The sequence below is a fragment of the Pseudorasbora parva genome, chromosome 21 (assembly GCF_024679245.1).
Source record: "Pseudorasbora parva isolate DD20220531a chromosome 21, ASM2467924v1, whole genome shotgun sequence".
Lineage (NCBI taxonomy): Eukaryota > Metazoa > Chordata > Actinopteri > Cypriniformes > Gobionidae > Pseudorasbora > Pseudorasbora parva.
In genome coordinates this window covers 15207543-15351721 of record NC_090192.1, presented here as the reverse complement: position 1 = coordinate 15351721, position 144179 = coordinate 15207543, and the positions used below count along the sequence as shown (strand labels likewise).

Sequence of the window (144179 nt, the reverse complement as noted above, 5' to 3'; positions counted from 1 at the left end):
AATCAGTCTTGAGATAATTCTTGGCCCAGTCTTGATGTTTCAGCTTGTGTGTCTTGTTCAGTGGTGGTCGACTTTCTGCCTTTCTTACCTTGGCCATGTCTCTGAGTATTGCACACCTTGTGCTTTTGGGCACTCCAGTGATGTTGCAGCTCTGAAATATGGCCAAACTGGTGGCAAGTGGCATCTTGGCAGCTGCACGCTTGACTTTTCTCAGTTCACAGGCAGTTATTTTGCGCCTTGGTTTTTCCACATGCTTCTTGCGACCCTGTTGACTATTTTGAATGAAACGTTTGATTGTTCGATGATCACGATTCAGAAGCTTGGCTATTTTAAGACTGCTGCATCCCTCTGCAATATATCTCACTATTTTTGACTTTTCTGAGCCTGTCAAGTCCTTCTTTTGACCCATTTTGCCAAAGGAAAGGAAGTTGCCTAATAATTATGCACACCTGATATAGGGTGTTGATGTCATTAGACCACACCCCTTCTCATTACAGAGATGCACATCACCTAATATGCTTAATTGGTAGTGGGCTTTCCAGCCTATACAGCTTGGAGTAAGACAACATGCATAACGAGGATGATGTGGTCAAAATACTTATTTGCCTAATAATTCTGCACTCCCTGTATACTGACTTTTATTTTTGATCCTCCCTTTGTTCAGGGACTCATTACATTTCTGTTTGTCAAATATCTTTAAAAATTATCAAATTTCATCCACTTTTTTGTCTCAGTTGTTCACTATTTTTGTTCATACAAATATTTACATGTTAAGGAATGTTAGCTGGAAATAAAATCAGAAGTGAAAGTGAGGCTGTTTCTGTTTTTTTTTTTAATGATGATGATGAGTTTAGTATTGTCAGTCTCTTAAATATCATATAGCTACATGCTATCATACATCCCTAGTGAAAAATAAATATACTAAAATGTATTTGAAATAAATGTATTTTATGCTAAATATACTACAAATACATTTATATTTGTGTACTTAATTTAAATACCCTGTAATTGTACTTTAAGTATACTCAATTTGTATACTTAAAGTCTATTAAATTGGAACAAGTGATTTTGTAATTAATGTCCTTTAGTTATCCATAAATAGTTCTGAGGTCTGACTAAATATATACTTCATTATTTGATTGTGCTAAAGTGGAACTATTGCAAGTATACTTTAGGTGCACTTTAAATATATTGTATTTAAATGATAGTGATCATATCATCCTTAGTAATAGTGACATTTTATCACATGTTTGCAAAATATTTTGTCATACAGAATACCATTTCTATTCATTTCTCACTAAATTATTCAATATAAAAGAGTTAAAACGGTTAAAACATGTACTTAGCTCTCTATGGGTCTCCTGTTAATGATATGCATTCATATCAGTCATCAGGCGTTCATTCGTCCTCTGATCTGTCAATCTTATGATATTGCTCAACACCTCCCTCACATGACGCGCTCCTCCTGTGTGAAAATTTCCTTATTCTGGCTCTGTGAAGAACAAGTCAATTGTGTTATGTAGCAATGCTAATTGAAACTCTGATACACCTGTTGGAGCAGAGCTTTGTCTATTTGTGTTACAATAATTCACAGAATGTGCTTTTAGTTTAGTTTTTATTTTTAGAAAGACAAGCTAATTTGGAGTACTAAATGAAATACTGTGCTATTGATGGGTAATTTAGGCAGGCATACATGTTATAATGGGTTTGAATAATGGCTGTTAAAAAAACAAAAGATTCATAACAAAGGATAATGAGGATTACGTCTCATATTTAAAAGTATGAAACGGTCGTCAAGTTAGCACATTGTAGCATTAATTGAGCTGCACTCCTCGCCAGACATTAGACAAAAGACTGCAAACCTGTCTTCAGGCCAACAAACTTATTTGATAAAAAAAACTATCCAGACATGGTCTTAGAAAATGTTTCATAAAATTCATAGTTTTGGACATAACAGCCTCAGATTTTAAATAAAGCATGACCACACCTGCCTTCAGTTTAGTTGTAGTTATAAGTCCCTATACATTCACATAATAACTGTCTGAGTAATTCTGAGTATGCAGCTGTAAACTCTCAAGTGTTGACTTTCTAAATATATATTGGTTATGTATATTCAGAATACCGTACGAGCAGCTGTCTTTATACTATGAGAATGTCTAAAGGCTCCATTTGCCAGATCGGGAGATGGCAGGTAAGGTGTTAAAGGGGGGGTGAAATGCTGTTTCATGCATACTGATCTTTTTACACTGTTAAAGACTTGGAATCCCATACTAAACATGGACAAAGTTTCAAAAGTTAAGGTGGACGTTTGATGGGAGTATTTCTTTGTCAAAAATACTACTTCCGGTTAGTCATAAGTTTCGGCAAGTTTTTTGAGATCATGCGTCCCCTTTGACGTTAATGGGGGCGGAATTTCCTTGTATGGGCCTTACCGACAATTCTACCGGAAGCGCGTGAGAGAGAGCGAGGGAGAGAGCGAAAGCAACAGCCTACGCCCATCAAAGCGCTGGCTTGTAGGATGCTGGACAGGTGACAATTACACATAGCACATAACAATGTCACCAAAAAAGTGCGTTTTTGGTTGCCAGACCAAGACAGTCCTGCACAGATTCTCCAAAACCCCGCGTTAAGGCAACAGTGGATGTAATTTGCTTTTCCGGATCAGCAACAGAGTTGCGCGAATGTTTATATCTGTTCACTGCATTTCGGTGCCGACTGTTTCATAAACAAGGCCCAGCTCGACGCCGGCTTTTCCCAATCGCCTAATGCTGAAGGATGGAGCAGTCCCAACGTTAGAAGGGTGAGTGAGACTGCTTCAAATGTCTGTGTTTTTTTTAGTCCGCTTACTGTCTACACAAACCACGCGTAAACACACAAACACACGTGCACAACTGCACTTCCCACATGTACACCTTCAAAGACAAAAATACGACGATATAATTCAAGTATAAATATGTAAATAACACAAGCCGCTAAGCATATTATATAGTTAGTGTACGTAGACTCACTGTATTCCGGACATCACGGTATTCCGGACACTTGAACTTTTCCGCGATTTCTATAACAGGGTATATGCAGGAATCCTGAAGTTAATTTCAATACCTTTTTAAGACTTTTTAAAGACCTTCTCAAAATATTTAAAGACCTCATCGCACTTCAAGTTCTAATCTGCAACAAACCTTTAATAAACAGTTGTAGTCGAATGTAGACATCGTAGGCCAATTTTGTATCGTTTATATTGCATATCTGTTTCGCAACGAATGTTGGGCGACAAATTACCTAACTGCGCATTTCGCAAAATACATGACGTCACCCGTAGACAGCACTCGCCAGGGATGAAAATTAACTTTTTTCAAAGTATACCACTCAATGTTTTTACCAGCCACTTTCTTGTTTTTAACCGACAATGTGTAACTGCATGTGAAAATTAATACTACAAGCTCTACAATACTTAAGCAGTTTATTTAATCTCAAGTCTCAATGAAATACTGACATTTTCACGATGATTTGTGGTCTTTTATGGCTTCCAGTTTTATGGTTTTTAGTCTCATGAATTAAACTATTCATTCTGGCATCTTTGAAGCGTGTTGACAACATACTGAACAGAACATTATCAGAATGGGATGCACCGAAATCAAAATTCTTGGCCGAAACCAAAAAAGAAGAAACCAAAAAATAAAATTCAAACTAGAATTTTTAACTCGACCTCACTCATGTGTACATTAAATAATAATGCACATGCCTACTGGCCTGCAGAAAGTTGCAGAAATTGAATAAAGTAATCAAATGTAAAATAACTGCATATTTAACTGTTTAAATGAAAGATTAATCCTTATTAAACTTACAAAAGCTATTCAATCAAGAGCATTGTTTAATGTCAAACTAAATATAAGGACATCCCTCAGGCAGCAGTAAAGGCTACTGCGCCTTTAAAACCTGATGCAGGGATATGCTCATCTTTCTCGACTGTGCACACTACACAGTTCACTTAAGGCATATTCAGACTATGTCTGCTAGGATACTCATCAAGATGGACATGTTGACATACTTCTTGTGTGAGTATGTCCGTGTAAGTGCAAGACTTGAAAGAGAACTCGATTTTTGGGCGCTGTGAGACGAGCACGCGCTATCGGATGATGCACAGTGTCAGATCTTCTCTCCGCGCGCGCGAGTCTCACAGCGCGTCTTCACGCGAGTGATGACGGAGAAAACGACTGGTTATATGCGCACATACGGCAGCACTGGCATGCATTGAACAAAGTTTACAAAGAGGTGAAACAGTTCGGTAGGTGAAGCGAGTTTACCCGCCACAACTCAAAATCAGCCGCATTTGGCTGGTGGCGGCGCTAATGTCCATCCCTGGCGCGCGCACTCCGAGCCGTTTTCAGACTGAGCGCCCCGTTGTTTTTTAATACTTATGGGCATGAAAATAAATATATTCATAAATACTTTTTGGAGTCAAACTCTTTTGACAAAGCTTGAACAAATACTTTCAAAATTTAAGACTTTATAAAGCCGTGATAAGACTTTTTAATACTTTATAAGGGTCTTAATTTTCCCAAAATTGATTTATCACCTTTTAAGACTTTTCAAGACTCCGCGGATACCCTGTATAAATAAACACTTCCTGGTCACGGCATCTATATATATATCCATGTGATCTTTGCCTCCTCCTCTTTCAATTCCAACATACATTGTGTTCACAGAGCCAGTCATTTTAAAGAAATTAACGCTAGTTTTTAACGTGCACCAATGACTGTTCAGAAAATGGCGGGGGGAGGGTTTTCCGGCTGGACTAAGGGAAGAGGGGAGAATACCTTGGCTCTTAAAACATGCTTACCTATGGTCGCCCACCAGCAAATTACACACAAAAACATTCTTATGGTCTTATAAAATAATTATGAGTTTAAATTTGCAAATATTTGTACATTTTAAAGGCATATAAACTTTCAATGAGGCACTTTGAGCGACATGAATTTGAGTGGCAGCTGCGCATCAATGCAACCTCATTAAAACACCTCAAGTTAAATTAACGTTCATGTTAGATGCTGTTTTAAAAATCATTTCAACACATCTGCGTAATTTCACGTTATCTGGTTAACGTTAGGACAGCACACACTAATAATAACATGCAATTTCACAACATATCAAGCCATTAAGTTAACATATGTTTAAGTTAACATTACTTATAATTAAGCCATAAAAGTAACGTTAATAACATTAATCATAACGTAATTTCTATGACAATAAGTTATTTGAGGACCAAATAAAAATGAATCTAGACCATTTTATAAAAGGAACTTTTAAAAACATCAAAAAATGAACATCAAAAAATGCATTCAGGTCTCCCCCTTTCACTAGTGTGTCCTGGCCTCTCTCCTCGCCCGTTAAAAAGAAAAACATAATGCTTTAAAAACACTTGAAGCCATAATTACAATAACTCACAACAGTATTGTAACATTACAATTTTAACATTAGGCTAAGTTACAGAAAAGCTTAAAAATGCATGTCTTCTTCACCATTTTGGACTGTCATGTGCTTCACAGGAGCAATCGTCAATCAAAACAGTGTATAGACACTTATAAATAATAAATATACAACATATGAAGATTAATATCCTTATTTTACCAACTTATAGTTGTTAAAATGTTTGCGTTTTATATTAGAAACGACTCCTCCTTACCTGTCCGAAACACAGTGAGTTGAAAATTTCAGCCGTCCGGAACACCGTGAGTCCTAACGGTAATCCGGACACTGCGTCTCCTTGCAGTTTTTTCAAGATTTCTCCAAAATGATTCGTCCAAAATGTGTCAATCAAACTTTGAAATGTCTGGAAGGCATGTCCCCAGAGACAGACGAACCAATCAGGTTTATTTTACCGCGGATTGATATCTTACGGGACTTTTTACTGTGCAACATGTCCGGAATACAGTGAGTCTACGTTAACTTGTAACTTACCACATATAGACGTCCTGCTCTAGTCGTTTTTGCTGCTGCTCCTGTTCAACTGCAGCCTCTGGGTCTGATTCCGGATCATAGATGTATGGCTGTATCTGATTAAAAGCCATATTTTTATTTTGAATAAAGTTTTTTTCCCGCTGTTAGGGATGCACTCGACTCAACACACAGCGCGCTGCTGCACACGTCATTATTTAGCTCCGCTCACACGACACGCCCCCACCCGCTCGGCTTTTTTCGGAAAGACTCGGAACAGCGCATCTTTCTTATATAATTATTAAAAAAAATAAAGACTTTTCGGAGATATGCAGGATGCAATGCTACTCTATAGGTACTCAAGATTGACATGACACTGACTGAAACTGAGTGTTTCACCCCCCCTTTAAAGAGAACTATAAAGAACTATTTCCATCCACACCAGTGGACAATATCGTTCTGTTCATTCTGCTTGTCTGCTGCTTTAAATGCTCGAGGTAGTTATGGATTCTGATTGTGAATGTTTTTCTCACCTGGAAAAAAATAGTTCTGCAAGTGATTCCAAAGATTAGCTCTGCCTTTATCGTTACAGATGGTGTGAACTCTGCTATTCGTTAATGTTGAGAGAGATTTTTAGATCTCTCTAAACTTTTATCGTTTCTATGTGTATAGTTGTCGAGCGAAATAGCTTTCTTTAACATGCGAATCGGTTCAGTGTGTCAAATGTTGATTTAATAATCGCTTTGACGAATTCTTCAAGTTCATTCAAGGATTCGTTTCGTATTCGTTAGAGCTGATTCTAGATTAAAACCAGTGTAACGTTACAGCTGTGTCCCAAAGTGAAGTGCGCGCACTTCGAAGGCCGCATTTGAAGTGCGATTACGTCATACCTACACTACGAAGACTGTCCCAAAGTGAAGGCTGCACCCTCTGAAGGCCGCATTTGAAGTGCGATTACGTCACAGCGGCACTACGTAGGCTGTCCCAAAGGGAGAGCTGCACCGCTGAAGGCCGCATTTGAAGTGCGATTGCGTCACAGCGGTGCGACGAAGGCTGCCGCAATTCATGAGCGACTTCAAAATGCGCCCTTCGGTTCTCAGGCAAAGGAAGGGTACAGCAGATGGGACCTTCCCATAACTTCGCACCCTTCCCTATCCCAGAATTCATAGCACACTGGTGACTACAGGATTTGACTGGTCCGCATTCCCGCGGCACTCGATCAGATTCCAGTTAAAGACGGTAGCGGTCGGTAACTCAAGTGTAGCCTGGGTACTATTGAACACAACAGCGCAAGCGCTAGAAGTAAATAAAACGTCCAACGTTAGTGCATTCACACAGTTCCCAGTTCCCTGCCCTGAGCAAGATGAACTTTAATTTCCCCAATTTTTAAATGCTATTTATTTCTCAACCATTATCTCAAGAAGATGAATCAGTCCATTATCACCCTTTTCGCTGTTTCTTTCTTTTTTTCCCATACACTTTCCTTCAAAATATAATCTGCGCGGCGCTGTATTTTCGTCCTGCTCCCGGCCGCTATTCCGCACCGCACCATTCCGCTCGCGCAAAATTCACTCCGTGCTCAGCCGCTATAAATTATTTTATTCCCGACCCGACTGATCCAGCTAAATTTAGATTTTGTTTCCAGAATCTATCTTTTAAATTTCCCTTACAGAAAGAGAGACACTGGATAGGAATTGTCCGTGCAATCATTTATTTTTCTTACAGGCTGTAGCCTATGTCAACACCGTAACTAAAACAAATATCACAGAAAAATAGGCTAAATCAAATGTGACATCTGTCACTCAGAATTATAAGAAAAAATACAAACAAACGAAAACTGCTGACTTAGATGCTAAAATAAAGTTTATATATATATATAGCCTATGAATGAATGTTCACTGACGACGGTCAACATCGATCCTCCAAAGGCTGAATGCGTGGCCGACACAGAACAATTTAAATGGCTAGCTTATTATTTTTTATGCTAAATTAAGTTATTTGTAAATTAAATGAACTGCTGTCTATTGTTCATTTTCGTTAACTTCAAACGTAGGCTAAATTAAAGAGAAGTGGTTTTTCTATAGCTATTGTTTATTTTTGTAATGCACGTTATAATTTGTAGCTACAAAACACATTTATGCTTATACATATATTTTCTTGCCATGTAATTTAAAATGTGTAAATGAAAATAAATTGGTCTATTAGCCTACGTAGGCTTTTTACAATATAGCCTAGACCAATAAAATAACTTAAGTTTAACATTAGAAACAACAAATTTTTATTATCAGCCAACAGAAGAAAACACTTTTCTACACTTTCATTGCGCTGAGCGGGAGAAGCTGGAGCTGGACCGGGATGGGAATAATGCTCAATAGAGACTCTGGGATGAGTGCATATTTCCACTGTCCGCAGCTCTGCGGGGCCGAATCGGTCGACGGCTGCATGGCATGCCATAAAAAATGCATCTGAGATGATGAGTTGAATAAAAATAAGTAGGCCTACTTATAAAAAAATAAAAAAAACTTGGACGTATATAGGTTAAATGTTGAAAATATATTGTAACAGTTACATTTAACATAATAAATAAACTGTTAACTAATATTTGCAATTTGACAATATTTAACCGGCTACATATTTACATGCTTATGGTCCAGCCCATCGTCGCAGGCTTTGAAGCATGTCAAAACCCAATAGAAAGCTCAAAAAAGTATATATATATATATATATATATATATATATATATATATATATATATATATATATATATATATATATATATATATATATATATATATATATATATATATATATATAAGTAGTAGTATATGCTCCATTTCTCTTTTTAAAATCTCCTCACGAACGTCCGCTGTCAGTTGTCAGAACCTGCTAGTCCATTAACGACGCTTGGTTCATTGTTGCCAAGTCTGGAATGGGGTTGCATTTAGGCTACTGTTGCTTTGGGGTGTTTGTAGCCTATAGTCCACAGGTTAAGTTGTCTTTACTTAAGCAATATTTCTACTGCCCGCGCCCCGCATTTTGGGATATTTTGGCACATTCTGGCTGTGATTCCGATACTTTTGAATAACAATTGTAGGGGTTTTATTATTCAGACCTGGCAACCCTGTCCCTCGGTTCGCCCTTCGTGCACTTCGTGCACTTTGAAGGCGTGGCCTGGTCTGGCCTTCGAAGTGCATGGCCTTGGAAGTGCGCACCCTTCACTTTGGGACACAGCTTACGTGAGTGAAAATAAAACGAGTCATGAAAAGAATCTGCTCAAATGAGTCATTTGCTCGTGAATCGGACTACAGCACACTTGTTTGTTTTGGTGTTTATGCAGCTCGCGATGAGGATTGGACAACTTGCAAGGCAATTTATTGATTTACGCGATGTTTTTGTCATCCCATTTAATTCAGCCTTCACAATTCGGCCTTTAAAAAATCTAGCAAATAAATGTTTTTGTTTGTGTTTTAAATATGGTTGACTGGAAAACTGGTAACGTTAAATCTTCTATATATTGTTACCCACCCCGGTGATTGAAATCCAGTCAGTAAATGTAATCTGAGTATAGGAAATTGTGTTAAATTATTTATTTTACATTAATAATAATATATAGATGATCATTAGTGAGTCAGCAACAACATAAATCTGCTACTGTCAATCAATCCGTTTCTATGGCAACCATGGAGCGTCATGTATGATTGCGTCACAGACAGCGGTTGCGTCACAGACAGGCATTTACTATAAACACTCACTTGCAGTTTCTTCAGCACAGCGATAATCCGAGCGATTTTGAGCTAACCTTACACATCTGACTACCGATATCTACCGATACTAACTTTAGAAACAATTTTACAAGCACCATCATTTTATACAGAGTCTACATTCAGCGCGTGCATATACCCACAGAATATAGACTCGCACTGTACAGCCACACACAGTGTGCTGTGCATCACACATACAGTTTTGTACATCTGTTCTGATATTACCCGTTACTTTTGGATTTGTTTTGATCAGTTTACAAAACAATGGCTTCGAACTCAAACTGCAGAGAGGTGCCTCTGGAGGTTTACGTGAACGGCGAGTTGTTCTGCATTGACAGTGTCTGGGTCTGGGATGAGGAGAATATGCAGGTGGACTTAATGGTCACCGACAGCATCTACGACCTTCTCGGGTGCTTACCGGGCGACATAACCACACAGCTGCAGGTGGACGATGAGTGCATGTCAGTCAGTCACTCCGCTTTAGAGGGCGGGGATCTGCAGATCGACATAACCTATAACCCGACAGGTAAATGCTAAATATGCACCACTCACAACTTTTCCATATAACTGGCTGTAATCATTACGGTGATCACAACTTGTTTTAATGAAATCATTATTTCTGCTTAAATTAATACATGATGTTAGCAAACTGCATGATTTGTATTGTGTACATTTCTGACATATGGACATTAATTGGGCTCGGTTTACACCTGGTATTAAGATGCATTCTGGTCATTCGTCATACGAGGGAGACATTCCCATTTACACTGTGTTTGAATCCGTCTCTTTTGTCCACTTTCAACCACTTCTGTCCTGATTTCTTTGAGGGGAGGGGATGTGGGCGGGTTTTGGATTAAATATGCTCACACAATTTACATATGAAACCAACCAGATAAAACCAAAGAACATTCGCAGAGCAGCAGCTTTCATTTCTGCTCTGACAGCCGCGACGAATTGTGCTTGGTATGTTTTTTCATCTTCAAACTAAGCTTGGGTCTCCACTCAAAGTTTAAATCCTGCGTTTCCCATAATGTTAACGCATTAGGACAGATGTGTTTCTAAATACCTACAGAAGTGGTCAAAAATGGACAAGCTCAAAGACTGTTTACACCTGTAATGAGTGTCGTCCACTTGTGATCTGATCGACTGAAACATATTTATACCAGGTGTAAACAGCGTCTTAGACACAGTCACCTCTGATAGCAGTTTAATCTAAATTGTAATGTAGACACATCTACAAATAAACATAAATTGAATGTGAATGTCAACCTGGGTTCGGGATGTAACTTAGTTATGTGTTTATAATACAACATTTATATTTTAAATGGGAGGTAAATGGGTCTTTACATTGCCACAGTGATTGCTTGTCATTTATTTCATTTAAACATTAATTTAAAGTGTAATGGCGATTAATGTAAAAAGCAATTGAGGATTCTCAGACTCTGACAGTCTGCAAAAGCATCCTAAGATACAGTTCTGCTCATACTATTTCATACTCAAGTTTCATACGCCTTGCAGAATATGCAACATTTCATTAATTTGTTTCATTTTAATATTAACAAAATAAGAGGGATCTAGGATCATAAAAATTGCATGTTATTTTTATTTAGGACTGTCCTGAATAAGCCAATTCATATAATAGATGCTTACTTATACTCAACAAGACAAAATTACTGAATTTATACAAATTTATAAAAATAAAACTATTTATCTCAGAATGTCTATTTATGTCTGTTTATCTCAAAATTCTGACTTTATAGCATGCAATTGTAAGTTAAAATATCACGGTTCTGAGAAAAGGCAGAATTGTAAGATAAAAAGTCACAATTACCTTTTTTTATTATTATATTTTGTGGCATGATGTGTACATTTGTCTTATGTTGTTTACAGATCTTTTTTTTTTCATTGAGTACTGCCCTCAGAAACTAATAACGATGTTTCCCAGAAGACAAAAAGAGTACATGTACCCTGTTTATCTAATTCAATGGATTTTAGTGAAATACACTTTAAAAGTGTCCTTCCCAACCCTGTTGTCAACAGAGCATTTAAGATGCAACATTACAATGAGTTGCCAACAGAAATGTCTTTCCAGTCAGACTAATTATTCATGTCTAATCTGTGGTTGAGATGTTTCTAATAACACATTATTTGTTTTTCAGAAACTACCACAGAGTGGATGGTGAGAAAAATCAGTGGATTCATCAGAACACTTTTTTGGATGGATCCGGCTCCTGAACCTGAAGTGAATCTGGTTACTGTCCGCTGGCCAGCAGAAGTGCCAGAGAACAAAAAGTACAGTCCCAAAAGAGGTGAATGTCAACAGAGCATTTGAGATGCAACATTACAATGGCCACGTACAAACTGTAAAGTTTCAGGAGTGACGACCACATTTAACGTCATTAACAACTAGTTGTTCAGTTTAGTTCCAACACACTGTGTATAGTTTTTGTAAATGCGGTCGTCAATCCCATAAATTACTGAACTGTGTGTGTACAGAACGAATAAGATGCAAACAGAAATGTATTTCAAGTTGGACTAATTATAAATTTTTTATCTGTGGTTAGTGATGTTTCTAATAAAAGATTATTTGTTTTCTTCTTTTTACTAAAGTGATTAAGAAAATGAGTGCTTGCCAAAAGTATTTTCCGATCGATCCGGCTGAGCCTTTGTGTGATCCTGTGACGGAACCTGAATTGGATCTGGTCGAACCCAAGGAATCGTGTGTCCCAGATGCAAACGTTCCTGACGCTGAACCTGTGTCTGCAGAAGATCGGAAGGTGGATGTCAGTGATGGCATGAATGCTTCCCCTGAAATGAGCGTCCCAGAAGGTGAATGTCAACAGAGCATTTGAGAGTCAACATTACAATGTCCACGCACACACTGTAAAGTTTCAGGTGTTATGAATACATTTAAATGCAGGAGTGAGTCCCCAAAATGATCATTCCATGTGTATCCGGACCACAACTTACTCCTGAAACTTCAGAGCACACTCTCGCTGTGTTGCCATGTCCAAGCAGTTTTTATTTCATTTTATTTAAGCTTGGCTAATACAGCGTTCGAGTTTATGACGTTATTAATGTCTTCTGGTGTGGGTTGCAGTATTTCATTTATTTATTTATTTTATTAGCTTTTCTGCTGATTTTCTTGCAAGATCTGGCAACACGAATAAGTCCAGGCTCATACCACTTTACCTGTGATTTCTTGCACTGCACATACAGACGAGATAAATCTCTGGTCTTATCATCTGTCATCTCTTATATCTCTCATTGTACATCATTAACAACTAGTTGTTCAGTTCTGTTCCGTACACACTGAGTATAGTTTGAGTAAATGTGGTCGACACTCCCATAAATTAATGAACTTTGTGTGTGCAGAACGATTGAGATGCAAACAGAAATTTCTTTCAAGTTGGACTAATTATTCATTTTTGACCTGCAGTTAGTGATGTTTCTAATAACATATTATTTGTTTTCTTCTTTTTATCAGAAAGTACTATAGACAAGAAAATGAGTCCTATCTTAAAGTATTTCCCGTTGGATCCGCCTGACACTGAACCTGTGTCTGCAGAAGATCGGAAGGCGGATGTCAGTGATGGCATGAATGCTTCTCCTGAAATGAACGGCCCAGGAGGTGAATGTCAACAAAGCATTTGAGATGCAATATTACAATGTCCACGCACACACTGTAAAGTTTCAGGAGTGACGACCACATTTAACGTCATTAACAACTAGTTGTTCAGTTTTGCTCCGTACACACTGCGTATAATTTTTGTAAATGTGGTCGTCACTGCTGTACATTACTGAACTGTGTATGCAGAACGATTGAGATGCAAACAGAAATTTCTTTCAAGTTAGACTTATTATTCATTTTTGACCTGCAGTTAGTGATGTTTCTAATAGTATTATTTGTTTTCTTCTTTTTTTAGAAAGTACTAAAGACAAGAAAATAAGTGCTTTCTTCAAAAAGTATTTCCCGTTGGATCCGCCTGACACTGAACCTGTGTCTGCAGAAGATCGGAAGGTGGATGTCAGTAATGGCATGAATGCTTCTCCTGAAATGAACGGCCCAGGAGGTGAAGGTCAACAGAGCATTTGAGATGCAATGTTACAATGTCCACGAATACACTGTAAAGTTTCAGGAGTGACGACCACATTTAACGTCATTTAACAACTATCAGTTCTGTTCCATACACACTGTGTATAGTTTGAGTAAATGTGGTCGACACTCCCGTAAATTACTGAACTGTGTGTGTGCAGAACGAATGAGATGCAAACAGAAATTTATTTTCATGTTAGACTAATTATTAATTTTTGATCTGCAGTTAGTGATGTTTCTAATAACATATTATTTGTTTTCTTCTTTTTTCAGAAAGTACTAAAGAGAAGAAAATAAGTGCTTTCTTCAAAAAGTATTTCCCGTTGGATCCGCCTGACACTGAACCTGTGTCTGCAGAAGATCGGAAGGTGGATGTCAGTGATGGCATGAATGCTTCTCCTGAAATGAACGGCCCAAGAGGTGAATGTCAACAGAGCATTTGAGATGCAATATTACAATGTCCACGAACACACTGTAAAGTTTCAGGAGTGACGACCACATTTAACGTCATTTAACAACTATCAGTTCTGTTCCATACACACTGTGTATAGTTTGAGTAAATGTGGTCGACACTCCTGTAAATTACTAAACTGTGTGTGTGCAGAACGATTGAGATGCAAACAGAAATTTATTTTCATGTTAGACTAATTATTCATTTTTGATCTGCAGTTAGTGATGTTTCTAATAACATATTATTTGTTTTCTTTTTTTTTCAGAAAGCACTAAAGAGAAGAAAATAAGTTCTTTCTTAAAAAAGTATTTTCCGTTGGATCCGCCTGACACTGAACCTGTGTCTGCAGAAGATCGGAAGGTGGATGTCAGTGATGGCATGAATGCTTCTCCTGAAATGAACGGCCCAAGAGGTGAATGTCAACAGAGCATTTGAGATGCAATGTTACAATGTCCACAAACACACTGTAAAGTTTCAGGAATGACGACTGCATTTAACGTCATTAACAACTAGTTGTTCAGTTCTGTTCCGTACACACTGCGTATAGTTTTTGTAAATGTGGTCGTCACTGCTGTACATTACTGAACTGTGTGTGTGCAGAACGATTGAGATGCAAGCAGAAATTTTTTTTCAAGTTAGACTTATTATCTGTTTTTGACCTGCAGTTAGTGATGTTTCTAATAACATATTATTTGTTTTCTTATTTTTTCAGAAAGTACTAAAGAGAAGAAAATAAGTGCTTTCTTCAAAAAGTATTTCCCGTTGGATCCGCCTGACACTGAACCTGTGTCTGCAGAAGATCGGAAGGTGGATGTCAGTGATGGCATGAATGCTTCTCCTGAAATGAACGGCCCAAGAGGTGAATGTCAACAGAGCATTTGAGATGCAATGTTACAATGTCCACGAACACACTGTAAAGTTTCAGGAATGACGACTGCATTTAACGTCATTAACAACTAGTTGTTCAGTTCTGTTCCGTACACACTGCATATAGTTTTTGTAAATGTGGTCTTTACTGCTACATTACTGAACTGTGTGTGTGCAGAACAATTGAGATGCAAACAGAAATGTATTTCAAGTTAGACTAATTATTTGTTTTTGACCTGCAGTTAGTGATGTTTCTAATAACATATTATTTGTTTTCTTCTTTTTCAGAAAGTACTAAAGAGAAGAAAATAAGTTCTTTCTTAAAAAAGTATTTCCCGTTGGATCTGCCTGATACTGAACCTGTGTCTGCAGAAGATCGGAAGGTGGATGTCAGTAATGGCATGAATGATTCTCCTGAAATGAACTGCCCAAGAGGTGAAGGTCAACAAAGCATTTGAGATGCAATATAACAATGTCCACGAACACACTGTAAAAAGTTTCAGGAGTGACAACGGCATTTAACGTCATTAACAACTAGTTGTTCAGTTCTGTGGTTAGTGATGTTTCTAATAACATATTATTTATTTTCTTACTTTTTCAGAAAGTACTAAAGAGAAGAAAATGAGTGCTTTCTTCAAAAAGTATTTTCCATTGGATCTGGCTGAGCCCTCATGTGTTCCTGTGTTGGAATGAGAATCAGAGCTGGATTAAGAAACCCAGAGAGAATCCCCAAGTGCAATCTGCAATTATAGATCCAAGCACATGCACACATGAGTGAGTGAGTGAGTGAGTGAGAGAATGAGTGAGTGAGTGAGTGAGTGAGTGAGTGAGTGAGTGAGTGAGTGAGTGAGTGAGTGAGAGAATGAGGGAGTGAGTGAGTGAGTGAGTGAGAGAATGAGTGAGTGAGTGAGTGAGTGAGTGAGTGAGTGAGTGAGTGAGTGAGAGAATGAGTGAGTGAGTGAGTGAGTGAGACAGTGAGTGAGTGATAGAGTGAGTGAGTGAGTGAGTGAGTGAGAGAATGAGTGAGTGAGTGAGTGAGTGAGTGAGTGAGAGAATGAGTGAGTGAGTGAGTGAGTGAGTGAGTGAGTGAGTGAGTGAGTGAGTGAGTGAGTGAGAGAATGAGGGAGTGAGTGAGTGAGTGAGTGAGTGAGTGAGAGAATGAGTGAGTGAGTGAGTGAGTGAGAGAATGAGTGAGTGAGTGAGTGAGTGAGTGAGTGAGTGAGTGAGTGAGTGAGAGAGAGAATGAGTGAGTGAGTGAGTGAGTGAGTGAGTGAGACAGTGAGTGAGTGATACAGTGAGTGAGTGAGTGAGACAGTGAGTGAGTGAGTGAGACAGTGAGCGAGTGAGTGAGTGAGTGAGTGAGTGAGTGAGTGAGTGAGTGAGACAGTGAGTGAGTGAGACAGTGAGTGAGTGAGACAGTGAGTGAGTGAGTGAGACAGTGAGTGAGTGAGTGAGACAGTGAGTGAGTGAGTGAGACAGTAAGTGAGTGAGTGAGTGAGACAGTGAGTGAGTGAGTGAGTGAGACAGTGAGTGAGTGAGACAGTGAGTGAGTTAGACAGTGAGTGAGTGAGTGAGTGAGACAGTGAGTGAGTGAGTGAGTGAGTGAGTGAGACAGTGAGTGAGTTAGACAGTGAGTGAGTGAGACAGTGAGTGAGTGAGACAGTGAGTGAGTTAGACAGTGAGTGAGTGAGACAGTGAGTGAGTTAGACAGTGAGTGAGTGAGTGAGTGAGTGAGTGAGTGAGTGAGTGAGTGAGTGAGACAGTGAGTGAGTGAGACAGTGAGTGAGTGAGTGAGTGAGTGAGTGAGTGAGTGAGACAGTGAGTGAGTGAGTACGTTTACATGGACAACAATGCTCCGATATTAATCTGATTAAGACAATACGATTTCTAAAGTCATAATCGAACTTAACGCAAATCAGATTAAGACACGTGGAGTATGCCTATTTTAGTCTCATTATCGGAGAGCATTACAGACATGTACACACCTTAATCTAACTATTAACTTTGTGTCTGAGATTTCGCTGCATTTTGTGACAGCACACATAAAGTTACGCACACACTAGTGCAAAGGGGAGGGCTTTGAGGGTTCGAGCCATGCCCTGTTTGAAAATTTATCAAAAGTGACCCTTTCAACAATTATCAATAATATTGTGGCCAATAAAACAGAATTTGAATTATAATAAATATAACCACGTGTACAAAACAACAAATGGCGGAAAAGTCCCGCTTATCTTTTTATCGATTTTTATCTCATTAATCGATCTATGTTCTATAATGAGCATATGAACTATAATGAGAATATGAAAAACGAGAACATGAACGAATTATTCAAGTAATTATCCAAAGCAAGTCATGTAGACACCTTAATCAGAATATTGTCTTATCCAGAATAAGGTCAATAATTAGATTACTGCTGTCCGTGTAAACGTAATCTGTGTGTGTGTGTGTGTGTGTGTGTGTGTGTGTGTGTGTGTGTGTGTGTGTGTGTGTGTGTGTGTGTGTGCTTAATAAACATTTTAAGGAACATTGGATGTGTGGCAATTAATATCTTATATTCATAATTTATTGCTAGTGAATTTATGCTTAACTAATGTATAATTCTGGACCCTTCTGGCTAAAGTGTTACCTATGTTTTAAGTGTTTTTGCTCTGTAGTGTCCAGATTGTACTGGGTGGTTAGGACATTGCTAGGTGGCAGTGCTCAGTAATGAGAATGAGAGTTTGGGCAGTTAACAGAATACAGTTTTTTAATATATTTTTTTATTCATTGATTTTGTACATCGAAAAAAACCCAAAACAAAACAAAAGCTGTGCCCTTATGAAAAAGAAGCACACCTATGTATGTATGTAAAGCATCCATTTGCACAACTGTATTGAATAGACTTGTAGTGTAAATAATATACAATATTATTTAAATTAAAGGCCACTTAATGCTGCAGTCCATAACTTTTTGTGCTCTAGCAGTTAATAATTAGAACTGCATTCTTGCGCAAGAACATTACAGCCGGAGCTACTTCTCTCTGTTTTTGTCTATGGCGAGTCACGCAGGGACTTTACTTCTCCGCGGTTCCTACCAGACCGGTCTGAAATAGTCCCAGTATAAACACCTATTATAAGTGCACCATAATGATTCAGGGTAAGACAAAAACACGGTTTGGAAAATTCTCATTATATAATATAAATTGCCCCCTATAGCTGTCAATAGTGCACTATTTGAGGGAACAGTCATTTGTAGTGAAGCCATAGTGGATGTTTTTGAGTGGACTCATTCAATAAAAAATCCAGTTTTTGGTTCATTTACATGTCTTTGGTCTGCTTTGCGTTCATATTACATTTGAACGGCATCAGAGTTCGCTTGGAAGCGGCACCAGGGTTCAGATGGCTGCGTTCACACTTATTCAAATGAACCACGCTAACAGAGCAATCGCACAAGGGTTTGCTTTAATCCAACCAAGCATGCCAAGTGTGAACTTAAGTTCTCTTTGGGAGCTTGAAAGTTATGGGTTATTTTTTGTTATGCTGAAGAAAGAAGCCAGCAGTGTTTGGAATGACATAAGCACGAGTACATTATGACAGACAGGGGCGTAGCCATCTTCTCAAAAGTGAGGGGGACAGAAATGTCGTAATACCGTTTTTTTTTTTTTTTTGGACCAATATAATTTATCGCATCTCTTGCTTTTAATTGGGCAAGATATCAAATACACTGCTGAACAATAACCTCTAATTAATATCTATAATATTATTCTCCTATTTTTTATGCCAATTTTATGATTGGTTTATATACTACAAACACTTGTGCATTAAGACTCCATAGATTTTATGCAATGTAAAAAAATATATATATATTCTGATGTAAACCATGCTGTTCTCTATGTGAAGATATAGTAAAGTGTAATTTATTCCTGTGATCAAAGCTGAATTTATCATCATTACTCCAGTCTTCAGTGTCACATGATCCTTCACTAATCATTCTCATATGAGGATCTGATGATCAACACACATTTATGATTATTATCAGTTGTGCTGATCATGGTGTTGCTTAATTTTTGTGGAAACCATCTAAACATTTGTGGTCAAATTAAAAAAGACAGAAATTAATACTTTTATTGATCAGACATGCATTAAATTGATCACAAGTGATATGTTTAATATTATAAAAGATAACTTATTTAATAAATGCAATAAATGCTGTCCATTGAACTTTCTATTCATTAAAGAATCCTGAAAAATAACATGTAGGCTATCATGGTTTCCACAACATTTTTAAGCAGCACAACTGTTTTCAACACAGATTATAATCATAAATGTTTCTTGATTATAAAATCATCATATGAGAATGAAGGATCATGTGACACTGAAGACTGGAGTAATGATGATAAATTCAGCTTTGATCATAGGAATACATTTTTATCTATATACACATAGGAAAAAAGCTGTTTTAATTTGTAATAATATTTCAAAATATTACTGTTTTAACTATTTTTTATTATATAAATGCAGCCTTGGTGAGCAGAAGATACTAAACATTAAAAGCTGCATTATTCATATGATATAGCCCTACTTTATTGTCAATAAATAGCCTACATTGAGATGGCTTGAAAAAAACACATAAAGCATATATTGTAGCAATCGTCTGATTGTCGTCGTCATGTTTCATCATTCATAACGATTGTTCCCTATCGAGAGGTTCCTCGTATTGCGTATGGGAAAAACTCCTTTTCTCGAGAATATGAAGCAAAACTTTATTAATAAAGGTATCTATGTAAAGCGCAGTGCAGCTGCACGGCAATAGCCAGGCGCGAGGAGCGCTCTGATTGGCCGGGCCGCGGCAATTGCAGGAACCTATGGTGAGGCGGATGAGAGGAACGAACCAATGGGGGCGCTCCAGAGAGACCGCCGAAAAAGGGGCTTAAATTTGCATACAGGAGGCTATATAAGACCCTGATTCGCCATAGGTGTCAGATTTTATCTCCTTCAGCGACACCATCGCTGTCCTCCGGAATCAAGCAAACCATAGTCAAAAAGCAACCAGCGGAACATCCCTGCAAACCTGAGGACGCCGGATTCCCACCGGGTCTCCGCCTTCAGCCACCTGCGTTCCAGCTGCGCCATCCGGCGTTATATATCCTTTATATAATATATAATATCCTTTATTCTGTGTGTCTATGTTGTTGTTGTTGTTGTTGTGTGTGTGTGTGTGTGTTGTCGTTGCAACGCCACTTCAAAGAGCTTACAGGCTTGTTCTATGCAAGGATTCTCTCGTTCCGCCTCGCCGAATAAGCCCCGCGGAAAGACAGAGCTCTCCCTCTTCTCTCATTCCATCGCGCTGTAGAAGCACCGCGGAGAGACAATGTTAGAGCACATGAGCAAACTCAAGCCAAAGCTCTCCTCACACTGCCACCGCAGAGTTTTCCTCACTCTTCCTCTTCTCTCGTTCCATCGCACTGAAGAAGCGCTGCGGACAGAGAATACTAGAGTAAATAAACCAACTCGAGCTGAAGCTCTTGTCACCATGCCTCCACCACGCTGAAGAAGCGCCGCGGACAGACAGTTTTTTTTTCCTCACTTCCTCTTCTCTCGTTCAGTCGCGCTGAAGAAGCGCGGCGGACAGAGAATACTAGAGTCAATACACCAACTCGAGCCAAATCTCTTGTCACACTGCCGCCACGGTGCTGAAAGAGCGCCACGGACAGACAGAGTTTTTTCCTCACTCTTCCTCTTCTCTCGTTCAGTCGCGCTGAAGAAACTCCGCGGACAGAGAATACTAGAGTAAATAGAGCCGAAGCTCTCGTCACCATGCCTCCACCACGAGATGTGGTGGAGGCATCTCGCCGTGATGAAGAAGCGCCGCGGGCAGACAGAGTTTTTCCTCACTCTTCCTCGTCTCTCGTCCAGTCGCGCTGAAGAAGCGCTGCGGACAGAGAATACTAGAGTAAATAAACCAACTCGAGCCAAAGCTCTCGTCACTATGCCGCTGCCGTGCTGAAGAAGCGCCGCGGACAGACAAGAGTTTTTCCTCACTCTTCCTCTTCTCTCGTTCAATCGCGCTGAAGAAGTGCCACGGTCAGATACTAGAGTAAATAAACTAACTCGAGCCGAAGCTCCCGTCACACTGCCGCCGCCGTGCTGTAGAAGCGCCGCGGACAGACAGAGTTTTTCCTCACTCTTCCTCTTCTCTTGTTCAGTCGCGCTAAGAAGAGCCGCGGACAGACAGAGTTTTCCTCACTCTTCCTCTTCTCTCATTCAGTCGCGATAAGAAGTGCCGCGGACAGAGAATACTAGAATATATAAACAAACTCGAACCAAAGCTCTCGTCACTCTGCCGCCGTGCTGAAGAAGCGCCGCGGACAGAGAATACTAGAGTAATTTAGACGAGCGAACTCGGACTGTTGGATATGTCAAGAACGTGGCTTACGTCACAGCCGTTTCTCACTGCAGCGTGCGCTTACTGCAATGGAAGTTGTAATGGCAGCCTTGTCATGGTAGCATTCGCTGACTAGAGCGTGCTTACGTCATAGCACGCGCTCACTGTCAGAGCATAACGGCGTCGGAATATTACTACCAAGCTAAGCCTTTTTTCACTCTATCACTTCTTCCAGTCCCCTCTATTCAGGCGGCTGGAGAGGTTTTGACACCGTAGACAATGTGTCCACTACCAGAGATGGACAGTAACTAAGTACATTTACTTGAGTACTGTACTTAAGTACACTTTTTGAGTATCTGTAATTTACTGGAGTATTATTTTTTCTGGAAACTTATGACTTTTACTTCACTACATTTGAAAGACAAATATCATACTTTTTACTCCACTACATTTCTATCAAGGTCGAAAGTCGTTTCTGTTGCAGCTCTGAAAGCTGGTGGATGATTTTTTCCATCTTTAAAAGGTTTTTTGTTGTTGTTTCAGACAGTCTATCAGGAATCACTCTTATAGTCATATACATTTCCCCAACTTTTTTTGAACACTGATGGAAAATGGAAGAAGACGGTTCTTAGGCACAAGTGTGTGCACCCATAGCCATACTTTGAAAGTATGTTTCAGTTTAAAAAAAAAAATCAAGGTTAATTTAGTTGGCATACACTTGGTGCATGTCTTATAAAATATTAAAAATATAAACATCTGGGAGAAAGAGAAAGGTAAAGTTGGGAGAATATCAGATGTGTATCAGTGTATTGGATCCGTGCATTCGGCCTTAAAGTGACAGCAGCTTTGTAAAGGGCTTTGTAACTTATATACAAGTATTTCAATGAGTTTGTCGTATGGTAGTATGTCAGATGGAGCATCACTGCCTGGCTTAAACCATGATGACAGTGTGCATTTATACAACAATAATAAAATAATGCATTGGCATAAAAAAAGGAAATTTACTTTTATACTTAAGTACTTTTGAAAACAAATACTTCTGTACTTTTACTTGAGTAAAAATCTGTTTTTACAACTTTCACTTGTAACGGAGTAATATTTGACCAGTAGTACTTTTACTTTTACTCAAGTAATAGAGTTATGTAATTTGTCCACCTCTGTCCACTACACAGTGTGCATCCCTACATAAGCACTGTTAATTCAGCCCCACAAACTCACAAATAAATCCCGCCGCAGCCGGATTACACCATGGAGTTCCTTATATTCTCCCAGTTCCCTTGGTTCAGGTGACTGAAGATGTAAATATTGCAGTGAGCTAGCCTGTGGTCAAACACGCTTGTCTTCACTCACGCTTTCAGTCTAGACTAGAGCATAACGGCATTGTAGAATGGCTTCCATCCCAGTCCCGAGCTGTCTTTGTCTCCACGTATTGCCAGTCAACGGGTATCCGGAAACCTCTCTGACAATTTTTGAACACTATTTCGGAAGCTAGAGCCCCTGCTATCAGGCGGCTCTGCTTTGAAGTGGTCAGTGGTTTTCTAATCAGTGTGTTGCACGAAAAATTGACGCACACTCATGCGAACTGGCGGAACTGCTCGCTTTTCTCCAAGAGCTAATGGATGGGGGTCGTTCCCCTCTACGCTCAAAGTTTATGTCACCGCCATAGCAGCTAACCACGCTCAGATCGCGGGACATTCACTAGGGAAAAGTGATTTTATTGTACGTTTTCTTAAAGGGGCCAGGAGATTAAACCCGCCTCGCCCTTCCTCAGTCCCTATTTGGGACCTCGCCGTGGTTTTAGAAGCAGTGAGTGTCCCCCCTCCTAACCACTTCAGACCACGAGCTTGAAGCACTTATCACTCAAAACAGCTTTTCTGCTGGCTTTTGCCTTGGTTAAAGGAGTGGGTGGCTTACACGCACTCTCCGTGAGCCCTTCCTGTCTTGAGTTCGGGTCCAACAACTTCTAGGTTGTGTTCAAACTGATATATGGTTTTATACCCAAAGTGCTATCAACCCTTTTCAGTATGCAGGTCATTACACTGCTTCCTTTACCCGCGTCTCAGAGAGAATAAGACGCAAACATATTCTGCCCAGTCAGAGCATTGAGATTGTATCTAGAGCGCTTCACCCCCATTTCAGACAGTCGGATCAGCTCTTCATTGCTTCGGTGGCCGCACTAAGATTGTGCTGTCATGAGACAAGGACTCTCACACTGGATAGTGGATGCGATCTCACTAGCATATAGGTCTAAGAACCTAACCTGTCCTACAGGCATTAAAGCCCACTTCACTAGAGGCATAGCCACGTCCTGGGCTTGGTCATGTGGCACTTCCATGGAAGATATCTGTGCGGCGGCAGGCTGGGCCTCTCTGTCCACTTTTATCAGATTCTACAATTTGGAGGTCCCAGCTTTACAAGCTTCTCCGTCTAAGGGCCCTTCTGCAGCCCTGGCAACACCATTGCTATTGCGTTCCGCTTTTACACAATCGTTCTTAAGCACCATTACACTCTACCATAGATCCAAATATGTCCGGTCAGGTGTTCAAACGAACCGACTCTTCTGGTTCTTTCATTTCCCATACGAAGCCCATCTGTGTCGGTCTCTCAAGGTTTTTTGACTTTCCCTCATTCAGTTAGGGATTTTGGGTCAGTCAGCACACACAGCGTTTTACATTGTGTTCCCATACGCAATACGAGGAACCTCTCGATAGGGAACGTACTCGGTTACTTTCGTAACCTCGGTTCCCTGAGAGAGAGGGAACGAGTATTGCGTTCTGCGCCGTGTTCGTGCTTCTCAGGTGTCGCTTCAGTCGATTTTTAAAACCTGACACCTATGGCGAAACAGGGTCTTATATAGCCTCCTGTATGCAAATTTAGGCCCCTTTTTCGGTGGTCTCTCTGGAGCGCCCCCATTGGTTCGTTCCTCTCAGCTGCCTCACCATTGGTTCCTGCAGTTGCCGCGGCCCGGCCAATCAGAGCGCTCCTCGCGCCTGGCTATTGCCGTGCAGCTGCACTGCGCTTTACATAGGTACCTTTATTAATAAAGTTTTGCTTCATATTCTCGAGAAAAGGAGTTTTTCCTATACACATTACTCGTTCCCTCTCTCAGGGAACCAAGGTTATGAAAGTAACTGAGTACGTTTTCCTTCAGCTGCAGCTCCAGCGTGGCAGGGTATTCTGGGTATTCGTGGCTGTCGCCTTTTGCTTGGCTTGCTCAGTTGGGGACACTAAAAATATGATTAAAGTTATTCAACTTATTATACAAATAAAATGTATGAATTAGGTCTTATTTAATTCTATAAACTTAAATACTGATCTGTAGGGGTGTCAACAATAATCGATTCGGCGATGCATCGCGATGCGGGGCATTAACGATTCAGCATCGATGCGGCAAAGTGCCATAATCGATTATGTCACTGTTTATTTTCTGGCGGACGATAAAGTTGTGAAGTTTCAAATACTTCCTGTTCCGGGCGCAATTCACCTTTATTCCACAAGGTGGCAATGTCTGATACCCAATGATGAAGTGACGTTTGACTCATAGTTACCTCTGACAGAAAACGAAACAATAATTATAATCTGCAAAACTTGAAATGGGTTAGTGATTTACTTCAGAGAGCAAGTACTAAACACAATCATATGTTAGTGTCACTGTCTCTTGATGATGGATGGGGTCAAGAAGCTGTCAGGGATCAAAATATTGATTTTGAAGACGTTGAAAATGAGTTTGGAGAATATGCTGGAGATCCCGAATATGAGGCAGATGCTGAAAGTACTGGTAAACGAGCTCTGACGAGTGATGATGGTATTAAACATCTGCTCACACTGAATCCTTCCAAGCTCCAAAAGGTAACGAAATAGGTTTTATTTTATTCTTCTGTAGCTGTTACTCTAAAATCAGGAGTTTTATATATTATCACGACAGGTAGAGGTCTATCCATGTTAAATATAGATCTGGGTCGCTAACGACCTGAATATGTAAGAATGTTTGGTGAAACAGTCATGCATTTAAGGGTTAATTGCCTTTTTATTTAATTTTATTTAATTACATTTTATTTTATTTAATAACTTTTATGTCAAAGATGACAAGAGACACAGCAGCCAATACAATATGTTGTTTAATATCTTGTATTGCCTCATGACTGATGAAAAATTTGCTTTGTGTGCAGTAGAATTTTGATGCATCACAACGCATCGTAGAATCGAATTGAATCGAATCGTTACCTGGTGAATAGTAATCGAATCGAATCGTGAAGGCAGTGCCAATGCACACCCCTACTGATCTGCCAACATTGTTGCTATATGATAAATTAAAATAAGCTGATAACATCACTGTTTTCTCCAGTACGACTGTACAGCCAAATCTAATTTTGTCACAATATTATCCTGTTTTACACTGTGAAGCTGCTTTGACACAATCGTGATTGTAAAAGCGCTATATAAATAAAGTTGATTGATTGATTGATTGATTGTATTACTTCTACAAATCCACTTTTGGACTTTCTGTGAGAGCGCCCTCCTCATATTTAGATTCGAATAAAATTGCAGGTCATGCATAGATTATTTTTTGTCTCTGAATTTAAATCTTGATGTATTCACATTGGTTTCTATGTAAATACACTTGCCCGTGACTTCAAGAAGCACGCTATCAACCGAGATTAGAGAAAGCTGTTTTTAGCGTCACTGTTAACTTATTAAAAATGAGGGGGAAACCCCCGCGTAATCTACGCCCATGACTGTAGGTCTTAATATATATAGGCTGTGTGCTTCATTAATGTTAATCAAAAATTGTGGTACCATGGAAAAAAAGGAGAAATTAATTTTTTTTTTTGAAAATTTGCTCATTACAACTAATTTTGCCAGCTTGGGTCACATTATTTTAATTCTAATCTTTTTATGTCCGTTTCCTTTAAGGTTTAGTTCACCCAAAAAGGAAAATTCGGTCATTAATTACTCACCCTCTTTCCAAATCCCAAACTTTTGTTTATCTTCAGAAAACAAATTAAGATATTTTGGATGAAATTCAAGAGCTTTCTGACCCCCCATAGAATGCAACATTGGCACTGTCAAGAGTCTGACAAGGAAAATACTAAATTGTTGAATAAAGATGCTTTTTTTTTTCTTGTATTTTTTGTTCATAACATTAAGGTTGAACCACTGTGGTCCCACTAGCAATGCCTTTAGTACCTTTCTGGGCCTTGAAAGTGGTTATACGTGGTTGTTGCAATCTATACTCTACAAAAATATCTTAATTTGTGACAAAAACACTTCAAACATTTTCAATTGCTTTTACATCTTTTTTACCCAAACAATTCCCATTCCAAAACAGCAACCCAAATGCCAGGAAAAATAAATAAAATAACACTGAAATACAAAAAAAGAGGGGGAAAAGGAAGGGGGTTAAGGGTGTCTCAAGGTACTTTAATGAGGGATGAGTGCATTCCTCTCAAAATAGATTATTAAAGGGTCCCATGTTTTGCAAAATGTTCTGGTTGATCCTCTGAGAAATATAACAAAATGTTTTTAGACATTTTTTAGAATCATTATTAGATCATTTAGTCATAATGACAATTTGGGTGGATTGGGGTATTTCCCTAGTATTTCCCAGGCTTGTGCAAAATTCAGAATTTCCGAATTGGCCTCCATTCAATTCATGAATTGGAATTTGAATTGACTCCGCACCACAGGAAGTTGAATTTGAATGACAGGAAATAGAATTCAATTCATGACAATTCAAAGAAATTCCACAGTAACACAACAGAAAGAATGTGTTGAATCTCACATACATTCAGTGTTAGGAAGGTTACTTTGGAAATGTAATTGCTTACTGTTATAAGTTACCCATTATAAATGTGGTTTGGATTACTTTATCAATGCAAAGCAACTTCCTTTTAATATGATTCGTAACTAATTGAATTGCACATTTTACCTCAATAATACAACAATTACATTAATTTTGTAATTTAATAACACAATTTCATTACACGTATACTGTAAAAATATATCACAGTATCTACTTAAAAAAATTATGGTAATAATATTACATCAAATTTCAGTATTTTTTATGATTAATTAAATCTTAATAGTGGAATGTGTTTTTTCAATTTAAATTGATTTATATATACAGTCTTGTTCAAAATAATAGCAGTACAATGTGACTAACCAGAATAATCAAGGTTTTTAGTATATTTTTTATTGCTACGTGGCAAACAATTTACCAGTAGGTTCAGTAGATTCTCAGAAAACAAATGAGACCCAGCATTCATGATATGCACGCTCTTAAGGCTGTGCTATTGGGCAATTAGTTGAAAGGGGTGTGTTCAAAAAAATAGCAGTGTGGCATTCAATCACTGAGGTCATCAATTTTGTGAAGAAACAGGTGTGAATCAGGTGGCCCCTATTTAAGGATGAAGCCAACACTTGTTGAACATGCATTTGAAAGCTGAGGAAAATGGGTCGTTCAAGACATTGTTCAGAAGAATAGCGTACTTTGATTAAAAAGTTGATTAGAGAGGGGAAAACCTATAAAGAGGTGCAATAAATGATAGGCTGTTCAGCTAAAATGATCTCCAATGCCTTAAAATGGAGAGCAAAACCAGAGAGACGTGGAAGAAAACGGAAGACAACCATCAAAATGGATAGAAGAATAACCAGAATGGCAAAGGCTCAGCCAATGATCACCTCCAGGATGATCAAAGACAGTCTGGAGTTACCTGTAAGTACTGTGACAGTTAGAAGACTTCTGTGTGAAGCTAATCTATTTTCAAGAATCCCCCGCAAAGTCCCTCTGTTAAAAAAAAGGCATGTGCAGAAGAGGTTACAATTTGCCAAAGAACACATCAACTGGCCTAAAGAGAAATGGAGGAACATTTCGTGGACTGATGAGAGTAAAATTGTTCTTTTTGGGTCCAAGGGCCACAGGCAGTTTGTGAGACGACCCCCAAACTCTGAATTCAAGCCACAGTACACAGTGAAGACAGTGAAGCATGGAGGTGCAAGCATCATGATATGGGCATGTTTCTCCTACTATGGTGTTGGGCCTATTTATCGCATACCATGGATCATGGATCAGTTTGCATATGTTAAAATACTTGAAGAGGTCATGTTGCCCTATGCTGAAGAGGACATGCCCTTGAAACGGTTGTTTCAACAAGACAATGACCCAAAACACACTAGTAAACGAAAGAAAAGAAATGTGAATGAATTGTGGAATGTTGTTAAAGAATCATGGAGTGGAATAACAGCTGAGAGGTGCCACAAGTTGGTTGACTCCATGCCACACAGATGTCAAGCAGTTTTAAAAAACTGTGGTCATACAACTAAATATTAGTTTAGTGATTCACAGGATTGCTAAATCCCAGAAAAAAAAATGTTTGTACAAAATAGTTTTGAGTTTGTACAGTCAAATGTAGACACTGCTATTTTTTTGAACACACCCCTTTCAACTAATTGCCCAATTGCACAGCCTTAAGAGCGTGCATATCATGAATGCTGGGTCTTGTTTGTTTTCTGACAATCTACTGAACCTACTGGTAACTTGTCTGCCACGTAGCAATAAAAAATATACTAAAAACCTTGATTATTCTGGTTAGTCACATTGTACTGCTATTATTTTGAACAAGACTGTATATATATATATATATATATATATATATATATAGAGAGAGAGAGAGAGAGAGAAAAAGAGAGAGAGAGAGAGAGAGAGAGAGAGAGAGAGAGACTTGAAATTACCTGTTTATATTTTACTTTCAGTTATGTTATTCAATAGTCTGTTTCATGCTGGCGCAAGCAGAAACAAACTTGTTATTGCACTATAGCATTAGCAAAGTTATTGCTCATTGAACAAAGCAACATTCTTCATAATAATAATCATAATACTTGCAGTTATTCAAATCAAAACCTAACAATAAGCTCTAAACTTCTGCACAATGGTAACAGTCAAAACTTCAACATAACAGAAAATATTTCAAATGTCAAACCTAAAATAACATATACAATAACAGATGTTTCCCTTCACTCAAAAACACATTAAACAACACTTAATTTAAATATTAATATCCATTTCCAGCCATATGCAATGCATGCTGGAAACTAACAATGGTGTCTCTAAATAAAACTGCATAATTGAGCTAATACTCTTTTAAAATAAACAAGTAATCTTATTTTCCTTAATTTTACCAGCTTAATCGGTTCTCAAGTCAAGCCTCAAAAATGCTTACATTTCCGTAAAAAAATAGGAAAGTGTATCTCTTGGTTTTATTTCTTTACTCTAACACCCAGTTCCAATAAAATAAAATAAAACAAAAAATAAAAAACAATTTTCTTTAGAAAAAAAAATACACGCTATTTTTAATTATCACCTTATTTTAGTTTTTGTGTGTGTGAAAATTATTTTTTTTAGTGTCACTCCTCAACCCAGAATACATTTTGTTCTAAAATACAGATAATGATCAATTTAAATAAATGAACCCCTCAATGTTGTTTGATTAGTTTTGTTCCAATGTTATTTTAATTTCAAAGTAATAAAATAACACAAAGTTGTTGTAAATGCAGTTACCATTAATTCCAATGCAAAACTCACTGAGTGACACTGATGCATCTAATTCTCAATAGCTCTTCAAATGTTTATCATTGAGTTCTGCTCTGAAGATCTTTCCCGTAATACTAAAGATTCTCTCAACAGGTGCAGACAAAGCTGCTATGGCAAGATGGACATGTATATGAATTTCTCTGAATTTTTCTTGAATTTCATTTCTACTTCCTTTAATTCAAATTCAAATTGTAATTCTACATCCTGTTTTTGACATTAATTCAAATTCAAGAATTGAACTGGAATTTAGGAGTCATTCTCAATTCAATGCTGAATTGTGCAACAAGCATTTCCACTCTGGAATTTACATTTACATTTGGCAGATGCTTTTATCCAAAGCGAGTTACAACTGAGGAATACAGGAAGCTATCAATCATGAAGAAGCAAACAAAATCACAAAAGTGCCTGAAATACTTATAATAATAAAAAGCTTTGGACAGAGCTTAGAGCAGCATAAGCTAGAATAGGGAGGGAATAGAGGAAAAAATAGAGGGATTTTATTTAAAAATTATTATTAAGATGAGGTTAGGTGCTCACGGAAGATTTTCAGCTGTTTTTTGAACGTTCATCAGTGATTCAGCATTCTGGATGGAGTTGGGGAGATCGTTCCACCAGCAAGGAAAAGTGGACTAAAATGTTCTGAAGAGTGATTTCATGCCTCACTGCGGTAGGGATGTAGACTCATAGGAGCGAGTCAAAGTATGTGGATGATTATTGTGGTGGATATTCATATATATTCAAGGAATATTCAACGCCTTGAACTTGATGCGAGCAGCAGTGGTAGCCAGCCAGTGCAGAGATAAAAGAGGTGTGACATGGGCCCTTTTGGGCAAGCTCAAGAGCAGACTTGCATTCTGAATCATTTTGATAGCAGACGATGGAAGTCCAGCCAGAAACTCATTGTAGTAGAAGCCTAGAAATGACCAGGGCCTGTTAAGAATGATCTGATCATTCTGATTATACTTTTATTAATGTTGCAAAAGCAAAGGCATTTTCTTTAGCATTAGCTATTTGAACGTCATCACCTCTGACACAAAACAGAACCATTATTGGTTTGGGGTGAATTCTTCATTTAAAAGCTGAGTTTAAAATCTCAAAACCTGAAAACCAAAATTAACTGTTTAGAACATGAACAAAACATGTGGGTTAGATCTGCCTTTGATGCATCACAATGATCATGATTTATCTATATTTCGGTATAGTTTAGCCAAGAAACGTTTAATTGGTTAACAAAAATGTATGTGCTTTACATAACCGATTAAGCATGCAAGTTGCCATTATATTAAAACTGGACACATTTGCATATTATATAAAAAAATATACAGACTACACAGAAAATTCCTCAACTTTTATTTCAGTTTAAATGAAATCAACAATGGAGTTATTTAACAATGCATTCAATAAATACTTACACTTACATTTTTTTTTTAAATTTATTTAAATGTGACCTGAAACTTACTTTAATTTAGATATATTAGCCACAAAAGGGACTGTGTTTATACATATATGCCAAATTTGAACATGATTTCAATGGCTTGCATATATTTATCATGCTGCCCACTACAGATATGAATAAACTATTTTATTCAACCTTTTGAAAGTAGAACTGCAAGATTCAGCCAAATCATCAAACCAGTTTTAAATATCTTAAATGCCGTTAAAGGTTTTTCTTACAACATGACGGATGGCAACTAAATTGGAAATAACATAGTCGCTATATACTTATAAGAGCGTTGGATTCACAACTCAAGGCTTGCTTTCTAGGGTGGTCTCATCAAAGAGGCTGAGCAAGTTCTTTGGCTCAAAGTTGCTTTTATCAGACACATCGGTGGAGATCCAGCTTCTCTTTCGGCTGCTGGGCGAGTCTGTGAGACTGTGCTGGGAGCTGTGATGAATCAGACTCAAGCTGCTGCTGGAATGGATTTTGGAGGAAGTGTGTGTCCACTGGCTGTGCGTTGATGTGTATGTGGGGTCGACGGGTGTGTTTGGCAGTGGCGTAGAGGTACTGCCAACAGATAAGCTTGCCTGTACTCTACAAATTAAGGGGAAAAAAACAAACAGAATGTAGTCAATTTTTACATTTTATGCAGTAACAATTAGTGAGAATAGTCTGCAAAATTCCCTATCATGATTATAATGTCCTCACCTATATATTTGCACACTCAATGTTTTTGGGTTTTTACAAAACATTTCATGTAGACTTGCAAAGAAGAGTGGCTTACATTATTACGCTCCTTATAGTTCTGAAATGTATTCAGTTATATGTCCTGAATCATACATACTTGTAATGTTAGGAAGATACAGAAATGTGAAAGCATACAACTTTGGCGCTAGATGGTGCTATGGGGTCATTTTCATTGCAAAATAGCATACCAGTAGACCATCCCTTGTGCCAAGTATAACCAGTAAGTGATGGAGGCTGTTTAAAAAAATATCAGTTAATTTCATTTAATTTAAAACAGCCACAGGACTGACCAAAGTGCTGTACATGTTCAAAAAAAAAAAGATTAACACATTTTAAACTAAGAAATCAAATGGGTCAAATAAACTAAATAAAAATAAAAACTAAATAACGACATTAACCAAGGAAAACACTTTCAGAAGAGGTGAAAACTGATATAGAAGGAGATACTCTAAGTTGTACTGGCAAGCTATTCCACAATCTAGATCTCCACTGCATCTTAACCTTATGCAAGGAACAGTAAGTAGATTTAGGTTACCAAATATTACGTCTCTGAAGATCACAGACTATAGAGATGTCCAGACAGATAACTAGGAGCAAAATTGTGTAAACATTTGCATTTTATAAAATCAATCCTAAATTGGACTCGGAGCCAATGAAGAGCTTGCAAAATTGGAGTGTTATGAACATTGTAGTTGTGATACATTACCAAGTAAGTCCCTCACTTTACAAAAGCCAAACAGAAATAAATAAAAAGCCTAGAGAGCACATACACGCTGTGATGTAGGCTATTCTAGCATGATATTAACTTGTGCATGCGCATATTTATTAGAGTGAATACTTTCACTACGTGATTTCTATTAAAATTTATTTAGAATACCGCCGAAATTCAAGATAAGGATTAACGATTTTTATATTTAGCTCTATAATTTAATATAGTTAACCAATATCACACAAATAGGGCCGTTTTTCTCCAAATATCAGAATAATTACAACAAGCGATATTCATGTTATACAACAATTCAATAAACAAGATAATATTAAGATACTTTGATTTTTAGACACCATATTGCCTTTTTGCTTTATTTCGCCAAAGAAAGTAGTTCCAAACAGTACTGTTTTTGCAACTTTGAGCAACAAACACCACGTTGAAAGACGGCAATATTCAATGTTTGAATAAATTGGTTGAATCTCACAGACTCATTAACAGTGACATGCTGCCACCTCAGCGGACCAAAATCCTCAGCGTTGAGCCCTGTAATTGGTAATATAAAAATCAAACACAAATAGGCGTAATTAGGTGCATTAAATAGGCTACAATTGCACTGCTTTTATTTATTTTTTACAGAAACTGTATGCACCGTCACTCAAATGGGTTCACGGTCATGTAGGACAGCTTTCAAGAAAGCTTTGCCATTAGCCCTTAAATATGTTAGCTAACATTAAAAAATGTATATTCAGAATGTAGAATTTTTAAGAAGGCACGAACTTCTAAGTATGTAAAGTGGGTACGGAGAGTATTCAGACCCCCTTACATTTTTCATTGACAGAAAAACACAGCTGCAGTCCATTTCTTCTGATCATCCTTGAGATGGTTCTACACCTTCATTTGAGTCCAGCTGTGTGTGATAATACTGATTAGACTTGATTAGGAAAGCCACACACCTGTCTATATAAGACCTTACAGCTCACAGTGCATGTCAGAGCAAATGAGAATCATGAGGCCAAAGGAACTGCCTGAAGAGTTCAGAGACAGAATTATGGCAAGGCACAGATCTAACCAAGGTTACAAAAAAAATTCTGCAACACTTTTGGTTCCTAAGAGCACACTGGCCTCCATAATCCTTAAATGGAAGATGTTTGAGATAACCAGAACCCTTCCTAGATCTGGTCATTCGGCCAAATTGATGAAAACTGATGAGACCAAGATAGAACTTTTTGGCCTTAATTCTAAGTGGTATGTGTAGAGAAAAATATCACCTGTCCAATACAGTCCCAACAGTGAAGCATGGTGGTGGAAGCATCATGCTGTGGGGGTGTTTTTCAGCTGCAGGGACAGGACGACTGGTTGCAATCGAGGGAAAGATGAATGCGGCAAAGTACAGGGATATCCTGGACGAAAACCTTCTCCAGTGCGCTCAAGACCTCAGACTGTGCCAAAGGTTCACCGTCTAACAAGACAATGACCCCAAGCACACAGCTAAAATAACGAAGGAGAGGTTTCACAACAACTCAGTGACTGTGACTGCTCTTGAATGGCCCAGCCAGAGCCCTGACTTAAACCCAATTGAGCATCTCTGGAGAGACCTTGAAAAACGGCTGTCCACCACATTACCAACACCATCTAACCTGACAGAACTGGAGAGGATCTGCAAGGAGGAATGGCAGTGGAACCTCAAATCCAGGTGTGAAAAACTTGTTGCATCTTTCCCAAAAAGACTCATGGCTCAGAAAAAAGACTCAAAGAGTGCTTCTACTAATACTGAGCAAAGGGTCTGAATACTTAGGACCATGTGATATTTCAGTTTTTCTTTTTTAATAAATCTGCAAAAATGTAAACAATTCTGTGTTTTTTGTAACGATTTCTGTCTATATGGGGTGCTGTGTGTACATTAAAGGTAGGGTATCTAGGAATGATCTAAAACACTTTTGTCCAATTTTTTTAAAACTTTCTTTATATGTCAATACATAATTAAAATGTAAGTACTCTGAAAAGGAGAGTATAAAAATCGAGTGACTCTAGACTTTTAAATCTGCAATAAACACCGCTCATTATTTTTGTTCAGGCCGAAACAAGTGATTGGCTTGGGTGACTGTCACTCTCTCTCGCTACCATGGCCACCACCGCTTTCGCTACAGGATCTGCCCACGTGTGCGCACCCATTTGATTTGAGCAGTTCAAGAGGCACGAAACCTAGGCAAAATAATGGGAGAGAAAGAGCATTAAAAATTATAGTGCCGGGTTTTGCAGTCAGCGAAGGCAAACAATGAAAAAAAAGGAAGGCAGTACAAGAAAAGGCAATGCACAAAAAGTCTTTGGATAAACAAAACGAGTGAGAAATGATGTTCGGATTGCATGCCAAACTGCTGAAATCACGTGACTCTGGCAATCCAAATCATTGATTGATTCACTGATTCATAACCATTTGAATCTTTTTTTGAGGTTTGAACACAAACAAGGAAGAGAAGACAATGCTGAATAAAGTTGTCGTTTTTGTTATTTTTGGACAAAAATGTATTTTCGATGCTTCAAGAGATTCTAATTAACCAACTGATGTCACATATGGACTACGTTGATGATGTTTTTATTCTCTTTCTGGACATGGACAGTACAGGTCCTTCTCAAAAAATTAGTATATTGTGATAAAGTTCATTATTTTCCATAATGTAATGATAAAAATTAAACTTTCTATATTTTAGATTCATTGCACACCAACTAAAATATTTCAAATATTTATTTTATTGTTTTAATACTGATGATTTTGGCATACAGCTCACGAAAACCCAAAATCTCAAAAAATTAGCACATTTCATCCGACCAATAAAAGAAAAGTGTTTTTAATACAAAAAAAATAAACCTTCAAATAATTATGTTCAGTTCAGCACTCAATACTTGGTCGGGAATCCTTTTGCAGAAATGACTGCTTCAATGCGGCGTGGCATGGAGGCAATCAGCCTGTGGCACTGCTGAGGTGTTATGGAGGCCCAGGATGATTCGATAGCGGCCTTAAGCTCATCCAGAGTGTTGGTTCTTGCGTCTCTCAACTTTCTCTTCACAATATCCCACAGATTCTCTATGGGGTTCAGGTCAGGAGAGTTGGCATGCCAATTGAGCAAAGTAATACCATGGTCAGTAAACCATTTACCAGTGGTTTTGGCACTGTGAGCAGGTGCCAGGTCGTGCTGAAAAACGAAATCTTCATCTCCATAAAGCTTTTCAGCAGATGGAAGCATGAAGTGCTCCAAAATCTCCTGATAGCTAGCTGCATTGACCCTGCCCTTGATAAAACACAGTGGACCATCACCAGCAGCTGACATGGCACCCCAGACCATCACTGACTGTGGGTACTTGACACTGGACTTCAGCCATTCTGGCATTTCCTTCTCCCCAGTCTCCCTCCAGACTCTGGCACCTTGATTTCCGAATGACATGCAAAATTTGCTTTCATCCGAAAAAAGTACTTTGGACCACTGAGCAACAGTCCAGTGCTGCTTCACCATAGCCCAAACGTGGCTTGACCTGGGGAATGCGGCACCTGTAGCCTATTTCCTGCACACGCCTGTGCATGGTGGCTCTGGATGTTTCTACTCCAGACTCAGTCCACTGCTTCCGCAGGTCCCCCAAGGTCTGGAATCGGTCCTTCTCCACAGTTTTCCTCAGGGTCTGGTCACCTCTTCTCGTTGTGCAGCGTTTTTTGCCACACTTTTTCCTTCCCACAGACTTCCCACTGAGGTGCATTGATACAGCACTCTGGGAACAGCCTATTCGTTCAGAAATTTCTTTCTGTCCTCTCGCTTGAGGGTGTCAATGATGGCCTTCTGGACAGCAGTGAGGTTGGCAGTCTTACCCTTGATTGTGGTTTTGAGTAATGAACCAGGCTGGGTGTTTTTAAAAGCCTCAGGAATCTTTTGCAGGTGTTAATTAGTTGATTCAGATGATTAGGTTAATAGCTCGTTTAGAGAAGCTTTTCATGATATGCTAATTTTTTGAGATAGGAATTTTGGGTTTTCATGAGCTGTATGCCAAAATCATCAGTATTAAAACAATAAAAGACCTGAAATATTTCAGTTGGTGTGCAATGAATCTAATATATGAACGTTTAATTTTTATCATTACATTATGGAAAATAATTAACTATCACAATATGCTAATTTTTGAGAAGGACCTGTATAGTGTGGTTACACTTGGATACACTCTCAGAATAAATATAAAATTTCTTAAACTGTGTTCCGAAGATGAACAGAGGTCTTACAGGTGTGGAACGACATTAGGGTGAGTCATTAATTACATAAATTTCATTTTTGGGTGAACTAACCCTTTAAGATAATTTGGGCTCTGTTGTTATATCATAGTAATGCGCAAGTAAGGGTGGCTGAGTAGCTGAGTAGGGAGCTATATTAGGGCTGAATGATATTCTGTTTTAACGTCGACATCGCGATGTGCGCGTGTGCGATAGTCACATCGCCGGAACATGTGATGTGAAGGGTAGTAGCCCATGGTGTATTAAGAGAACGGTAGCACACAAACACGAGTTTGCTGTTGGAGTGAATGCACGTTCTGTGTGCCTGCAGATTGATTGGTTCGCTGTGCCGCTGCTCACCGCGGCTCACGGCCATACATTCACTGCTAAAATGCACGACGAAGAGGATCCGAAGAGGGGGAAAAAAAGGTTCATACCAGAAATCATCTTTTTGGGACTATTTCGGCTACATAAAGGAGGATGTTGAACAAAAAGAGGTACTTTGCATGGAGTGTCTTGTGGCCACAAAACAAGAAAACACCACCAATTTGTCTGATCACTTATAACGGCACCACAAAGATCTTTACGACGAATACAAAGCAGGGCTCGACATTAACGCTTGTCCGGGACATGTGGATGTTTTGAAGGGACAAGTGAAAGAGAATTTTACTTGCCTGACGAACAAGATCCAGATTAAAACAATATGACTAGTAACAAAATAACTAGCAAATCACCAAAATGCAAGAATGTTTGTGCATTAATTTAGTGTAAGTGGCGATGGATAGTGGATAATAATATATAATGAACTGACGATAATAAGGTCGCGCTGTTGACCCTCGTGCAGCCTCTCGAGGAGAAATTACAACACTTGAGCGTTTTCCTGAATACCATCACGACTGAAAATGACATTGATTTCATATGACAGTTCCATAAACAACTGATTAACATTCACTTAAAGTCACTTACATTTTAGATGTAATATTTAGTGTTTTTGTTCTATTTCAGCAGTAAAATTCGTTCACAGCAGACCCGTAACACGTCTCACTCATAACAACAAGCGTGAACGATTCAGCGTTTGAATGAATCGTTTGAATGAACCGTTTGAATGAACGACTCAGTGACTCACTCATTAAGATGGTCACCTGCTGCCACCTACTGGAGGTTTAGCTTCATGTTTACACAAACTTTCCAACATGTCTTTTTGTCACTTGTAATTAAGCTTGCTTATTACTGAAATTATTAATATCATGGAATGGTAATTATTGACTTTAGCCTAGATTGATGGCTCTCAACATCGCAATATATATCGTTGGGGGGGAAAATATCGCAATGTAATTTTTTTCCAATATCGTGCAGCCCTATGCTATATAGTTTACACTTTACAGCATTAGCAAAACATTTTTTGTTCATGCACTTAGTCAAATACACACAAAATAATGTCAAAATCTTGACTCGTATTCATGTAAGGTTTTAAAGTGACAGCATCCTAATATACCTGTGGCAAAAATTATGAGATACTATTAAAAATATCGAGGGCTGTGAAGGTGGAAGTTTTTACTAGGGCGAGTACCGGTGAACATGACCGTGGTGGCTGAGTAGCACTGGCAGTGATTGGCCAAACAAATTTTTATTTTTTATGACATGACATTATGACATGAGTGAAGCACAACCACAGCGAGGTAACATTTAATTGCGAACCTATTATTTATTTTGTAAATAAATCGTTGTGCTTCACTCATGTCATAATATTCAAGTAAAACAGCATTCACATACAAAAAAAAAAATAGTTTGGACGACCACCGCTGGTGCTACTCAGCCACCGTCACAGCCCTAAAAATATCTTTATGGCAGTTTTCACCCATGGTATTGATGTCAAAATTATGGCCAGTAAAAATGCTGAGTGGCTAGTAACTTTGGAAAACAACTAGTCACAGTGGCTGGTGAAAAAAAAAAAAAAAAAAGTCAAGCCCTGCTAATAGGCAATTCAGCTCGTAAGGGCATAGACATTTCCTGTTTCCGTTTTCTCTCTTATAGTCGTTTATAGAATCTATTATATGACTAGAAATACTACTAAGATTCAATATATTATTACTATCACAAGAGCCAATGGCATTTAAACAAACACATCAATCTTTTTAGATAAAAACAACAGTGGTAAAAAGATTGTGATTCATTTACATTTTTAACTGTAGTTAACACAAACAGTTTAAGGTTATTTTATTTTAAGGTTATGTTTATCTTAGATTATAATTGAATTCCACTATGAAGGTTTGTGTATGACTTCACAGGGGTTTCATTTATTAATCTAAAATTACAAGAACCCAACAGACATGTTGTAATAATTTCTCCATGTTTCTTCTCAATTTTCTCAATATTTCCACTATGTAACGCTGGTCAAACGGGACACAGAGAGGTGTCTCAACTAGTCAGCATGTTTACACCAAAAATGTTGGGAAAAACTGGGATGTTTCGCTTAAATTAGAAATAGGTATAATGTCTCAAGTTTCAATGAATTAGAAGTAGTATGTCATAGTAACACTTTGTGTGATCAGAAGATGTCTGGCTAAATATTGAAACATTAACTGGTTTTGGGTTTTTTATTAAAAAACGGAAAAAAAAATTCTGATGGGACCTGGTAAAAGGAATTTTATTGGCTTTTTCTGACATTTCAGAAGGACTGTAACAATTCAATGTCCAATTATTTTAAAGGTGCACTGCAGAATTTGAATCTCTATGAATCACCGCCTGTGGTTGAAACCACATTGAATGTCACTAGAGTAGTTCTTTTACACCATGATTATGCTGCACCAAGACCCACTAACAGTAATAACTTACAACAAAGTGTATTTTAGTAAAAATGTAATATGAGTAGAGTTTAAATGCTGTGTTTTAGACCTAAGGAAAACAAAATTAGAGTTGTCGTCACCTCTCAAAATCAAGCCTCCATTTATTGTTATATTGGCATGGCTCCTCGAGATAATTTCGAGATTTGAAGTTTCTTTGTTCTGACAATGGGTCAATGAGGGCTGCCGTTTAGAACGGTCCATTTTTAAAATATAAGACTTTACATTTTAAAAAGAAACAACAACAAAATATGTGGTGTATACGACAACTATACCTATATAAATTAGGTTAATGAAACATTTACAGATGTTATTGTCAGTGCAATATAATGATTATTTCACTATTTTAATTTTTTGTCCTTTAATTTGTCATTTGTGTGCATTGTACCTGTGGGTAAAGGTGGGAGAGTGTTCAAGGCCGTCTGGAGGGAACACACAGTTATGGATGGGGCTTTCTGAGTCTAAGGGAGTGTTGCACACGTCCATATCTCTCTCACACTGCTCTCTTGGAGGAGTACAGGCTGATGAGGACTCATAGACAGAGGTAAACAGCAGATTGAGAGAAGATATAAAATTCCAACCGGCTGTAAGGAGGGACTGTTGAAGGAAAACAAACAAACAAAAAACAAAAACTGTGTTTAACAAAAAATTTTTTTTAACAAAACATACTTGAGTAAGCTTTCAAGGTCTGTTCACACCAAGAATAATATAATTACACTAATAAAGCTGCTAACAGCAATTAATGGGTACAAGCGTAAAGAAGCCAATAAGACATGCCAACATGGCTGGAAGTGTTAGACCAATTGCAACAATGAGCATTTAAAGGGATTTTAAGATGATTTTACTAAAAATTGCTGAAAAATCATATATTCAGTCACTAATAATATGATTTAATGGTTTATCACTTTTGACCAATAGGTGGCGCAGTTACGAAATTGATGTGGTGAGGTCAGAGTGAGGTGACAATGACAGGCAAAGTCGGTGTCATTATGTCAAAGCATTGCAGATACAGCCTCAAGAGTCATTTTGGCATCATGCCTCAAATTTGTCGCTGTGGGATATATGAAAACCATTTTGTCTGTTGAAACTAAATTAATAACTTTTTGCTGTCATGGTCTGAAGATGTTACGATTCGATTTTGGTGAAAATTAGACAAAAGGTTTTAAGAGGAGTTTAAAAGTAGGCTTGTAAAGGAGATCAAAATGGCAAACAGGAAGTTTGGCCAAATATGTACAAAATTGGGATCTCTGTTCTTGGCATGACCCAAGGATATATTAAAATATATTAATTATTATATATATAATTAACTGAAGAAACAAAGTCACCCATATCTTGGATGCCCTGGGGGTAAGCAGATAAACATACATTTTCATTTTTGGGTGAACTATCCCTTTAAGTTGTTTCCGCTGTTATGAGAAAAAAAAAATCCAGGAGAACGCTGTGCACCAGCACATCCATCGACCCCAGAGGGTTAATACAAAGAAAATATCCCAGATAAATACTTAAGCACATGAATGAGCAGACTTCACCTTTTCTGTAAACAGGATATATACAAACTGAAATGTAATGCTTACCTGACACCAGTGGAATAAGGACAGAAAGCTCTCAATGATGCAGAGGGAAACCTGCCGTTTCCACTTTCGTTTACACACAGTGGGCAGAGAGAGTAGCTGCTGTGCTGTAGCTCTTTTGCTGGGCTCTGGAACTAGCATAAGCTGTAGCATATACTGCATGTCTTCCGATAGCACTGAAACACACATTCATAAATGGTAGCATTTAGGGCAACTATTTGGGTCTAAAAAGTCATGTTTGTCAATTTACCAAATCTGTGTATTAGGTCCTAAAGTGACAATAGTCTAATATACCTGCTGCTGTCTGTGTGCTATGTGCTAATGTTCTGCACTCTCACCCTTTCTTGCTATGTAGGCTAAATAAAATATTAATTGTACAGTGTAGACAGCTTTAATAATTATCCAAGTACTTTGTGAGATTTTGATGAACTGAGTGACTACCCTTAGGAAAAAGAAGCACACTTCAAGATGAAGTATACTTAAGTAATAGTATATTTTTTACTTTAGTACTTTATGTAAGTAAACTAATATCAATGTGTACTAGTAGTAAAATTGTAAGTTTACTATTGCAGTACTGCTTGGGACTAAATTAGTCCACTTTTAGTATATAAAATTATATGTTTAAGCTTACTATAAGTGTACAGTAGTTAACCTTAAGTGCACAACTACGGTACATCCGGAAAGTATTCACAGTGCTTCACGTTTTTTCACATTTTGTTACAGCAGAGGTCACCAACCTTTTCAAGCCAAAGATCTTCTAAAAATCTATCTACTAATAGATTTTTTCTGTCCGAATCAGTGTTTTTTGTTGTTGTTTTTTTTTACAAGCAAATTGGCTATTTCCGATGTAGCATGAACAGTTATTTTTTATTTAAAGTACATTGCATTCAAGACTTAGAGCAAATACAGAATGGCATTGTCAAAGACAATTTTTTCTTTTCCAAAGCATTTCTAAATTCAGTTCATATGCCCATCAAACGAAATATCTAGCCAAAATAACGCAAGTGGTAAAAAAATAAAAATAAATAAACATTTGAGTTAACATGTAAATTCAAACATTTCGCTCTATAATGGCTAGTGTGGTGGATGGGATATACAAACCTACCAAGTGCCATCATTTTGGAATGACCTATCGCTAGAGAAAAGTAATATGTTTTAGTCGCATAACTGCAGCTATGGAAACGCTGTCATTTCGCAACAGTTTTTAATCGACATTTACGAAAAAAAAAATTCGCAAATCTATAATGGAAACGCAGCTAGTGATTCAATAGTGGTGGCTTTGGGAGTGGCCTCATACGGCAGCAAAGCATTCTGGAAATTGTTGTCTTTCATCCCCATGAGACAAAAATACATTTTTACATACTCTCTTTTCTGAGTCTAGAAAGCACCAAATTCAAAAGTAATTTCACATTTCTACTAAATTAATGACCCAGTTTAAATACAGATTCATCTTCCCAGTGCTTGAAGTACCCCTTTAAGATACGTTGTCATAGACTTTTGACTAAATAATGACTTAGTGATGGGCCAATTTCAAAACACTGCTTCGTAAAGCCTTGGAGCAATGAATCAGTGTATCGAATCGGAGGATCGGGTCGCAAAAGTCACGTGATTTTAGCAGTTTGACACGAGATCCATATCACGAATCGTTACGCTGATTCAAAATGCTTCGAGGGTTTATGAAGTGGTGTTTTGAAATCTGAATTTCTATATAAGTTGTTATTTACTCATCACTTCATAAAATTATTGCAATGTAATGAGATGGAATTTGTAACAAAGTCTTTTTTACCCTTTATGGGTCTTGAGAGAGGAAATTACATGGTGTCAATGGAGGCCTTTCTAAGTCATAATATATTAATTTATGTACCGAAGATGAACAAAGGTCTCGCAGGTGTCGAACGACATGAGGGTACGTAATTAATGACAAAATTTCCATTTTTGGCTGAACTAACCCTTTAAAGCCACTTCTTGAGTTCACAGATTCACTCTCTAGTGAATCTTAAGTAAGTGTGGCCTGTGCTGCACCTCTTCAGAACAGAGCACCTGAATCCCTCTGAGGATGACAGCTCACAAAGGACATAAAGACAGTGGTCATAGAATATTTCAAAGAGAAGTACGATGACGAGATAACAGACAAACTGTTTGATATGGTATCCTTGCTTGACCTGCGCTTCAAGACTCAATATAAAAGGCCAGACAAGATTGAGGCCATTAAAACAAGAGCAGTGACTGAGAATCTGAAAATGGAGGGAGACCAAGGTCCATCTACTTTACAGGCTTCATGCAGGACAGAAGAAATAGAGGCAGAGGGAGGCACTGCTGAAGCTCTTCCTGTAAAAAAGCAGAGGAAGTCACTGGGCAGTTTTTTTAAGAAGCCATGCAGCAACAAAGGACTCAGCGGTATGCAGTCAGTGGAGGGCGAGCTGGAAAACTACCTCATGGGTCCAGATGCAAATAATGAAACAAAACCCTCGATTGAAGGTGTATGACAAAAAGTTTCCTACAGTGAGCCAACTAGCAAAGCACTACTTGTGCTGCATCCCTGCCACCAGCTCCCTCTGAGAGGATTTTTAGCATAGGAGGGAACATTGTGACCTGTCACAGGGCAGCTTTAAAACCTGATACTGTAGACAGACTTATCTTGCTTGCCCGTAACTTGTAGAGTCATTTTTAAAAAATGTATATTGTCAATGTCATTTTATGAGGTTCATGATTTCAACCAATCTGTGGTTGAGAGAATCATTGCGGTTGCCGCTTTCAAAATAATTCCTCCCTCATGTGAACTGACAGGGGCAAAGATATGACAGGGCAGCTGAAGTTCATTAAATATGCAAATCTTACCCACACTTAGCCGTAGGCGTTTAATTGTAATACTGTGTTCACACCGGACGTGAATGACACGATTTGCGCGAGTGATTTGCATGTTAAGTCAATGCAGAGACGCAAACAGGCATTCTGCGGGCCGATCGATGAGTCATGATTTTCGAATATTCGATTAGTTGATTTAATTATAGAATATCAAATAGGTTGTGCGATTATCGTCCTGTATTTACATTAGCCTACCTGTATATGTTTTTGGTGCTGATGTGGGGGTGACAAGTTAATTTTAGGCTTCTCTTTTTTATATTTTAGACATTCATTGGTTAAAGGGGTACTTTAGCGCTGGGAAGATGAATCTGTATTTAAACTGGGTCATTGATGTAGTAGAAATGTGAAATTATTTTTGAATTTGGTGCCTTCTAGACTGAGAAAATACAGAAAATTTATTTTTGTCTCATGGGGATGAAACAACAATTCCCAGAATGCTTCACTGCCCTGTGAGGCCACTCCCAAAGCCACCGCTACTGAATCACTGTGACTGAGTTGGAGAACAGACACTACAATTAAATACTGAACGTGTCTGTTCAATATAATGAGTGAGTCGCCACGTGAGTGTCACAGCACAAACGCTGCAGGAGTCAGATTACATTTACCGTCATGAACGGGCTTAATGTGCTCTCGTAATGAGATAATCATTATGAGGTAATCGCAACTGCGCTCGCGGCATATACATTCACAGCGCATTCAGTTTGAAGCATTTTTCCAGTTCATGCCTTTGGAAGCTGAAAGGACAACCCTGGCGAATTTTTAAGTTTATCTTGATCGTTATATCTTTGTTAGTACAATTTATAGAAAAAAAACAAACCGGAGTTATTACAGTTAATGACCAGAGCCCCCCCCCCCCCCCCCCCCCGTTGTGTGTGTAAAGCAAGATTATTTTAAATTATTGCACATCTTTCCTCAAGCCGTGTGTGCCCAAATGGAAGGATAAATAGTTTACATTACCTCCACACCAGTCTTTAACCACGGAATGGCATTTTTCTACATCTGGTCCGGCTGTGTTGTGTCTTTGTAAGTTAGTCAAGTATTCGCTGCAAATTTTCACAATTCGGAAAGGCACAAACGCGAACAATTTCTTCTTCACTTGTGAGCCCGATCGGATCATCACTCTAGTGATGTCCGGTCACGAACGAATCGTTCTTTTTAGTGAATCGGGCAAACCAGTTCACCAAATCGGACTAAATCATTCTAAACGGTTCACGTCTCAAATCAGCGCTGACCACACACGTTATTTTAGTTACTCACTTTCTGACATGAGTGACAGTCCCTCCGAATATAAATAAACTAATGTCTTGAATTATTATATGTTGTAACTCCAACCGTTCACTGAACTGAGTCATGTTTTGGTGAGTAACTGAACGAGCAGCGGTCCTCGCCTCAGGATCACCAGTACAGAATCAAAAACTATTTCTCTCAGACATGTTCAATACTGAGGACCGACGAGACGATGAGCAGAGCCTCTTCATAAACACGATGCTCTTCTCGGCTTTCCGGCTACCGCTGCGTTCCCACGGGACTTCAGCGCGAGACACAGCTAGCCGGCTAAAACAGGTGAATTTAAACAATGACTAAGTGGCTAAACGCATCTCGTTGTCATGTAAGGGACCTGTTCATGTTGGACAGTTTTAATTGCATTTTATGTCTGTTAAGTGGCACAAATACACCTTTTACGGGCATGCCCCCAATGCTGCCGTTTTAGCTGAGGGGGGACTCTGGGCATTAACTGTAATAACTCCGCATTGCAAGCACCAATCCGGTTCTTTTTTTTTTCTATAGGCTGTACTCACAAAGCTATAACGATCAAGATAAACTTAAAAATTCGGCGGAGTTGTCCTTTAACTTTCATAGAAATTAATTTGAGAAGTTAAAACACTTACATTGCTCAGCATAGATTCGTTTACATGAATGCCTGCAGCTGCCAGCTGAGCTATGAGTGCGATCTCCCATCCCCCATGCGCTGGTTGAAAACATGCGGAAATAGCTCCCTCTGCTGGCTGTAGTCTTTAGCATTTGGCCAAAAAAATCCTCCGATGGAGGAATTTTTACAGAAATAAAATGCATAAATCTCTTGTCTCAGGGGGATATGAGGGGGCAGAGATGCGCAGGTTGATCCAAACCTGCGCATACCCGCGGGTAAGAGTCATCCAAAAATATTTGTAATGATATTCGGGTCGCGGTCGGTCGGGTCGTTTGAAATAAAGATGAAGCAGGACAAAATTAGTGCGTATAATACGACATAAAGTGCGTATCATATGCACACGAAAAACTGTGCATGAAACTAATTTTGCCGTATACATCTCAGGGCGGGATTTTTGTTGGCAAAGTCAGGGGTAAGACACACACTTAGATTAGACTGGATAAACACATGCAGCATCTTAATTGTTAAGAAAACGAAATGAAATAAATAAATAAATGAAGCCTTTATTACACAACACTAGGCTATATATCATACAGCATTCAGAAAAAGAATATTTTGCGACTTTGCACTCCTAAGGGCTTTCACACTTTTCCAAAAGTGGGCTCTCTCTCAGTTGACCTGCTGATGAATTCTCCGAGCAGGGTCAAAACATTGGCACAAATAAAGGAAAAAAATTATAACTTAATTAAAAATATTGTGTTATAATGTATGTTTTTTAATGAAAATTTAAAAAAAAAGTCAGTGTTCTTTCTATTGCTACTTTTATGTGCCCTGCAGTGCCTAGTACTATGCAGGTAGTAGAGATATTTGCCCTTTTTCCCGCAGTAGAGCGCATTCCACAAATAATGCAGTCATACTATGTTAACTGGTTTACTATAACAGTAAATATAGAACATTTATTCACAAGACCAACACGCTAATTATCCACAGGAAACTGATAAATGTAAACTGTAACTGACTGTCCATTACTAATACCAAAACACTTAAGTCCATTACCATTACACAATAGGCTGAGGTCAGTTTTAGACACTCGTTGCATCATGTATAACATGCTGCTACAGTATATTCACAACAAGAATTCACAGTGCATTCTTAGTTCCTGGTTAATTAAAGCACATATTTACATTTATCCATTTTATCTAGTTTCAGAATTAACAGATCTTGAATGTGATTACATTACTGCCCAGAATGGCATTGACTCTGACCGCAGCATGAGTCCTGAAGTGTAGACCTAATATGACTAGATTTTAATACTTCAGAGCATGTAACTGCAATTCTGAGACTCCAATAAAAAAGCAGTTCTTTGTTTTTCTTTGCTCTTAAACACCAGGTAAAATCGCTTTTCATAGTCATTTAGTTTAGCGTGATTTAAGAACTGCGTGGGAATATTTTGAATACCATAAAATATAAATTAAGACTTATAATTAGAGAATTAATACTTTTTTCAAAATATAGTGAGGAAAATAAGTATTTGAACACCCTGCTATTTTGCAAGTTCTCCAACTTAGAAATCATGAAGGGGTCTGAAATTGTCATCATAGGAGCATGTCCACTGTGAGAGACATAATCTTAAAAAAAAAATCATAAATCACAATGTAGATTTTTTTTTAAAACTTTATTTTTATGATACAGCTGCGAATAAGTATTTGAACACCTGAGAAAATCAATGTTAATATTTGATAAAGTAGCCTTTGTTTGCAATTACAGAGGTCAAATGTTTCCTGTAGTTTTTCACCAGGTTTGCACACACTGCAGGAGGGATTTTGGCGCACTCCTCCATACAGATCTTCTCTAGATCAGTCAGGTTTCTGGCCTGTCGCTGAGAAACACGGAGTTTGAACTCCCTCCAAAGATTCTCTATTGGGTTAAGGTCTGGAGACTGGCTAGGCCACACCAGAACCTTGATATGCTTCTTACAGAGCCACTCCTTGGTTATCCTGGCTGTGTGCTTCAGGAAGACCCAGCCTCGACCCATCGTCAATGCATTAAACTGAGGGAAGGAGTTTGTTCCCCAAAATCTTGCAATACATGGCCCCGGTCATCCTCTCCTCAATCAGTCCCTCCATAACTCACTTATTATATTGAACAGACATGCTCAATTTTTAATTGTAGTGTCTTCTCCAACTCCAACTGTCACAGTAATCAAGTTGGTGGCTTTGGGAATGGCCTCACAGGGCAGCGAAGCATTCTGGGAATTGTAGTCTTTCATCCCCATGAGACAAAAATACATTTTCTGTCTTTTCTCAGTCTAGAAGGCACAAAATTCAAAAATAATTTCACATTTCTACTACATTGATGACCCAGTTTAAATACAGATTCATCTTCCAAGCGCTGAAGTACGACTAATCTCACATTTATATTTCTGTTGAACTACTGGGTGCATAGAGGAATAGCTTTTTTCGGCAAAAGTAGGCTAATAATAGCCCTACTGTATGTATGTCTTAAAAAAAATAAAGATATAAATAAACTTAATAAACAAGTGTTTTCTAAATCAGTGTCGCTGCAGTTATATCTCCATATCTCTGCTTTCGAGTCACTTAGTTTGTTCTATTTTACTGTGTCTTTAAAATGTTTGTTTTGCCTTTTTATAAGGTTAATAAAGGTTAGTTTTGTTCTCCTTATCAGTATCCTTTTTAATTTGTAATGATTTAATAATTCAAATAAATTATGAGGGTGTTTCATAATAGGAGCTAGGCGAGCATAATAATGTGTGTTACAAAGTGAGCATTTGTCTCTGAAGTAAAGGGTGGACTACAATAGAGTGGTGAACAGCGTTTTTTGTGGGACATAAGACCCTTTGGGGTGCACTTTCTGCTTTTTCACATTGTAAACCTATAACATAAACAAAAAAGAAATTATAACACAATAAAGAACATTGAAAAGGCCAAAAATGCCTAATATGAGCACTTTCAGTAAAAATGTATCTACCTTTGCCGTTTTAATCTATAAAACAAATGCCGAAAAACATTGTAACTTTCATTGCAACTTTTAAGAAAAGTGGCTGCAACATCAGGCATTTTAGGCCGCAACAATCACAAAAAAGGCCCGAGAAATCCTGGAGGGACTGCTTATTACAGTGCAGTCGCCCTGTCCCATGTGCAGAAAAACACCCCCAAAGCATGATGCTACCACCCCTATGCTTCACAAGTAGGAATGATGTTCTTGGGATGGTACTCATCATTCTTTTTCCTCCAAAAACGTTTAGTGGAATTATGACCAAAAAGTTCTATTTTGGTCTCATCTGACCACATGACTTTCTCCCATGACTCCTCTGGATCATCCAAATAGTCATTGGCAAACTTAAGATGGGCCTGGACATGTGCTAGTTTAAGCAGGGGAACCTTCTGTGCCATGCATGATTTCAAACTATGACGTCTTAGTGTATTACCAACAGTAACCTTGGTAACGGTGGTCCCAGCTCTTTTCAGGTCATTGACCAGCTCCTCTCGTGTAGTTTTGGGCTGATTTCTCACCTTTCTTAAGCCTAGTTCAGACTGCACGATTTTCCAACTCGTCGGGTCACTGCTGTTTTCACACTGCATGACTATCTGGGGTATCATTCAGTCACTGCTGTGTTCACACTGCACGATGGTTTGACGACAGAGGAGTTCACACTGCATGACTGAACAAGAGGAAGAATCGCCGACAACTCTCTCTCTCCGGTGCACAAACTACGTTTCCGAACTACACGTGCGATGTGACAAGTAAACGACGCAAGATCACACGTGCGTCAGACCAGAGTTTTGCGCGAGACTTGGAATTGTTATTAAAAATGATAAACTGCACAAAGCTTTTGTGCAGTTTACAATTGCTTCAAATTGTATGTGCGCTGATTTGTGGAGAAAAAGAAAAAAGATTATGGCGGAAGAAATAGTTGGAGAGACAGAGGGAGCCAGGATTGTGTTCTGCAAAGACTGTGTGAGGTAAATAAATAATTGTGTAATGCGCTGCTGCTGCGGCTGGACGTGCAAATGTTTGGCCTTTATTTCTGTTTGATAGAATTGTAAATATATCTATTTATATACTGATATTCTGCTCTATAACTCTTCCCTGAACCTCCTGCTGCCCTGTATCTCACTCTTTCATTGGCTGTCGGGCATCGGCGATGTAATTCAGTCAAAACGCAGTTCACACAGCAAGAGTTTCAATCGCCGACAGGGCCAGATATTTAGCATGCCAAATATCTTGTGGGCGTCGGCGACTCGTCGGCGATTCTCTCTGATTGTGTCTTTGATTATTCGCACTGGGTGATTGTCACTCGCGTACACGAGCAGCAATTTCCCTATGATCTCGGGCATTTGTCAGCGATTTCACAAAACCTGTCGGCGACTCAAAATCGGAGCAAAAATCGGGCAGTGTGAACTAGGCTTTAGGCTCATTGAGACCCCACGAGGTGAGATCTTGCATGGAGCCCCAGTCTGAGGGAGATTGACAGTCATGTTTAGCTTCTTCCATTTTCTAATGATTGCTCCAACAGTGGACCTTTTTTCACCAAGCTGCTTGGCAATTTCCCTGTACACCTTCCAGCCTTGTGGAGGTGTACAATTTTGTCTCTAGTGTCTTTGGACAGCTCTTTGGTCTTGGCCATGTTAGTAGTTGGATTCTTACTGATTGTACGGGGTGGACAGGTGTCTTTATGCAGCTAATGACCTCAAACAGGTGGATCTAATTTAGGATAATAAATGGAGTGGAGTTGGACATTTAAAAGTAAGACAAGGTCTTTGAGGGTCAGAATTCTAGCTGATAGACAGGTGTTCAAATAATTATGTGCAGCTGTATCATACAAATAAATAGTAAATAAAAAAAAATCACACTGTGATTTCTGGATATTTTTTTATAGATTATGTCTCTCACAGTGGACATGCACCTACTATGACGATTTCAGACCCCTCCATGATTTCTAAGTGGGAGAACTTGCAAAAGAGTAGGGTGTTCAAATACTTATTTCCCCACTGTATATATTTGTGCTGTGTATATGCAAACCACATACACATACAGTATTCATTTTTAATTTTAAGCACTTTAAGGACATTGTGCAAAACCACAAGGTCCTTAACATGTCCCTAAATGTTTATCAAGAATATTTTCAAGCATTTCACTTAACCACATGAGATTATAATCTACAGTACCATTAGTGAATTCTGCTGGTAAGTGACCCTTTCGGAGCTGCTGCCAGTCATCTCCTCCTTTAGGAACCTCAATGTTACAGGCCAACTCCAGGATGGAAACACCCAAACTGTAAGAGAAGAGGAAAAAGATATCTCTTTATATAAATCACAAAATAACTGATTTGGTTCTTACCATTCACACTTAAATATAAACTAGCATAACATTCACCAACCTAAATATGTCTGCAGCAGTTCCATACTCCCCTTTCAATAGCTCAGGGGCCAAATATCTTGGGTCTCCTTCCTGTAAATCTTCCTCTCTCTTTATTTTCTCTATCATTTTCTTTTGGACATCTCTAGGAAGCTTGATCAACAAGCCAAAGTCTCCAAGTTTGAGCCGTCCGGACTTTGTAATGAAAATATTTGCTGGTTTGATGTCCATATGGGCAAACCCATGAGTGTGCAAGTGGTCAAGCGCTGAAAGCATGTCACACAGATATATCCAGGCACTTGTCTCACCTAGTACAACACAAAACACACACACAATTTGCTTCAGTAGCGTATATTTGCAATGCAAATATTTTTTGCAATTTGCAATGCAATGCAAAAAAAATGCAATGTTTTATTACAGATTAAAGTAATTTGTTGTGTCATTGGTGAGAGAGGTTTTCTTGTTTAGTTTGCTGTATACCAGTGTGAAATGGCGTTTCCTCAGCGTATAGCTGTAGGCTGGTACAACAGAGTTCAGTCTGGATGTAGAGGTGACCAGCCTCCTCCCAAGCCGCAATGAAGCCCAGCACATAAGGGTGTGGCGGCAGTCTCTCATGATTCCAAGCCTCAGTAATGCTTTTTGCTCGTTCAATTTCACCACGGAACCGCTGCACTGAACGCTTGACAGCGTACTGGCAACCGTCCAAAAGACTCACCACCTGACAGACAAAAAATATGTAATGAATGCATTTATATAGTCCTTTTAGATATAAATGTACCCTCAAAGTGCAACGAATCAGGGGTCACTCCTCAACCACCACCACAGCATCCACACACCAGCTATAGATGGAGAAGAGAGTAGAGTGATAGAGCCAATTTAATGGAAGGGGATTTATTAAGAGGCCATGATAGACATGGGCCAATTAGGGAATTCGGCCAGGACAACGGGTTTACACCTCTACTCTTTACGAGAAGTGCCATGGGATGTTATGATGACAGAGAATCGGGACATAGTTTTAACATCTCATCCAAAAATGGTCATCTGAAGAACATCCAAAAGAACACAGTATCCTTAGTGTATTCCTTGTTGATCTTAAAATATCACCCTTATCTAAAAAAAATTCATCCATTTCATATGTATCAGTTTCAGAGTACATCCGTTGTGCACCATTACTTCAACAAATCAAGTCTAGTTATAATTTTGAAAAATAATGCATTTCAAATTTTTTTTTGAATTGTGTGTAAAAATGCAGACAATGGGCAGAAACAGATAGTGGTTGATATTACTTCTCACTGGAAATTGAAGTAAACATCCTGCAGAAATAGTATGAATGGTAGTATGCCACATAAACACTTAGAAGGTTTTAAGCATGTCTCACCTTGAAAACCTCCCCAAAGGAACCTCGTCCAATCAGGCCCAGGTTGGTAAAGCACTGGCTGAAAAAAGACTGCAGTCGAGATGGGTCATACAAAGAGCGAGGAGGGGGCGACTCTATAAGGGAGCGTGACAGGGGCGTCCATGGAGTGGGGTGATGGACGAATACTCGACTGAGCGGGGGGCATCCTTTAGATGGTGGCCGTGGTGGTAAAGAATGAGATAATGGAGACAGGGAGGAAGATGATGAGGAAGATATGGGAGGTCTCCGTTTCTTCAGGGAAAAGGACTGCTGGGCATTAGAGAAGTGGGTAGGCAGAGGGAGAGGGGTGCTAACCACTGATGTCTGATAAGAAGACGACATAGAAAATATATAGTTCTTCTAATGTAAATGCAGGTTTGACAAATTTTCAGAAGATATTTCAAATTATGGAATTCTGAATGCTGACTGCTCATCCAGATGCTCCACATCAATATGCACTTGCCTATAACAGAACACGAGATGGGGTGTTAAATACGACTTTTAAATGAAAATATAAAACGCAGAAATAAAGAATACAATGCCAAAACAAATATATTATTTCAACCATCAATGACAAATCAAAGCTGACAATCCTATTAGGTAACGTTACCCTTACAAAAAATATTGTGGCAACAAAATATTACTTTGAAGGTATAGATGGTGCTTTGATATACCATGATACTGTATGAGTACCATTACTAAAACATGGCAATACCATGGTATTTTTGTTAACATTACATCACAGAATATCATGAATTACCAGGGGAAATGTCCAAACACATATTATTAAGATCGCATTTGTCCAACGTAACAGTTACTAGATACGATTAGCAAAAATAAAACAGTACTGAGGTACAATTAAAATGTATATTGTGTACATTATACCATGAATGATCACTTAGGAGAATATTTCCAAAAAACTTTAAACATAATCTCTGCTACTGTACTTCGACAGATAAAACAAATACTGACGTAGCAGCAGTAACGTTAGCCGATTAACGTTACGTGCGTTCAGATAAATAATAAACATTCCTATCGAAAATGAAGCAGTTACGATGATAACGTGAACCATTCTGAAATTATAAAAACATGCACTCCTTTCAAGGGTTCTTCTGTCAAAAATATTTACATACATTAAGTTTCAAAAATGTTATATACCTACATTGTGTCTTGCTCTTGGTTCGTATTCGAATATCGATTTCTTTTATTTAATCAAGTATATTATTATTAATCATATCTCGCGCCACAAGCATTCAAATACTTCAGGAGCGGGCAATGACGTAACACCGTGCGCGTTCTCAGTGCATTGTGGGATAGTGGAGAGTGTTCTTCTTCTTGCTTTTTTTTAACAGCGGTTTGCTACTTTGCTTACAGTTGTGGACAGTTGGTGAGCCGTGAATGGTGGATGCACAACCGCTGAATTGGTGAGAAAAACAATTTATTTTTCTAATACGCACTTAATTTGTTTTGTACATGAAGATATTAATAGTAGTGGTGGTGAAATGAAGCTTTGAAGCTTTCCAGCCAGATGTGTTGAAACTGGTTAATTTCTTGAGGCTTCGTACACTAGAGACACCTGCTGGTCAATGCAAATATGGTGCTTAAAATTGTCAAGACTGCAAAGGATTGACACACACACACACACACACACACACACACACACACACAAATATAAATTATTCATTAAAGTATTTATGTTCAGTGTTGTTTCATAATTTTGTAACTGGGCAGTTTTGTTGAACAGTTGGAAATGTAGATCTTTAGATTGGATAAAACAAAGTGAAAGTGATTAAGGTGGACTTGAGAGAGGGCAGTGGAGGTGCTTGTGTAAGACTGGGCAGAGGTAGTGCTTGTGTAACATGAGGTAACTACTTATTTATTTTTGTATAAAAACAAGATTTGCTCCACTCTGGTAGGGCTGAGTCGATTTCTCTTTTTGGATATTATCTCCTCAACCTTAGAAAATACCAGCTCACATGGCACAGGTTTGGGTAGAAGCTATTTTGTGCTTTCCAGTGTTTTAGAGGGTTCTCTTCTCTTTGTATATTTGACCATGTAGTGCTGAACCTCCACTATTACATTAGCTGTTTTGTTTGTTTTTTGTATTGTTTGCTGGACAGATGCATCTAAATGACACACCAAGTTACCTAAAAAAGACAAAATTAGTTATAAAATGCAATAGTTACATGACAGAGTACAGCATTAAGAACGTACCTGATGTTGAAGGCTCCTTATCTTCACCTGGCACTGCCTGTGTTTCTGGTAGGGCTGAACGATTATCGCATTTGCTATCGCGATATGATAACAAAGTTTGTAACCGCAAAGGCTGCGATTAAAGTCTGGTCAGGTGACACATGAGCGTAAACAATTCCTAACACCACAAAACGCACTGACAAAGATATGATATATTATGACCCAGTGTTAAAAAAACAACAACAACATAGTAATAAATAAACTTCAGTGTTTATTTTTGTGCAACATGGACTTCAATGTTTAATTTGTGTGACTTTACCAAAGCATTTGATTTGTAGGCATATGTATTCGTCCAGTTGCGAGCCTGTGCGCTTTACCTGACGTTTCAGGGTTAGGCTCAGCAGCTGCGCACGGACTGGGACTGAAAATAATTCAGACTGACAAAATAATAAAAATTACATTCTTCTTCTTTTAAATAATAATAATAAAAATAAAAATAAACGACATTCTTCTTCTAAATAACAATAAGCGTCATTAATAATAAAAAATCATAATAATAATAATAAGAAGAAGAATCTTACAAATTGTCATGCAATTATTAATGTGAATGAATGGTACTCCACATCATCATCACTATCGTACACCCCAATGCGTGCCGTGATACGAAATTAAATGCTAATTGTTTCAAAACGAGCTGTAAAATAATGCATTGTGATAGGTAATTTATTATCCAAACAGCTATTTAAAGGTTCTCTTGAATGATTTGAAACAATATGTTAAATTGTTCTCTGATATCTACATAGAGGGTATGTGGTTTGTTTAAGGGGAAAATTGGTTGAGCTTGCGTGCCCCCGGTTGCCAGATTTCAGTCATTAAATCCCCCTAACAGAGCTTTTCTGTGAAAAGAACTCGTATACTATCCGGTGTTTTACCTAAAGATGTCCAATCTGGGAACCATATCCACGCAAGCTCTCTCTCACGCACAGATGATCTGAAAACACCAATAAACAAGTAAGCTGCATTTCAGCAATCTCCATTTGACATGCTTAAAGGCGCACTTTACTCTTAGCAGTGTGAACAAGTGAACGCACGGAGTAATGTCATAACATCATTTTCAACACACTTAAATGTATCTAATATAATAAACAGAGCTGCATTACTTCATAATAACCGGAAGAGCGGATCAGTGCAAGCGCTCTGCGAATGTGTCCCGTCCCGTCATAATAAAAGTCCCGGTGTTCGCGAGCCGTGTGTTTGTATAATAATCGCTCCACGACCATGCTCAGCTCCACAACACTCGGTCCTGCTCTGCTTCACACTACGGTAACGTTAACAACCGCATCCATGAACGTGATTTCTGCCCGAGTCCTATTTTCCACCGGCTATGAGGTGAAGACCACAAGTCCCAAGATGCTGCACTCAAACTTTGCATCATCAAACTACGCATTTGTTTTGAATAGGCGCCCTCCAGTGGACAGAAAGTTGCATAGTGCACCTTTAAAGTGTCATCTAGACTACATTTTAGACTTGTCTTTTTTTGTCAACGATATTGCATGTTTATATCACGTTAGTCACAATGTAGGCTAACGTTACACAGTGACTGTGATGTACTCTGAACGCATGCAAAAACTTCATAGGCCTATTAGGGATGTTAACCGATGACTGTTTGACTGATGGTTGACCGTATCAACATTAACCGATCAAAGTTGTCGGTTAAAAAAAAAAGTGATCTCTAAATTAGGCTATTATAGACAGTGCACTAAATGCTACTACAGTTAGCAATCTCATTCCAAAATCTTTTTGTGTGAAGTGAACAAATCCCTCACACTCAATTTTTCATAATTTGCCTGTTTGTAGGCTACTTAAAGCTACGCTTTGTGATATTTTCCCCCATCTAGTCGTGTAAAGGTATATGACCATCCAGTGAATAATAGTTTCTGTTCCTCTCAATTCTGATTTCGTTTTAACTCCTAAGGTGGCCGATTTAGTCCAAGATTAGCATTGCAAGCCCCCTCTTCACATTCGACACTGTGCCATCGAGTGTTAAAACGCGAAAGGCGAAGCTTGAATTTATGGGTATGTCCCTCTTTGGCTAATGTACTTTCAAGATGGAGGGGCAACATGGCGACCGGCATTTGAATCCTCACCCGTATGTATTTTCAATGGTATATTATAAACTTACGAAAATACTTTATTACTTCAAAGAAGTAAATATACATTAATGAGCACATATATTTTTGACAGAACTAAGTGTTTTTAGCTAAGAATAAACAAAAAAAGTTACACAGTGTAGCTTTAATAAACAAATAAAAACATTTGGCGCAAGGTCACAGCGTTTGGGTTTGCACGCTCACAAGGTTTGCAAAAAGTAAACAGGCTAAAACACTCGAGGTTAGAGCCAGGGCAGATGACAGTATGAAGTGTGCATTCCGCATAAGAAATATATATTGGAAATATATTATATCTACATTTCAGTGGTAACACATAAGGTGTTGATCATCTTTCTTTATTATTGTTAGCACTACCTGGAACTAAAGTGGCGTCACTTCGGAGTTGTCATTTTTTTAAATGAGCCGCAGCAATGTTTCAAATGAGCTCCTTACGCTAGACAAATGCCTTTATTTTCAACGCGATCACCTTGTACCCAAACCATTTCGAAACTAAGGAGCCATTTGCTCTTTGGCGCCACGTTTGAGGGACTCATGTTTTGCGCTGTAGGGGATTTTTTAAAAAGTGACATGAGTGGGACAGTGTGTGTGAGTGGGAAAGTGTGTGTGTGCAGGCAGAGCGGCAGAGAGATCATAGAGAGATGAGACAGAGTTGCAAAATTGCAGACGCGGCTCGCGGCTGTTATTTCAAATAGCGCAGCATATTTTAGACTAATCGGTTAACCGGTTTCAACCGGCTAATGAGGCTCAGTGGTCGGTCAAGAAAATGTTTAGTTTTGTCCATCCCTAAGGCCTACTTCAGTTCTCAAAAATATATTATAACTTATATTTTTACAAAATGAATAGCCTTATTAAGGCTGGGCGATATTGCAAAAAAAAAAAAAAAAAACAGATTTTTTTTGCCAAAAAATTTGATTTACGATTTTAATCGTTTTTTCCCCCTCCAACTTAAAATCAATCTGCATGACAAAGAAATTGTTCAAAACAAGTTTTAACTTTATTTTGTTTAGGTAAAATATTTGCGGCTTGGTAGAGTGCCTACGGTACCTGGGGTGCAAAACTTTCAGCATGTGAATAACCCAGACCATTTCACAGTATAAACGGGCACCATATTTTTTGCAATATACAGTATACATATCAAAGGTTTATTAATTGATATGCAGATCAAATTAACTTTTATTAACAAAAAAAGACAGACAATAAATAAGTATAGGGAATCCTTTCTTTCACAAGACCCCTTTAAACTTTTAGTTTTACAAACCATCACATTTAAAAATAGCATATTTTGGATATTTAGAGCTTTGAAGTGCTGGAAATAAGTGCAGTTAGTGTACAAATAAGTGTACGAAACCATTGGAAAGTGCTTGAATTTCTATCTCAAAAGGTTGTACGAATCCTGAGATAAATAAGGACAACAACATGAAATCCATGTGTTTTACTACAGTAAATCATGGTGAATGTTGGTGATTTGTGACTGAAACCCCTGACCCACGCTCATGTTGTCAACACGTCAGCTCTGTTTGATCTGATATCTGTGGTTCAAAACAGAGTTCTGCGCCGAACGCTTCCACTAGATCACAGTAGTGATGTTATTAAAGGGGTACTTCAGCACTGGGACGATGAATCTGTATTTAAACTGGGTCATCATTAATGTAGTAGAAATGTGAAATTATTTTTGAATTTGGTGCTTTCTAGACTGAGAAAAGACAGAAAATGTATTTTTGTCTCATGGGGATGAAAGACTACAATTCCCAGAATGCTTCGCTGCCCTGTGAGGCCATTCCGCCACCGCTACTGGATTACAGTGACTGAGTTCAGAAAGTACAATTAAATACTGAACATGTGTGTTCAATATAACGATCGAGTTGCCGCATGAGTCTCACAGCAGTCTCGGATTAGGAGTCAGATTACATTTAACGTCATAAATGAGTTGATGAGCTCTCGTGATGAGAGCTGAGGTAATCGCGACCACATTCGCGGCATAAATTCACAACACGTTTTCAGTTCATGCCTTTGGAAGCTTACCTTTCATAGAAATTAATTTGAGAAGTTAAAACACATTGCTTAGCATCCGTTTAAATTAATGGCTGTAGCTGAGCTGTGCTGTAAGTGTGATCTCCATTTCCCATGCACGAGTTGAAAACATGCGGAAATGGCTCCCTCTGCTGGCTGTAGTCTTTAGGCTCTGGGCAAACATTCCTCTGCTGACGCAAATATCGTCAATTTGCGTCACGAGAGGAATTTTTCCAGAAATAAAATGCATAAATCTCTCATCTCAGGGGGATATTAGGTGGGGGGAGCACGATCATTTGAATATACTCCAGGGTTTATACTGATACAAAGCCATATGTTAATCGCTGAAGTAACACTTTAATTCTGTGGTGAATTTAAACGCTCTTTCACTGGATCTCCAGCGCTGTGAATCGTGTCTGTCACGAGATCGCCCCATGTATGAGCTTGCGCTGCATTCGTTGTCCACGCAGCTCAAATAAGCGCAGTTCTGTTCAGACTTCAAACACACTTTGCAGCGGGGTATTGTTAATTGTTCTGTGAAAAACTTAACCAATGACACTGTATGTTGTTAGATGTTATCCTTGTTGTTTGTGTATCTTTGTGTCACTGGCAAACGTGACGGGGAGGGATGAGCCATTACGAGAGCCCAAAGGGAACGTTGGCAGATTTTAAGAGACAGGGGTAGCTGCAGCTTGGAGTAATGGGTGTGGCAAGAGGTAGGGGCGTGTCAGGAGGTAGGGGTGTGGTGAGAGGTTTCTCATCGGTCAAAGGAGCTTCCTCCTGGCGACTGCATTGGCCAATCAACAGTAACCATAGTTTTCAATGAATCTGGAGGAATGAGTTCTCTTTCATAGGTTCACTCGACGCTGCGAATGATGCATATTGGGATTAGGGATGGGACGAAATATCGTTTGACAAAATATCGCGATACAAAACGTGACGAAACGCATCGAGGTCGAAAAAAATGGATCGCGAAATAAAGATAGATGGCACTGCTGCATGATTTGCGTAGTATATAAATAATTTAGTGTATTGTGTGTGTGTGTGTGTGTGTGTGTGTGTGTGTGGCAGACACATAGACCGTTAAAAGGGCAGACATAACAAAACGCAGCGCGCATTTTCTGTTTGATCTGAGGCATAGCCCGTAAAGTTAGTTGGAAAAAGTGAGAGCAGTCAGACAAAGGATGTAGAAGCAAACATTAATAGGGAAAGAAAATGGTTGACATTAGCATTAATATTCTAAACCAAAAATGCAGTTATTGCCTACATAAACTACCATATTTTCTGTTTAACTTTTATTAGACTCCAGAAAGAAAAGGGCGTTTTTTCACTGAGCACATTCTCTGCAGCCTGAGCGCGATGCACTGCAGCTCACTCACTCATGTCTGAGGTAAATCATTAACACCATCACCCCGCTTACAGTACACGTGTTTTATTGAACTAAATACATTACAATCGGCTAAAACGAATGCACAGGTTACTTCACTGAACAAGCGCGCTCCCGCGTCGTCCGTGTTCTCCACACTGTCCACGTGAATCGCGGACCAGTTCGGCGCGCACACGTAAAATACCGGCAGTTCAATAGGGAATGCGGATCTCTTAAAGGCAGGGGCGTGGGACTGGGGGGATAAAGGGTACTGAGTAACCAGGGCCCAAGGCAGGGAAGTCCGTTTTCTATACATACACATACATGGTACGGGGGCCCAGCAAGATGGTTTGTACCCAGGGCCCAAAATTTGGTGCTACGCCCCTGCTTAAAGGGGCCGCACTATATTCCTACTCGTGTAATATGGACCTCCTCCAGGTATGGTGTGGTTCTGGTTCGCTCACTGGTACACATTAACAATTTTTCATACGAACTTTGCCCTGTTCTGAATTAAACTGCCAGTGTAAAAACTCCCTTTATATTGTTAAAATGAGAGAAGTCATTACTTACTCATTATTTTTAAGTTTAGGCTTAAGTTAAGAGACATGAACAATTTCTTAGATAAACATATATATGACCTTTGATATGTCTAGTCTTCATGCTGTATTGATTATTATTGAATAAGTATGGTTTCACTAATAATAAATGTACATTTGCATAAAGCATGCATATTTGTCCATACACCTCTGTTTAAGATGTGGTCGCGGACTTCTAAAAATTCTCCTTTTTTTTAAACAACATAGAAACAAAATGCAAAAAAAGAGAAAAATCCTACCTTTCGTTTAAGTACATTACTTAGGTGGTAAAAAAAAAAATCACAGATTTGGAAAGAAAAAAAAATATTTTGACATCGTATCGTGACGTATCGTATCATAACCCTGGCATATCGAGGTGCATCGTATCGTAAGTTTAAGTGTATCGTCCCATCCCTAATTGGGATACCAATCCTTGACCGCGGCCTGGGGTTCGGATGTTTAGCTCTAGGACAGGGGTCGCCAACTGGCGGACTCCGGTCCGGATCCGGACCGCGAGATAGGGCTGTAACGATATGCGATATGAAATCGAAATCGCAATACGCAGGTCCACGAACCTGTATCGCGATGTGAGAAGGCAGAATCGCGACACACCCCTTCCAACTCCCAGAATTATCCTTCCTGTCCAGGTCCAACTTTTAAGTCAGCAGAATGGCAACATTTCAGCTACCCGGTGGAGAACAAGGATGGCAATCGTGTAGTTGAAAAGACCCACACAATTTGCCGTAAGTGTTTCAAGAAGCTTCCCCAACCGGCTGGCAACGTGGTGTGAGCGTGGCGTTTCTGCTGCGTGTCAGCCGCGGGGCGGCTGCGAGGCGTTTTCTCTTTCTTTGCACACCAGAAGCGTGTCTGACGCGGCGCTTCTGTTGGTATTGATGTACAGGAGGCCCTATACTTCATGTTAAATATATATTGCCTATTGGTACCGCAAAGAAAACGTCGGCAGTAGCCTATTGACCATACAGATATATGGTATTGACAGCAAAATAGGCTACAGAATACTGTACAGAATAAAACTGTTTTGTCCCCCCCATATCGAGGTTTGTATCGTACCGTGGGTCAAAAATCGTGATACGAACCGAATCGTGGGTTTGGTGTATCGTTACAGCCCTACCGCGAGATGCATCCATCCGGACCGCGAAGCCTTTTGACACACTGAAATAACTAAATACCTAATGCGATTTAAAATAAATAAATAAATAATCACATTTATATCAGGCAGCTCAGTAGAACCGTTTTTCCTACGTTGCCACGGTTGCGTTGACAGTTAAAGGGGTCGCACACCGGACTGAAGCTCATGGGCGCGTCTCAGGATCTCACAGCGGACGCACACATTACGCGCGAGCTCAGTTTTGAATCGACTCCTGACAGAAGAACTTCACGATGAGTGTATCTCTTGTAGCACAGGGTGAAATCAGTATGTACATGGAGGATTTGAGGGAAATATAATATAAATGTAATACATCGTGCAGCTCTTCTGTCAGAAGTCGATTCAAAACTGAACTTGCGCGTATGTGAGCGTCCAGTGTGAGATCCTGAGACGCGCCCATGAGCTTCAGTCCGGTGTGCGGCTACGTTACTATGCTCACTATATGTTTAGGCGCGCAGTGAAGAGACTGAAAGCGGCGCGCAAAACAGAGGCTGAATCAGAAATTGGCCCCTTAACCCTCATCCACTATTCCCTACGTTAGTCCACTATTACAGTTCACTTGAAGGAGTGAATGAAAACGAGTGCGTGAAGTCGGACAGCTGTTGTGTGTACATCGGCTGTACACTCGTTATTGCGGTGCAACATGTGAGTACACTCAAACATGTCCACTGTGTTTTCGGACGCCACTACAAATGGCTGTCCCCTCAAATAATGCCCTATTTAGGGTATAGGGGCGATTTCTGATTCAGCCATACACATTTTAAAGACCCCTTTATCCTCAGCAGTCTGAGGTAAGGGTGCAGAAAATAAATGAGCCAATTTCTCACATGCACTGAAGTTCAGACAATGTAGCTATATTCACTTTTTTATTATTATTATTATTTTTTTTTTTTTTTGGAACAAGGAATGTTTATGCTTCCATTCCATCTTTAAGTTCAACTCAGCTCAGCCTTTTGAGAGGTTATTTACGTTTTTCTGGATTTAAAGGAACAGTTGAAATAAAGAGATAAAATATTTTGTGGACTTTTTCATTTTTCCAACACTGGTGGCACCTTATTTTTGCCTGGTTGTGTTTCTGGATGATATTCCAAATTATTTTTTACCAGTGCAATTTGAAGCACAGAGAGAGCAGTGCTGAAGATAGTCTCTACCTAACTAAATGTGGGCTATACATGTGAATGAACATAACATTGTTATGAGATTTCTGTTTTGTTTTTTAACCAGGAGGGTTTGTGTTCATTGATTGTTACTGTTTATCTCAGTTCAGCAGAAAAAGCACTTTAGTTGCTAGTAATGTTGAAATGAATGTATTTTCAGTGCAGATTTAGAGATGAAGGCATTTTTTCATTCATCATATTTTTGTCAGACATGGCTACTGGTTGAATTAGATATTTTGTACCAATGCAAACAGAATAACCTCAAAATTAAATACATTTTTTGAAGGATTACCTATGTTTGCTTTAAAAAAATGAAAAGACATACTTTATCTATATGAGAACATATATTTTGTTCAATAAAGACATTTTAATCTACACTAATTTCTTTAGTCTGGCAAAAAGACATCGATTCATGTTTTTAGGTATATAACTGTCCGGACCTCGGCTGGTGAGAAGGTTTTTTTTCTGGACCCCAAGCTATTTTAGTTGAAGACCCCTGCTCTAGGACATCCAGTGTGAGCGGTCTATTTCCCTTCTCTCACTTCCTCTCTCGAGCGCTCGCGATTAGTGAAGTTATTCCGCTTCTATGTGCACACACGAAACTATTGATCCCCAGCCCGGAGGCACGTAGACCGTTTCTTTCGGCCTGGCTTACACTTTGCTTATGACAGCTTCCGACTCTGAGGATTTCGGGCCTGTCTCGTTGGACTATGCTTTCCCACCTGGCGGCCAAGAAAATGCGCAGCCTTTGCAGCCTACTCCGAGCTCGTCGACGCGCTACGTGCGCGTATGAGAAGCTTGCGATCGATTGGCCTTATGTTCCCATGAATCACAATCTTCTAAGCTCGATGTGAGATTTCTAAGTGTGCTAGTGTGTATCACACGTTGATAAGGAAATTGACGTTTTTCAGCGATCTGCATAACTAGGTCTCCAGATCCTGAAAGCAGACGTTTTTCCGCCCGCCTTCTAATGCGGTAGCCGCTCACTTCACCATCCTCATTGGTTCTGTGGAGCGTGGTTATTCCGCCATTCCCTCGATCTAAGTCACACTGGCCTCTCATCTTCATCTGTTTAGATCTCCGCATAGCCAAGGATTTTGGCCTTACGGTCTACTAAGCACACCGCGCGCGGTATGGCACTCGATGGCTGGTCTGGTGGCCGCTTTACGCCACCTTTGGTTAAACCTCACTGAGATTCGCGACAGGGAGAAGGTTTTTTCTCCTCAACGCGCTCTATGTCTCGGGGATTTATTGGGAGAAAGGCAGTTCATGCCTAGGAGAACTAGAGTTCTTCTAGCACCTCTCCTTCCCAGCGCCCTCCATTCTAAGGGATTTCAGGAGTGACCAGAGTCATCCCCCACCTGCCACGGTTTGTGGAGCTTGTGGTCGCCTCCTTTCACGACAAAGACCTCTTCGGTGCAGATGAAGCGGCCTGGCAGTAGCTTTCCGCTCCTGCTCCGCTGAGTCGTTCCTGACCCTCCAGGCAGGGGAAAGAGTCGCGCTAACGTTCAGGGCTGGGTCAGACTGCGCAAGCGTTTCTGCCCGCCTCCTAGCCGCTCTCCAAGTCCACCTCCTTCACACTCACCGCCAGTGCGTCTCGAGGGGCGGGGTCGGCTCAACCTCTCGCCACTCCCACGCCAGGGAATGGAAACGCCTTAGGCTTTCTCCCCCTGAGTCCGTCGGATCACATTTCCACTACCCGTTTTCTAGGAGACACGGCTCGTTCTCTCCAGGGGTCAGTGGACCTTGCGTTTCCCACTCAGGTCATCGCAGCCTCCTCGCCACATATGGAGGCAGTCGGCTTTCTGTTGCGGCCGGACAATTCCTTCACGGAGTCCCAGTTCGGCACCCTAATCAGGTATGCCACTGCACTTCACTACTCCTCTTCTCTTTTCGTCCAAGAGTGGAAGCGTTCTCCAGGAGTGTCACCCTGGGCGCTTCACACGTTTCAGCTTGGCTACACACTTTAGTTTTGGCATCAGCGCATCCGCATACTCAACTACCTGGACAATTGGCTCTTATTGGCCCAGTCCAGAGAGATGCCGAAAGATCATAGAGACTCTGTGCTTTGTCATGTCTGTTCCCTTGGCCTAAGAGTAAACACCGTTAAGAGTGTGTCCTTACCATCCTGACAGACCACCTTTTTTTAGGGGTCTGTCTGGATTCCGTGTCAATGCAGGCCCATCTGGCTTTTGCCCGGATTTCCAGTATCAGGACATGCCTGGCTGTGAAAACCATTAAGAGTGTGTTCCTACCATCCCAACTAGACATGTGCCGATTTTCGATAATGCGATTTATCCCGATAATGAATATGCACGATATTGTTATCGTGGGCACTTTAAAATATCGTAAATAATAATTTATTAACAATTTATAATTTTTTTATAATGCACTCAAGAATACTTTGCCCATCAACCATATAAATGCTCAACACCGCTGTTCTGCGTCAAAGGGACACGCGCTCAGATAAAAACAAGCCCAACGTGCGTTTGCACATGACTGAACCGGTGAAGGAGACACGCTGCTGAAGTGCCGCTCAGTGACAGCAGAGGGCGCTGATGAACTGCAGAATGCAGCTGTTACCCCGGAAACCAGCAAACAAACAAATAAAAACGCATGTAGTTTTTAAAACAGCCATTCGTTTTTGTAATCTCAATGTTGTTAATCACAGCACCAAATACTTAATACTTAAAGACTTAATAGGCTATTTATTTTCAAATTGAAACATTTTTATGTTTTAATCTGGACTACAACCCTATTAATTAGAACTGTTCTAATTATTTGTTATTGTTCAGTATAACTTTGAGACTTCATTAGTTAACATGTTAATTCATTATTACCAAACTGACAATGAAAAATACTTATAAAGAATTAATCATTCTATGTTAATTTCTTAGTAACTTTTTAATAACATTAAAATCAAAATCAAAATAACTTTTAATGGACCTAAGATAAAACTAACAATGATCAGTATTTCTTAACTAACATTAACAAAAACATTATACTTTCTGTACCAAATGTAGCTATTGCTCAATCTTAGTTAGTGCATTAACTAATGAGCCCTTATTGTAATTTGTAAGCCTACCTGTTGTTCTTTATAGCCTAATTCTTTTGCACTTTAATCTGTTTGAAAATTTTACTTTTACAGCTCTGAAAAAAATCAAGAGACCACTTAACATTGATTTCTCAATGAGGGGTCTCTTAATTTTTTTCCAGAGCTGTATATATTTTTGGTGCATTATTGTATTTAAACATTCAGTTATTTTTGTTCTTACAAAAATAGTTCTTAAAGCTGTTATGCTATGGCAACACTTTTTTTTTGCAACTTATTTAAATATCGTGATAATATCGTATATCGTGATAAAACGTCATCAATTAATCGCAGCATGAAAAATTGATATCGGCACATGCCTAATCCCAACAGACTGCCTTTTTTTAGGGGTCTGTCTGGATTTTGTTTCATGCAGGCCCGTCTGGAACCTGCCCGGATTTCCAGTATCAGGACATGTCTGGCCCGCTTCTAGCCTGGCCATCATGTTTCTGTAGGGACATGCCGCAGGCTTTAGGCTGCAGCCATGAGGCCTTCCTCTGGGGCTGCTCCACATGAGGCCCTTCCATTGGTGGATGAAACATGGGCATTCGAATTCTGGATCCCCCTACCGCCTTCTGAGGGTGTCACAAGGTTGCTTTTGAGCCCTATCAGTGTGGTGAGACCCTCTTTTTCTCAAAAGAGGTGTCGGCCCGGGGGTCGTTTTCTGTCGCCAGATTATCACGACGGATGCCTCCCTCACCGGTCTGTATTCGAAGGCCGTCCAGCTAGGTATGGGTACCGAAAACCGGTATTAAACGGGCCCCGGGGGTGAATTTTGAAAGACTGTTGTATCGATAAGCTCGGACGTTATCGGTTCTGCTGTCAGTACTTTTGAAAATACACATGACGTGAGAGAGAGAGTGAGAGAGAGAGAGAGCAGCGCAAACGACAGCCGAGGACAGAACTAAACATTCAAACATAGCCTGGTTACACTTTAGGTTTGTGATAGTCTGATTTTATTTAAGATTTTGGCTTCCAAAGTTTATAATAATAATAAATGTCTAGCGCAAGTTAATTCCCTTTGCAGCAGTAGCCTACGTTGCCATTTCTCCCTAAAACTCAAACGTAATGACAGAATCAGCACGATCAGTGATTGTTGTAAAATACAGTCTAGCTACTGTTGGTAAATTGCGGGACGTGTTTAATAATAAAAAGAGCGATTAAAAGCACAAAAATATGCGCAAGAGATTGTTCCCAAGTCGGCGCGCGCTCTGAAACAGCACGCAACGAGACGAGCAAATTACACTTTCGGTTTCACACTCGCGTCTAAACGATCAAATGTACACAAACATCTATGTCAAAATGATCGGCTTGGAGAGTCTCTTAAACACAACACAGTTTGTGTCTATAATGGACGTAGTTATTATGGATATAGTCGGGAGAAAATGTAGTGCATCTGCTTATTATCAGTCGCCTATAGATCTGCACACGTGTCTTAAAGAGGCAGCAGTGTAAATAAACATGATGACGAATTACTGCGAATTAAACAACCAAATGCAAAGAGAAAATCACTCACAGCTCTTGAATGAATAACTTCAGCTTTAATAAGCATTATTTTGGCTATTTATGATAAACTATGCATTAGAGCTGCAACTAACGATTATTTTTTCTGTCGACTAATCTAACGATTATTTTTTCGATTAGTCGACTAATCTAACGATTTATTTTTTTACCCTTTGAAATTTTTCTAAATTCTGTGGCACCCCCTCACATAAGTTACGCTAGAGGTGTAACAGTACAGACTGCTCACAGTTCGCTTTTTATCACGGTTTTAGGTTCACGTTTCAGTACAGTTCGGTATTTGCTATGTTCAGGGGAAAAAGGACTACTGTCAAATGAAAATAAAAATAAAAATAAGAACAGATAACTTAAATAGAAGCAGCAGCACAAATAAATACTATTGAGCAAAGATGAGAATAAAATAAACAATGCTTTTCAGGTAGGTCTAACATTAGTTTTTAGGTAGAGAAATGGAATGAAGTAATCAAAAGTAAAATAACCACACATTTAACTGTTTAAAATTAAAATAAATAATCCTTATTAAACTTACAAAAGCTATTCAGTCAGGAGCAGTGAGTGATCTATTTATCTTTTGTTTGACATTAAACAGACAGCAGTGAAGGCTACTGCCCCTTTAAGACCCACGGATAGTCGTCGTATTTTCTGTATAAAGTTCACTTAAGGCATAGAGTAGGCTATGACATTTTGACATACTTTTTGTGAGTTTGTCCGTTTAAGCACAGGATTTGAAAGATAACTCAATATTTGCGCGCTTTGGGACGAGTGCACAAAGACAGAACTTCTCATTCGAGTCTCCTGGCTACACGGGGGTGATGACTGTGAAAATGACTGCTCATATTCGGACGTACAGCAGCATTCGCATGCGTTTTATAAAGTTTACAAAGAGAGACCGTTTTGCCCACGTTTTTCTTTTATTATCGCTGTTGTTGTAGTGTATACCTGAGGAGTCAGCACGTGTATCCATCGACAGAAACATACAGCATTATTTCCAAGTTACAACCCATATTAAAGATGCGTCATCAGATGCGAGATGAACCGAAGTGTCCCCGCAACTTTTGCTTGGGATCCCGGTTGGGAAACACTGGTCTGTATTGATTGACACCGCGCTGGTTTGTTTAGAATTATATGAGCGCCGTGACCGCGCGCTGCCGCGTGATGAAGGCGTGTCGCAACTCTGTTATTCAACTGCTCTGGTTTTAAAAGCTATGTCATACTAAATGCGCCAAAATGCAATAAAACTTGTTTTACGGTCGAATGCAACGCGTGTGTGTGATTGAGTAAGAGACGCGCAAAAGGGCGGAGAGAGAACTTAAGGAAATGCAGCTAAACGAATATGCGTGCGTCTTTTAAATAGCGTAAAAATGAATGAATGACTAATGTGGCGGCCGTTATTGATTATGTGGCAGTCCGCTACAAATTAGTCTATGTGTGGGAAACACTTTGGCCTCTGTTTAAAGTATTCCCATACTTTTGATATTCGCGGTCTAGGATTTTGTTATAGAACTAGGAGCAGAAGCCAACATTACGCGAGATGAACGTCTGACACGACGTGTCGACGCATTTCACGAACGTCGACGTATTTCCGTAGTCGACGTCATCGATCATGAGCAATTACTGTGCAATTATATGCAGATTTTCTCTACAAAGGTGAGAGAGAGTGACACCCATTACTGTAGCCTAAAGTTGTTTTGCAACTTTTAGATTTTGAGCTAGGAACACCAGCATGTCAATGTGCTCCTCTGTAAGTCGTGCCCTTCTTGGACTGCAAATGAGCCCCGATGTACTGAATACACGCTCTGAACCAGAACTGGAAGCAGAGATGCACAAAATCTTCTTCGCAAACTTGGCAAGATAAGGTAAAGTTTTCTCATGCATCCTCCACCATGAGAGTGGATCCTCTTCTGCACTGATTTCAGGCATCTTTTCATATACTGAGAACTCATTTTTGAGGTCTGTTTCAGCAACCTCACCCTCTTCTCTGGATGATACACCCTCTCCAAGTTCACTCTTTTTTTCTCCCTGTATGCTTGTTCACAGTCCCTTCAGACCTGTTTTAGTTTTCTTTGCTGGTTGCTGTTTGTCACCTGGAGACAAGGTTTGCAGACTTTGGCCCCCTACTTCAGGCAAATTGACATGATTCGCCACAAGATTCTGTTTAACCTGCTCTTTTAAGGTTACAATACTGTCCTTGAACCTTGGGTCTAGAAATGTGGCTGTGTTTAGTATCAGCTGCAGACGTGTATCCTCATATCTCTGTCTGAGATCTTCTCTAATATTGTTTTTAAGTTGACGTTTTAGGTTGCTGTCACCTTCCTCAACTGTCAGAGTAGAAAAGATCTTCCAACACAGAGGCAGGACTGCAGAGAGAGTGGTGTGTTTTTCACCACTAAAGGCATCCGTGAAAGAGCTGACAGGGCTCAATACCTCTTTTACAGCCTCAAGAACTGTAATATCTGAATCTTTTGGCATGAGGTGCCATTTCTTTCGATCATCAGCTAGAACTGAACAGACCGCCTGCTGCTGTTATAGAAATCTCCACCATTTCATAAGCGGAGTCCCAGCGTGTGGGCTCATCGTGGATCATTCTGTGTTCGGGCAGTTGCAAATCTATTTGCTTTTTCTTCAGCTTTCGCAACATCTTCGGTGACCTGCTAAAGGCAGACACTGTCTTTCTCAACCTTGACAGTGCAGCAGACACACGGTCTATATCCAGGCCCTTGTTAATGGCTAAGTGCAGGTTATGTCTAAAGCAGGGGACCCATGTGAAGTCTTGCTGAAATGCCTTCTTGTTTGCTGAAGCATTATCAGTGGTGATACCAGCCAAGTATGACATGTCCAGCTTCCATGCTTCTCGTATGATTTCCTCTAATGCTTCCCTCAAGCATTCTGCTGTGTGCTCAGAATTCAGCCCAACACATCCTAAACACCAGCTCTGCATGTCCCAGGATTCAGTGAAAACTTGCACAGTTACTGCCATGAATGTAGAAGTGGCCCTGCTTGTCCATAGATCCATGGTGCATGAAAAAAAGGTTGTCCTCCCAAGATTGTTCATTAGTATCTCTTTTGTTTCATTGTATAAAGCTGGGATCTCGGTGTGCATGAAAAAATTCTGTGAAGGAAGGGCATACCTGTTGTTTAAAGCTGACTTTTTCCCTGCAGTCAAAGCGCCATTACACCATGAAAGTGCGTCATGAAAGGAAGACCGTGAGGGTTTAGGGTGCCATTTGCGACAGGGCCACTATGGTTGAGCTTGGCGGGCGTGGTTTCAGCAAGCAGTCACCTCATCTCCACTTACGTCCTGCCTCTGCCCATTTTCAGTTATCCGAAAGTGACGCACGGTGACATGCTTCCAAAATGGCAACAGCCGACTTTAGGCTTCAAAAATTATCTTCAGAAACCTGCGTCATGGACACTACGTACATTTTTTTTTTTTTTACAGTCTATGATCGATACTTGAAACCACGATCAGCTATGCAGCGATTGACTGGCAGCAAGACAGCAACGTAATGACATCATACAATTAAAAAAAGACACCTGGTGAAAAAAAAAAACTTGACAAACTTCTGAACCTTTATAAGGAAACAGGCAAGCTACCAAAACAACACAAAAAAGTTATAATAGAGGAAATGCATGTGGCGTCACCATCAGCTGGAGCTACTGCAATTACGCCCTACTCAGTGTCAAAAAGACTGAGAGGCAGCATCGGTTTACTGAGGGAATGCAGCAAAACATTTATTTACAGTTGTGGTCAGAAATATTGGCAGTGCACCCCTGGTAAATATGATCAAAGATGGCTGTAAAAATAAATATGCATTGTTTATCCTTTTGATCTATCATTCACGGTTACAAAGTTAAATATAATGCTAGAGCTTTAATGTTGTGGACCAATTTTTTGCTGGAGGTCCTGGATATTTAGTTCAGATATATGGTATCACAGATTTGACCAAATACAAACAGATAAAAAATCAAAACCAGATGGCCTCTGCTAGAATTTTTTTTGTTCCATGGTTGGATCTTCCATCAAGACAACGATCCAAAACAAACATCAAAATCAACACAAAAATGTATCACTGAGCACAAAATGAATCTTCTGCCATGGCCGTCCCAGTCCCCTGACCTGAACCCTAGAGAAAATGAGTGGAGAGAACTGAAGAGAAGAATCACTGACATGGAGCTAGGAATCTGAAGGATCTGGAGAGATTCAGTATGGAGGAATGGTCTCTGATCTCTTGTCAGGTGTTCGCCAAAGTCATCAGGCATTATAGGAGAAGACTCAGAGCTGTTATCTTGGCAAAAAGAGGTTGAAAAAAGTATTTCAAAAAAGGGTGCCATAATTATGGCCAACATGTTTTAAAGAAAAGCATTTATTTCATAATGTGATTTACCCTCCACTTTCAATTCTTTATTTCTTTTACTTTAGATTTTTGTGATAAAAAAAAGATAAAAGGATAAACTGCAGATTTATTTTAACAGCCATCTTTGAAAGTTTAAAAAGGTTGCAATCTAATCCTGTTTACATGAAATAAGCCTGCTCCCAAGCAGGTATAAATTTATGGACCTGTTGCTATGACAGCAAGTCCAGAATGAGCTTCAAAGAACCAAAAAATCCAAGATCCTACCAAATAGTCAACAATCAAATCCTAATTAACTGAGTTAGTGACATACGCAGAGTGAACCACAGGAAAAAGTAACTTGAATAATAACATAGAACCCAAGGTTTTGTATTCACAAAATATCTTAAGGCTAAAAGTAGCTCCTACGGGTGTTTTCACACTTGGGTCCTCTTTAAAAGAACCAAACTCAGACTCCTTTAAGTGGACCAAGAGGTGAACCAAGTGAAAAAGAACCCAGTTCTCTTTACGTTCACATTGTCCCTGTACCTGAAAGAGGACTCAGAGCCTTTTTTTGGTAGGTTATAAACGAATCCATGGTGCCACGAATGTAACATCACCATCACTCAGAATCGGAATGTAAAAAAATCTATCTTCATTTTTATAGAATTCTGTCATTGAAGAACCCTTTGAAGCTAAATGTAGACATTTATGTTGCAAGTCAGAGACTGGACTGATTTAACCTGCAATGATTAGTCTACTATTAAAGCATGAATTTGTTTGAGATATAAACTCGGATTTGCGAGGAAAAAGTCTTTCACTTTGTTGTTTTTTAAAGTGCAGTCATGCAAGCTGTGTCTAAAAATGTTTTACCCAAATATAAGTATCCAGAAATATGAAGTGTATTTTGTTGCATGTGTCATATTTTCTAATCTTTTTAAGATTACACCCCTGTCATAATATTTTTCATATGTTTCGTTTTTCACTTGTTTTAGGACAATTCTGAAGAAAATGGTCCGACTGGCGAAGGTTTCTCCATTGCAGGTAAAAAATAAATAAATAAATACAACGTATGGAAAATAATAGACACATCTTTATTTTGCTGTTATTGTTGTTGTAAATAGCCATGTTTTATTTGCTCTGCCTTAGGATTGCAAGTGTCCTGGAACAAGTGTCCTGGGAGTGAATGGGAAACACGGCTGCAACTTGGCTGTGGGTTTTCCTCATGGATAAGGTGTTGGGACAGAGGCATTCCAATAACCCCCTGCCCTAATTGCCTCTATCCCTGAGGACACACCAGGGCCAAGTTCAGCAGTGGATCACCAAGATAAGGAGGATCCAGCTACAGCATCAGCCAAGAGAAAAAGAGACTCAGAGATGAGCTGATCGAGTTAATTAGGCAGGACATGACATTTCAGAGAAAGACAGAGGAGAGAAGAGCAGGGAGTAAATGGACGGATTATTTTCTCTTCTTGAGAGATTGGTAGAGAAATAACATTTTGGTTATGTGTAAATTACAATTTGTCAATGAAACAATTGTGCTTTTGTTTCCTTTCAGTGCACTGTTTATTATTGTAATGCAAGTTTAATTTGTAAATTAAACAGAACTTTTGTTGTGTTAAAAATAAATGTAAAGAATTAATTTAATTTATAAATTAAATGAAATAAATAATTCTTACATTTATTTGTCATGTCAATTAATTTGTAAATGTAACTAAATAAATTGTTCTATTCTAAATTTAATACATTTTTCTAGTACATTTTTACTACAGTACTTTTTACAACTATTTACAAGATAAGTTATATTTAAGATCAGAAAAACTAAATCACATTTTAAATACATTTTAATAATTTACATTTTTAAATGAAACATTTAGTAGATTTAAGTAGCAAATAAAAATTGCTTAAAATTATTGAATATATTTTAGAGACAAAGGACTTTTTTAATGATTTTCAGTTTAGTTCATGGTAATTAAAGCAAGTTTTTCAATACCAAAAGAATATGTACAAGTATGGTATTTGGGGTAAAAGGTACCCCTGCTTTTGGGGCTAAAGAGACTCTGTTAAGGGCTCTGCCTGTGGGACATCATATGTTTTCTCTATCCCTGAGGACCTGTGCAGTTTTCTCCAGTACGACTGTACAGCCAAATCTAATTTTGTGGCAATATTATCCTGTTTGACACTGTGAAGCTGCTTTGACACAATCGTGATTGTAAAAGCGCTATATAAATAAAGTTGATTGATTGATTGATTGATATGTATATTTCCACTGTCCACTGCATTGTCTACCAACAGGTTTGCAGAGCTGACTCAGTCGACAGCTGCCATGATGATTTCAGAAAGAGGGAAGAATAAATTAAATTATCCCACACCCTGATTGAATACACTTTATAGACATAGGTCTTAATGATTTTTAGTTTTTTTTTTCTCAAGGTAAGTAAAGCAAGTTTTTCAATAACAAAAGAATATGTGCAAGTATGCTATTTGGGATAAAAGGCGCCCCTGCTGTTTAAAGGCACAGTAATTAACATGATAATAAATTGTTAGCTGGCTTTTTCATTCATTGACATGACATGGTTAGATTCAGATTGTAAATATCATATATTAAGGGTGTCAACCTTAGAGAATATAACCTTATTTATAATGAAACCATATTTTAAAATATGATATTAACCATGCTGAGTTAAAACAACCCAAGTTGGGTTGAAAATGGACTAACCCAGAAATTGGGTTGTTTGAACCCAGTAAATGGACCCATTCAAACAACTCAATTTCTAGGTTTGTCCATTTTCAACCCAACTTGGGTTGTTTTTAGCCGAGCATTTTTTAGCGTGTAATAAAATATGTATTATTACTACTGGAAATCCATATTTGATTATTATAATATAATCATAGTTCCTTTAATGCTTTCAGAATCTTTATTAAATTATTTTGTTTCTATATTTGTAAAAAAAAAAGAAGAAAAAAATAATTCTATATTAACATTTAATGACAACATATTTATTAAACAAAATATATTATTTATTGATCAAAATAAATAAAAATTAGTTCAAAATTTGCAAAAGTGATTGTTTTGAACAAGTATTAACTCAGACATTATTAAAAACCTGTTATTTTAGCTATATATATATATATATATATATATATATATATATATATATATATATATATATATATATATATATATATATATATATATTAGGAACACCTGATTAATATCTCATTAATGCAATTATCTAATCAACCAATCACATGGCAGTTGCTTCAATACATTTAGGGGTGTGTTCCTGGTCAAGACAATCTCCTGAACTCCAAACTGAATGTCAGAATGGGAAAGAGAGGGGATTTAAGCAAGTTTGAGCATGTTAATGCCAGATGGGCTGGTCTGAGTATTTCACAATCTGCTCAGTTACTGGGATTTCCACGCTCAACCATTTCTAGGCTTTGCAAAGAATGGTGTGAAAAGGGAAAAACATCCAGTATGTGGCAGTCCTGTGGGCGGAAATGCCTTGTTGATGGTAGAGGTCAGAGGAGAATGGGCCGACTGATTCAAGCTGATAGAAGAGCAACTTTGACTGAAATAACTACTCATTACAACCGAGGTATGCAACAAAGCATTTGTGAAGCCACAACACGCACAATCTTGAGGCGATGGGCTACAACCACCGGGGTACCACTCATCTCCACAAATAGGAAAAAGAGGCTACAATTTGCACAAGCTCACCAAAATTGGACAGTTGAAGACTGGAAAAATGTTGCCTGGTCTGATGAGTCTCGATTTCTTTAGAGACATTCAGATAGTAGAGTCAGAATTTGGCGTAAACAGAATGAGAACATTGATCACTGTGCAGGCTGGTGGTGGTGGTGTAATGATGTGGGGGTTTTCTTGGCACACTTTAGGCCCCTTAATGCCAATTGGGCATCGTTTAAATGCCACGGCCTACCTGATCATTGTTTCTGACCATGTCCATCCCTTTATGACCACCATGTACCCATCCTCTGATGGCTACTTCCAGCAGGATAATGAACCATGTCACAAAGCTCGAATCATTTCAAATTGGTTTCATGAACATGACAATGAGTTCACTGTACTAAAATGGCACCCACAGTCACCTGATCTCAACCTAATAGAGCATCTTTGAATTTGGTGGAACGGGAGCTTCGTGCCCTTGATGTGCATCCCACAAATCTCTTGTCAACTGCAAGATGCTATCCTATCAATATGAGCCAACTTTTTTAAAGAATGCTTTCAGCACCTTGTTGAATCAATGCCATGTAGAATTGAGGAATTTCTGAAGGCGTAAGGGGGTCAAACACAGTATTAGTATGGTGTTCCTAATAATCCTTTAGGTCAGTATATATGTGTAATAAAGTTCGTAGATGGGAAAGAAGGAGGCAGGAACCGGCGAACATTCAACAACTTTTATTAAATAAACAAAACGAAAGTAAACCGCGGGCCACCCCTCACAGACGACTGCCCGCACACACATAACAAAACATAAACAAAACTCAACATAAAATCCAGGTCTGGTCCTCTCTCCCGTGACTGGTTGTCGCTCGTCCTTAAATGCCCCCAAGCTCCCTCATGAGAGGACTCGAGACCGGTTTGGCTCGCAGGTGACGCTCCTTCGCAATCACGTCCCCGGTCTCACTCGCTCCTCCCATGTCCCTCACTCATTCACCTTGCCACAATACGTATGTGTATATATATACCTCAATCACTATGGGAGCAATGAAATGCACGTTTCCTAAAGGGATAGTTCACCTTTTAGAAATTTCTGCCATCATTTACTAGGGCTGTGCAATATGAACAGAATAATCATATTGGAATTGCGATTTTATTTGAAATTTTGGCAATTGTCTTTTTCAAACATGCCCCCAAAAAAAGTGCATAACGAAACATTTCACAATGAAATAACAGTATTAACAGCTTGATAAACACAACTGTAATAAACTGCCTTAAAAACAGACAACATAAAATAATTGAAGGTTAACTAAACTAAATTCCAGGCATAACAATCAACAATAAACTTCAAAACCGATAAACACTTCTCCATCGTTCTGCTGTACCACATATCTGGTCATGCAAATCTGCTTTTATTCACTAGTAACATTTGTTTCATTAAAAACAAATAAATACAGTGCATTGATTCTAAAATTGGTTGACATTATTTTTCATAGTATTTTTGACAACATTAAAGTTCTGAATATAATTTAGATATATTGCTTTGGAATTATATTCATTGTGAAATGTGATGAATCTTAAATTAATTATTTATTATGCAAGTGGGAGGTAAAAAAACTGAATATGAAGTAAATATTTCCAGATCATTTTCTACAAAATTTCCTTTGGCATTAGTGGCAATATAAAAGCTAATTTTTCAAGGGTGTAGTTTTGGTACAGTCTATGGTTTGAACATTAGTGTATTAATATAGCCTGACAAACCAGACCCACATCAAGATGTTTGGTCTGGAAACTCACCATAGACAGGGCTCAATCCGAGGGGTGGGATAAATGGTTGTCTTTCAAACTCCCTCTGCACGCGATAGGATAGCGCTACAACCTACCAGAGCAACGAAGGTGAAACAGAGCTCGCTAACAGATTAAACATTCACCGTATCCGGTCGGCCAAACTCCGAACACATCTTCCCTTTTTAAGAATGACTTCAGTGCCGCTCTTTGTTCTTTTCTCAGAGAAAAGCTTAACTCCAAGTCTTCCAGAATCGCAGTCAAAACTGATTCGAAAGACCGCCGCCGTTCGCCAGTTTCTGTGTTTACTAGACAACAGAAGCACGCAAACGCAACTCGGCCGTCGTCATTATGGCCCCGCCCACCGACTCTATACACGACTTGATTGGCCCGTCCAGATTCTGAGGAATACAGCTCAGAAGGGTATTGAGAGTTCCTAGACGACACTTGCGGGCAGATTAAATTTGGTGCCGCTAGGGTGCGTCTAGATTTCTAGGCTAGTATTAATATTCACTGGCACACAAAATGACAACAGCAAATAAAAATAAGGGACTGCTTTTCACAAACAAAAACATACTCGGTTTCCTGAGATAGGTCTCTCGTATTGCGTATGGGAAAAGCTCCTTTTCTCAGGGGTGTGAAGCAAAACTTTATTCTATAAAGTATCTATTTTATAAAAAATAAATAAATATCACATTGTCCTAAGTATTCAGACCCTTTGCTCAGTATTTAGTAGAAGCACTCTTTTGATCTAATTCAGCCATGAGTCTTTTTGGGGAAGATGCAACAAGTTTTTCACACCTGGATATGGGGATCCTCTGCCATTCCTCCTTGCAGATCCTCTCCAGTTCTGTCAGGTTGGATGGTGATGGTAATGTGGTGGACAAGCATTTTCAGGTCTCTCCAGAGATGCTCAATTAGGTTTAACTCAGGGCTCTGGCCCATTCACGAAAAGTCACAGAGTTGTTGTGAAGCCACTCCTTTATTATTTTAGCTGTGTGCTTAGGGTCATTGTCTTGTTGGAAGGTGAACCTTCGGCTCAGTCTTAGGTCTTGAGCACTCTGGAGATGGTTTTCGTCCAGGATATCCCTGTACTTGGCGGCATTCATCTTTCCCTTGATTGCAACCAGTTGTCCTGTCCTTGCAGCTGAAAAACACCCCACAGCATGATGCTGCCACCACCATGCACCAGGCAATGGAAGGGGAAGAGGCAGGTGACGTATGTAAGTGGGTTAAAGGGTTACTTCAAAAAAAAAATTTCAGCTCGCAAGGCTATGGAGAGTTGCTAGACGACAATGGCTACAAATTAGATTTGCTGCCACTAGGGTGCGTCTAGATTTCTAGGCTTTGGCCCAGAACCTTCAGTGTTACTTTTTAGCAGGTCATAGAGGGGACTGGCAATTTGTGTTATTTTGGCAAGGTTACCTGCTAAAATTCGCATTCATGCAACTATATATCACATAATAGTCGCTTCAACCCGCGGACATGGAAAACAACCAACGGAAAAAAGCAGACTTGGCAACACAGTGCAGTTGAGCTCTGTTGACATTTGACTACTAATGCGTTGCTTCATTGCTCTGATTGGTTGTAGGTCCAAATGATGTCTTTCCTGGTTCGGTTGAAACACGCCCCATAATCACAGCCCAATGGAGCAGTATCAGACTCATATTCCAAGGTATTCTCACAAAAATGCGTATAAATAGTATGAGTGTGCAATGTCGTGGAATGTATACGCCAAAACTCACTTTGGCGTGTCTATGGCACGCTGTTTTTCGCGTGCATATGATACGCATTTTATGGCGTATTATACATACGACACTGCTGCTGCTGGTTCTTTGTTATAAACTGCAAAACACTGCTGAGGGACAAAAAATGGGTGTTGGATTGACTTTTTAATCTGTACAATATCAGATATGGTAAATGAAAATAATTAATTCACTAAATGAACAAAACCTACCTTTCTTCTCATAAACCCAAATAATGAATTAAATATTGTTTTACATTATTAGAAAAAGAACATTAAACAACTTTATACTAATTTGAAAATTCATCCTATATTAAATCCTATATAGCTGTATTTAGCAATGTGTAATTTTTTTTAAATGATTACATGCCATTATTTTATTTTAAAAAGTTAATAATTGTATTTTATTGACAACATATTTTAGTTTGTCTTGAATATTTTTTTGATATATCAGATAAATTTTTAAGCTGTCATTTGGTCATGTTACAATTTGTACCCCAACCATGGGGTTGTCACATTTCACTTCCATTCTTTAGGGGGAAATCAAGAAAAAAGTATACACTGTATTAATGAAACAAAACCTCATATTTGTACTAGATGTGTGAAATTAATGTGGGAAAAAAAATACTCTAAACCCCAAGTGGATTTACACAACTGAGACAGTCAAAAAGCATTGTGCCCTGCTCTCCCCTAACACATTTCCCACAACAGCACTTTGAATCGCTGACAGATCCAGATATTAATGCCGAGTTCAGACTGCACTATTTTCAAACTGGACAGATCACTGCTCTTTTCAAACTGCATGGCTATCTAATGTAGCATTCTGTCACTGCTGTGTTCACACTGCACAATAGATCGGCGACAGGAGGTTTCACACTGCATGACTTTATAATAGGAAGAGTCACTGACAACTCAAGTGCAGAAACTACATTTCACAACCAAACGCACGTGATATGTAACAAGTACACAACTCAAGAGCACATGTGTCAGACGTCTGGAATTCTTATTAAAAATGATAAACTGATACGTTTGTGCTCTAAATTGTTTGTGTGCTGATTTGCGGTGACATTACAATGATTAAAATGTTTTTACAATGCTAAAAACAAAATTGTGACTGCTGATGTTATGAGTTAACGTGGAAAGTTAATGTTATATGCTAGTTCACATGTAGGCTGAAGTTATACTGATGCTATGTTTTGCAGGTCTTACTGAAAATAAAGACTAAACTTACCACTCAAAAGCGTCCATTTCCAATCTCAAAACAATTGGTTGTTCCTCAAAATCTTTATCTTCATCAGAAACAGGATCAAACAGTTTGAATGCATAATCTCTCCGTTGTTATGATAGACAGTAAAACTTAGATGTGTTTGCTGTCACTGGCACAGCCAATCAGAGCAGAACTTACATTTATATTCATCATGACCCTGCCATGTAAGGCAAAAACAGACCATTTCATTCTAGGGACAATTTCTGGGGTTGTAAATAAACCTGTAAAACCGTATCTGGACGATTTTTGCCCGTAAGTAAGATCACATATCCTCTACATAGATATCAGAGAACAATTCTAAAAAATATTAAAAGATTATAATATAAGACACCCAAAGTTTTTATTTATTTCCATTCGAAAGACATTTTTAACAATAATTTTTACTTTAATTACACATGTTTTTAAAATAAATATAACAACAATCATGTAATCCACAGAGAGATCACACTGTCCGAGAGTTTGGGAATATTCACACATAATTTATACACATACAAACTTGATATCAGAGTTTTAAAATCAAACATTTTAAAAAAGAACCATACATAACGGTTGTTTAAACCAATGAGCATTAAAGGATTAGTTCACTTTTAAATAAACTTTTGCTGATAATTTACTCACCCCCATGTCATCCAAGATGTCCATGTTTTTCTTCACTCGAAAAGAAAATAAGTTTTTTCAGAAAACCTTTCCAGGATTTTTCTCCATATAATGGACTTCAATGGGACCCAAACGGTTCAAGGTCCAAATGAAAGTTTCAGTGCAGCTTCAAAGGACTTATGAATAACAATACCAGACTATGAATAAGGGTCTTATCTAGCTAAATGATATGTCATTTAAAAAAAACATTTACATTTTATAAGCACAAATGCTCACCATGCTGTTCTGTTCTTGTTCGTGACGTCACATAATATACAATTATGTTGAAAAGGTCACACTTGACATATGGATCCATTGAAGTCCATTAGTTGGAGAAAAATCCTGGAATGTTTTCATCAAAAACCTTAATTTCTTTTTGAGTGAAGAAAGAAAGACTTGGACATCTTGGATGGCATGGGGGTGAGTAAATTATCAGTAAAAGTTTAGTTAAAAGCAGAGCAAGTCGGACCACGCTCAGACATATTTCTGCTGCGGCTGGACGTGAACATTTTTGTGCTTTGTTTCTGTTTGATAGAATGGTAAATATATCTATTAAAATACTGACATTCTGTTCTAACTCTTCCCTGAACATCCTGCTGTCCTATATCTTGCTCTCTTATTGACTGTAGGTCATCCCTGATCATTTTAAGTCAGATTTAACAAAGCAGGATTTTCAATCGCTGACAGGTCCAGATATTTACTATGCCAAATAGCTGCAATTCTCTTTGATCGTGATAGTCACTCCCATGCTAGAGCACGATTTGCCTATGGTTTCAGGCATTTGTCTGCGATTTCGCATAACCTGTTGGTGAGTCAAAATCAGGCCTAAAATCGGGCAGTGTGAACTGATAAGTGTGCCAAATATCTTTGACCATTCATTCTGCGTGATTGTCACTCGCGTGCACAAGCACCAATTTGCCTATGATTTTGGGCATGTGTTGTTTAGTCAAAAGCTGGCAGTGTGAACTCAGCATAAAACTATTTTTGGACCTTTATTAATCTGTCTTCCGCCAGCAAGTACAGTGACATGGTGATTTTTTTCTGTCCTTTTTTTAAATTATTGCTTGCTTAGTTGGTATATCAAAGAGCCTTTAGCCTATTAAATCCTAAAGTGCTGTTGTTGTTTTTATATTATCATGACACTTTAAGGGGGGTTGATTGGTTGCATAACTAGAAAGAAAGTTATTATCAAACCAATTAAAGTGTTTTTTGTTGTTTTTTTCTGGAGGATTGAAAAAACATGAAAAACATGAAAAAAAACATCTATTTGTTACTTTCTGTATTTGGCAACCTTAATTAGTCAAGTTGTAAATGATAAGTAGGCTATGTTATAATAAAAAGTTATAAATGATAATACCATGATTGCTTGCAATAAGGCTAGAAGTTAGGCTACCCCTTTTTATTATGCTAGATATTTATTTAGGCTAACTGCGAAAACCAGCTGTTGTGAGTTAAATAACACTAAGCAGTAACTGAGCTGAATGATCAATTCGTAGAACTTGAAAAAAAAAAACAATAGAGCCTATGGTATTTGTGGCCATATTGTTTTTGTGATATGCTAAAGAATTAAACAAGCTGGGCTAAAACCAACTGATCTAAATAACACTGTCATACAGTAGCTTACATGCTTTATTATTGCAATCTCTCAGTAGTCATCATTATGAACAACGAACGCGCAATTTTCAATTCCAAATATGGGCTGGAAATGTAACTAGATCCGCCCCTCTGACCCGTTACGTCCTGTGGAATAAGAAAACTGCACAGTCCGAGGACAACTCCCAGCCTGGAAACTTCAGCAAGAGCTGTTAAAAGATTGTCAGACATAGCCTATTTCTCAGATACTTTCATCGGGAAGTCGTATCAATTTGACTTTTTTTTCTTCCCTCTTTCTTTACACTGATGGACGATTTAGGTATGTAATGTCTAATTCTTTATTATAACCCACTTTTCTCATTTTTAGTAAAAGTAAACAATATAGGAGTGTAAGTGAAAATGCTGGACAGGGCTTGGAAAAGAGAAGAGGAATTTCCACGACGTAACATTTAACGGTTTCTAAAAGCACACTGATGAGCTCTAGAGAAAGATTTAGATGGAGACGGATGCATACTTTCCGAAAAGTACACGTATACATCTGCCCAACAGAATTATAAATGTAAATTCTGTTCACATTGACACATAAGCTCTTCTTGGTGGTTTTCAAGAGTCACATATTCGTCCTGAGAGTGGGCATCTTGTATCATTCACATACATCCGACATCTGGTAACGTTTGAGGACTAAAAATACTTAATGGGTCCTGTGAAGAAACACCCGCCCTTTCACCCGCTAACACATAGGTTTTATTTGGATAATTCTTACTGAAAATTGGGACATTTATTTGTCTCGTTTTTTTTTGATTTAGTAACATTCTTATAGAAATCCAAATCTGTGAAAGTTTGGATGTAAACATGAAAAAGTATTATGATAAAGATGTATTCAAAGGACAATGGTACATCAATTTGATTAAACATATAGCCTAGTCATATTGTAAATAATAATAATACAAATTATTATTATTATTATTATTATTATTATTACAATTTAAAATATCTTTTCCATTTTAATATATTCTAAAATTGTATTTATTCCTATGATGATTATTACTTCAGTTTTCTGTGTCACATACAGAAATCATTCTAGTATGCTGATTTGCAGCTTAAGAAACATTTCTTATTATTATCAATGTTATAAATAGTTGTACTGCTTCATATATTTGTAAAAACAATGGTCATTTTTTCCACAGTGATAAATCTATTTTAAATGCAACCTTAGTGAGCATAAGAGACGTTTTTCAAAAACGTAATTTTTTTACAGACCCTAAACTTTTACAGTGTTGTATTTTAAAGCATGAAAATATTGAAACACGTACACATACTATTACACGTTCTGCATACTGCACTTTTTTGCTGCAAATGTAACAAACTGCCATTTTAAATGTTAAAAAGCTCAGCAAATTTGATTAGTAATGTCAAATATAACATTATTGACTGATTTATTTTTGTGGATTAAATAAATTCTGCTTCTACTCATGTGCAGAGCTTTTGAAGGATATTTATCAGAGTATACTGCATGATTGTTGAGGGGGTTGCTTTGTGGCAGAATTAAGCCAAGCCAAACAGACATGCTGCTCTAAATATGGTTAGAATTCCAAGAGAGAAGAATTTTAGCTCCTTATATGAGCACAGTGCACAAACCATCTATTAGACCAAATGATTTGTTGAACTGGATGATAAAATAACTTCTATGTTTTGTTCATTCAAGCAAACAAACTTCATTCAAGTTCAACAAATCAACAAAAAAGTATTCTGGAAAAATACATTCATCTTCTTGTTTATATGTAATAACAATGTAGGGCCTTTTATTTTACTTAATTGTACGGTACAATATTTAAAGTCAGTGTGAAAGTGATTAAAATGCCCCAGGTATTTCATATTTTTATTTGTAATTAATATAGCATTCTTTATATTTATGGCTGTAGGGTCAGTGATGAGGGTTGAATGCATATTAATATAAAGGGTGTTTACAAAAAACAACAAAGAGTTTGTTGATTACATGAACAATAGTGTTAGAGAGTAGAGAAGTTATCTTGTGTTTAATTTACATAAATACTGTACCTTAGTATTTGGTGTTGATTTGATTTTTAAAGGTGACCTAGAATGAAAAATTGAATTAACCTTGTCATAGTGAAATAATAAGAGTTCAGTACAGGGATATCACATACTGTGAGTCTCAGACACCATTGCCTCCTCCTTCTTATGTAAATCTCGCGCATAAAAAACACCACGAAAAATAAGTGGTTCTCGACATAACGTCACATGTGATGCAGTCGCTGGGGATCATTTATCTGTACGCCCCCAACATTTGTATATGTTTGTACATGTTCATTGTCAGGCGGAACTGACGGAACAGAATCGTTGGGACTGCAGGTAAACAAGCGAAACGTGAGGATAGCAAAAAAACAGCAGCTCTCATGGACACAAATGTCATGTTCCAGGCTGTGCAGGGGATGTGAGGACTTTTCATACCCTTCCCACAGATAAAAAAATTCAACAGTCATGGTTGATGTTTATTATAGTCGGATAACACAACAATTTAATTCAAAATCGTTTGTTTGTTCAGCCCATTTCAAGCAAGCTTTGCTCAGCTTCTTAAACTGAAGTAAGGGTCAATTACATATTCCATTACATATTCCTGCAAGCAGTAAGAAGTGATTTATCCACTTATTGAGTATTTAAACAATTTCTGATTAAATTGAAAGTTTCTTAGAGAGACAGCATTGTCTAGATAACGCAAGATGCTAGTACAGTAACAACAGGAAACGCAAGTACCATACAAAACTAAATAGTGCGTCATGACAAAGGTTAATATTATTTTGTATCACAAAATACAACCGTAGATACGTTGCTTACAGATCGTTCACTCGATCCTTCTAGCAAACATCTAGTCTGGTCTTACCAAAGTCTCGTAAATTTCATTTGTACATAGAGTCTGGCCACTCTCCATTGACAAGTGTTTACTTCCACAAAGGCAGGTACTCTGTTGAAGTTTAAAACTATTGGATATGCCCTGCGCCACTCTGGATCTGCCATAACCAATTGCTAACGTTTGGTTGTGACGTAAGTCATGCGGCCTTCGCCTGTTTCACACATGGAAATCCGTCAAAATAACTGTGCAGGCCACCTCAGTGATAAAACTATAGGATAAAACCTAAAACTCGTGCATTCGGATTGTGATTTACTCATGCCACGTTGGAGGGGAGAGTTTTGTGATCAGGAACATGTTTCTCACAAGGTCCGTAACATGGTTGTATGCTGTAAATAAAATATGTCATATGCTTGATATGATAATAAATGCTGCTATAAATAACGAACCAATTTAAATGTTTACCTGCTTTTATTTTAATTTGTTTGAGAGGTGATAAAATATTTATAGGGGTATTATTGTTGCATTATTCCAAACAAATATATTGTTATCCACAAATAAACGAACGTATCCACAAATAAACGTAAAGCGATTCACAAATGTGTTTATTCAAGGAATAACGTATCTAGCTCCTGAATATAAAGAGTTGAATAAATTGGTTGCCCTGTTTTTAACCACCATTTAAAACTCCTTTCTTGGGTAAATTATATATATTCTAGCATCATGCCTTTATATCCACCTGTTTTGTATGCTTCGAGTATCAAAATAACATTAGGACGTTAACAAAATTGAAAATAAAAATACTATGCCAGTAGATGGCTGGCTCATTAGCCTTTTTTTCTATTTTGAATGCATTTTTATAGGTAATCAAATTTATACCACTAAAATAAAAAATTGTGTTACTTTTTTTTACTGGAATGTTAAAAATATAGGCTAATTGTTGGGAACATTAAAAAGTATAATGAAAAACAAAAATGTCTGAGTATTTCACGATAAATCTTTATTTAAATATGTATGTGCTGTTTGTTATGATGAGAGGATTTGTAGATAGTGGGAAGATTTGTGTAAAAACTTGCACTAAAATGAATTCAGTGTTTTGAGACTGTAAACTTGAGACAGATACTGAGATGATTCTCATTTACAGTAAATTAAACATTTGATTGTTTATTATTTTCAATAGAAATGCACATGATTGGCTACAAAACCTCAAAGCTGTAAAATCATATGATGTACTCTCGTGACCCAAATGAAGATTAACGTTGTCTCTTCTTTATCTCTCCCCAGAATAAAATGCTACTGTAAAGCCTTTGCGAAGTCAAGCGTGGAGTTGTTTGGAACTATTGTGAGCTCTATAGCTCTGGCTCTGGCCATAATCTGATTATATAGATCATTGATCTTAATTCTGTTTTTCAGCGGCACTGGCCAAAACGTGATTGGTTTGAGCGAGAACGTGCAACGATTGGTCAGCATGATATGGCCGTTATCTGATTGGCTTAAGTAGACGGTGGATGAAGTCTACTATTTGTGCATTTGTTTGAATCAAGACGCTAGAAATGTTTCAAAATCCACGCGATTTACAAATGTGCAAGAAGAGATCCACAAATGCACAGGAAGCGATTCACAAATTAATGCAACTTATGCAAGGCAGAGTTGTGTGTTTGTGACATAAAAATATATGTGTGGATTGTTTTGTTATTCACAAAATGTCATTGTATTTATTTGTGAATCTTATTCATTTTTGTGAAACTACTGCATATATTTGTAGATCTCATTCTGTTGATTTGTGAAATTATTTCGTTTTTGTGAATCGCTTTACATTTATTTGTGAATAACAATATATTTCTTTGGAATAATGCAACAATAATAACCCCATATATATTGCTCTTGTAAATACTTGCCAATTTAAAGAAATACAAGTCTAGAAATGCATCCAAATAACAGCAAAGCGCAACCGTACGGTGTTCTGCAAAATGATTATAAACAGTGTTTATAACAGTGTGTTATTGATTATAAACAATTTTGAAGTGATATATTCTTGAAAACTCAGAGATGTGGATTATACCTTCCGACCCCACAAGAAAAAATTACCGTCCGAATAAGGCTTTCAGCCAACTCCTTCACCACTAACGGAGCAAGCTGGAAAATCAAACTTTTCCCGAATTCACACTGTTGGGGAAGAAGGCCACAACATCATGGCCGTCACCAAACCTCAGCAAAGATCGTTATTGCTCCGGCTTTAACTTTTGGATATTCGGCAGCTCAGCAGTGCCACAACGGAATGAATGGTTTCGTTTGCATCTTTCTCCGCCGCCAATACTTAACTACAACTCAAACTAGCGCACGGCATCAACGTCATCGTTCTCAGCCACTCCATCTGTTCGCTGATTTGACCGGTAAAAATTTGATCGGAAAAAACCTAATAATACACCGCAGTCCCAGACGTAATACAGAAGCAAAATGAAAATTGAGCGGAAGTGTGTAGGAGGGAAAAGCCAGGCTAGCAAACGTCATTTGACAAGGCTATTCAGACTTATCAAATGACTATCGTTTTAACTTATTTAAAAAAAAAAAAAAAAATTTTTTTGAGAACTGAACTATATGATGTTTTTACATGCTTGTATTTCAGAGTAGCCTACATCACAGTCACTGCGTAGCTTACATTGTGACTAACGTTATATAAACATGCAATATCGTTGACGAAAAAAGACAAGTATGAAATGTAGTTAAAAAAATACAAATCTGAACAAAAACCAATGGTTTTGGTTTTGTTGGAGGGAAATAAAGAGCGTTCTAGCGTTCGTGCTTGCGGTTTCCAGATTGCAGTAATTTAAATCCTCTGTGAAAAGAAGACTTATACTATCTGGTGTTTTACCTAAACGTACAATCTGGCAACCATATGCACGCGAGCTCTCGTGCACGGATGATCTGAAAACACCAATTTAGCAAGCTACAAGTAAGCTGCATTTTATCCATCTCCCTTTGAGATGTTCTGCTTAAAGTGTCATTCAGTCGGTCTGTGTTCTGTCAGGACGGTCAGGACTCATGAGTCGCTTCGCTGAACAGCTGAACTGTTGTGTGCTGTGAGCTGCTTAAATTAGCCAATCAGAGCAGAGCTCAACAATAATATTCATGACTCAAATAAGGCAAAAACAGAGCATTACATCCTAGGGACAATATATAGGGTTGTAAATGGACCTGTAAAACTGTATCTGGACAGTTTTTGCCCTCCACTTTTTTTTAAAAATAGGCTCATTTTCCAAGTCCTTTAGAGTTAAACAGTTGAGTTTTACCGTTTTTGAATCCATTCAGCTGATCTCTGTACCTAGCGTGGCACTTTTAGCATAGCTTAGCATACATCATTGAATCTGATTAGACCATTAGCATCGCGTTCCTATTTTCCTATATTTTCCTATTTATAATTTGACTCTTCTGTAGTTACATCATGTACCAATGGAAAATTAAAAGTTTTGATTTTTTCTGCGTAATATCACTGCGCTGCTGCACCCATGGTACGGCAGCAAAGTTCCCTGATTATTATGCAGGAATGAGAGAATAGTTCCTATCGGTCTAAAAATCAAAACTTTTGTTTTTCCGTTGGTCTTGGTACATGATGTAACTACAGAGTAGTACATTTTTAAATTGAAAAAATATTATCTTTGAAAAAAAAAGTCTTTGGTCATTTGTGAGCGCAATGCTAATGGCCTAATCTGATTCAATGATGTATGCTAAGCTATGCTAAATGTGCTACCGCCAGAAACAGAGATCGGCTGAATGGATTCAAAAACTGTAAAACTCAACTGTTTAACTCTAAGGGACTTGGAAAATTATCCTATTTTCAAAAGTGGAGTGTTCCTTTAAGTCACGTACCCTCTATGTAGATATCAGAGAACAATTTAAAATATTGTTTCAACTCATTCAACACACTTTTAATAGTTACCCGTCTTAATTGTTCACAGATTAAGAATTTATTGTTTAATTGATTTCATTAAAGCATCTAACATTAACATGTCATATGGTGTACAAGCACACCTGCATTCACTCTCACTGGACACATTTCATTTTTAAAAATTGTTTTGCCTATGTAATGTATAAACATTGGTTGTAGTTTTTGCTGCTAGCTGATGCTGTTTTGCTGTTTTAGCTGATGTGTGTCTATGGTCTCATAGTCTGTCTGTCTCTCTTCAGGAGTGTCTGATACATCTAACTACCCTCTCAGTCCCCGTATTGTTTTGTTTGGTACGTAGTTTTCTGTCTGTCCTCTTATTGATGTGTATGTACATTCACAGCAAATTGCTTTGCATGTTTTGTTATTTCAACACTATAAATCACTATACAACAAGCATGGTACAACAACTTGCAAGCAAGGCTATATGACACTTCCGTATGCAAATGACCCACTGCTTTTGACTTACCCTTCCATTTCCATAATATTTAGATTTTAGTCTGATTTATGCATTTCATGAAATTTTAAAAAGAAATGATTGTTATTATTAGTCTGACTAAAATCTAAGTTTTAAAGTGTATGTAAAATTTGTGCTGTAGATGTGTCACGTCACAGACAAGGGAAAAGGGTGCGAGGACTCAAGTGCAGAAAAAAGATGATTTATTTACAAAAACAAAACATAAACTCAAAACAAAACCCACGAGGGGGAAAAACACATAATAGAATAATATAAATACAAACTTAAACAAACCAACAGAATCACGGGGAGGACGGAAGACGCAGACATTACACAAGGATCCAACACAGACTGACAAACACAAGGAGATTATAAAGGGAACAAACAAGGCAGATAATGAGGGAGAACAGGTGGGGCAAATAAACCAATAATCAGATAACAAGAAGGGCGGGGTTGACAGTAGACCGGAGACATGACAAAACCCACATGTGCACACAAGACAGGACAGGCATGTGACATTACCCCCTCCTTAAGGAGCGGCTACCAGACGCTCCACTAGGGACGGGCGGGACAGACCAGGGCGGCACGGGAGGGACAGACCAGGGCGGCACGGGAGGGACAGACCAGGGGGGCACGGGAGGGACAGACCAGGGGGGCACGGGAGGGACTGACCAGGGGGGCACGGGAGGGACTGACCAGGGCGGGACGGGAGGGACAGACCAGGGCGGGACGGGAGGGACAGACCAGGGCGGGACGGGAGGGACAGACCAGGGTGGGACGGGAGGGACAGGGGAAACAGACAAGGAAGGAACAGACAAGGGAGGGGCAAACAAGGGAGGGACAAGGAAAACAAAAAGTTCAGGAGGCCATGGTGGCACACAAAGTTCGAATGACCAGGGCGGCCCGCCGAAGTCGGGAGGCCCACCGAGTTCAGGTGGCCGGGGCGGCCCGCAGAGTTCAGGCGGCCAGGGCGGCATGGGTAGAGCAGGGCGCCAGGGAGGCGCGGTGAGAGCAGGACTCCTGGGTGGTGCGGTCAGTGCAGGGAGCGCCAGGGAGGTGCGGTGAGAGCAGGACGCCTCAGCGGCGCACGGAGAGCAGGACGCCTCAGCGGCGCACGGAGAGCAGGACGCCTCAGCGGCGCACGGAGAGCAGGACGCCTCAGCGGCGCACGGAGAGCAGGACGCCTCAGCGGCGCACGGAGAGCAGGACGCCTCAGCGGCGCACGGAGAGCAGGACGCCTCAGCGGCGCACGGAGAGCAGGACGCCTCAGCGGCGCACGGAGAGCAGGACGCCTCAGCGGCGCACGGAGAGCAGGACGCCTCAGCGGCGCACGGAGAGCAGGACGCCTCAGCGGCGCACGGAGAGCAGGACGCCTCAGCGGCGCACGGAGAGCAGGACGCCTCAGGGGCGCACGGAGAGCAGGACGCCTCAGGGGCGCACGGAGAGCAGGACGCCTCAGCGGCGCACGGAGAGCAGGACGCCTCAGCGGCGCACGGAGAGCAGGACGCCTCAGGGGCGCACGGAGAGCAGGACGCCTCAGCGGCGCACGGAGAGCAGGACGCCTCAGCGGCGCACGGAGAGCAGGACGCCTCAGCGGCGCACGGAGAGCAGGACGCCTCAGCGGCGCACGGAGAGCAGGACGCCTCAGCGGCGCACGGAGAGCAGGACTGCTCAGGGGCGCAGGGAGAGCAGGGCGCCTCAGGGGCGCAGGGAGAGCAGGGCGCCTCAGCGGCGCAGGCAGGGCGTTGGGGAAACTTCTCCAGTCCAGCAGTATCCACCGGCACTGGGACCACCGGAATACGATCTGCTGGCATTGGGACCACCGGAACATGATCTGCCGGAACTGGGACCACCGGAACACGATCCACCAGCACAGGGACCACCGGAACACGATCCACCGGAACTGAGACCACCGGCACACGATCCACCGGAACTGGGACCACCGGAACTGCCTCCGGGGCTTCGGATAAAGCCCTGTGCTCCTTCCACACATGCAGGACTGCCACCACAAAGCATCCCATCACAGCCCTCCAGGCCGTTTCCGGACTCGGGACCACCGGAACGGAGTCCACCGGCACAGGGACCACCGGAACACGATCCACCGGCACAGGGACCACCGGAACACGATCCACTGGCACAGGGACCACCGGAACACGATCCACCGGCACAGGGACCACCGGAACACGATCCACCGGCACAGGGACCACCGGAACACGATCCACCGGCACAGGGACCACCGGAACACGATCCACCGGCACAGGGACCACCGGAGCACGATCCACCGGCAAAGGGACCATCGGAGCATGATCCACCGGCACAGGGACCACCGGAGCACGATCCACCGGCACAGGGACCACCGGAACATGATCCACCGGCACAGGGACCACCGGAGTACGATCCACCGGCACAGGGACCACCGGAGCACGATCCACCGGCACAGGGACCACCGGAGCACGATCCACCGGAACTGGGACCACCGGAGTGGTGGATGACACCCTGTGCTTTTCCCAAGCATGCAGGACTGTCACCACAAACCCTCCCATTACGGCCCTCCAGGCCATGTCTGGACTCGGGATTCCCGGACTCGGGACCCCCGGAACTGGCACCGAGGGAGAACTTCTCTGCTGAGTCCTCATAGTAGGGTTGGATCCTTCTGTCACGTCACAGACAAGGGAAAAGGGTGCGAGGACTCAAGTGCAGAAAAAAGATGATTTATTTACAAAAACAAAACATAAACTCAAAACAAAACCCACGAGGGGGAAAAACACATAATAGAATAATATAAATACAAACTTAAACAAACCAACAGAATCACGGGGAGGACGGAAGACGCAGACATTACACAAGGATCCAACACAGACTGACAAACACAAGGAGATTATAAAGGGAACAAACAAGGCAGATAATGAGGGAGAACAGGTGGGGCAAATAAACCAATAATCAGATAACAAGAAGGGCGGGGTTGACAGTAGACCGGAGACATGACAAAACCCACATGTGCACACAAGACAGGACAGGCATGTGACAAGATGTAACTCTGTATTGATCTGTACATTGTTTTTCCTTTTGTTTGCTTTTACTGTTAGAATTTAAGTCAAATACTACAACCAAACCCTCCTTTCTTTCTTTTCATAGTTGCACCATATACACCCTTTTTTTAATCGATTGGCAGCTATCCAAATTAATCAAACATTTTTCTTCAATTAATTTGCGATTAATCACACCGAACATAAATGTTTTTTTTAAATATATTTTTATATTATAATAACTTCCAAATAATTTCCAAATAAATGCAAGAAGAACATAAAGATAGTATCATATAGTATTTAAAGTATTTGTTTAATGCTATCTTTTTATTGATACCAATGCTGCTACTGATGTCTCTATGAAATAGATTTTTCTCAATTTTAGTCATTAATTATAGGCATTCGGCATTATAACAAAAAGCTATACTGTGGCGAGGTGAACGAGCGAGAGACATGAGAGGTCTCACTTGCTCCTCCCATGTCTCTCGCTCGTTCACCTCGCCACATATACATTTTAACATTTATTAGGCTTTATAAATAGCAACTTTTATTTTAAGTGAACTTAAAACAATCTTCACATAAACCCATTGAAATATAAAAAATATAAATATTAGAATAAGACACTATAGGGCTTAGTTACAAAAAAAAAAAAAAATTACAAATAAGAAATGTTGGAGAGAATGTTTAAACATGAAACTAAACCACCAGTAGGTGGCGCAGGTGACCGCAGGTATTGTCTTAATGAGTGAGTCATTGATTCAAATGATTAGTTCAATTGGCTGATTCATTCAAGGCCCTGTTCCAAATGGCACAATTTATGTTTTCCAAATGGCACACTTTTCTTGTGGACTTACAATGGCCGCTGCATGTGCGTGTCCGTTAAGTCTACGAGACCGCAGGGGTGTCCTATTTGTAATTCTAGCACAAAATGACAAATAGGTAACAGTAACACACACACACACACACACACACACACACACACACACACACACACACACACACACACACAGGTCCTACTCCAAAAAATAGCATATTGTGATAAAGTTCATTATTTTCCATAATGTAATGATAAAAATTAAACTTTCATATATTTTAGATTCAATGCACACCAACTGAAATATTTCCGGTCTTTTATTGTTTTAATACTGATGATTTTGGCATGCAGCTCATGAAAATCTAAAAAAAATAGCATATTTCATCCGACCAATAAAAGAAAAGTGTTTTTAATACAAAAAAAAGTCAACCTTCAAATAATTATGTTCAGTTATGCACTCAATACTTGGTCGGGAATCCTTTTGCAGAAATGACTGCTTCAATGCGGCGTGGCATGGAGGCGATCAGCCTGTAGCACTACTGAGGTGTTATGGAGGCCCAGGATGCTTCGAGAGCAGCCTTAAGCTCATCCAGAGTGTTGGGTCTTGCGTCTCTCAACTTTCTCTTCACAATATCCCACAGATTCTCTATGTGGTTCAGGTCAGGAGAGTTGGCTGGCCAATTGAGCACAGTAATACCATGGTCAGTAAACCATTTACCAGTGATTTTGGCACTGTGAGCAGGTGCCAGGTCGTGCTGAAAAACCAAATCTTCATCTCCATAAAGCTTTTCAGCAGATGGAAGCATGAAGTGCTCCAAAATCTCCTGATAGCTATCTGTATTGACCCTGCCCTTGATAAAACACAGTGGACCAACACCAGCAGCTGACATGGCACCCCAGACCATTACTGACTGTGGGTACTTGACACTGGACTTCAGGCATTTCGGCATTTCCTTCTCCCCAGTCTTCCTCCAGACTCTGGCACCTTGATTTCTGAATGACATGCAGAATTTGCTTTCATCCGAAAAAAGTACTTTGGACCACTGAGCAACAGTCCAGTGCTGCTTCACCATAGCCCAAAAGTGGCTTGACCTGGGGAATGTGGCACCTGTAGCCTATTTCCTGCACACGCCTGTGCACAGTGGCTCTGGATGTTTCTACTCCAGACTCAGTCCACTGCTTCCGCAGGTCCCCCAAGGTCTGGAATACAGCACTCTGGGAACAGCCTATTCGTTCAGAAATTTCTTTCTGTGCCTTACCCTCTCGCTTTGTCAATGATGGCCTTCTGGACAGGGTCGGGTTGGCAGGCTTACCAATGATTGCGGTTTTGAGTAATGAACCAGGCTGGGAGTTTTTAAAAGCCTCAGGAATCTTTTGCAGGTGTTTAGAGTTAATTAGTTGATTCAGATGATTAGATTAATAGCTCGTTTAGAGAACCTTTTCTCAATATGCTAATTTTTTGAGATAGGAATTTGGGGTTTTCATGAGCTGTATGCCAAAATCATCAGTATTAAAACAATAAAAGACCTGAAATATTTCAGTTGGTGTGCAATGAATCTAAATATATGAAAGTTTAATTTTTTATCATTACATTATGGAAAATAATGAACTTTTATCACATATGCTAATTTTTTGAGAAGGACCAGTGTGTGTGTGTGTGTGTGTATATATATATATATATATATATATATATATATATATATATATATATATATATATATATATAAAATGTACATATATATGATGTAACGAGTACATCAGGTGTTATGGGAAGTGTTCCCGGTTCCGGCTGACCTAGTTAATGCAGCCTAACAATCAGTCAATTGATTTGAATAATGAAAGTTAAAAATGTTCTATGTGTATGCCATAGTAAAGAGATATTTTTTTAGTCTAGATTTAAACTGACAGAGTGTGTCTGCTTCCCGACCAATACTAGGAAGACTCTTCCAGAGTTTAGGTGCTAAATAGGAAAAGGATCGACCGTCTTTAGTTGATTTAGATATTTTAGGTATAATCAACTGGCCAGAGGTTTGAGACTGCAATAGACGTGATGGAGTACAATGTGTTAAGAGCTCACTTAAATACTGGGAAGCGAAACCATTTAGTGCTTTGTAAGTAATGAGCAAGATTTTAAAATGTATGCAATGTTTAATAGGGAGCCAGTGCAATGTTGTTGACAGAACTGGACTAATATGATCGTACTTCCTGGTTCTAGTAAGAACTCAAGCTGCTGCATTTTGGACTAGTTGGAGATTGTTTATTAAGTGAGCAGGACAACCACCCAGTAGAGCATTACAATAATCTAACCTTGAGCTAATGAACAAATGTACTAACTGTAGAGCATTTTACATTGAAAGAATGTGCCGTAATTTAGATATATTTTTAAGATGGTAGAATGCAGTTTTACAAATGCATGAAACGTGACTTTCAAATGAAAGATTGGTATCAAAGAGCACACCCAGGTTCCTCACTGACGACGGGGGCTTGACAGAGCAGTTATCAAGTGTTAGTCAGTATTCTAGGTTAGGAGCTTTTCTGTCCAATAATTAAAAATTCAGTTTTATCTGAATTAAGTTGCAGGAAATGCCATGCTTCCTAATGATATCTCCCAGTGGTAGTATATATAGGGTGAAAAGCAACGGTCCTAAAACTGAGCCTTGCGGTACTCCATACGTAACTTGTGATTGGTGTGACATCTCTTCATTTACTGCTACAAACTGATAACGGTCAGATAAGTACCAGATAAGTACCGGTCAGATAAGTCAGATAAGTAGTATTAAAACCATGTCAATACAATTCCACTAATGCCAACATAATTTTCAAGTCTATTCAAAAGAATATTGAGATTGATAGTATTGAATATAGCGCTAAGGTCGAGTAACACTTATAGAGAGATACAACCTTGATCAGATTCTAAGAGTAAATCAGTTTGCCCAGACAGCCAGCTCTAGGAAGGGATCTGGTCGTCCCAAACGTCTTTCATTTAAGGATTATGGAGGCCACTGCCCTCTTAGGAACCTTAAGTGCATCAGAAATGTATTTTGTAACCTTGGCCAGATCTGTGCCTTGCCACAATTCTGTCTCTGAGTTCTCCAGGCAGTTCCTTTGACCTCATGATTCTCACTTGCTCTGACATGCACTGTGAGCTGTAAGGTCTTATAGAGACAGGTGTGTGGCTTTCATAATCAAATCCAATCAGTATAATCAAACACAGCTGGACAAAAATGAAGGTGTAGAATCATCTCAAAGATAATCAGAAGAAATGGACAGTTTTTTAATAAATCTGCAAAAATGTAAACTGTGTTTTTCTGTCAATATGAGGTGCTGGGTGTACATTAATGAGAGAAAAATGAACTTAATGATTTTAGCAATTAGCTGCAATATATCAAAGAGTGGAAAATTTAAGGGGGTCTGAATACTTTCCGTACTCACTGTATATTGACAGTTGTGGATATAAATATGGACATACAGTATAGAGATGTGCTTGAGGGGATTCCATTCTTGAGGCCTAGATCATGTCCCAGATCTGTTCCTTCTCCTGACAAGTTTTCCACCATCAAAAATAAATTCAAAACTCAAAAAAGGCCAATAATTAAAAAAGAAAAATGAGCCCCTCAGAGACTTGCTTTACTATTTTTCCATTATGTATTTGTCTTTGTAGATGCCCTGCTTGCTGATCTGGAAAATTCAGCCTTTCCTCTTGGTCGCTGTCCTGTCCTACTGACCTCTGACCCTCCAGTAAACTCTGATCTCCCAGCTATTGTTCAGGATCCTGCCCAGAACCGGCCACTCCCTCCAGCATACACCCCGCAACAGGTATGCCATGAACAACATTTAAAAACAAATATACATTTGATGTAATGTTTCTAAGCCATATATATTAATTAGTTTCAGAGTCATGTGATTTCTATTCATCTGTTTCATAGACTGTTTCTGCTGCGATGACATCGAACGGCTCTCAGAACTCTAACCCAGACAAACTTTACAGGTATTTTTGCTCCTGAAAATGTAGTGTCCTGAATAATACATTGATTTTCACACATGGTACATGGTTCAAATAAAGACAGAAGTGAGTTTACATGATCTGACACTTGATTTGCCCTATATACATACATTATATTCTCAACATAAGTTCTGTGTTCTTATTGTATGTCAACAATTAAGCTTGACGCTAACCACATTTCCTTATCATTTTACTTTTTTTAACTCACTTCTCTAAACTCAGATTACTGCTCTCAAAACAATTTGTTACGTGACACACAAGAGAACACAGGTGCGAGGACTCAAGTGCAAAGGAGTAGTGATGGGACATCTGAAGCGAGGCTCCGGAACTTTTGTCGAGTACCGGATGAAGCCCCGATTCGAGGCTTGTATCGTTTCCGTGAAAATCACGTCACGATGACAAACGTAGCCTCGTTTTCTGTTGAATACGTCATTGCTTCATTCTAAGTAATGCTTTCGGATAAAAGTGGTTCGAAACCTCACGTCTCTTGTGGGGTTTGCAGTAGGCATTTGCATCTGTGTTGTGGTGTTGGTTGTATGTAGTAGCGATATCATTATATATCATAGCTTGTATTATATATTATATTACATTATACTTAGTTTAGTAGATTATTAGAGTAAATTATACATAGTTAAGTAGATTATTAGAGTAAATTAGCCTATATCTAGTTGTAATACCTATACTACGTAATTATATATATATAGCCTATATTAGTAGTAGTGTTATTATTAATAATATTATTATAAGACTAGACTGTATTAGGGAAAGCTTTTCCCATCCCTGTTGCAGTTTGCTGTTCCACAATTCCACTCCCAATCAGCACTGCACTCACAATAATTTATTTACAATCATAGGGGCAGTGAAGGGCATTCACTGTCATCACTTACCCAAAGAACTACTGAATAGTTGTGAGTTGTGTGTGCATAGGTTAATACAAGCAGAGTAAAATACTTTATTAATACATAGGCAATAGAAAAAGGGTGTGCCCACACTATGCCAATTTGGTTGCGATGCATTGCTTTGCACAGCAGGTGTCACTAGGGAGCACACCGTTTCATGAGGCTTCAGGGTAAATTAACCTTTTGGTGAACCAATGGGCTGGAAAGCCTCAGTGGAAGCCTCATTTGGCCATCACTGCAAAGGAGTGTATTTATTATAACAAAAAAATAAAACATAAACACAAAACAAAACCCACAAGGGGGCAAAACACATTAACTAGAAATAACAGAACACAACTAAAACATACCAGACAGGAATCACAGGGAAGACGGGAGACGTAGATACAAGGATCCAACATCAGACTGACAAACACAAGGAGCTATTAAGGGAAGAAATCAAGAGGGGAATCAGGGAACACAGGTGGGGCCAATAACACTAATCGGATAACAAGGGGGAGGGATCAGACAATGACATGAGCACATGCTCAACATAAAACCCACATGTGCACACAAGACAGGACAGGCATGTGACACAATTAACACAGTGATCTGAACACTGTAATTGTCCTAAACATATTCTAAGTTTTCATTAATTTCATTCAATGAGTATGTAAGGGAAAAGGAAGATGTGTAGGGTTTGGAAATGATAGAGTAGGGGTAATATTTGAGAGGGAGAGGATCCGTGGAAGAGGTTGAAAGAGATAAGGGAAAGGAAAAGATGGTGTAGAAAGAGGAGAGAAGCAAGAAGAGCTGAAGATGTAGAGGCAAGAAGACATGGACAGAGAGGAAGGGGAGAGCAAAATGTAAAAGGAGGGCGAGGAGAGGAATATATATAATACAGATGTAGGGCTGTGCAATTAATCACAATCCCAAAACAATTGCGATTTGAGCACATGCGATTTCTAAACCACACAAAGCTGCGATTTTATTTATTTATATTTTAATTCAGAATACTACAATGTTCTTGTGCGCATGTTTAAGATGTTACCCAATCAGAGTTTACTCAGCACAAACAGTTCTCTCACTGCAGCGGACAGCATGAGAAATAGTGATTGAATTAGGCTATTAATGATAATATGCACCATGCATTCTGAGCTTTTATAAGTGCTAAATTCCTGTACAAACTGAAAAGACAGATTATCAGCGCAACATGGCGTAAACCTGGTTTATTAGTGGCGCGCGAAAAAACGTAACATACTCTGCGCGCGTTCACCAGCGCGGTCAAAGATTTGTGCAAGATTTGTGCAATTCTTATCGTGCTATAGTAAAAAATAAATAACGTTAAGTAAAGTTAGTTTGACTTTTCATTCTTGAAAATGATCTGGAAATATTAATTTGTATTCATTTTTTTTTACCACCCACTTGCATGATGAACAATTCATTGAAGATTTCTCACATTTCACAATGAATATATTTCCAAAGCAACATATTTAAATTATATTCCGAAATGTAATACATTCATAAATAACATGAAAAATAATCTGTCAACCAATTTTTGAAGGCACTGTATTTGTTTGTTTAATTAAAAACAAATATTACTAGTGAACAACAACACATTTACTACGCCACGACCACAGGTCCAGATGGAGCTGATGTAAATTTAACGGTCTTGAAGTTTAATTTTTTTTTTTTTTTTTTATCAAGTTATAATACTGTTGTTAATAATGTTATTTCATTGTGAAATGTTATGTTATGCACTTCTTGTGCACTGGCATGTTTGAAAAGCAAAAACAATTGCCAAAATTTTATAAAATAAAAAAAATAAAAATCAGACCCACCCTAATTGACCATGTCATAAATTATGGTCTTTCCTTGAGAGAAGCTGGACAGATTTCAGCCCAATATAAACATTATCCCTGGACAACAAGTGCTGCAATTCACTCCCTCAATGAAATCCCATTTCTATAGTGTGATCAGAAGCCAATTGAGTGAAATTGTGTGGGACAATGTCCAATTTCACTGGTGCAAGAGTGGTTTGAGCATCAATTAAATTTCAGAATGGTGTTCCTTCCAGCATATTCTCTTCTTGGATGATCTTGGAGATGGAAAGTGTCCCGGTTGTGGACTCGATTCACATGACTTGGACTTGAAATTGGGTGACTTCGACTTGACATAAACAAAGATGGCTTGCGACTCAACTTAGACTATGACAACAAACACTCGGAACTTGACTCAGACTTGAGCCCTCTGACTTAGAAAGACTTGACCTACTTTCTAAATTGTCAGAGAATTGTAATCATCACTGTAGGATTGTCTCTGCAGTGCTTGATCACACCGCTAAGATTAGCACTGCTTTTGCACTTTTGCCACTGAGCCAGAGAGGCACTAAGAAGGGAGGGCTTTGGGGGCTCGAACCCACCTCTGCACCTCTCAACAATCATCAATAATATTATGGCCAATAAAACAGATTTTTAATTATAATATAACAACGTATACAAAACAGTAATAAAGCATTTTGTACGTATCTGTTAGTCTCAAATGTCAAGTCTAAATGTAAGTGGACCTCTTTGCCTCTTATCAGACAGCGCAATGTCACCTCTACTTTTCTCTGTCACCCAGCTTCGTTGGGCCTGGATGCGATGGACTCATACATGGCCCAAAATGCACATGTATGCCTTCCCTCCAGTCGCTCTGCTCTCGGGAGTTCTAGCCAGTGTCCGCCAACCAGGATCTTGCCTCTTATTGATAGTGCCTTGTTGGCTAAACAGAATATTGTTCTTGGAGATACTAGCTGCGTTTCCATTACGGATTTGCGAAAAACTTTTGCGTTATTTCTTAAATGTCGATAAAAAACTATTGCGAAATGACAGCGTTTCCATAGCTGCAGTTATGCGACTAAAACATATTATTTTCCTCTCGCGATAGGTCATTCCAAAATGATAGCAGTTGGTAGGTTTGTATATCCCATCCACCACACTAGCCATTATTTGTATTGGAAGGAGACGTGTCCAATGTCCGAGCATTAATGGCAAGGAAAGCCCCTTAGGTTACTTAAGCGGCACGGATATGAGGTGTGTGTGTGTTGTGTGTGTGTCAGATCTGCTTCAAGGTCTTCATGATAATGTAGCATTTCTGTGTTTAGAATCCAGTATTACTGTAATCCTATATTGTCTTTTATGAGTTTAATAAAGAACTCCGTCTCGTCTTCTCTCCAAACCGAAACCGTCAACTGTAAAGAATGATCGACTTTTACGCGCGCCAGGTTGACGCATATAGAGAAGAGTGAAATGTTTGAATTTGCATGGTAACTCAAATGTTTTTTTTTTGTTTTTGTTTTTTTTTACCACTTTCGTTATTTTAGCTAGACATTTAGTTTGTTGGGCATATTAACTGAATTTAGAAATGCTTTGGAAAAGAAAAAAATGGCATTTAATAAACAAGATTTTTTTTTTTTTTAATGAAGACAGCGTTCGGAGTGAATGCATGCAAAATAATTATTTCCCCGAGTCCACAAATTAAAATAGACAGTTTAGAGTTTATAATTATGTCTTGAACTTATCTGTATAGATAAAAATGACAGAGTAGGCCTATTGTGAATTTTAACTACATTATCTTGTTATTACGACACAATTGAGTGGAAAATATAATAGGCCCTATGTTGCAGCAATGCGTCACTGCAACAGGTGACGTGACATGCGGAAAAAAAGTTTCCATTGCGGTTTTGCGAAAATGTCCTTTTTCGAATTGCCTGAAAAACCACCTCATGAGAGCGTAAAAACTTTTTTGCGATATATGGGAGTTTTTGCGAAATTGCCGTGTTTCCATTAGGCGTATTTTCAATTCGCAATTTCAATTTGCGCAATTTGAAGGGTAATGGAAACGCGGCTAGTGTCTCTCCTCAACGGCTCATCATTAACCGATTTCGGTAAGGAAGAACCTTCTGTCTCAGGCAGAGGGCACAATATTCCATCTCAGGCCTGACCTGTAAAAAACTGTCATGTTTGGCCCCTGATGGGCACTGACTGATGGACACTGGGCTTTCGCCTGCAGTGATTGAGACCATTCTAAATGTTAGGGAAGCTTCCACACTGAAAGTGTATGCCAAAAAATGGGGTGTCTTTGAAAGATAATTTATGACATACAATGTTGATCCACTTAACTGCCAGGTTGCTTCAGTTCTGGACTTTCTGTAAGAAAAGTTGTCAACAGGTACTTGCCCCTCCACTCTCAGGGTTTATGTGGCTTCTCTTTCAACTTGCCACCCCCTGGTGGATGGGGTGCCACTTGGGAGGCATCCTCTGTTTGCTCGCTTCATTCTTGGGGCCAGGCGGTTAAGGCCTTGCATAAGAACCAAGATCCCTTCATGGGACTTAGCTATTGTCCTCAAGGGTCTGGTTAAGACATCCTTTGAACCAGCATCTGACAAACATATGATCCTATATATTTTTTTATTTTTTTATTATAGCTATAACTTATCTGAAATGAATTAGGGATATGCAGGCTCTGTCATAAAGTTGATGAACAAAATGAGAATCACTTAGCATCCTGAACATAGAAAGATTAACCTCTGTCGGAGCCTTGTGGCCAGCACTCTGATATTTGGCAGAGCTGCACCTCAGACAACATGATTTCCTATCCCAGCTGAAGGTCCTTAACTGTTTGTTTGTCTTCCATTATTGTCCCTCCTCCTACTTTTCTTGTACATTAAATATGAAACAAAATTATGAACAACAAATAAAAAGCAATTTCTGATTAAAAAAAAAAAAAAAAAATATATATATATATATATATATATATATATATATATATATATATATATATATATATATATATATATATATATATATATATAGTCTTGTTCAAAATAATAGCAGTACAATGTGACTAACCAGAATAATCAAGGTTTTTCGTACATTTTTTTATTGCTACGTGGCAAACAAGTTACCAGTAGGTTCAGTAGATTCTCAGAAAACAAATGAGACCCAGCATTCATGATATGCACGCTCTTAAGGCTGTGCAATTGGGCAATTAGTTGAATTAGTTGAAAGGGGTGTGTTCAAAAAAATAGCAGTGTGGCATTCAATCACTGAGGTCATCAATTTTGTGAAGAAACAGGTGTGAATCAGGTGGCCCCTATTTAAGGATGAAGCCAACACTTGTTGAACATGCATTTGAAAGCTGAGGAAAATGGGTCGTTCAAGACATTGTTCAGAAGAACAGCGTACTTTGATTAAAAAGTTGATTAGAGAGGGGAAAACCTATAAAGAGGTGCAAAAAATGATAGGCTGTTCAGCTAAAATGATCTCCAATGCCTTAAAATGGAGAGCAAAACCAGGGAGACGTGGAAGAAAACGGAAGACAACCATCAAAATGGATAGAAGAATAACCAGAATGGCAAAGGCTCAGCCAATGATCACCTCCAGGATGATCAAAGACAGTCTGGAGTTACCTGTAAGTACTGTGACAGTTAGAAGACATCTGTGTGAAGCTAATCTATTTTCAAGAATCCCCCGCAAAGTCCCTCTGTTAAAAAAAAGGCATGTGCAGAAGAGGTTACAATTTGCCAAAGAACACATCAACTGGCCTAAAGAGAAATGGAGGAACATTTTGTGGACTGATGAGAGTAAAATTGTTCTTTTTGGGTCCAAGGGCCACAGGCAGTTTGTGAGACGACCCCCAAACTCTGAATTCAAGCCACAGTACACAGTGAAAACAGTGAAGCATGGAGGTGCAAGCATCATGATATGGGCATGTTTCTCCTACTATGGTGTTGGGCCTATTTATCGCATACCAGGGATCATGGATCAGTTTGCATATGTTAAAATACTTGAAGAGGTCATGTTGCCCTATGCTGAAGAGGACATGCCCTTGAAATGGTTGTTTCAACAAGACAATGACCCAAAACACACTAGTAAACGGGCAAAGTCTTGGTTCCAAACCAACAAAATTAATGTTATGGAGTGGCCAGCCCAATCTCCAGACCTTAATCCAATTGAGAACTTGTGGGGTGATATCAAAAATGCTGTTTCTGAAGCAAAACCAAGAAATGTGAATGAATTGTGGAATTTTGTTAAAGAATCATGGAGTGGAATAACAGCTGAGAGGTGCCACAAGTTGGTTGACTCCATGCCACACAGATGTCAAGCAGTTTTAAAAAACTGTGGTCATACAACTAAATATTAGTTTAGTGATTCACAGGATTGCTAAATCCCAGAAAAAAAAATGTTTGTACAAAATAGTTTTGAGTTTGTACAGTCAAAGGTAGACACTGCTATTTTTTTGAACACACCCCTTTCAACTAATTGCCCAATTGCACAGCCTTAAGAGCGTGCATATCATGAATGCTGGGTTTTGTTTGTTTTCTGACAATCTACTGAACCTACTGGTAACTTGTTTGCCACGTAGCAATAAAAAATATACTAAAAACCTTGATTATTCTGGTTAGTCACATTGTACTGCTATTATTTTGAACAAGACAATATATATATAATGGAGTCTTGAAACAAGTCTGCATCCATCCTGATTAAATTTTGATATCATCTAGAGCCAACCAGAGTGCTGCATAAATAAGTAGCCACACTTCCTTTTGAGGGCGGAGCAATAACAAAAGCTGGCTTATCCAATATGGAAATACACACAGACAAAACAAGGCGATTTCAACCTCAAAATGTACACTTTTAAATATACCAATACTGCTATCTCAAACACGGAGAGTTTCTTCGTGAGCTCAACTAACAGATTCTGCAAAAAAGCGAAAAGCACCTATCTTGAAAAAAAACCCACACTTCTTTCTCATTTTGCTCGAAAGTAGTGACGGGTCACAATTAGTTAGATAACAAACCACCACTTGCTCCAAACACATCATCTTATTTTTTCATTAAAAAAGCCATTTTCAAAATAGATATTGTTTTGGTTTGCTAGCCACCATTTCTATCCCACATGTAAATGCAGCTCACCATCACTGAACATGTCACAGACGGATGATGTAAAACTCCAAACAAGTCTTCTTGCATTCATCTTTCACACATCTTGACTGCTGCAAAGTTGGACATTACTGAGAATTGAGATCTCACAGTGTGACATGGCTTACGCTGGGATCATGTTCATCGTCGTAAAGGACTATTATAAATTTTACAATTTCCACTCAGCTTTAGTGTCTTGGATTTTACAGTCATGGAGTGGTTAAGTGTTTGCAGAAAAGCTTATTTTTTCAGCAACATTTTGAAAATGATCTTAGCAGATGAGGTGGAGGTTGGCAACTCATTCCACCATGTACTTTAGGAGCAGAGAAGGTTAAGGTTTTGGACTGAATTGGTGGTTGTTGTAAAGGAACCGGATAGGAAGCTTGTTCTGTGACCATAACTGGCAGAAGGGGCATACACTTGTTGGAGTGTGTTGAGGTAGGATGGTTCAGTTCCAGTGGCAGTCCCGAAAGCCAGCATTAAAGCCTTGAATTTTATTCTGGCAGCCTAAGCGTCTGAAAAATGTCTTATCTTGTAGAATGGACTTAGAGCACTGGCACTCCTTATACACGGAGTAGGTGCGATCGTAATTTAAAAGTAAATGCGGGCTCCCTGATGCATGCAAATTAGGTGACATACAATAGCCAGTCTCCCAATTTCAAATATATCTTAGGCTTGGCTGTGTAGTTATAAAACCTCTTAGATCTTGTCTCTGTTTGCACTTTGAATAGTGAGAGAGTACTTTGATTATGTTGCACTTATTGTTTGCACTTAATAAGACTAAGATTTTTTTTAATTTGTGTTATTTATACTGTTTTTTTTTTCTATGTTCAATTTGTGGAACGGAGTTCAAATAGGAGGTCACACACAGCCTTTGTCAAAAGTCCTGGAAGCATTTACGTACAGTAAGGTCTAAAGAAACTTGTGTGATATCATACAGGAGAGAAGACAGTCAGTGGAGTTTGTGGCAAAACATTTTACAGTGCATATTGTTGTCTTTCCATGCATTTAATAATTCCTACTGAAATGAAAGTAGAACTGAAATTACATTTATTACAATATGATTAGTTAAAACTTTTTAAAATGCAACTAGAGACTATTTTCCAAAATACTGTGCAAAATTTTGTCTCATCTCATTCTCGTGAACCTAATCTCGTGTCTCGTCTCTAGCTAAATGTCTTGTCACACTCCAATTGTGCTGTCATATTCTTGAATATCTGCAGACTTGGTCACACTGTCTGAAAGGCTGGCTGGTAGGGCATTGCAGTACACTGATCTTTTAATAACAAGAGTTTGGACATGGAGCTACACCATGTCATGTTATGACAAGATCTGACAAGACAATGGTCTGAATGTTCTAAATAATATATAATAATTTTAGTTTGTGAAATAACTATTCCTTGAAATACACATGGAGATTGTGATTATTGTGGTTGGCCCTTACTCACAGATTGTTTTGTATCTTGTGTTTTTCTCAGTACCGTATGTAAGCCACGCTTCCCACGCACAGCAGACACTCCTGCTTTCTCCTCTGCCTCAGTTCTGGGAGGGGGGCTGAGTGAACTCGATCACTTACTACAGGAGCTTAATGCCACACAGTTCAACATTGCAGGTGAGTGCTGACTTCTTAGTAGCTTGTTACTAAAAGTTGTTTAATGTTGAACTTTGATTGGCGTGGAGAGATCAAACAGAGCAGGGTTATTCCGGGCTGTGGCCAGCCCCGCCCCCGGGCACCCTGGAAACCACCCTGGCCCCGGGGCGGACCTCGGAACGATCCGGGAGGATGGGACCTAGGGAGAGGGACAGGTCGAGGAAAGGGAGAGGAAGAGAAGACACAGGGGAATACAGAGAGACAGCCAATGGAGTTTCGCCAACCCTAGGACATACCACCATCTAGTCCAGTGACGTCAGCCGGTGGCACTGGACTCACTCTGTCATCCTCCTTGGCAGACGGGTAATGAACTGCACTGCAGAATGGCCTTCTTGAGGTCGTTGAAGACCAGAAGGTCCAGGACATGCAGTTGCTTAACCGACACTTGTACTTGACCCACCTTCACCCAGCTCTCTCTACTGCTGCAGACCTTGCTAAACCACTCCCGTCCTGCCACAGTCTGCTACAATATGTGAGCAGAGTGTATGTAAAAGTTAATAATTTTTAGAACATTATATGTGGCAAGTGAACACAATATTTTTTAAGTCACTAGAATAAGGCCCTAAAACCCATACTGAATATTTAGTCACAAATCTTTGGAGCTTGAATCCTAGAATGTTTGCTCCAAAACAATCATCCTGAACACTCATTTACATAAAACATTATATTGATTTAAAAATGTAAGATATGAATATTGATGTGTTTCACACCTTGGAAGACAATGACCCCACCCCCTAGTGGCCCTATCAAGTGGGACTGTGAGGGAACTAGAAGAAAGAATGTGAGGAGATTAAAATAATGGCTTTGTGGATGTTTGTGTCTTATTTTAAACACAACATAATCCAAATATGCATGACAAAGGACAAGGCACATTATTCATTGATTTAAACACACAGACTTGATCAGTCACACAACCTTTGTGCAATTCCTGAAACAGTTCCTTTTAAACTAACCTGTTATTTCCAAGGTGTTTTTTGTTTTCTTTTGCCATAAAAACTGTCTTGCCATCATTAGTCATTAGTCAAAAATAAGCTTATTTTACCTACATGTTTATGTAGAAGCTTGTTGATATTTGCACAACTCTCTCAGATAAAAACAGTTTGTAGAGACGTTTGAGTCAAGTTTGAGTCAGCAGGACTCATTAGTGTCATCTGGTCCCTGTAAAAACAACAATTACATTTACAATAATAATTACTCTGAGCTTACATTGCCAGGACTGCATTATGGCATTTTCCTTAGGCACCTCTAATGTCAGCTTTCAAGACCATGTCGAAGTGGCTGACAAATAGGGAACGTCTCGTTACGTAGGGAACCTCCATTCTGTGATATACCGTGACATACATTGGTTCCTGAGCACAGACCTGAGTCTGTGTTTCAATCAAAACTCAAAATTGTATCAATGTCACCTTGCTATCTGGGTAGACAGTGTCCAGTATTAAGTGAGCTTAATTCAGTAAGCTGCACCCAAGCGTTCCATTCCGGAACTACTCTGAAGCATTTTTTTGTCCCTTTGTCTTTCCTAGATGAGATTTTGGCTCAATTCCCCAGCACCAAAAAAGATGATTTGTCTTCAAAGTCTGGTCCATCCTCTACTTGGTTAGTACACTGACATATTTGCTATATATATATTGTTCCCATTCAATTTGTCACTCTCGATGCCACCTACTTAGAGTAAAACTGAACGAGCCAATGCACATGGGCATGCAATGATTGCACCAAATTAGCTTTTTGTTTCAAAGCCAAGTGGTAGATGGTTATGCCAATATTACTCTTCACTTCGCAGTTCAACTGAGAGTTGATGCCTGCCTTTTAGGAGCAATCTAAGTAAGAAGTGTTGGTGTGATGACACAGCAGCGGGTTGTGTGTTCTTCAGTTCATCTCTTTTCATTGTTTGTAAGAGCAACCACAAAGGCTGTCCTTACAGCTGGTTCGGTGCGCTAGGTGGAGAGCGCAAAAAAGCGTTCTTACGGCTGGTAAGAGAGCACCTTCGTGTGAGAGAGTGGCTGCCTGACTGTGTCTCCACAATCCCTGGGTGTTTCAGCACTAAGGAGAGCATCCCTGTAAAAGAGCAACACAGATAGGAGCTTGCGTCTTTTTAAAGATAACATTCTATCTGTGTTTCTGGGTGCAGTGGTTACCTCTGACCGCAGGATGTCCATCAGCGCTGCATATCGTGTTTGGGCATTCAGTACGCTGAGGCAGCATGGTTCAGTTGGCAGTACTGCGTGAACATGACCATCTCAGAGTTGCAGTCGAGATTTCATCTTGAAAGTCCCCGTTCCTCTGCCTTGATCCAACTCTCCTTAGAGGGTTGCTTAGGCAGTATCATGGGTGATTTGAGGGTAACTCAGTTCTCTGCACCCTACACTTTCCTTTCTTCCCGGAGGTGCATGAAACACCTTTTGCTTCCCGAAACCGGTCCAGGGGATCCTCCTCCCTCACCACCCTTGATGGCAGACCTGCAAAGGTTACGCGGAGGTTCCTCCCGTAGAACAGGCTGTTGCTATCCAACTGTGCCCTAACTCCACATCTAGGGAGAACACATGTCTGATTTACTTCTATAGGTACTTCTCCGACCTGATTGGGTAGGCCAACCAAGCTTGTGGAGAGGCCTTACATGCCATTGAGTTGTTGCAGGTTCATCAGGCCCAGGCACTGAAGAACCTGCACGATGGTGGTCACGATCCTGCAGTTTTACAGGAACTGAGAACCGCAACAGACCTTGCGCTTTGTGTGGCAAAGGTTACGGCACGAGCTGTGAATCACGTGACGTCCACGATGGTGGTCCAGGAACGACATGTATAGCTGTATCTGGCTAACATGAGGGATACCGACAAGACCAGGTTCCTTAATGCCCTCGTGTCCCAGACCAGCCTCTTCGGCGATGCGGTCCAGAACTTCACCCAACAGTTCTCAGCTGCACAGAAGCAGACTGAGGCTATTAGTCACATCATGCCGCAGCGGTCAGCTGCTGCCTCCACCCCACCACTAGCACCAGCAGCAGCAGCCTCCACCCAAACGATGTTGTGGAGCCGGGTGCAAGCATGCCCAACCCCTTCCAGGCCGCACCAAAGAGAAGGGCAAATGCCCCTGAGACGGGTGACCTGGAGATTAGAAGCACTGCTCTTCAGAAGATGCTGAACGCACTGTTCCATCCCCCGAAGAAGGGCTGGGCGTTGAATCTTGCGTTCCGTTTTGATTGTGTTTAAAGTTGTGATAAAAGAGCAGGTTCCTTCCTCTCCGGGTCCTCAGGGGGAGGTCAAACGGCAGACACTCATTCTCCTCCTCTTTCGCCAGCAGGCAGCAGCGGACGACGCGGGGACGCACCACAGCCTCTGCCCACCCATGGAATCGGGTATGTGTTGCACAGCACACTCACATCTACGCAAGACAGCCGCCCCAGGCCGGTGCCTGCATTCCCCTTCGCTGCCCCATTCTGGGTATGCCGGTGGTCCCTATGGTTCCGCTTGTTTGGTCTCTGCGAGCCTAGTTACAACCGCAGATACCCATGTCTTGTGTGCGGAGATTGCAGTCCTACTGGCGAAGGACACGATAGAGCCGGTCCCTCTAGCTGACATGAAGACAGGCTTCTACAGCCCGTACTTCATTGTACCAAAGAAAAACGGTGGGTTAATCTTAGGTTACTGTTCATAGGTTACCGTTCAAATGCTCACACAGAAATGCATTTTCGAGTGCATCCATCCCCAAGATTGGCTTTCAGCAATCGACCTGAAAGACACGTACTTTCATGTCTCGATTCTCCCCCGACACAGGCCGTTCCTGCATTTTGTATTCAAGGGTCGAGCAAATGAGTACAATGTCCTACCCATTGGGCTGGCCCTGTCCCCCGTGTCTTTATGAAGGTCACAGAGGGGGCCCTTGTGCCCATGAGAGAACAGGGCATTCGCATCCTCAATCAAATATCTTGATGACTGGCTCATCTTAGCACAGTCCTGGGAGCAGTTGTGCGAACACAGGCACCTGGTGCTCAAACACTTCAGCCAGTTGGGTCTTAGGTTCAACTACAACCCCAAATCAGAAAAAGTTGGGACAGTATGGAATGTGCAAATAAAATAAAAAAGAAGTGATTTCTAAAATTATTTTGACTTGTATTTCATTGCAGACAGTATGAACACAAAATATTTCATGTTTTGTCTGGTCAACTTCATGCCATTTGTAAATATGCATCCTTTCCTGTCATTCAGACCTGCAACACATTTCAAAAAAAGTTGGGACAGTAAAGCATTTACCACTTTGTAATGTTGCCATTCCTTTTCACAACACTTAAAAGACGTTTAGGGACTGAAGACACCAAGTGATGAAGTGTTTCAGGTGTAATTTTGTCCCATTCTTCCTGCAAACAAGTCTTATGCTGCGTTCACACCGCACGCGAATGACGCGAATAAATCGCGCTATTCGCGCGAAGTTGGACGCGTGAACATTTTGAATCCATTCGCTTCATTCGCGCGTCAAATTCGCTTCATTCGCGTGTGACATTCACTACACAACAGACGCGAATTCGCGTCATGGGAGGGGGTTCTGCTAGTCATTTTGACTGGGTCACTTGACTTCTTTTCTGTAAAAAATACTACTGTTAATGTGTGACAAAACGTAGTTTGAAGACCTTTTCAGGCGATAATATTGTTGTTTAATGCTCAAATCTGTGTTTTTTTATACAAAAAGTGCTCATTCGCGTGTGACATTCACTACACAACAGACGCAAATTCGCGTCATGGGAGTGGGTTCTGCCAGGCAGCGGCAGTCGGCAGAAAGACTATCCGAGTTAAGGCTGCTCTCACCGGGGTTGATGAGCGCTGAGCTCCGGTGATCCCCTGGGTCTCACACCTCCGAAAACACCAGATCAAATTTTCAAATAGGAGCTCTCTTAATAAATAAATCACATATTTGAGCTTTAAACAACTACATTCTCGCCTGAAAAACTATTAAAAGTACATTTTGTGACACAATAGAGTAGTATTTTTAAATTACTCTGGCCTCGGGGTTTCCCCTATGGGTTTCCCATCCGTCACTTCACCACGTGACAGCAGTAAGCAGGCTCCTCATTGGTTAACGCGGCGCGAATATCCGCCAAAGTTCAGATTTTTCAACTTGAGCGATTCGCGTGTTTCGCGCGGTTCGCGCGAATCACGCGTTCAAAACGCTCAATTCGCGTGATCATTGCCGCTTCATTCGCGTGAATCGCGCCATTCGCACCGCCTCATTCACGCGAATCGCGCCGCAGAATGCCTATTCGCGTCTCTGCATTGACTTAACATGTAAATCACTCGCGCGAATCGCGTCATTCGCGTGCGGTGTGAACGCAGCATTAAGGTGGGCAACAGTACGGGGTCTTCGTTGTTGCATTTTGAGCTTCAAAATGCGCCACACATTCTCTATTGGAGACAGGTCAGGACTGCAGGCAGGCCAGTCAAGTACCCGTCCTCTCTTCCTCCGCAGCCAGGACTTTGTAATGTGTGCAGAATGTGGTTTTGCATTGTCTTGTTGAAATATGCATGGACGTCCCTGGAAAAGATATCTTCTTGAAGGCAGCATATTATGCTCCAAAATCTCTATGTACTTTTCTGCATTAATGGTGCCTTCACAGAAGTGCAAGTTACCTTTGCCAAGGGCACTGACACAACCCCATACCATGACAGACCCTGGCTTTTGCTGGTAACAGTCTGGATGATCCTTTTCTTCTTTGGTCCGGAGCACACGGCGTCCATTCTTCCCAAAAAATACCTGAAATTCCTCCAGATTCCTTGAATCTTGTAATTATGTTATGCACTGATGAATGTGAAATATCCAAATCTCTTCCTATCTTTCTTTGAGGAACATTGTTTTTAAACATTTCAATAATTTTCTCACGTATTTGTTGGCAAACTGGCAATCCTCGGCCCATCTTTGCTCCTAAAGGATTAGATCTTTCTTGGATGCTGCTTTTGTACCAAATCATAATTTCAATCACCTGTTGACATTACCTGTTTCAAATCACATCATCATTTAACCCTTTTACCTCATTACTAGCCCTAAATTGCTCCTGTCCCAACTTTTTTTGAAATGTGTTGCAGGTCTGAATGACAGGAAAGGATGCATATTTACAAATGACATGAAGTTGACCAGACAAAACATGAAATATTTTGTGTTCATATTGTCCGCAATGAAATAAAAGTCAAAGTAAATTTAGAAATCACTACTTTCTTTTTTTATTTGCGTTTTCCAAACTGTCCCAACTTTTTCTGATTTGGGGTTGTAGGAAAAGAGAAAACTCGCCCCCGTGCAGAGGATCTCTTTTCTCGGTATAGAGTTGGATTCAGTCAAACAGATGGCGCGTCTCACAGAAGAGGGCATCCAGTCGATGCTGAACTGCCTAAACACGTTTTAAGGCAGGATGGTGGTTCCACTGAAACAATTTCAGAGGCTGCTGGGGCATATGGCAGCCACAGAGGCAAAAACGCTGCTCGGCTTGCTTTATATGAGACCGCTTCCGCATTGGCTTCGCAACCGAGTCCCGAGATGGGCTTGGCAACACGGCATTCACTGGGTTAGCATCACTCCGGCCTGCCGCCAAACCTTCAGGCCATGGTCAGAACCCTTGTTCCTTCGGGCCGGAGTGCCACTAAAACAGGTGTCCAGGCACACAGTGGTTTTCATGGATGCCTCTACCATGGGCTTGGGGGCCACAGACAATGGGCATGCAGTGTCAAGGGTTTGGGCTGGCCCGCACCTGCATTGGCATATCAGCTGCCTCAAGTTGCTAGAAGTATATCTTGCACTGAGCTGCCTCAAAGGCCAATTATTGGACAAATATTTATATGTCCATACGGACAACACTGTGACTGTTGCATACATCAACTGTCAAGGTGGTCTACGCTCCAATTGCATGTCGCAACTTACCCGCCACCTCTTCTTCTGGAGTAAGAAGTGTCTGAGGTTGCTTTAGGCCATTCATGACCTTGGTGTGCACAACCGTTTGGGTGATGAGCTGTCACGAGCTGCGCTCCCAGGAGAGTGTTGACTCCACCCCCAGGTGGTCCAGCTGATCTGTTTTCAGTTTGGGGTGGTACAGGTCAACCTGTTTGCATTTCCAGAAACATCCCACTGGCCAGTGGTTTTATTCACTGACAGCTGGCTCCGGATCTGCGTAAATATGTATTCAGAACTCATGCTCCTCGTGACAGCCCCTACTTGGCCAAGTCCTCTGAGGAAGGATCTTCTAACTCCGATACGGGGCACCCTCTGTCACCCGCCTCCAGACCTCTGGAAACTTCATGTCTGGTCCCTGGATGGGACGCGGAGGTTCTAAGTGGCTTACCCCAAGAGGTAGTTAACACTATCACTTCGGCTAGAGCACCATCTACAAGACTGGCCTATGCATTGAAGTGGAACCTGTTAGTTGATTGGTGTTCTTCCCGCCGAGAAGACCCCTGAAGATGTTCGATCCCGCCTATGCTTTCCTTCCTGCACCATGGGTTGGAGCATAGGCTGTCGCCCTCCACCCTCAAAGTCTATGTTGCTGCTATTTCTACCTATCATGACCACGTAGAAGGTAAGTCGGTTGGGAAGCATAACCTGGTCAGGTTCCTTAGGATGGCAAGACGGTTAAACCCTCCATGACCTCCCTCAGTACCCTCTTGGGATCTTAAGATTCTGTCTATGAAAACTTTGCTGTTGGCTGCGCTGGCCTCCATCAAGAAGGTAGGGGACCTGCAGGCATTTTCCTGTCGACGAATCATGCCTGGAGTTCGGTGGAGTTCAGCCCACGTTATACTGAGACCCTGGTCTGGCTAGGTGCCCAAGGTTCCCACCACGCCCTTCAGGGACCAGGTTGTAAACCTGCAAGTGCTGCCCCTGGAGGAGGCAGACCCAGCCCTAACTTTGCTCTGTCCCATCCACACCCTGCGGATCTATGTGGATAGATCTCAAAGCTTTAGGACCTCAGATCAGCTCTTTGTCTGTCATGGAGGACAGCAGAAGGAAAAGGCTGTCTCCAAGCAAAGGATGGCCCAATGGATAGTTGATGCCATCCCCTTGGCTTACCAAGCACTGGGCTTACACAGGGCACTTTGGTAGGGATTCCTATTCGTTGTTACTCAGACGTGGGGTTGAGAGTTACAGACTGAATGGGAACATCTCGGTTATGTATGTAACCCTCATTCCCTGAAGGAGGGAATGGAGATATCACATCCTTTTGCCATGTCCTATGTTAGATTCCCTGCCCAACCCAAGCCTGAACCGACCCGCAGGCCGGGTTGGGCCGGGCCCTTGATCAAGCATTCGTGTTTTTTTAATCATTACTTTATTTGTCTAATTGGGCGGGCAGAAAGCTATGCCATAATCACAAATAATATATATTTTTAGCAAAGTAAGAACTAATACTACAACTAAGAAACAAATGTGTTGGCTACAAAGTTACATAAATCAGGATTAGTGTAAAAATTTATATTAAACTCACATCACATGCAGCAATGGAGCTGTTTTCTGAACAGAAATGTCATGAGCTGCCTGTGTGAACACTGCACTTTGCTTAACTAAATCTTTTTGTTTTGAATCGTTTCATTTAAAAGTGTAATTTCAAGCTTTCTATAGAAATATTTCTCATGTCTGTGAGGCCAGTAGCCTGCTGAGTTTCAATTTATTTATGATACGATTTATTTACGACGCGCTCCAGTTCAGCAATGAAAACGATCACTCCCATGACTTCATGTCACGATTAAAGTCTGCTATTTGCTTCTTATTTATTAAATCCAGGCAATTGGCCAAAGAAACCTTTATTAAAATTAAGATACAATTTATACCAAATGAAAGAAATGCTTTCTACAAAACAAAACTTAATATTAAATTAAATATAACCATCATCTGACACACTCGCATCTTTGCACTTGTCATGAATCTGATATAATGCAAAAATAATATTGTAATATTTAAACATGAATATGAAAAAAACATGTAATGGCTACAACAAGTATAGTAAGCTACAGATAAATGTCATGTCTGAGCTGGATTTGAGCGAACATCATTTTACCGGTGAGCGGTTCATGCGGATTATTGAGCTGAGTCAAGTCAAGTCAACTTTATTTATACAGCGCTTTCACAATGACGATTGTTTCAAAGCAGCTTCACAGTGTTAAACAGGACAATATAGCAACAAAATTTGATTCGGCTGTTTTGAATAAAACTGCAACGTTTTCAGCTCATTTCAATTTATCAATGTTAGTTTTAACATTAGTCACACCGGTCCGCTTTGCTCATTACGGGCTTGTTCTCGTCAGAAGGCCCACGTATTAAAAAATGGTCGGGTTTAAATCAGGCTCGGGCTCATAATTACAGTTAATGTGTCTGGCCGGGCCGAGCTCGGACACAACGTGCACAGGCTCGGGTAGGGTCGGCTTGATTTTTTGAGCCTGATCTAAGCTCTAATTTGATGCAAGCACATGTGCCTCATTTATACCCACACTGCGTGGCATTAGCAACTGGTGCAATCATTGCATACCAATGTGCATTTAATCGTTCAATTTTACTCAAAGTAGATTGACTCTCACAACCGAGATTCCTATTCGTCAATACTCTGACGTGGTGTCTTTGTTCCCTCCTTTAGGGAACGAGAGTTACAAACATAACCGAGATGTGTATACAAACTTTTCTGTATAATTATTCTCCATCTCTTATGAGACATACCAACTACATACTAACTAAATAGTAGTAGTATTACTGACTGATGGCATATCCATGCAGACATTAATTTAAATAAATGTTTTGTATGCAATAATGTCAGTATTCTGGAGGAAAGTTAAATTCACAAAGATCAAATTCATATAGGTGTAATCTGTATATAAACAATAAGTATTAATGACTGTCAGACAGTAATAGTGTTTTTTTTTCTTCCTGTTTCTAGCTCAGCAAAACCCTCAGCTACATCTGCCACATTAGAGCTGGACAAATTAATGGCATCTCTGTCAGACTTCAGAGTCCAAAGCACAGTATGTTTGATACACACTTTTATGGATCTAAAGCTGATGTGTGTTATGTTTGCACCACTTGAACCACCAGATGGAAATACAAAATTAATAAAATGTTTTCAAACTGGTAACTTAATAATTAGTAACTGCTATTGGCTTACTGATAGTTTACTTATTATCAGAGGAATTTATAGTCGATGTGATCGACTTTGTACTATGTTCTAAAACAACGGGACATAAACAGGAAAAACCCTCCCCAATCCCATCCTTGGCTGGGATAGAAATAATCGAGAGTGAGGAGCTGTGTTGGAGGAGGGATACTAGAAAACTGTTGTGGAACAAAGGTAAGTCGGCTCTATATATAAGCCTACTTTCATGCCGATTGGGTAGGTTATCTGAACGTGCTTCTCCCGAATGACCAACTCTGCAATTACATTACATATAATCAGATATAGTATAAAATATGTATATTTGGCATGCTGGCCAAGGAAAGGGCTCTGAGCTCGGAATTTGACCCAAACCCAGAGCACTCCCCCAAAAAAGCTAATAATTGCTGGACAGCCATTGGGAGCCCGCAACTCACAACATCAGATGGGCAAGCCAAAGAGAAGCAAGTTAATGTTAACTGATTAGGGTTTGTTGGGCTTCTCTAATGTGGAAACAGTTGGATTTGATGTAGCTCTTAAAAAAGGTTCTAAAAAATTGTCAGCTGGAATGCCAGATTGGATGATTATTTTTTTGGAACCAAAAACTCTGTACAGGGAAGTCAGAGTCATCCATGAAGAATGGGTCAGATGGGGTTTTGACTTGAGAGCTTCTGAAGCATAAGACATGGCTAAATAGGTGATTGATTTATTGATTGAGTGATAGCACGAGTGAAGGATGGATTCCATTTAAGTACCCTCTAATTGAAGTAGCTTGGAGGCCTTTGATGCTGTTAAGATATAGAATTTATGAGATATAGAATATAGAACAGGTTGGGTAGATAGAGTCTTTATAGCATGTAATCACCATTAAATAGATTATTTTCATCCTACTAAGAGAAACAACACACGTTGGTTTTGATTTACTGACACAGATAAAGAACATCTGACTGTATATTAATCATTATATTTTAGATCTGGCATTAAAAGATGCATGAAGAAGAGGTTTTAGGGGGTGATTTATGGCAAGATCAGCTCTGAATAGTGAGGTACTGGGGTTGGAGCAGAGTGTTGGGAAGGAGAGACAGGGTGGGGCTGAGGTTTTTTGCAGAGCAGCCACATGTTTACGCTGGCTCCTGGGCACGGGGAAGGATCAGAGAGAGTAGGGAAGGAAGGAATCTGGAGGGTGAAATACAGCCAAGGGTAAGGTACATAGTTAGAGACGGCGAGAGAAAAAAGCAGTGTGGACTAAGACTGCGACGCTAGTGGAGGCAGCCTCAAACTAATGTCTGCTGCTTATTATTATTATTGTTATTCAATGTTGATCAAATTCAGTTTGTAAGATGCAAAGTTTATGCAAAAATAAAGTAGTTTTCAATGTCCGGTTATGTAACTGGAGGTAGTGCTTTGGGGTCTCTGGCTGCCAAGTCATATGGTTCTATATTGTTTAAAATCTTTAATTTGTCCAAATACTGTTCCTTGGCATTGGCATTTAGTTTATCCTGTTATGGTCCCTTCTCTTTTTATTTTCTCTTCTCCATTCTATCACCCTCAAGATTTCAATGATTTAAGCAAACGATACGCAGGTATCAATTTCAGTATCAGTAACTGTGAGTAATCCTCACAAGATGGCACCACCGTTCCAGCATGCAACCTGACGTAGCTTCACTTTCTCTATAAATTCTTTCCGCATTTTTAAGATGTTTTATTAACAAAGTTCGGGAGGAGCACATTCAAATGATCTACCCATAGAGGAGGCCTATAGACTCACCTATGTTCCTCGACAGTTTTCTGCACTTGGAACTGCCTAATTGCCACTATGTAAGAGATTGAGCTGTTCCCATCTGTTGATGTTTGGCTCCATTGCGCGTTTGTCAGCCCATCCAATCTGCTCTCTGCACCTTTGTACCTTTTGGCTTATCCAAATATCCCTGCAATTGAGAAAGCTCACCCCATATGCATCTGCTGCCTTCTCAACTACTGGCAGGACTTATCCATTTGATATTTTGAGTATTGGACTCCAGTAGAACACTGTGTGAGCCCTCCGGTCAAAACAGCCAAACCATATCCATATCCAGTAAACCCTGTTTAACTGCTGGCGGGGCTTGCCTGTCCAATGCTGTGAGTATTGAGCTTCTGTCAGAAACTGAGTGAGCCCTTCCAGTCGAATGACAAACATGAGCACCCGTCCAATGCTGGGAGTATTGAGCTCCCGCTGGATGCTGCGAGAGCTCGAACAACCAGCGCGAGTATACCTGTCAGACTGCCAGCAAGGCTTACCCATCCAATGCCGAGAGTATTTATCTCCCATTATCTATGGGCTTTTTTTTACAGCTGTTCACTTTATGCGTTTTCTCTGATCTGTAACTGTAAGTGCCATCCGAAACGCTTTTGATACTGATTTAAATCCAATCAGGGGGTGGTTTGAGACGCATTCCAAACAAAAATGGACGGGTGCAATGCATCTGGTTGTTGAAACCACATATGTATATTTGGTAACACTTTACAATGCGGGTGCATTAATTCATGCTTAATTAATGCACAGATAATCATGAGTTAATGTATGATGAACTAAACTATTTATTAATGATTACTGCACCAGCAACTAATAAAGATTCTACATGATTAATAGATTAAGTAATCATTAAATCATTATTAGTTAAATGTCTTAATGTATTAATTTCTTAATAACATATTATATTAATAATGTAAATTAACATGTTAATTACCACAAAGGGTCAAAGCCATGCATTTCAACTTCTAGTTGTCTGCTTTATTTAATCCTTAGCTAATGATTTACAAAGGTGTCATTATGTTATGACTTTACTTGTTGGGGCACCTGACTATTAACTAATTGATTAAGTAATATGTAATTGTGGTTATGGGTTTTGAATTTATTTTGAATTAGTTAATAGTCATGTGCCCCAACAAGTAAAGTCATAACATAATGACACCTTTGTAAATCATTAGCTAATGGTTAATTAAAGCAGACAACTAGAAGTTGAAATGCATGGCTTTGACCCCTTGTGGCAAATTAATTTAACACGTTAATTTACATTATTATTAATACATAAACGAATGATTATCTGTGCATTAGTTAAGCATGAATTAATGCACATTAGTGCACCTGTATTGTAAAGTGTGACCGTATATTTTACTCCTCCTAAAATGGTAAATCAATTAAACGTGTTAGAGCATTCTGGGCTATATAACACTCAGATATGACAGCACTACTGCAGATTCAACTTGCATATTTTTAAAAACTCAAGACTACGTGAACTTTACAGCGGTTGACTGCCACTGGCGTTTTTCACTTGATATTTGCATAAAGTTAAGAACCTCCTAAACTTTTTACTCTCTGGCCACTCTCAATGCTTTCTCTCATCAGCTGTCAGTGACATTAAAGGACAACTCCGGTGAGAAATTAACCTAGGGGTAATTAACAGATGGTTACAGAGTAGATCGTTCTCTGGGATGCGTTTTCATGTAAATCGAATGTAAAGAGTTTTATCTTTAAAAACAGATTAGCTTATAACATTAGTCTATGGGGCACACAGTAGTGAAATTAAATCGCTAGTTAATACCACTAACAAGGCTCAAAATAGCCCCACACTAACACAGTAGCATAATGAGAGTCCCTACATGCAAACCGAAGCATTGAGAACTTTGTAAGAGTACAAACAGTTTAATAAGAAGACACTTTTTAAACATAGTACATTACGCGTTCACGGACAGGCGCCATCTTGGAAAACAGTCTCGACTCATCGAGCCACGAGCGCTCTGCTAAGTGATGAACTGTGATTTGGAATCTCACATGGTCCGTTGTTTCCGGGAGAAAACACTGAACGCAACTAATAAATAAATAAAAATAAAAATGTCCATGTTATTACATTTCACAAACTTAATTCCTATCGACCAGCTCACTTAGAACAGTGCTCGTGGATCGATTAGTCGAGACTGTTTTCCAAGATGGTCCCTGTCCGTGAACGTATAAGGCACTATGTTTATGAATTATCTTCTTATTAAACTGTTTGTACACTTACAAAGTTCTCAATGCTTCGGTTTGCATGTAGGGACCCTCATTATGCTACCGTGTTAGTGTGAGGCTATTTTGAGCCTTGTTAGTGGTATTAACTAGCGATTTAATTTTACCACCCTGTGTCTACCCTGTGCCCCATAGACAAGCATTATAAGCTAATCTGTTTTTAAAGATAAAACTCTTTACATTCGATTTTCATTAAAACGCATCACAGAGAACGATCTACTCGGTAACCATCTGTTAATTACCCCTAGGTTCATATCTCACCGGAGTTGTCCTTTAAACCATGCGAGCGTGAAACTCAACTCCCATATAAAGGAAAATGCTTGCTTTGCTGGGCTCATTCCATGACAGTGGGTTTTAGAAGAGAGTTTGTTTACTCTTCACCTTTACTTAAAAAAATATTAATATTCTGTAATTGTTGAGTAATTTCTTTGTATCAGCCAACAGTACCTGTGGCATCTTCACCCCAGCAAACAACTTCTCCACCACCTGCATCCTCCGGAGGCTCATTGGACAGCATGTTGGGTCTCCTGCAATCAGATCTGAGCAGACAGGGAGTGCCTACCTCCTCTAAGGGAAACTGTTCCACTTGTCAGAAACCAGTAGTAGGACAGGTGAAATTCCTTAATAAATCCTGAATTAACAAGTAGCTTAACTTGTGGTCAATAGCCATAATTGTTTTCTCATGTTTTCTTATTAGAAGTACTATCAAAGTAGGGGAGACCGGGTATAGTTGTAACATGGGTACAGTTGTTGTAGCACTACCATTTCCATGAATCAGGGATAAGATAGTCATCTGACAGTTTCAGTTTTTTCAGACTTCCTTTATGTTCATATGGAGGTTTTGCTGTCTGTGTTGCCATCTCTCCTGAAGCTACAGCTAAAAATCAAATTCTGAGGTACAAAAGTAAAAAAAAAAAAAAAAAGTAATATATTTTTTAGTACTTCTACTGTTGTAGATAATGTTGTATGAGTTATATCAGGTCAATCTTTAGTTTCTCTAGTAAAGAATGGTGTATCAACCTCCTGCTAATTTCAAAGCACCATGCTAATACAGCTAGCTTAGCTAAACAGTGGTGGGGTATGTTGTAACACGTGTTTGGAAAGTGTTACAACCATCCCCATACATACAAATAAGAAACTTTTTGTGATTTTAATAATACTACAGAATGCCTAGAACTTGGGTGAGAAAAAAACCTGCCGGGAAAAGGTTGAAGGATGATAACTCCTTCTTTCTGTGTCATCTGCATGGTACCATTTAGAAATTCAAGACCCAAAGAAGTGTGGGTCAAGTGTAGCCTGGATGCCAGACGAACTTGGCCCCGCCCACAACATTTTTAGGTCGGGCAATTCGGTCTGGCATTGCTCCATAGAGGAGTAATTATCTCCGAACAGAAAACAGAAAATGTTCGGACCAATGAAATCATCAGGGTGGGCTTTAGACGATGACGGACAGATGATAAACAGTAACGTAATCATGCACATCATCAAAGGAGCTTGGATTATATTTACTCGAATCCTAAACGGAGAGCTTGTTTGTATCTGCATTCACCTTCATAATTTCTCTCAAAAATGATGATCATGTTGGGTAAGTACTCTGTGTATCAATAAATTCTTTTATTTTTTTTACAACACCAGCAAAGATCGTTTATTCCAGCGCGTGTGCAGACAGGGTTGCCAAGTTTTTACAACAAAATCCGCCAACTACTAGCCCTAAACTTCTCGGGCGGTTCTCCGGGGGGGAAATGGCGTTTGGGGGGTAAAATGTGTGTTATTTTGGCAAGGTTGCCTGCTAAAATTTGCACTCATGGGTCTATATATCACATAATAGTCGCTTCAACCCGCGGACATAAAAAACAACCGCGGAAAAAAACGCAGACTTGGCAACACAGTGCAGTTGAACTCTGTTTGTTGACATTTGACAATGCGTCGCTTTGTTGCTCTGATTGGTTTGCTCCGTTGGGCTGTGATTATGAGGCGTGTTTCAACCGAACCAGGAAAGACATCAATTGGATAGACCTACAAAGGTCTATCCAATTGGATAGACCTACAAAGGTCTATCCAATTGATGTCTTTCCTGGTTCGGTTGAAACACGCCTCATAATCACAGCCCAATGGAGCAGTTTCAGACTCATATTCTGACTAGATTTGAGTATGACCACGTCAGGCTAGGTCAAGTGTGTTTTATGTAGCTTTTGGGCCCACCAGGCATGCACTCCAGGCCTGACCAATTTCATTTGTCACCATTGTAACTCTGATTAAGAATGCGCTTAATTGTTTTGTTCTTGTCACTATTGTGACTGAAAAAGAATGCATTTCATTTGTTCGTTCTGCGGAATGGGGGTAAAATTTAAATTGTTGCCAATTGTAGTAGACAAGTGTGGGTACTTTGCCTAAAAGTTTCAGACGTGTAGCTAAAAAAAAAAGGTAGTTTTAGGTGCTGAAGAAAAAAGTGTTACAACCATACCCGGTCTCCCCTATTTACTTAGGTCTGTAGGTAAAATTCTCATTTATTTTCTCCATAGAAAAATAAGGTATTTTACGTTTATAATAATTTACTTTTACTTTGTCCAGTTTTCATATATGTTCTTCTTCAAATAGTTTTTACTGCTTATGTTTAATTTTTGAATTGGTTGGTATGATTTATGGCTTAGAACCAGGGCTTGACATTAACACCCGCCAACTGCTATGGCATGTAATAGTCACTCCCACTAGCCAATTTGGCTGTTTAATTTTATTGTAGACTTCTTAAAAGGCATCTGTTATAATCGCATTGTGCGTTATAACCATGCGATTTTGTTGAGCTTATGAATTCAATATCTAATAATCAAAAGTGATTAGTTAACGCTGAAACGGCAGAATTTTGTTCAGAGCACGCTCTCACTCACTGAAATCTGCACTCATGAGAGTGCAATCTCCTGCGTACATCTCTGTTTCATTGTTTATGATGACATAAACAACAAAACAGAGATGTACGCAGGAGATTCAATCATCATACAGCAATTGACTATTTTTGTTCTATTTCAGCGGCAAAAAAAGTTTTAAACAAAGATCACAGCAGAACCATAGCACATCTGATATGACTGGCATAAAGTTTGCTTGACATCGGACATTCAATATTCGCAAATTTAGGGATCATCGCTGAAGTTACATATGACATATACATGGTGTACATATTTCTAACTTCAATATCATTTGAAGAGAATGACACAACCATAAAACCAACTTTAAAAGTGTTCACCTGAGTGTCAGGTATAATGCACACCTCTTGTATTTTTGATATTTAATATGGGCTTATACACAAAAAATATGCTAGATGTAAATATGTCATAGCTGATAGAACACTGATGAAAATATTGCTTGAGAATAAATTATGTTTACACAAAAAAAAATATATATATATATATATATATATATATATATATATGTGTACAGTGTACATTTCCCCCCCCCAAAAAAAAAAAATGTGGCCTGTGAAAAAACTGAGTGGCAAGTAACTTTGGAAAACCACTAGCCACAGTGGCTGGGGAGCAAAAAAGTTGAAGGGATACTTCAGCGATTAGCATTTGGCTTTGTATCAGTATAAACCCTGGAGTATATTCAAATGATTGTGCTTCCAGTAATCTAGTAGCGGTGGCTTTGGGAGTGACAGCAAAGCATTCTGGGAATTCTTGTCTTTCATCCCCATGAGACAAAAATACATTTTCTGTCTTTTCTCAGTCTACAAAGCACCAAATGAAAAAATTCACATTTCTACTACATTAGTGACCCAGTTTAAATCTTCCCAGCGCTGAAGTACCCCTTTAATGTCAAGCCCTACTTAGAAATCTTTATTGATGTTTTTAATGCCTGCAGAAAATGAATGAGAAATAACAAAAAGGTGGATGGTTAATGTTGTACTGTATTTATGTGCAATTTTCATTTCAATACTGATAGTAATTTTAAAAATGCATCTTCTTCCCATATTTCTTAGGTGGTAACAGCTCTGGGACGTGTTTGGCATCCGGAGCATTTTGTTTGCTCTGAGTGTGAGTGTGAGCTTGGCAATTGTAATTTCTTTGAGAAAGATGGTCGACCATACTGTGAGCCCGACTACTTCACCCTGTACTCACCTCACTGCGCGCAATGCAACAAGCCCATACTCAATGTAGGTACACATTTAAGTGTTACATTCAAGAACTTACAGCTGTACTGGAGTTGAATGAAGATGATATCTTCATTCAAAACAAAAGTTCTGTAGATGCATGTTCATTAATTCCAAGAAATTATAACGCTAGAGCAAGCATACAGTCTGGAAAAAATTAAGATACCACTTAACATTCATTTCTCAATGTTAAGTGGTCTCTTCATTTTTTCCAGAGCTGTATATAAACAGCTGCACACCTGTCACAGGTGGTTGGAGGCAGACAGATGAAGACTATGACTGAAGTTCAACAACAGGTTTTAATAATAATATTATTATTTAGCCAGGTAAACAGGCACACAATAAACATAACGGAAATCAGACAACTGTGGTGAGGATGGTGACTGCTGATATAGGGAGTGCTGATGAGTGATAACAAGGGTGATGACTTGCAGGTGCAGGAGATTGATGAATGGGTGCAGGTGGTGAACCGGAGGGATTCTGGGAAGTGCAGTGTTGAGGCTGATGACTGTGACAATACCTCAATCCTGCAACAATATTTCAAGAAACCCAGTTCTTCTTCCACTCCAACTCTATTTAGTTTATACTATTTAAGTAAATCCAGGAGGTACTTGGGTTGCCTCTTAATCTCTAGTTTTCCATTATAGACAAATCAAATATTCCAGTTGAATTATCTGCCAAAGGGACATTTTACCTTCCCTTCAGATCATGGAGTGCTAGGCCCTTTTTAGGGGGGCTTCAGACTTAACTTATGCCTCAGCCCCCCTAAAAAAAATGTGATAAAACATATTATGAAACTTGTGGGAGGCTTCGGCTACGTCTGTCTGTGTGTTGAGTTCTTTAATCCGCAGCGGCGCCGAGCAGAGCACACGTCAGAAGCAGAGGTGTGTGTAAATCTGAGGAAAACCAGGGGTCAGATGGGGACAGATGAGGTCAGATGGTCTGTCACCGCTCGTCAATCTTTTTTGAGGCTTTATGTTCACAAAGAAACTGCTGAGGCTGAGTGCAAATTTTAGCAGCCCAACTCAACGTCAAGTGAGAGAAATGTAAGCAGCTAAACTAAACATTCATGTTTGACAGCTGCTGCTTTAAGTCAGAAATGTTAAACAAAAGACAAAAATATTCAGGCAAATGAATAAACTTTTGTCTAATTTCTGCATTTTGAGTTGAAAATATGCCTATGTGATTCATAATGTAGGCCTAATTAACGAACAAGAAATATTAACAAAGCCATCATGAGGGGAAGAGACAGGGCAAGATAAATGCAGAGAAAAAGAGAGATGTGGAGATTAGAGAGACAATCTACTGCCCAGTGACAAAGCTATTTTTTAGAGTTTTAAGCTATTGTTATCTAATTTTTTGGCTTTCAGAACATCTTAAAATTGCACATATGTAGATCATAGAAATCAATCAGTCAATCAACTTTATTTATATAGCGCTTTTACAATCACGATTGTGTCAAAGCAGCTTCACAGTGTCAAACAGGATAATATTGCAACAAAATTAGATTTGGCTGTACAGTCATTCTGGAGAAAACAGTGATGTTATCAGCTTATTTTAATTTATCATATAGCGACAATGTTGGCAGATCTGTATTATAGTTTATAGAATTAATTAAAACCTAATTCATACATTTTATTTGTATGTATACAACTAGTTGAATAACTTTAATCATAATTTTAGTGTCCCCAACTGAGCAAGCCAAGCCAAAGGCGACAGTGGCAAGGAACCAAAACTCCATCGGGGCATGATGGAGAAAAATAAACCTTGGGAGAAACCAGACTCAGTCGGGGTGCCAGTTCTCCTCTGGCCTATTAACACACCGTGTATGATTATTATTCTGGCAACCTTACAGGTCAGAAATCATATTAGATCGGAATATTCAAAATTTCAGGGTATCACTGAAGAGACGGGTTTATTTAGAATCACAATGATCTACATATTTCATGCCCCCCCAACCCCCCTAACATTATTGGGTTAATACATGTAGGCTACAATATGGCCATGCAATAAGGTATTAATATTAGCTTTATACGTAATAATTAACAGCTAATATCCTATGGGTATGCATGTTAGTAAGCTACTAGTTAATAGTGCAATTTGGACCCTAAACTAAAATGTGACCATTTCTCTCCATAGGCTACCCTCACTGGGGGCTAAGTCCCCCTAAAATTAAAATCCTAGAAACGCGCCTGCTTCAGATTAAGGATTATAATAACATGCCAAATTAAAAAATTAATTGTGATGCTAGCTAAACCATTTTCATTCGACTGGAAAGCAGAGACAACAGGTAATGCTGTCCTGAGCTCTGTGATGAAGGAACTTATCAATGAATGTGTTTACTTGCACTTTCTTAAGATGATTATGCTTAATAAGCCAACAATGAACACGTTCATGTAAACACGGTAACCCATTTTCTGAGTAAGGTCATAAACAGCTTAAGCATAAACCGGTCGGAACAGGTAGTTTTTTGCCTCTTACCCCGATTTCGGGCAGCATGTAACCACATTAACCTGCTTTCTGTCAGCTTATTAAAGTGTGCATATGTGATAGGTGACAAAAATGCATACTTAGAGCAGATTTAAATGCATCCAGCCAGTGTATTGCATGAAACAAGGAAAAATATCACAAAAACAGACTCTTTTAAAATCCAGAAAATTGTAAAAATGTGTTCTCATCTCATGCAGCAGAAGTAGAAGAGGTTCAGTCAAAACTGCATGACAGAATAATATGAGAAGAAAAATTTTCCGCTGACATGTTGCAAACTTTATTTAACATCATAACTGACGTAATAAAAGCTATCAAAATACAGTGTTCGGCACTTTGCGGACGTGAGTTTTTGTTGTAGATGTCTGTCTTTGAAAAAAAAAAAACAAAAAAAAAAAATTTGTTGTGTATTGTGCTAATTAATTGAGATTTCTTACAGCTCTTACAGGTTTTTGGCCTTGTCTGTTCCGTTGCTTCTATTACTCTCCCCTTTTTTGTAAGTCGCTTTGGATAAAAGCGTCTGCTAAATGATTAAATGTAAATGTAAATGTAATATTTGGAGTACTCTGAGTCAGATACAGAAATTATTTTCTGCAGGTTTAAAGCTGATATTTGTGAGTTATTAGCTTACTGGTGTGCATGTAAACATAAGTTTGACATTAAAAATACAGACAGCAGTAATATTAGGCTGCTGCCACTTTAAGACAATGCACAAAGCCATGAAACCACTGAAACGACTCAAAACGATGTAGTATACATGCATTTACATTTACATTTACATTTTGTATAAATACCATCTTAAGCTCTGGAGTTTCCTCCACAAGGAAAATGTATGCCTTGAAGTTAAGAGAGTTTACTTCATGGTGCAGAAAATGCCATGTAGACCCAGTTAACTGCCCAGTGGTTTCAGTGCTAGAGTTCTTCAGGACCATTTTTCTGTATGTCTTTCCTACTCCATGCTTAAGGTTTAATGGCGGCCATAGCTGCCTTCTACGCACCTGTAAGTGATGGGTCTTTGGGGAGTCATCACTTGGTTATTAGTTTCCTGTGTGGTGCACTGAGGATGAGGCCTGCGGCTAACAAGAGGGACCTAGCATGGGATTTGGCCGTGGTTGTGGAAGGGCTGTCACTGGCTTCTTCAAACCAATTTACTCTAGCTCTGAGAAGTTTCTCACGTTTAAAATGGTTTTCTTGTTGGCTGTTACATCCCTTAAAATAGTAGGAGATTTGCAGGCCCTGTCAGTTACCTCCTCTTGCTTGGAGTTTGGCCCAGGTGGGGTCAAAGCATTCTTACATCCGATACCTGGGTATGTGCCTAAAGTAACTAATGTAGCACAATCTATAGTTTTGCAGGGCTTCCATCCTCCTCACATTAGGACTGGCATTTGCCAGTATGGCACGTTGGGTATTTCATTCCACACAAGTTCCCAAGAAAGGGAATGCCTCAGGTTGTTCCCTAAGAAGGGAATGATACGCTGCATATTTTTGCCCTACTCCCAGCATGCCTGTGAGCGACTTGCCTCAGCCTATCAGAAGCTAACGCTGCTTTCTGCCAGCTTCCCTTTATAGCTTCTGTGGCTCGCCATCACACCACAAGATGACGCAGCGCCAATCAAGATTGGACTAGTCACATACATGCTTCAAATGACAGTTACGCCGAGGTGTTCCCCAAAATATCATCAATGCTGGCTCTCATTCCCTTCTCAGGGAACAATGGTTACATTTGTAACCTGAGACATTTTTTAACAACTTTGCTGGAGTAATCATTTGTTTGCTTCCCACTCATATTTACTACTAAATGACAAGCGTAAATTGTTGGGTGAATCTGCAGATGCTGTCTTTCATCACTTTATAATGTCATAATGTAAATTTCAAAAATGTCATTCTGGCTAAGGATGTTAACCGATGACTGTTTGACTGATGGTTGACCATATCAACGTTAACCGATCAAAGTTGTTGGTAATAAAAAGAGTGATCTCTAAATTAGTCTATTATAGACAGTGGACTAAACGCTACCACAGTTAGCCATCTCATTCCAAAATCTTTTTGTGTGAAGTGAACAAATCCCTCACACTAAATTTTTCATAACTCGCCTGTTTGTACTTAATAAACCAATAAAAACATTTGGCGCGAGGTCACAGCGTTTGGGTTTGCGCGCTCACAAGGTTTGCAAAAAGTAAACAGGCTAAAACACTCGAGGTTAGAGCCAGGGCAGACGACAGTATGAAACGTGCATTCCGCATAAGATGGGCTTACATTTGGAAATATATTAGATTTACATTTCAGTGGTAACACATAAGGTGTTGATCATCATCTTTCTTTTTTTAATGTTAGCAGTACCTCGAACTAAAGTGGCGTCTCTTCGGAGCTGTCATTTTCTTAAATGAGCCTTGGCAATGTTTCAAATGAGCTTCTAACGCTAGACAAATGGCTTTATTTTTAAGGGGCCTTGCAAGATCCAGCTTTGACAATGTATATCAATGTTTTACATGGGATTATATGGAAATGACAGACGATCAGCTGATCTTAATGTGACCTATTTGTTTTTGAACACTGTTCGCATAACAGCACTGCTATTCTTTGTGCTTCAACAACATGACATGAAAAACTGTCCATGTACCTTCTTCTCTGAGGCGAATATATCCATTGTGCTCATCATAACAAGAAGTTATTGTGTTCGCATCTGTCAACTCATTCTGACTGTCGTCAGACAAATGGAGTTCTGGTCCGGAAATCTGCGAAGAAGGCATACTTTTTGGGGATTTCTAGCCATTGTATTTCGTGTTGCATTTTTTGGATAATCTTGATTTTGGACCCACTTTATATTAGGTGGCCTTAACTACTATGTACTAACATTGTAATTAATCATTTAATACAATGCATTTATTGTGTACATACATGTTTTTACATTGTACTTACATTTAAAAAAATACCTGCAAGTAATTACATCTCTAATTCATTTCTGTAGTTACATTTGTAAGTACACAGTTGGCACTTCCCTTACACCTAAACCTTACCCATATCACCACACCTGTCCCTAACTACCCGTATCCCACCTCAATATTAGCAAAGGTGTTTTGCAATACAATTTGAACACAGTAAGTACATTGTACAAATTTTTTATGTAAGTACATAGAACTTAAGGCCACCTAATATAAAGTAGGGCCTTGATTTCTCACAACAAGACTGAGTGAACTACGGCACTTATAGAGTCACACAAAAGCACACGTTGAACCACGTGTGCATTGACTAATGCCCAAGGTTAGGACTTTGTTAAATAATACTTTGAAATTCATGTGGTATACCCCCAGAACACTTGGAAAATACAGCACGTGTTGCATGGGATCATACTTGCGATGATACTTGATACATGATACTTTTTAGTCTTTTTTTTTTTTTTTTACTTGATGCTGGTTGCTATTCATTGCCCTTATATGGATGAGTGTGAGCAGGACTTTTTTCCCCTTATGGTCCATAAAAGAAAGAAGGGAATGTATGAGGAATGTTTTCTCATATAGTGCATTGTTTTTGACATTACTCCCCTTAAACGTGTAGTTTGAAGTGGTTCATCCTTGTTTGTAAACCATTATCAACTCTCATAGCTTTATGTATAATCTGACTCTATTCTAACCTTGCCCCTATTGTTTAACCCTTCAGAAAATGGTGACTGCGCTGGATAAAAACTGGCATCCAGAATGCTTTAGCTGTGTGAAATGCAGCTGTACATTTGGAGATGAAGGTAAGGGGTGACAAGGGTAGTTGATTGCAGATCATATTTGAGATGAAGAAATCCATTGAGATAGAAATAAATCAAACAATTAATCATGAGGATGAATAGGTAGTAGTATGTGCAGATTAATTAATGGTTGCATTTTATTTTAAGGTGAAGTAGTTACATTGTACTTACTCTAGTAACAGTAAATTATGCATAATTACAAGTAACTAACCCTAAATCAAACTAACTGTAACTCTGTAGTAAGTACTTTTAGTAATTCCATTGTAGTAATGAATATTTCTTAGTACTTATGTCAGTAAGTGCATATAGGATTGTCTAACTACGTTACCTTAAAGAAAGTGTTACCCAATTAATTCATGGGTTTAAAAAAAAAAAAAAATAATATATATATATATATATATATATATATATATATATATATATATATATATATATATATATATATATATATATATATATATATTATCCATTACCTGTAATTTCCAAATGTGTTTTTTAATTAGATTATTTCTCTTTTTTAAATCAACATATTCAGTATTTATCATAATTAAATATTTATAGTCTTGAGATGTAATTTTGTCATCTATCAAGCTACAAGACATTCATAATATGAAGCAGTTAAACTACAGTCCTGCAACCACCTAAAAAAAGTAATTAGCGGCACTACAAGCAACTAACCAAAAGTAGCCAACTACATTTACCCTGTCCCAAATGGAAACCTCATGTGATCTTGTGGTCTTATAATAGCCATCATATGCATGTAAAACTGATTTCTTTATATTTGCTATCTGTATTCTCCACACTGCAAAATCCTTACGTGTTTATTAAACTGTGTGTGGACCAATGTAAAATACAGGACAAATTGCATCCTGTATTAGTTTGATACGGGACCCATCATTTTGCTTGGTGTCTCTGGTGTGGTGATGACCAGAGGTTAGATTTACATTAGATTTAGATTTTTTTTTTTTTGAAGTGCTACAATCAGATGGCAAAAACTCAAAGAAAAATCTCAAGATTCGATCTTTGACAGATGGCAGTGAAAAAAATCTGAATTGGTTGAAAGTGTGAATGCAGCCATAGTGACAAACAACATTAAGCTCATAACTCAAAAGAAAGTTTTTTTTTAATAATAATTAATTAAATAAAAAAAATGTTCAATTAGGAAATGTCTTGCCAATGTATATCTCAATGATGACAAATAACTATATGCTTATTCTCCATAGGTTTTCATGATCGTGACGGGAAGCAGTACTGCCAGCAGTGTTTTCTAGCTCTCTTTGCCTCTCGTTGTCAGGGTTGTTCTCAGCCCATCATGGAGAATTACATCTCAGCCCTTAATGCTCTGTGGCATCCACAATGCTTTGTTTGTAGGGTAAGTAGGTGCTGGATTCTTTGGTACAATGAGAATTATACCACACAGTGTTGGAGAAGCTACATTTTAAATGCTAATGCTTAAAATAATGAAATGGTTTGAGTTGAGACAACTCAAATTAAACAAATTTGTTCAATCTAGTTAACTTTTATGAGTATTTAGAACTTTCTTTTTCTTTTCAAAGCAATAACTTGTTTGAGTACAAAATAAAAACCTGCAATTTCTGCTTACTTAAAACTTAATGCATGTCCGTGCAAGTTGCTTTCAGTTAAAATATTTTAGTCTAGGTTTAAGCCATGTCTGTAAAACCGAGGGTGAATTTATTAACTGCAACTGATTTTCTTAAATGTTTGAGTTTTGCCGACTTATTGGGGTTTTCAGTGATCTAAATTAAAATTATTTAATAGATGTGGCTATTGTGGTTCATGGTCATAGTGGCACCAGCTGGGAGCAGTAAATGTTGCATATTAAAATGACTTTCATATAGTTATTTTATACTTAACCACTTTAAATGCCAATTTTCTGCCTTGCACGGTTTCCCTTAAGCCATCGGGTGGCAGAAGCACAGGGGCTACATCGATCAGCTACACCAATCAGGGATAACATTATGACCACCTTCCTAATATAGTGTTGGTCCCCCGTTTGTTGCCAAAACAGCCCTGACCTGTTGAAGCATGGACTCCACTAGACCTCTAAAGGTGTGCTGTGGTATCTGTGTGCTGTGGTATGGCACCAAGATGTTAGCAGAAGATCCTTTAAGTCATGTACAGTCTTGTTCAAAATAATAGCAGTACAATGTGACTAACCAGAATAATCAAGGTTTTTAGTATATATTTTTTGCTACGTGGCAAACAAGTTACCAGTAGGTTCAGTAGATTGTCAGAAAACAAACAAGACCCAGCATTCATGATATGCACGCTCTTAAGGCTGTGCAATTGGGCAATTAGTTGAAAGGGGTGTGTTCAAAAAAATAGCAGTGTCTACCTTTGACTGTACAAACTCAAAACTATTTTGTACAAACATTTTTTTTTCCTGGGATTTAGCAATCCTGTGAATCACTAAACTAATATTTAGTTGTATGACCACAGTTTTTTAAAACTGCTTGACATCTGTGTGGCATGGAGTCAACCAACTTGTGGCACCTCTCAGCTGTTATTCCACTCCATGATTCTTTAACAACATTCCACAATTCATTCACATTTCTTGGTTTTGCTTCAGAAAGAGCATTTTTGATATCACCCCACAAGTTCTCAATTGGATTAAGGTCTGGAGATTGGGCTGGCCACTCCATAACATTAATTTTGTTGGTTTGGAACCAAGACTTTGCCCGTTTACTAGTGTGTTTTGGGTCATTGTCTTGTTGAAACAACCGTTTCAAGGGCATGTCCTCTTCAGCATAGGGCAACATGGCCTCTTCAAGTATTTTAACATATGCAAACTGATCCATGATCCCTGGTATGCGATAAATAGGCCCAACACCATAGTAGGAGAAACATGCCCATATCATGATGCTTGCACCTCCATGCTTCACTGTCTTCACTGTGTACTGTGGCTTGAATTCAGAGTTTGGGGGTCGTCTCACAAACTGCCTGTGGCCCTTGGACCCAAAAAGAACAATTTTACTCTCATCAGTCCAGAAAATGTTCCTCCATTTCTCTTTAGGCCAGTTGATGTGTTCTTTGGCAAATTGTAACCTCTTCTGCACATGCCTTTTTTTTAACAGAGGGACTTTGCGGGGGATTCTTGAAAATAGATTAGCTTCACACAGATGTCTTCTAACTGTCACAGTACTTACAGGTAACTCCAGACTGTCTTTGATCATCCTGGAGGTGATCATTGGCTGAGCCTTTGCCATTCTGGTTATTCTTCTATCCATTTTGATGGTTGTCTTCCGTTTTCTTCCACGTCTCTCTGGTTTTGCTCTTCATTTTAAGGCATTGGAGATCATTTTAGCTGAACAGCCTATCATTTTTTGCACCTCTTTATAGGTTTTCCCCTCTCTAATCAACTTTTTAATCAAAGTACGCTGTTCTTCTGAACAATGTCTTGAACGACCCATTTTCCTCAGCTTTCAAATGCATGTTCAACAAGTGTTGGCTTCATCCTTAAATAGGGGCCACCTGATTCACACCTGTTTCTTCACAAAATTGATGACCTCAGTGATTGAATGCCACACTGCTATTTTTTTGAACACACCCCTTTCAACTAATTCAACTAATTGCCCAATTGCACAGCCTTAAGAGCGTGCTTATCATGAATGCTGGGTCTTGTTTGTTTTCTGAGAATCTACTGAACCTACTGGTAACTTGTTTGCCACGTAGCAATAAAAAAATATACGAAAAACCTTGATTATTCTGGTTAGTCACATTGTACTGCTATTATTTTGAACAATACTGTAAGTTGCGAGGTGGAGCCTACGTGAATCGGACTTGTTTGTTTAGCACATCCCAAAGATGCTTGATTGGATTAAGATCTGTGGAATTTTGAGGCCAAGTCAACACCTCAGCCTCGTTGTTGTGCTGCTAAAACCCTTCCTGAACCTGAGCTTTGTGGTAGGGCGCATTATCCTGCTGAAAGAGGCCACAGCCACCAGAGAATACCATTTCCATGAAAGGTTTCCCAGCAGAACATTGACACCTTAAGTGTGTCAGAACCAGTATTAACTTATTGAGCAATTTGAGTTACAGTAGCTCTTGAGTTTGATTGGACAACACGGGCCAGACGTTGACTGTTTCATGTCATAAAATGTCAGATTGTTGATGTCATGTGTGACTTGATTTTTCATTATTTATTCTTTATAATTTAAAACACTAAAAGGTGTGTGTGTGTGTGTGTGTGTGTGTGTGTGTGTGTGTGTGTGTGTGTGTGTGTGTGTGTGTGTGTGTGTGTGTGTGTGTGTGTGTGTGTGTGTGTGTGTGTGTGTGTGTGTGTGTGTGTGTGTGTGTGTGTGTGTGTGTGTGTGTCGGCTGTCAGCTGTCAGCTGTCAGCTTTGGATGTGCAGTTTTCAGAAAGTTTTTAATTTAATGCTCATGTTTTATTTTGGCATCATTTAGAAATACACTGGTTGTGTAAAATTAATATATATATAGTTATGTTTCTTTTGTTAGTAACTTAACACAATGTTTATTCTTTTTTACTTTCTGCAGGAATGCTACAGCCCATTTGTGAATGGGAGTTTCTTTGAGCATGAGGGCCAACCCTTATGTGAAGCTCACTACCACCAGTCCCGAGGCAGCGTGTGCCAGGCATGTCAGCAGCCCATCCTGGGGCGCTGTGTCACCGCGATGGGTGCCAAGTTTCATCCACACCATCTGGTGTGCCACTTCTGCCTAAAACCCCTCAGCAAGGGCTGCTTCAAAGAGCAGGAAAGCAAACCATACTGCCACCCCTGCTTCATCAAACTCTTTGGTTGAAAAGTACAAAGAGAGATATTTTCATAATATTTTATATTTTCAAACATATTACTCATGCAATGCTCATATTAATACTTATACTGCTTCAAAGCATCTTTACAGTGATAAACAGGAAACTAATCAATGTTGCTAAAATAATTAAATTCTGCTGTAAAGCAGCTCTAAAAAGACAGGGTCATTGTTCAGTCAGTTCAGTATTGACAAGTCAGTTCAGTACTGATTCGTTTCAGTTCAATGTCTGTAAAATTCAATATTTATGAAATTAGGTCAATGTAGATACAAGGAGCTCTGCAGAGGCAGTTGCGTTATTCACTTTGTCATTTCAATTCAGTTCAATAACATTGTTTTATAATTGATATTTGACATTTTACAACATCAACAAAGTTGATTCAGCTATATAAAAAAGCTCTGCATAAAACAGTGGGTCATCACGCAGCTCAATTCAGTTCAAGTTTGATTTTCATCCATGTGTCAGTGCTGTCAAATCAATAATATTACCAAATATTAAATGTCCCCAACTAAGCAAGCCAAACGCAATAGTGGCATAGAACCCAAACTTCATCAGAGGACAGAAATGCAGAAAAATAAAAACCTTGGGAGAAACCAGGCACAGATGGGGGCCAGTTTTCCTCTGGTCCAATGAACTAGCACGGTATGATTATAATTCCAGGCTGCATCACAAGTCAGATTGTGGATTGATTTCATCCAGAATATTTCACTGAGCTCCTTCTGCCTGGAGATCGGGATATGTCATGTCAGCATTTGTGGGGAGCAGTTGGCCATATGGGTTAGTGCAGAATATGTTGTACATGTTTGCAGGGATTTCCTGCCATTTGCTGAAACAAATTTGCTACATTTACTGAGTGCCCATGAGGTCACATTTTTTTTTGTGTTGGGCGGTGGGGTCTCGGTTGCATTTTGCATTCTAATTCATCTCAAATTCAATCTGGGCAATGGTTGGGCCATTCAACTTTTTCTACAGCAGACTGAGAAAAGTATTTTCCTCAGGAATAGACATGGTCCCTCTCCAATTCTTTAAGATTTGAAATAATAGATGGGCAACCCAGATGCCCAAACACTACTGACTTTTTATTTATTTTTGGGATGTGGAGCTGATCTAAAACACCTGATTCCACTCGTCAACTCATTAGTAGAGACTGACTGGTGGGATCGAAAAGGGAGACATGCGAAATGTGCAGGGATTGGGCTGTCCTGTTTTGAGAAGCCTGTTGAATATATTTTACAAATTTCAGAGGGACAGTCCTATTAAGAATACTGACCATCCTAAATGTTGTAGTACTCTGTTGATCAGCTTATAATTGAATTAATCCAGCTCGGATTGGAGAGAGATCAGCATTTGCAGTACTGCGGTTTGAAAACCGTAGGCTACAAAAATAAATACTAAAAGGGGCACTATGTAGTATTTTTGCAGTAAAATATCCAAAAACCTAGCCTAGAAATCTAGACACACCCTAGTGGCAGCAAATCTAATCTGCTGCGAGTATCTAGCAACTCTCTATACAGTTCTGAGCTGTAAAAACCAAACTCTGGTCAGGCCAATCACAACGTGTAAAGAGTCGGTGGGCGGGCCTTAACATGATGACGGCAGAGTTGCGCTTACGTGCTACAAGTAATCACAGAAGCTGGCGAACGGCAGTCTTTCGAATCATCTTTGACTGCGACTCTGGAAGACTTGGAGTTAAGCTTTTCTCTGAGAAAATAACAAAGAACGGCACTGAAGTCATTCTTAAAAAGGGAAGATGTGTTCAGAGTTTTGCCAACCGGATACGGTGAAAATGTAATCTGTCAACTAGCTCCGCTTCACCTTCATTGCTCTGGTTGGTTGAAGCGCTATCCTATCGCGTGCAGAGGGAGTTTAAAAGACAACCGTTTATCCCGCCCCTTGGATTAAGCCCTGTCAATGGTGAGTTTCCAGACCAAACATCTTGATGTGGGTCTGGCTTGTCGGGCTACCAAAAAACACTAGGCCAGTGTTATATATTTTGTTCAATTGAGTTCTTAAAATATCCAAAATGTTTCCAACTATTTGTAAATTGTGAGGAAATTGCTATTTTAACCAAGGAGCAGGTAGGTCTGAGGGATTCCCCTGTCAATTGCGACATTTCTGCGTCACCCTCGGTTTCCGGTTTTATTTGGCAGAAATGCTTTACTCAGTGTCACAGCATCCATCGAGCGAATGTAACGTCATAACATAATTTTAAACACACTTAAATGTATCTAATATGATTACCTCATACTAATGACCAGAAAAGCGGAAATGGTACCCGCGACTGTGTCCCGTCATAATAAAAGTCCCGCTGCTCTCGAGGCATGTGTCTGCGTAACAATCGCTCCAGCGGCCTTGCTCAGCTCCCACAACACTCTGTCCTGCTCTGCTTCACACTACAGCAACGTTAATAACCGCGTCCATGAACATTATTTCTGCCTGAGTCCTATCCCGATGATTTTTCACTGGCTGTGAGGTGAAGACCACATGTCCCAAGATTCTGAGCTCAAACTTGGCATCATCAAGCTACGCCTTTTTAAAAAAATAAGCAACCTCTAGTGGATGGAAAAATTACATAGTGCAGCTGTGTACTATTGCACTACTGATGCATATTTGCATAACAAGTTTAATAATAATTTCAGACATCAAAACAACTTGTACATAATTATAGGTACTAATTGCATAAATATAAATATTTGGTGCAATGCTCCATTGGGAAGATTAAGGAAGAAGATTAAGATTAATTATCAACCATTAATATTGAGGGTGACACATGCATTTTTCTCCCATGGTTTTTTTCTCCATTCTGCTGTCATTGTCGTCTCAAACTTACTTAGTTGGGGGCACTTCAATTTCATTGCAACACTCTCTGCATTTCAATGGCATGGTTTCCACTACTTTTAAAATGAAGCACTTTGCTGTCATAAGAGCTGCAATCTCTTCTGGGCAAAGAGGCCATAGAACATGTTCCCCTTCAAGAGACAGACTCAGGCTACTATAGTTGGTACTTTCTGGTTCCCAACACAGATACTTTTTTTAAAAATCTACGGTTCTTGAACTGTGCCCTTAGAACATTCAAGTTCAAGATGCTATCAAGATTATTGTTGCAAATCTAACATCAATCCGCAATTGCTCTCAAGGACACATACTTTCATATAAAAGTCTTGCCACAACTCAGAAAGTTCCTGAGGTTCACTTTCAGGAGTGAAGCTTACCAATCTCGGCTTCTTCCATTCAATCTTTGAGTGTGTGCACATATGTGCCTCCCCGCAGATACAGAAAATGCATGGATGCACCTCCTGCAACTCCAGAGCCATCCAGATTTTGAATTACATAGACGATTGCCTGATACTTGCCCAGTCTCAAGAGCTTGCACTTTGACCTTGAGATCGTTTCTCATTTATCTTGTCTATGGGGTTGAGATGCAACGTCAAGAAAAGCATTTATCCTCCTGCCCAGAGAACAACATATTTAGGGGTCATATGGGACTCGGCCACCATCAAGGGCACTACTGTCTCATGACGAGACTATTTTAAACACTCTAAGCAACATTAGGCTAGGTCAGGATATTACTGTTTGTCAGTTTTAAAAAAAAATCTTAGGTTTTTATCCACTGTGATTCCTAAGGGGCCTTTTGCACATAAGACTGCTTCAGTTGTGGCTCAAAGCCAAGTCTTTTCATCCAAGATATTCTTATTCCCAAAGTGCTTACTCAGTGCAGCATCGAGAGAAGCTTTTGTAAGGGAACGTCTTGGGTTACTTGATTGTATAACCCTCTTTCTTGAGCTTCATTGAAGGTATGCCAGGACGTCTCTTCAGACAACATAATACCTGAAAGGCGTACCTGTTGCACATATATTTTTAGCATGCGTTCCAGTGATGTCATCCTCAGAGGTTCAGGTTCAAGCGCAATCTAATTGGCGTTTGCGCACATTTCTTGCCGGTCACACACAAAGTGTTCCCGGTACACAAACACAGCACAGCATCTCACTCCCACTTTCTCAGGGAACAGGGTTACAGTCAAGTAACCCGAGGCATTTCTAGTTTAGTTAATAGTAGTAGCTGAAGTGTTGATGTAGTACTTATCATTTTTCCTGCATTACTTTATGCCATTACCTATTAATGAAGGGCCATTATTATTAAGTGTATTTCACAAAACAAAGTTTATGTTGGTAACCATGTCAGTCTCTAAACCAGTTACTGCTTCAAACTGTTTGCCTATAAATATAGCCATGGGAACTTGTACTAGTTTCCACTATTTTGCCTTATCTGATATGAATATCAATTATGTCTAATGTATGCATTGCCTAACTTTTGTATCGTTATTTTAAAACAATTGTTTTCAACAAGTCAAAACAACAGTGGAATAAAAGCTACTTGAGAGTTTGTAAGACATATTTTTCCGATATATCCATCTTTCTTTCATTATAAGGGAGTTTTAGTGTCACTAGTGATGTCACTGAGGTGATATCCTGTAACTGCGGGCACAGTGGTGCACCTTAAGTCATCAGATTTATCAAACCAAACCAAATCTTTCACAAAAAACTTTTTAGTTGTTGTGTTTCAACAGCTAGAGGACCAAAGGTTAAACAGTGTATCTTTAAATTCAATCTTTAAATAATGTTAATCGCTCAATTAACTTAACATATTATATATTTTGCTTAACATATTAATAGAAGGACGCAGTGTCACGGCTGTTTCAAACCACTAACTTGAGCTTCACAACAGCTGTGCATCATCTTAACTATTGTCACTGCAGCTGGAGACGTGCAAGATGATTCACACTGGAAGCGTTTGTACAGCATCTCAGCAGTCTCTAAAAGACACATATGTGAGCATTTTTTTACAAAGACAACTAGCCTATAAATTAGTTTTTATATGCTGGTCATTTATAAACTTGATAGTCTTGAAAGTTTGTTAAAGGAAATGTATGTAAGATTGTGGCCAAAACTGGTACTGCAGGTTTATCCCCTCTCCCCCTCCCCCCTGACTCGAGGTTGCCAGATAAGCAGCAGGATCCAGCAGGAACGATTGTAGCTGCAGCTGTGGTAACAAGAGCAGATCTGGCAACCCAGATGCCCAAACACTACTGACTTTGTGATTGGTAGATCGGTGGAGGGTGGAGCTTCAGGCCAAAACACAACATGTCAACATCAGTTGAGGGCTACAACAACAACTTTTAAATGACAATATCCTGGTTGGACTAGACTGTTGTCAGTGATATAAGTATTTGAAATTAACATGATTTCTAAATGTCTAGTGACATATCCGGTTTATTTTATGATTCATTGAAATACATTTCTTACATACTGTCCATTTAACATTGGGTGTGTACAACATTCCATGTAAATAGTAAACACAAACAAGAAAACAGCTCATGTTGTTTCAGTCATACTTCGATATGTTTACAACAAACTCTATGGATAAAAAAAAATGCACACACAGGTTTGATTTGGGTAGTGCTAGTGCATTACGTAATACACTAAAGTAAAGTTTATATGTCATATTTTCTGGCTAGTTTTTTATTTTTTTATTTTATTTTTTTATAATACATTATACTTTCACCCAAACCCAAATCCTTCATGTTTCAATGGGTAAATCTGCTATAAATATTTTTGATTATTTTGTGATATACTCCAGTTCTTGATAAAGCACACTAGACATGCATATTCTGTACATTTTGAGCACTTTCTGTGTAAAATCATATTTACTTTGTCCATCAAAAGTGTGCTCAGCAGCGCAGCAAAAATAGACTCAGCGCCGAAAACCGTGACGCTCCAGCTTGACATTGCTTCTGTTCCCAGTGTGAATGCAGTCATTGGTTGACAGCACAGTGAAAAAATTTGCTACTCAAGCTTGCAATGCAAAAGCCATCAAGCCCTACATTAGACATGCAATTAACAGTGAAGAATTAATCCTCGTTGCCACATGTCAAGCCTTTCTCGCTTGAAAATGATGCAACATTATTATTATGCATTTAAGTCTTTTTATCAACGAATACCACTTTCCTGTTACATGACACGGTTAGAGCATTTATGATAGAGTTAATGTCACCAATAAAAAATAAATAAACAAATTTACTGATTAAGAAAAACTGTATCTAAAAATAAACATATCTACATCTACTATTGCCGAACACTGATTGGCACCTTAACAAACTCACTCTCTTTCTCAGTTCAGTTCTGCTATTGGCACTTTAGATTAATTTTGCCATCCATTTCCAAATGGTTTGTTTTTTGTAGGGTCATAGGGATGCTGAAGCTTATCCCAGATTTAAAACAATTGAACAATAAGTTGAAAACACAAATTAATAAAATAAAGAAAAAAATGCCATACAGTGTTCTTGAAAAAAAGACAAAAGCAATTGTTAATAGAATAAACAGGAAGTTACAAGTTGGAAGATAAAAATAATAGTAATGATCCTCTCACACAAGTATTTGTCAGTATAGATACTTTACGACTAATACTGAACTTATTTAAATATAATATTAACTATGTTTTTTCCCCTTTTTTACAGAATGAAATATTCAATTTAATGCATTGGATAGCATACGATTTTACATCATTCAACCAGTAAAATAGTATGCTTGTCGATTATACTGTACAATGTTTCCAAAGAATATAAATGTCTTTTTTACAATTTCAGAAATGAAGCAGGAGTCATTTCTTGTTAAGACGCTGAAGATAATATGCCACAGAGTTATTCATTTGTGTGAATTAGCTATGAAATGCCTGTGGGCCAATGGTAATTCTGGTCTTCCAACAGCACTGCAAAGAAGTGCTCAACAATCATCCCTTACTGGTTATCTTTTTTCACTGAGCAGTACATTGATTTAATTCAAAATCATTTTAAA

The 144179-nt window shown here is 39.2% G+C and overlaps 2 protein-coding genes and 1 long non-coding RNA gene across 5 annotated transcripts; 2 read left to right on the top strand and 1 right to left on the bottom strand.

The window, feature by feature from the left end:
* Positions 1 to 31388: 31388 nt before the first annotated feature.
* Positions 31389 to 54424, bottom strand: pkmyt1 (protein kinase, membrane associated tyrosine/threonine 1). Of its 2 annotated transcripts, none has more exons than XM_067429511.1 (8): positions 54288 to 54424; positions 53112 to 53592; positions 52214 to 52451; positions 51756 to 52041; positions 51544 to 51650; positions 41623 to 41795; positions 40437 to 40645; positions 31389 to 32094 (listed from the first exon to the last, which is right to left on the bottom strand). In XM_067429511.1, the coding sequence occupies exons 2-8, from the start codon at positions 53469 to 53471 to the stop codon at positions 31809 to 31811; spliced, it is 1659 nt and encodes a 552-aa protein (XP_067285612.1). In that variant the 5' UTR covers positions 53472 to 53592; positions 54288 to 54424; the 3' UTR covers positions 31389 to 31808. The 2 variants fall into 2 exon arrangements, with proteins under 2 accessions (XP_067285612.1, XP_067285611.1); XM_067429510.1 differs by having other exon boundaries at positions 54292 to 54424.
* Positions 54425 to 54452: 28 nt separating this feature from the next.
* LOC137056414 (uncharacterized) lies at positions 54453 to 74267 on the top strand. The gene is made up of 3 exons (XR_010900335.1): positions 54453 to 54553; positions 73708 to 73756; positions 73862 to 74267. It is a non-coding gene; the product is annotated as an uncharacterized lncRNA (long non-coding RNA).
* A 9337-nt stretch (positions 74268 to 83604) lies between these two features.
* LOC137055555 (transforming growth factor beta-1-induced transcript 1 protein-like) lies at positions 83605 to 141718 on the top strand. Of its 2 annotated transcripts, XM_067429381.1 has the most exons (12): positions 83605 to 83741; positions 90474 to 90524; positions 98190 to 98344; positions 98455 to 98516; positions 107850 to 107983; positions 109546 to 109618; positions 117918 to 118002; positions 122607 to 122780; positions 126140 to 126313; positions 132455 to 132536; positions 133757 to 133905; positions 137052 to 141718. In XM_067429381.1, the coding sequence occupies exons 1-12, from the start codon at positions 83729 to 83731 to the stop codon at positions 137316 to 137318; spliced, it is 1419 nt and encodes a 472-aa protein (XP_067285482.1). In that variant the 5' UTR covers positions 83605 to 83728; the 3' UTR covers positions 137319 to 141718. The 2 variants fall into 2 exon arrangements, with proteins under 2 accessions (XP_067285482.1, XP_067285483.1); XM_067429382.1 differs by lacking the exon at positions 90474 to 90524.
* The last annotated feature ends 2461 nt before the right edge of the window (positions 141719 to 144179 follow it).

Coding starts and splice junctions, on each gene's coding strand:
- pkmyt1 (XM_067429511.1), bottom strand. CDS start 53,471: ATGTCGTCTTCTTATCAGACATCAGTGGTTAGCACCCCTCTCCCTCTG. Junction 41,796..51,543: donor ACCAGCAGAATTCACTAATG/GTACTGTAGATT, acceptor TGTGTGTTTCAG/TGCTATCGGAAGACATGCAG. Junction 32,095..40,436: donor TCTCCCACCTTTACCCACAG/GTACAATGCACA, acceptor CTTAATTTGTAG/AGTACAGGCAAGCTTATCTG.
- LOC137055555 (XM_067429381.1), top strand. Junction 98,517..107,849: donor AACCCAGACAAACTTTACAG/GTATTTTTGCTC, acceptor TGTTTTTCTCAG/TACCGTATGTAAGCCACGCT. Junction 122,781..126,139: donor AGAAACCAGTAGTAGGACAG/GTGAAATTCCTT, acceptor CATATTTCTTAG/GTGGTAACAGCTCTGGGACG.